The sequence below is a fragment of the Augochlora pura genome, chromosome 7 (genome assembly GCF_028453695.1).
Source record: "Augochlora pura isolate Apur16 chromosome 7, APUR_v2.2.1, whole genome shotgun sequence".
NCBI classification, from domain to species: Eukaryota; Metazoa; Arthropoda; class Insecta; order Hymenoptera; family Halictidae; genus Augochlora; species Augochlora pura.
The window spans coordinates 2,937,673-3,066,274 of NC_135778.1; the positions used below are offsets into that span (position 1 = coordinate 2,937,673).

Sequence of the window (128,602 nt, forward strand, 5' to 3'; positions counted from 1 at the left end):
TAAATAACATAAACAGAATAAATAAATAAATTTGGGTATTCATTTCGAATCGCCAATGAACGGAAGTACTAATACATACCTATCACCGTTGCGTTAATACGACGAGCACGATGTTCTTTCGCGCGTAAATTATGAAAACAATAACCAGACTATAGTAAAGATCATTGAACAGAGACTACGTCGCTACATATAAAGTCGATTGATTACCAGACAAAGGAAGTTCATTAGCGAGACACTCCTACACCCGGGGCTCTTTTTTTCTTAGCTTCAAGCCGAGCAATTTGAAACGTCCTTCACGGTAACGACGCGCTGCTCTCTCTCTCTCTCTCTCTCTCTCTCTCTCTCTCTCTCTCATTCTCTCTCGTCTCTCTTTTGTGGATCTACGTATGCAGTATCTACGTGTATAACAATCCGTGCAAAGACACGATTCAGGAAGGAATTAAACTAAGAATTATCGTTGTTCAAGGGCCGAGTCGAGTGTCTCCTAATGATCCCCGGGTCACGTGGCTCGGCCCAAAGTCGTTAAAACGACGGGAGAGAATCGGACTGTAACTTGCCTTTGATCTTCGACGACGAACTCCCATTATTTTATTTCGAATTCATATTATTGTATTGCGACCGGATAATGTTGGCTTTGTTTTTTTATTATGCAGACTTGTGTTGCGAAGAAATGTGGAACGATTGTTGCTATTGTTATCATTGTGTTATTATTATTATTATCATTACTACAATTTTATTATTATTAAAATTGTTATGGATTTATTATTACCATTATTATAAATTTTCTACAACTGTTATTATTATTATAAGTTTATTATTTCCTGTGTCTGGTGACTCATAAAACAATTACATTTTTAAATGGAACAAGTGTTCCAAAAAATCGTCTTTCAAATAAAAAAAAAACACTAATAATGTAAAAATTATTTTATACCATAATCTGACAAGTTTTAACGATGCCGCAGCGTCTCCGTTTAAACGCAAAGGGTTAAATTCTTCGTGTATATTTCGCGATCTCATGTTTCGACTGCACGCATTTATCGTAAATGCATAAAAATCGGAAGTCTTGCGATGTTCTTTCGCCGCATTCTTCTTCCCGCCGCTTTGTGCAGCGAAGGTGAAACGTTTGAACGGAAATACACCGGCATCTCCGATATTATTCTTCGCGATGAAAAGAAAGTGGTACGATTTGCTTTGAGGAAAATAGCAATCGTCAAGAACAAAGACGAGGCGGCAGGAATAATTGTATGAATTTTAATACGAATTCCTGCAGCGCTTTCGCGGCGCAACGACAGAAATGAATCGAGAACCTTTCAGCGAAATTGAGCTTCTCTCGAGAGCAGTGCATAACCATTTGGACGTAAGCCTGTAATTTAAAATAATTAATGTTATAATTATATTATAAAATTATAATAATTCTAAAATAATTTTTTCAACTTATGGTATTTCTATTTTATAGGACAAAGTGCATTTTGTATGAAATAGAGTCTATTTTAATGTAATGTTTATATATATATATATAATAATTATACTTATCCAAATAACGAATCTGTTATTTTTCCGTTCTCAGCCTCCCGCCTACTCAGACGGAAGATACCATGTACAGGCCACCTGATGACCCCCCGCCGCCTTTGGATACAAAAGGTTCCAACTCAGGTGCGTCCTATTCAATTCATCTATCAACAAATTAACCATTTGCCTTGTAATATCGTGTGAGACTCGTTACGAAGATTTGGAACATTGTGTATTAACCTCTAAATCACTTTACACACCTATTATACATCTTTACCATATCTTGATACGTAACGTTAACTTCAAACCACTGTATCATCGCGTAAAAAAATCGCATCCAAGTTTCACTTTTTATTTTTTGAATTAAATGTAAAGTATCGAACTTTATTTCACCGTGAACGGCATCTCCGAAAAAAATTTTACAACTGGGTAAAAGGAACTGGGTTGGGATGTTTTATCACGTCCACCATATAGCCCTGATCTTGCGCCTTCAGACTACCGTTTGCTTCGTTCCATGCAGAACTCCTTAAATGGTAAAATTTTTAATAACGTTGACGATGTCAGATCACATTTAATTCAGTTTTTTAAATAGCAAAGATCAGAAATTTTACGAACGTGGAATTTTGACACTGCCGTAACGAAGGCAAAATGTCATCGACAAGAACGGACGGTATCTAACTGAATAAAGTTATATTTAAAAACAAAAATTTTGAATTTTCCTTGCCAACCCAAATGTTAGCGGAATTATGGTCGGTTAAAGTTTGCCAATATTCTTCATCTTACTAGCTTCCCTAGTACCATAATTTTACAATTGATAGTATAGTACCCAGTACCATAATTACAAAATTTGTAATGTCATCGCAGTGTCATTGCAGAGAGGGTTGGGTATCATCATTTTTGAGTATCATCGATTGAAATGTGGTCGCCCTGTATAGGCACAGACTACGACGCAACGGCGTCGCCAGAACCCGGCAAAGTGAACCGAAGGAGAAACAATGAGTCACCGTCCGATTCGAAAGCGTGTCTCGCCCCCCCCCCCCCCCCCTGCCTCGAGATACAGTCGCGCCGCGACTGATCGAAGGGACAGTTCGCGGACAGTCACGGCGGGCTCGCTCCTTGACAATAGGTTTTGCATGGTCGCGCGTGACCGTTCGCCGTCAAGCCGGTCGATTAATTTTTAACCGTGTCCGACCGACCGCGACGCGAAAATTGCCGGGAGTAGAAAGGGGTGTCGCGAAACGCTGATTTCTCGTCCATTGTCCGGCATGAATTACACGTGACGAGCGCGGCCCGTGCTTCGAAAATATCCATCCCGTGGAAATTCATCTCGGCCCTTTCTCTGCCTCTCTCTCTCTCTCCCCCACCCCCACCCCCGGCCCTTCTATGCATTTGAATAGTTCGTCTGTCGTCGGTATTTCTAGGCAACCGTACGTAATCGATACGACGCCGACCGACCGACCGGTCGACCCCCATTGTTACGCGGACGTCGCGCAATCGAATTCTCGTTATTTGTTCTTCTGACCGCGACCCTGGTAATAATCGGAACTAAGTGGTTTGTTTACCGAAAGCGCCGATATCGAATCGCCCGCCACGAACGGATTTTACGCGGGGCGCGGCCGGAAGTGTCCGTTTCTCGGAACGTCGATTAAATCGAACGACGTTTTCGAGGATGACCGATCCGGCGAATTATGTAATTGAGTTACCGTTCGATGGGATTGTAATTCAATTGTATTGTAATTAAATTGAATTGCAATTAAATTGTATTGTATAATAATTCGCATTTCTGTTATACTGTCATGAAATTGCGTTTTATTTCAATTACATCATTGAATTGCAATACAATTAAATTGTATTGTATTTCAATAACATTGTAATTAAATTGCGTTGTATTTGAATTGTATAATTGAATTAAAGTCCAAATGACTGGTTTCTGATTTTTTCTTTTACAGTTCCTATAATAATAATAATAATATTATTATAATACAATATTATAACATATATATCAATTTTACTTCTCCCCTAAGAAATTATCGCTAACAAAAATCATTTAATTATTGTTACTGCAAAGATAAAGATACTGTAAGGGGTTAATTCAACATTATTTCAAGCATTTTAAAAATCTGCAGTCGACATAAACGCATAAAATAATAGCAAAGCCGATTAGTAACAAACGAAGACGATCATATTAAATTCTATAAAAATGCAACAGATCAAGCGCCACTTTCTGGTTGATTTCGTTTCCAACGACGCGTGTTAAATGAATCCACTGAATCGCCGAAAAATCCTGAATGGCGTTTGTATGAACGCGGGGCGGCGACACGGCTCCGTTAAACAAGCACCTATAAATAAAAGCAGCTCGCAATCACATTTCCCCATTATCGCCGCGCGAGCCGATCCGATGCTCGGCAGGACTAATTATGGATAGATCGATGCTTCGGATTAATTAATTGGCTGGTGTATTATTCCGGTGTTCTGGGGCGTGTTCTGTGGATCGACATCATCATCGTATCCCGACCGGGTTAGCATTAATCATGCATCTCCCACGCTAACACAATCGTGTGTCAGTCCTATCGCACAATCACAGTTCAGTGACGTTCGCGGTTCATAACTTTGCCATCATTTCTTCGAAGACGCGCCTCGCTTGGAACTTGTTCGCTAATTTGTTTCATTGAGCAAGGGAATACCTTTCTCTTTCGCAGAGAATTGCTTGAGAGTTTTCTTAACCCGTTGCTTTTCTTAACCAAATGTTTAAATATGTGCGACAAAACTAATCGTAATTTTACTTAGTGTAAAAAAGAACAGAACTGTAGTCACACTTATAGATGCAACAGGTTGTTACTAGAAATTTATAAATTATAATTATTTTCATTTTTCTCTCTTTCTCGCCGTGTTTCGCAATTAATTTAGTCCACGTCGCTCGGCCGAGACGCTCGCAGCAATAAATCAGTGATCGCGTCGCGAGCAAACGACTTCCCCTAACCGTCGTTTATTTTCGAAATACGTCGCACAGCAGCCGATAACGTTGAACGACCCGTGCGGACTCTAGTCTTTCCCGAAGTTGTTGCTCTCGACGTTAAATGCAAAACTGAAACAGAGGGTGCAACAGGTGGTCCGCGCACACCGTGTGTCGTTCGGCGTTGCTTTCGCGAGCAACCAACTATTTTCCATTTGTCTTCTACCTTTTTATCAATGCTCGCATCGTCAGTCGATGGCTGCTTTAATTCCGCGACATTACTGCGACGAATAATTTCATAACGAGCTGACCTTTCGATATTGCCCTCATCCCCTGGAAGTATCCCGGCGAAGACAATTTCCATTCCACCCACACGCGCGAGTCGCCACTGTTATGAAACATTTTATCATCGTTTTTTCCCCCTCGTTTGCATGCCGAAACTCAATTTCTAAATTCCTCGAGACTCTCCGGGTCTATGCGAAATCGATTCGACGACGGTGATCATTCATGCGCGCGATTCGCCGACGAAGACGGAGGATTGTGATTCGCCGCGGTTAAACTAATTCTTTCCGACAAAACGCGTCGATTCTCGATTGAGAATTTTGCGGTAAAATATTGCGGCTCGCTCTCGCTTCGATCATACGTGAAAATTCATACAAATCTCTGCAATCTAGTTATAACTAAGTGTCTAATTATAACTGAACAGCAGTCAAATTATAATATAATATATAATATTATAGTGAGACACTTAATTATAACTAGATTGCGAAAGTTTATGCGCTTACGGTATATTTATGTAAAAAATACGTACAAATAAAATAAAATCCGCAATCTGGTTATAACTTTTAACAACGATCTAGTTTGAAATAAAGAACAATAAAAATGCGAACTACAATTATCGAGGAGTTGATCCACGTTGGTTCACCGGTGAATCTAGCTACTAGAAGACGAATAAAATGCTAAAAAAACGGGTGAAGACGCTACGGAACAGGTTTAACATAATCCCGGCGCGAGCTTAATGATATTGCTGCTACGTCATCGGCTCCGCGGGATTAAGCGGGGCAGATATTTTCTATAATCCTGATCGAGGAACGGTCGCAGAACCCTCGAAGCGAATTTCGAGGGGGCGCTATTAGGTCAGGCACGCCGTCAGGATATCGTTGCACATGGATTGGCAATACCAAGCAGGCTGCCACCGTTTGGAATAGGGCCAGGCCAAACGACGTCGCCGCGTTGTGCCAGAATCTGCCGGTTCCGGCGTGTTCGATCTACGGTCACGCGGAGAAATAACTTCGTTCTGTCGGCCGGCATCTCTAGGATAACGCTTCGTTCAACAATTTGCTCCTCCGCGCAGACACCTGGATAAGAATGTTGAACAATAGTTATTGTAGAAATAATAATATTATAGATAATAAATGAAAATAAATATAATAGAGAAAGCGATGCTAGGGTTGCTTTGCAAGGATTGCTTTGAAGCCCTGTAACTCTGCGAGAAAAAATCGCGGCAACATCCCCTTTCTTTTAAATTGAAGGGGAAGGATTATACTTTATTCTACTTTAAGCGGTGTCCTTGAAAAAAATTTTACCGAGTCCGTGAATTTCGTCAAACTTGGCAATTTTCAAAACGGCGGACGTGGCTTCGCATTTTAAAGATCGCAGTGACGAGGGCGCAACAAATTTAAAATCCAGAAAGACTATGTTAAAGTAGAGATTTCAAGCTTCAATTTAAAATAAAGACCATCATCGTACGAGTTATTCGCAGAGTTATCGTCGATCAAAGTTGGTCGATTTTATATCCACTCGTCTAGAATTTTGTGAGCAGTATGTATTGTATATGTAACATGTTATAAAAATTCGTAGCCTACTTGCGCTGTGCTAAAATTATTCAAGGATCATTTCGGCAGAGGCAAACGCGTCGAACGCTGATTATCATTTGTTACAGGAATGCGACGTCATAGTGATGTTCCCGAGTGGAGCGAGCGACGAGACTTTGATGTGGCTTCTAGGCCGTCTACGGGCTGGGACCCCGGGCCTAGTTGTTCACGTTCGACACCACGCCTCGTCAGATAGTTACGGATTTTACTTAACAGCCCCTTTTAGCGTGTAAGTATATCGTGCGCTGTTTCCGCCACGCCCACGCCGACCGACGTGATTCTTCGATAAGCTGCTCGTAACCGAGACAACGGTCGCGTAATAGACGACAGCGAGAATAGCGAGTAAGATGAAGATCGTCCTCGACATTGATTTTACCGCGTTTATTTGCACTGGTTTTTTTACTGAGATCGATACGAAACCTGTAAAAAGACGTAGTGAACATTTTTGTATCAAACATAGAAAAAAGTTAAAAAGATAATGAGGTTGTTTCGTCGGTGTGAAATCGCTTAACCTCTTACCTGCGTAAGGAAATGGCAATTTTATATCTTATAATAAATATACTTCTCCTACGATTTATGTCAAAATGCTTACAGTGACATATTCGTAAATTTCATACACTCAGTATAATTGGTAAAACGCATAACAAAATTTATCTCCTAAATATATCGAAGCAGCTAAGCGGTTAAAATCAAAGGGGTTGCTGTGTCGGTGTAAGGCCGCAGCTGGAAGTTAGAAAATAGGCTTGTCGCGTGAAGTTGACGTGTTCGACAGATTGTTGAAAGCCGCCGAGGAGGTGCATTTGCCAAAGACACTGCGCCAGGAGTTCGGCGGTGGTCTGAAAGAGTTCGTGGGCTCCGAGGCAAGTTGCTTCGAGGGTAGCGACGACGAAGCTCAATTCTTCACTACTCAGGAAAGGCAGTCCCTGGTCCTGCACTTGCTGCACACGCTCAGAGCGGGCTCGCAGGACCTCCACAGTCTGCCGGGTCTTAAGATGGTAGAAGGACAAGCAATTATTCCAAAGTGCATTTCTTCTGGGATCATTTCTCAGGTAACGAGGTCACGGCGACGTTCGATCTTTTTCGTGCGCCCGGACTGATTTCGTTTCGAGAACTCCTTTCATCGTTCCGCCTCGTTCTTTCCGCGTTTCGCCTCCTTCTTCTCCCTTACCTTGACTTTATTTTCCGTGTTTCACTCTGCTCGCGGAGAACGCTGAACCTAGAATTGCAAGATAAAATTTATCACGATTTTTCACGATTTTTATAGTATGCGTGTGTCCGAATAAAGAAATATATTGAAATGAAAATTTATTCAAATAAGAATTTAATTGAGTAAGAATTCATTCGAATGAGGATTTAAATTTATATAAAAATTCACTGGAATAAGAATTCCTTCGAGTAAAAATATATTTGTACAAGGATTTCTATGAATTTCTTAATATTCGCGTGAAAAAGGTCGGACCATGGAAAAGATGAAAATGATGAAGAAGAAGAGGCAGCTGTTGCAGCTTGCAATTGATACAATCGATGATGAAACTAAAAGATTAACGTTTTGTTCACCGTAAAACAGGTCTTCCCTCTTCACGAATTGCCTGCGTTGGAGAAGCTACAGCGGACATGGGTCCGCGCGTTTCTCAGTCCTCAGCCCTTGGACGACATTTGTAAATACTTCGGAGTAAAGATTACTATGTATTTCGCGTGGCTCGGACATTACACCACCGCTTTAATCGTTCCGGCTGCTGTGGGTGCCATATATTGGGTAAATAGATCACCGTCGGTCACCCTCGTACAATTGTTGTCACCATCTTGTGACTTATTTCTAAAGCAAAAGGTTAACTTTGAATTTTAGTTTCCTTTTTATAAATATCGAATCTTCTGTTAACTTTTCATAAATAATGTGTACAAATTTGTGCTCGCACGTTATAACAGTCAGTTGTCGACCAACATTTAGATGGGACAAGTGTCCCACCCCTCTGGCTACGCCTCTGAAAAACTGTGTCTTAGAGTTAGTCAAAGAGAACAAGAATTAAAGAACGTCAAACGTTCTGTACTACTTACAGATTACGTAAACGTAGATAATTTTTATTTCGCTTAAAAATCCGCAGTCTGTTGGTGACTAATTGAATCGTATTAACGTAAGTCGTTGGTCGAATTTATTGAAACGTGGCGAGTAAACTGGTACTGGAACTCTGTCGACGCAGGTCGGCATCATCGGTAGGAATCAAGCGGTGGAGGATGTAGCGTACGTTCTGTTCTCCGTCTTCAACGTGATCTGGGCCACCGTTTATCTGGAAACCTGGAAGAGAAGAGGCGCCGAACTGGCCTACAGGTGGGGCACCTTGGATCAAAGAGACGACCTACTTGTCGAGCCTAGGCCTTTATTCACGGTGAGCTTTTTCCAATCGATCATAGACACTCGGTTCCCCTGAAATTCGCTTCTTTTCCCCCAGCCACTTAAGCATCTCACTGGTTGTTCTTCTTCTTCTTCTTCTGTTTTTTTTTTGTTTTTCTTCCATACAGGGCACCTTGGAGGTCTCGTCTGTGACGGGAAGACTGGAACCAACTTATCCGAGATGGAAGAGGAACATGTTCCGGTACTTCGTCAGCGTTCCCGTCATCGCCGCGTGCCTCTTCTTCGTTTTTATCGTGATGATCCTGAGCTTCCAGATACAGGTAAACGAATCACTCCCATGTAATTACACCTGTAATTATTTGATTTAGATTTTTACTAAAATTAATTCTTGTATAGTCTATATATAATATTTAAATTACTGTTACTTATTATTATACATTTATAAATGAATTTTATTATAAAAATAAAGAAATATATATATATATATATATATATTAACATATATATATATATATTTGTCCCATAACAAAGTTATGAAGAACTTTCTAATTAAACTATATAGTAAATTTCTATTGTCATTAACTTCTATATTAAAGATTCATATACTCAACATCATTCTCGTACAATTCAATTAAATTTTTCCTAAAATCGAATATTACCAAAAATTACGAATAGTAGAACAGAATGTCGAGAGAGATGTTTGCACTGATTTCTGCATTTGGCAACGTGCCCGAGATATGGGGGGCGCGAGAATTTTTCGGGCTAAAGCCCCCCCGGGCACCAGGAAAAACCGTAGGAGTTTGGTAACAACTTGAATGTGAAAGCCACGTTTTTGCGTTGGGTCGTCGGGCACAGCCGACACCAAGAAAATCTCGCGCAAAAAGGTGTCGACGGTATACTGGCAGTCGGAGTCGGTTGAACATTGTCCAGATGGCTCCGCGCGCGCATCGATTTATCATTACCGTCGTCTAAATGATGCATCGGGTTTCGCTTTTGGAAAACTTGCGCCGTCGAGGTTCCACGGTACGAGATTACAATGGAGTTCCGGTACGAATGCCAGCGGATCGCGGATCCTTTCGCGAACGTAGATGATTTGTAGAAACGTGAATTCCATCAATAATAACGGAAGGTAGATTCTTCGCTCTGTTGCTGTAAATAAATGTTTTAAAATTAGTTAAAATCTATTTATGTTATAAATATGAGGATGCTATAGCATTCATTTTCATTGTGATGCAAAATTACACGAATACTATAAACGTTCATGTTTATTGGTCACATTATCATGCATTCGATTTTATGCAGCGTTTAGTTTTTAAAAGAAACAAACATATTACTTATTTGTAATACAACCATATTACATGGTATAACTATTATGCAACCACATCGGATCGTGTAATTATTAATTCGGAGCACTCGCAGAAAAAGTGGCTAATGAGAACTTGGTTATCCCTGTTAGTCTGTAAGAATGAGTTACCCGTCTATTTATTGCAGCTAATTAAAACTTCGACTGTCCGTAAGAGCGTGTTAAAGGAAGAAAGACCGAAAGAATAGAACAATCGTTCGATCGATAGAGCCGAACAGCCGCGAGAATGAAGCAACTCGAGACCAATCCTGGAGGAACCCGAGCTGCGCGGTTCTAGCGAGAGGCGGCCCGGCTAATTAACATTGTCGGCATACTTTCAGGATTGGTGGGACGCTCGTCTGGAGGCGGGGGGATACGGGTTCTGGTTGAGCTACGTGCCAAAAGTTCTGCTCGCCGTGGTGATAGCGTTAATGGACGAGGCTTACTTTAAGGTCGCCGTTTGGCTGAACGACATGGGTACGTACAGGAGAACCAGTAGAAAAAAGAAACGAACGAACGGAACGAACACCGTATCGTCGGTCTTCTCCCCATAGTCTTTATCACTCCCGCGACACCGATTCGACCCCCGCGCGACCCGCGAATAAGATCGACATACATTCTTTCTCCCTCGCATCGACTTCGCTCTACAATCACCGAGACACTCTGCACGTATAGTTTTCCAAAAGCCTAGCATATATGGAGGGAGTCCCAAAAGCCACTCGCGATCGAGAAAAGGAGGATTCCTGAGGTCATTTGAAGTAACTTTTTCCTTTGTGAAAATTCAATCCGTCGCTTCGTTTACCACTTATTAGCGTAAAACCGCTGACCAATGAAAAGCCGCGGATTGCATTCGAGCGAAGTTACTTTGAATCACCCCGGGAATCCTCATTTTCCCGATCGAGACTGACTTTTTGGGAAGCCTGTATAATTTATATATTTATATATATATTCTTTATATACAAATATACTCTTTCCGAATCTCTTTCACAGCTTAGCTTCTTCTAGACAGTAACTATCCGAACTATACACACGTATCCGATCAATCGATACAAACGATCGAACGGTTCCTGCCGATCGTACACATCAATATTCTTCTCTGTTCCACTTTACAAACCCTTTCAAGCTAGACTTCTTCTTCTTCGACACCTCGCCTTATTGAAGATCTTCGTTCATACAAATGATCGAGTCCGGTTTTCATTTCTGCTCCAATCTCTCGTGTGAGAATTGATCTGTGGAAAAAATAGAGAGTGATCAGTTTCGTTCTTTCGAATGAATATCTTCATCATATTCTATATCTATATTATATCCGCAATAAAGTGATCAATCTTTTTCAAAAATTATGAAGCGTCAAGTTGATAAAGACAGACGTTTCTCTGATGTAATTTTTTTAACGCTACAATTTCCGAAAAAATTTGTCACTTTGTTGGACACGCGGAATGAATAAGCGAACAAAAGGTTCGCGAACGGAAAGCAAATGATACGGCGAGGTGTTAAGGAGTCGCGTTAAGGAATTGTTTTGACTGTATTTCAATCTGTTGATTTTGTATTTAGACGCACTAGGATGCACGGAAACTTTGCGAGAAAGTTTATTGTAATCTCCGATGTGGAGTACGCTGTTTTATGAATCCCATTGCGGAGTTTAAGCAAGCATCCAGGTAGTTAATTCGTAACAGTTAACTTGGGACGTACTTATTATCCGGTCTTGAAAGGGTTTGCGCATTCCGGACGGGCATGATCGAATTAGCTCGTGCCAGACACGGTGATCAATGGTCGGATCTCGCTGTAAGCGTCGAAATAATTGTCGACGATAACGCGAAGCGAGACGAATAGACCCCGAGGCGCGGAGGAAGCTGAAATGTTCCTGACAAATGCATTGCCGTTCGGAATGTGTTCCAACCAGGTTGGGAAAAAGTTGATGTAATTTCTTATGAAATAGTAAAGATCGACGTATTTACATAAGAATTTCATGAAAATATTGCTTCGTTGAATATTTAAATTATGAGAAAATATTATTTTCGTTAAATATATTATTTAACGAGATTGATTTGGAAAATCGATTTTTCTCCAACCACGGTTCCAAGTAAATACACGAACGGGCGTGAGTCATTCTAGAAATCATTATATGTGTCGTCTACTCTTTTATCAACTCTACTACTTTCCACTATTTCTTCTTCTCTTGTCTCTCCTTCCTTTCTGTTCACATCGGTTTCAGTTACTCTTACATTATCCTTTTATTTTTCCGTTGCCGTTATTACATACCACAAGAGTGGTCATGTTACAGTAGATAGTATTTGTGATTTTTGTGTGTTGGACGCAGAAAACTATCGGCTAGACACCGAGTACGAGAATCATCTGATCTACAAAGTGGCACTGGTAATAAGATGAACACTCCATTTACCACGAATAGTTTGTCTGTATGTTCCGTCGTGCGTGGCCGGCCGTGTGGCGCGAATGTCTGTGCAGCGTCGTTGTGTTTAGACAAATTTGAAAAATTTCTCGTGTCCTCCTCTAATCGGCGCGCGTCTTTTCTCTCTCTCTCATCGACGCGTGTCTGTTCGACGAAACGTTCGATCTCTTTATTCTTTTCTTTTTCCTTTCGCAAAATTATTACACCGCATGCCTCGAACGTTATCAAACGTTATAATCCAGCGAAGTGAATTATCCCCGCAATTCTTTATTCGAGTCTTTCATTCGCATAATTCTATATTCGAATACCATTGTTCGTACAATTATTTTATTCGAATAAGTTACTAGCATGATTCTTTATTCGAATGACGGTAATTTCTATAATTTTTTATTCGAATATTTATTATTCGTATATTATTATTTGTGCGAGTAACTTCAACTAAATTCTTATTCGAATGAAGTCTTACCCGGCTAAATTTTGATACAGATAAATTCGTGTTCGGCCGAACATTTATTCGACAGCGTGAAATTGAAATGTTATTCGTTGCCTTTCATCGACGGTGTCCGAATAGGTCCGTTGCCGAACTCTGGTATTTAGAGGTGGACCTTTCTCGACGTGACATGAAATTAGAGCCTCGCACCCGCGCGTCATTCCGTTCCGATTGTCAAGTGCAATGAAAGCGACCGCTAGCTCTGGCTGTCTCTGTCGCCGCATGGAAAAAATCTCAACCTTTGTTCTCCGTCCCTCTCGGGGACGTAGACGTTATCTGCTTGCGCTTTCTCCTGTCGATCTCGATGTGTCGTAGAACGCTCGTTTCACTACCCCGTGTTTATTGTTCCCGCTTTGTGCACATTTGTCGAGCGAACGCCGCGGCCAACCGCGGCCGTTCTCTAGCGTGTATGTGTGTTGAACCGACCGCGACGAATAGAGAGTATACAGAAGAGAACTATATTTCAGTTTCAGTTTGTAAACTCCTTCCTATCGCTATTTTACATCGCCTTCTACCTACAAGATCAAGAGAGACTAAAGGAGGTAAGGGTCCCCTTTAATTTTCCCGTTTCTTCTCCCGTTCTACTATCGTACTTTAAACCGTTCTTCTCCCGGGGTCGATGCAATCCGACGATTCCTCGCGTCGTTAGCAGAACTTTTTGCTTCTCTCTTCCGTTCAGCGAACTTATTTTTCCCCATTATATTCGGTCGTCGAATCCTCTCCGCGAAGTCGCCATTTTCACCGAGCGTTCGATGCAACTGCAACAACAATATCAATCGTTTAATAAAAAATATTAATAAAGGTTGATTATAAATTCTTTTTAACACGATTTCGGAACGCTTGATATACTTCAGAATTGTCCACACGATATTTCGGCGAATCGATTTGACTCGGAGAAATCGCATCGACCCTTTGGCGAACGAACAGTAGACACACGTATGTCGGTATTAGATCTCACTAATCAATAGATCGATTGTATGTAAATTTTGTAAATTTGAGAACTACTCGTATACATATATATATATCTATCTCTATTCTTTTGGTAGCTAGTTCTGGTAGTGTTCGCCAATATAAAACCGACGTATACAGTTCCCCCCACATTCATAAACAACTGCCGCGCGATGGCGACAACTTGCAATCAAGATGAATACAGAGAAAGAAAGAAAAAAAGACACCGTGTTTTCCGTTACAGCTACACCTGAATAAACTCTGTTCACCCCCCGCGCGCGCGCGCGCGATCTGGGTTAGGCGATACAAAAATAAAAGCAGCACGAACGTCGCGTTGGTTCCTGCGAATTAATCGCTCGAGTGGCCACGCCAAACCCGCGTTCGAACTCTCGATAATTGATCCATAACACGAGTTCGCGAAGCTACCAGGCGAAACGAGAATCACGGAACTCTGTTGTGTTCTCGCGATCTCTCTCTCTCGCGCGCGCGGAACTATGGAACACGCCGAGAACTTCGAAGCGGCGAAGGAAAACAACGGAACAACTTTCAGCTACGTTGCAATAGGGACTTGCTGAACGGACTTACTGAACCAACTTAATGGACGGACTGGTGTTTCGCGCATTATTAAGACCTTAGAATTCTTAACGGCTACAACGTTAATGCCAGCGCGGTATATACCAAAAATGCAACGCTTGCTTCACAGTGATATAACTTTGCGAGAAAAAATCGCAGCTACGTTGCTTTTTTTTTAAATTAAAGGAAAAGAATCAAACTTTATATCCTTGAAAACGGCACGTCTTAAAAAAATTTTACAAAGTCCGTGCATTTTGTCAAAGTCGGTGATTTTCGATACTATAAAAATGACCATTTTTAAGAAGTAAAATATGGACTCGCATTTAAAAGATTACAGTGGCGAGGGTGCGTCACATTTTCAAATCGGTATCTTAAAGTAGAAGCTTCAAGCTTCGATTTAAAAAAAGAGTGATCGTCCTACGATAATTTTTTCACGGAGCTAAAGAATCGCCTGCAAGTACTGTAAATAAAAATGGGCAATGTTCCATAAAATACGCTGTGATATCGTAAAGCCGTGGTTCTGCTAATGGCACTCGATCGATTAATAAGTAATTAAGGAAATCGCGGGACAGCTTAAGGAGACGAGAGGATGCGTGCCGTGGGCGTTTCGAGGTCGCCTTATCGTTGACGCGGTTGCCTATGGTTTCAGCAACTGGCAGCTCTGTTGATAGCCCGCCAGGTAATCGGTAACCTGAAGGAGTCGGCGGTCCCGTATCTGATCGAGCAGCTGCGACTGGCCCGTTTGAGCTTCGAGCTTTTCGGCGCGCTGAGCCCGAGCGAGGCGAGGCCGCCGCCCGGCGAGGAGAACGACGAGAACGGGAAAGAGCCCGACGACAAGAGCGAACGGTCCGACAGCGGGAAGAGCACGCAACCGAGAAACGTCAGCCAGGCTGAGCTGGAAAGTTCCCTCTACAGAGTAGGGCATCCCACTAATTCTCTACTTAGTGACGTTACGTTCAAGGTTTGGTCTAGATTTAGCTAATTTCTTTGATTTCTGACGCACGTTGCGAACCACGCGCGCAGAACGTTGCAGTGTTCGCGAGTTTTTCGGTGAAACGATGCTCCTACCATTTCTCGTGCACCGTTATACGTACTGGTTCGGTTGACGGGAGGATGAGCGGACAGCGCCGCAACCGAGAGAAATCGTTGACTGCAACGTCGGTGTTCGTTACGTCGCGTCATGTGAAATCATGTGACATTCGAGAACCCCATGTTTTTATTGTTTCGAATCTGTTAGAAACGCGTCAATTTCGCGCGGTGCTTCTAGACTGCCGGCTAAACCGTAACATCACCGTTCGAATCACGTGACGGGGGTAAGGAGCATGATACTACGTTTCGTTCGGCCTATGATGTATTTTACGCATTTATAACAAAAATTGATAAACCAACGACAGAACATTAAGAAGTCTTTAAGAAAAAGAACAGAAGAAGAATTTAAAAATGCTGCAGCACTGCTTTCACCGTATTAACATAATTAAAAAAAGAGATAAATTTTTATATAATTTCTAAAAAAAATGAGTCACACGATACTGACCCGTTTTAATAGATTTCGAATAAAAGAAATAAACGGACTCACGCTCTTCGAATGTCGCATGTTTTCACACGACGTGACATTAGCATGTCTCTACTATAAAAGTCACACGTCGGAACATCTGATCTCATAATATTGCGCCAGTCTCTTGCATCTTATAGAGTATAGAGCATTTTAACGCCTGCAGTCTACCATCTAGGAAGAAACTGAAGTTATTGTTTGCTATTGTCTTCGATGAAATAAAACATGCATCGCAGTCGTACAAGAGACAACTGTGATTCGAACATCCGCTGATCTTCCGTCAACCTGGCAGAGATATTTCTGGACCCCGTAAACGTTGATAAAACGAGCACAAATTCGATAATCAAACTTTAACCCTCGCAGGGCGACAGCTAGCTCAATCCGAGGTATTTAAATCGTTCGTTTAATTACTCAATTTTCGGCAGTTGAATCAAATAAATTGTCAAATTAGAAACAACGAGAAGAACAATATATTGCAAGAAATATCTTGAAAAATATTTTTAAAAAACTGCTGAATCAATGGATAGTACATTTGTGAAAATGGTCCGCCATCCGAGGGTTAATATCCATTGAATGCCTCCCCGAGATTGCAAACGCTGTGATGTTCGAACATTGTCACTCTGTTAATTGTCACCCGTTAAACCATACGACTCTAATCGATCCCTGGCTTGCCAAGTTTCGTATTTTTTCGTTATTATTCCGTTCGGTTTGAAAACCTTGCAGACCCTTGCGAAATATACCCTTTCCTAATGTTATACACGCGCGTCGAGAAGAATGACGAGCGACGCAGCGCTAGCCAAACCACGAATGTTCTCCCGTGCTGTCTGATCGGTTCTTTTTGCAGAGTTTTAATCATTTCTTTCCCCGTTTTCCACCGATTCCGTCGACGACCCGCAGGTATTCAGCAAGAAGGTAATATCACCGCTCATTTCACTACTTTAACCCTTTCAATTTGCCGTGTCGTTGATCGAACAAGCGCGAACGAGCACGTTGTTGACGCCGTAATGATCAGCACACGGTGGATCACCGGTACTTAAGCTAGCACACCAGGGCAAAGGTACCTATTACTGCGGTTAATCACTTTGATTCCACTTTTTCTTTTTTAATAAAAAAAAACGCAGTAATAGGAACACCTTTACCCTATCTGTTCTTCAGCTAATTTGTCGAGAAGTGTCCCCGTTTGAAATATGGCCTGCGATAGTGAACCCTCTGGGGTGCACGGGTTCTCTTCTATCGTAAATCGAATATTAATGTTACTGTAAACTAATGCATACATTGATTGGCTTTAGCATTCGGTGGTTTCGGTATTAAAACAAATTGTTGTCGAGAAAATTGCTAAACGAAAGTATGGTTGGACTCGAAATGTTCCACTGCGCTTCCAATATTAATCTGTCGAGATAAGTGCAAGATGAAAAATGATGGTACTGTAGTTACCGAACAAAATTATTATCGGATACCTGTTCAAAATACAGCTTCGACGATTCGCGTTTCTAGATTGAACCTGATCAAATCCGTAGGATTCATTATCACAGGATCGTTGTTCACGTTCACAGTTCGCTCTTCCTACAGTAAATAACTACAACTGAAAGGGTTGAATACAAGATTCACAGCTTTTCACGCTGACTCCATGTTCAAGCGCTCGCTTCTTTTGTTTGGTTCGACAAGCATAGTGACCCTTGCACCACCTACGCTAGATACACTGACTATACACACGTGTTAGAGGATGTGATCGCTGAGCAAACCTCGATATTCGCATTGTCTTGATCTCGTTGCCGTTTTATCGTCTGTTTCCCGAGATTTTTAACCCGTTAGAACAACCCCTACTTCCATTTTTCTGCTTACGTGACATCGTGGGGTTGCGACGACTTAAAATACAACCTTCATTAACCTCGGTTAGAAGGGCGAGGAAAGCCTCAATATTTCAGTATTTATTTACACGTTAGCAAACAAATTTAAAAGTGCTATGGGTTCATCGGCAACAACCTGGTCGACTTCGCAATTTTTACTTTAAAATTGTTAACATTACGAAGGCTTTCTCGTAGAAAATGATGGAATAAACTTCTCGATTCCATCACACTCTTGTAACTCTTACAAGGCAACAATTTGTTACTATTAAATAGGTTTAGTGTTAAATAAGTTTAGCGCGAAATAAGTATTAATGTTGCACGATACAACGCGTCTATCTCTCGTTCCCGAAGACGATAAGTCGGCTACGAGCTCGGCGACTGTTCGACACGATGAATAACAACTAACCGTGCTGTTTCATTTCAAGGATCGATTTCTAACGACGCTACGGATTCGTGATCGTTCATACGCGATCGGTTCTGTTTCTTTTTCCAGTACGATGGAGCGTTCTCAGAGCATCTGGAGATGCTATCACAACTCGGCTACGTCTGCCTGTTCTCATCGGCGTTCCCGCTGGCGGCCATGGCGGCCCTGCTCGGGAATCTGCTCGAGCTTCGCGGGGACGCTTTCAAGCTCTGCTTCGTTCTGCAGCGGCCTTTCGGCCGGAGGGTCTCCAACATCGGGACTTGGCAGGTGAGCCTAAAGAACGAATATCGTGAATATAAATTATTTCAAATTCTAACACACAGCATGACATTATAGAGATTTTATAACTTTCGTTTGACAGCATTTTACCCATTTATGGAAACAATGTATATTTTCGTATTGGAAGATTTTCTACTAAAAGAAAAAAATTAAAGAATTTTTACGTAGAATAAACTACGAATGTTGATACGTTAATTACATCTTATTGAAATAATTTAAGTGAAGAAACATATTGCACTTGTCTCTAACATCTTGGAATTGGAGATCAATTTTCTTTTCTTCGATGGAATGCTATATTTTTTTACATAAAGATATGGATTACCTCTTTACTTACAATTTGCTATTCTCCCTTATTTTTATATAAAAAAATATAGTATCCTAACTAAGAAGAAAAAGTATATTTGAGAGAACCCTCTCTGAAATCCTATAAGTTCTAGTTACATACTTGTGATGAAGGTCTTATCCTATATATTTATCACGTGATCCAGAGGAACCGAACCACATATTACAGAATCGATCCCGAATCGTTGAATTGTCGCAGAACGCGATGGAGGCGATGGGACTGGTCGCGATACTGGTGAATTGCGCGTTGATCGGACTGAGCGGACAGGTGCAGCGAATGTTCCCAGAGATGTCGGCCACGCAGACGATCCTGCTGATCGTCGCCCTGGAACATATCATGCTCGCGATACGGTTCATTATAATCTGCGCGATACCGGACATACCGCACTGGGTGGCCACCGAAATGGCCAAGGTAGAATTCTTGAGAAGGGAGGCGGTCAGACGACTGTCCTCTACACCGTCGCCGGAACAACAGCCCGCAACAGTAATAGGTAAGCAGATTGAAACGACGCGCGTTCACCCCGCGTTCTAATTAATTGCGACGTTTCTCTCTATTCATCGACACCACCGTCCTCTATCGATTTGCCCGCCCGAGAAACAGGAGAGAACAATCTCGATGAACCGCAAAACTATATCCAGTACCTTACCCGATCGATATTGAACTGAGCACACACTTCACCTCCCTCTAGGTGTTAACACCGATTTATCACATATTTGGAAGCATAGCGTACATATTGCACCTCCCAAATCTGCCCTGTCAACTCTCAGAGAATCACCTATATTCGTTCGACGAGGGCACCGACGCAAAATGTAAACGGCTACACGCGGCGAGCGGCACACGTGACCGGGCCAGGGACGAATTCCAATTTTCGGGCTCCCTTCCGTCGAGGCTGTTCCGCGTGTGCGAAAGCTCTCGGCGAGGACCCTTTAACCTCTTAGGCACGGCTGGATTTTGCGCAAATAAAGTCTTTCATAACTAAATTACCATTTTTCTTAATATATATTTTTCTTCCATATAACTACATATAATATTAATTATACATATGTTCTTTTCTGAGTGTAATGTATGTATGTACACACTTTCACCTTAACCGTTTACCTTTAATAATTAATAAAACAATTGAGTAAAGCACGCAACATTCACGAAAGCCACTATAGTGGCGCGCCGTATCTAAGAGGTTAAAAATCGCTCCTGAGCATCGTCGTTCAACAGTCGCTCGAACCACGATCGCAGTACCGATCACGTGATCGTTCGGTTTTAATTTTGCGCCAGTTCTTTGTTGAACGTGATGTAGTTCCTTGCGACATCTTCTTTATCTTGTATGTACGATCTTCGACCCTTCATTTTCGTAGATTTCCTAAACTACGTTGAAATTCTACCGGGAGCAACCTATCCTGTTCACAAATGCATTGAATAGCTTAGGCCAGACATGGGCAAGATGCGAATTTTGCTAAACATTCAACCGGTAAGGTTATGTCAACTGAAAAGATTTTGTTCTTTATTTTCTGTTTGTTCTTTTTTTTCGTATGTAGAATCAAGCTCTCCTCGGTTTTAACAACGATGCTGGGACACCGTGTGTATTAGATTTCTTAAATGTATTGGTAAGAGAAATGTACCGTTACAGCACGTAACTTTTAATAATTTCTTTAGAACTGATTAACATATAATAGCAATTCGTTATCGTGCACTGCTCCACGAAATTCTAGCGTAGAAGAGTCTTGAGTAAAGGTTGGTTTACTTCGACCGACGATAACTCCACGAAAGATCACTGTTGGATGATCATCATTGATTGGAGATCAATTTTGCTAAAAAAAATTTGTCTGCGCTATAACTTGGAGCAGAGTACGATTGCGATTATCGTTAAAAGAAATGAATACTTATTTATACGATATTTGAGACAACTTAGGTAGTTGGGAGTATCGCAAGAACTGTTATTTATCTTGCTCGCAACCATCATAGATCCAATCGATCGACGCTCATGTCTGGGTTAAGCGTTTCTGGTGCTCCCCGTCGAGCGACAACGACTTCTTTCGACAGGACTTGACTACCCTCTGCTTCCAGAGCACCCGATCGAATTCTTTGCCAAAAGCCAACGGCCGCGTCGAGTTCTAGATCGGCGTCTAGAGCGAGAGAGAGAGACTAGAGGCGGGTATCGGCCGCGTGAAAAGGGTCCGAGGTTCAGTATCGTCGGCGAACCCATCCCGATCCTCCGGGCCGGGTAAAAAGAATCGCCCCCGACCGTCGCGCGTTTCCCCTCTCTCTCTCTCTCACTCCTACCGTCTATTAATTTCGCTCGAACTCAGGGAGATTCGTGGTGAGTCCAGCAGACGGTGAGAGCGAAGAACACCTGCTTTCCGATCGCACCGGAGACGCGACCACGCCGAGTCTACCAGAGACGCCGACCCTGGCCTCGACCACCCAGACACCGAGCAGCCCGCCGACACCGAGCGCAGCCTCCGTGCCCAGAATCTCGGAGACGCCGTCTGCTGCCCAGACACCGGGCAGCGCGGGCAGCAGCGATATAGGTACACCTTTCCTGACTGAAATTAACATGGGCAGCATTCGCGACCTTCACAATACACCTAGGTGCTCCATTCCTGGCGGAGAACGAGGTTCGATCTATGTTCCCTTTCTTCCTTTTCGCCTTTAGACGAGCTTTTTCTGCCGACGTTATCGCGAGCTCGGTTCGCGCGACGTTTACGCGGCTTTATGCTAACCACCTGGCGAGAGCCTCGGCCCACGGCCGATCCGACCGGATCAGACTGCATCGCTGCGATCCCCTCCGGTGTATTATTCGTTCGTTCGCTTGGCTGCTTTCGTCCGAAACGCAGACGCGGTATCATCCGATCGTCGTAACGAATTTGAAGTTTTCCGGGAAAAGTGGTAATCCTGGATACCGTAATGTCGGATTATTATAATAATTACTGTACAGGGTGGGCCACGCCATTTGGGCAAGCGTCTTCCAAAAACAGATACAATGCGGTCTATTATATTGTTAACCCTTTGCGGTCGAATGGTGAATTCAAAGTGTCGCTGAAAACTGTCGTATCACGTTTCAAAGTAATCTTTATCGAGTTCAATTTTTATTCACTTTAATGAAGTTAATATATAAAATGGAAGCGCTATATGTTTGAGGAAATATTTTGGATTGTGCGTTAAAATTGGCTCCGACTGCAGAGGGATAAAAAAAACGTTGCTATCAACCCATCTAATTTCCCTAGAAAATTAGAAAATTTTTGAAAACCATGCCCCGAAGATCTTACGTCAAAATGTTCACTTTGGCTTGCATTTTCATGCTTATTTAGGCGAAATACAATATGTCGGTAGCATCGATTCGCAACATTTTACAGCGTTTTTTCACAGTTTATAGCTACAGTTCTCGTTCTTCTGCTTGGTCATGAGGATTCCGATACTTTCGCTCGCATTTCCATGCTTAATTATATTCCTCGCTCGGTTTACGAGTTGTCCAAAACTTTGACTCGCATATTTGTGCTTATTTAGGCAAAATACAGTGTCGAAATTGCAATTTTTACATATCCGCATGTTATCGATGTCTCTTCGTCATCGAAGATGACGGCAATGTCGCTCGTCTCTTCGTAATTTCAATTTCGTTACGACGAGAAGTTGTCACACCGTACCGACAGCGAAATTTCGAATTTGCATAAAAACGCCGATTGTCGGGAATCGAGTCCGCAGCGTTTCATTGGCCACTGCCGTAAGTAGGGGAGGTCTCTCGGCTTTTCCGCGGGCACAGAGCATGGGCTCCGCTCACGTTGGTCCGGCCTCGAACGTTCTTTACTTCTGAAGTAGCATATTATGTACATAGAAGAAACGATACGCAATTTAGATACGTATCGTGCGACGGGCCGCGAAAGACAACGACCGTTCACGCTGATTTAATCGCAGGAAGGAGATCGAGAGAGTGGTTGAATAATGAGCCGGAGGCGTCCGGCGGCGATCAGTACAGCCACCACCTGACGATCGGGCCCCACGGAGGCGTGGACTGGGTCCGAAGATTGGGCCTCGAACCCGGCGGCAGGAAGTCCAGCGACTCCGAGATCAGCGGAGCTGGCAGCGTCAACGGAAGGACGGACAAGCTTCCGCATCTTCATCGATCCACCGACTGCATCGTATCGAAAGAGCTCGCCTCGTCGTCGGACAGCGATCTCCTCAGGTGTGCATTTCACGCGTGTCTTTGATAAAGACACTCGTCGCTTTCTTTTCACTCTGTTAAAATGACAAAAGGAAAAAAATAAAGAAACAAATCTTTTTCAACCCTTACATCTTACATTCTGTAACGAGAATTTAAAAAATACTTGTTGTAGATCTGTAAGAAACATTTTCTTTATTTTTGTTGTTATTGCAAGTAATGGAAAAATTAAAGAAAGTACATGGCCGCCACTGTACGTATTATGTTTTACATTTCAACCGAACAATATCAAGATATTACTAAAAATACGATGCTTCGCACGATAGACTAAACAATAAGACCTTAATGTATAGATACAAAGGTGGATTAGCGAAGACCCTCTACCCTCCACGATGAAAGAGAATCGTCGACACGAGCAATGGATCTTTATTTTGGCAGGCTAAATTTTTAGACATTTTTCTCGGGCCACTTGTTGAACCTAGTACAAGTAACTAGTTAACTTAACTACGCTTCTAGGAAGCTAGAATTTAGATAGTGTCGTAGGTCTAACGGAGATTTCCTTAACCAAGATCAAGCATTGAAGATCCCTAGCCAGATATAGACAAATATGTTAGGTGGAGTCATAAATAACTTCCAATACAATCGAGTAGAATCTAATGAAAAAAAGAAACAAACTGTATGTCTGATAAAGGAACGGAAGTTATTTATGACTGGACCTAAATAGATCGTCACAATTCAACAGTAAAAGGATTCCAAAGCAAATGGACTTTTTGGTTTAAAGGTCAGCTCCGCCGTGGACGATGGCTCACAGAAATCAGAAATTCCGTTTCTCTCCGGACAGGGAGAGGGAGCGGGAGAAGACGGAGAAACAGCAGTACCTTCATCATCATCAACAGCAGCAACAACTGCAGCAGCAACAACAACAACAGCAGCAGCAGCAACAACAACAACAACAGCAACAACAACATCATCATCAACGGGAGAGCCGCGACAGCCATAGACAGCACACGTCCCACTATTCCGAGAGGGACAAGGACTCGAGCGGCCGATCGGACTCGAGCAAAACCAGCCAGGAGGAAGAGAAGCCGAACAAGGAGGATCAAGAGGCGAAGAAGACCCGGGTGAAGCAGAGCCTGATGAAGAGGGCGAGGTCCGTCGCGATCTTCTCGCTGAAGCTGAAGGAGCGTCGGGCAAGGGAGGCCGAGCTCAAGGCGAAGGAGGCCGAGAAGGAGGCCAGATGGCAACAGCCGCAGTCATGCGTCGGTGGTGAACTCTCCTGCATCCCCATAGACAAGCTTATATCCGTGGATGACATCGCAGCCATGGAACTACGCAGACTTAACCATTAGCCGCTTTCTCACCTTTCCTTTCCGTTTCGTTTCACAGGCTACGTAGAAACATTCGCGTCTGCGCCAGTGATACTCTCGCTATGATACGAATGTTGCTCTATCGCGATACCGAATCTTCGATCTTCTCTAAAACTGTTCGAAAAGTAAACCAACCGACATGTGCGGTCACGAAAACGCACGACGGATTCGTACGAGTTATTTAGCTCATGCGATGGCCAGAGCACGAAACGTTATGGCCGTCTTTTAACACGTTCACCATTCAATCGGGTTCCCTGCGATTCGAATCTTACTTGTAGATTGCGAATCTTTATGTAAAATAAAAACTTCTTTAACTCTATTGTTAAGGACGAGAATGGATGCAAATGTATTTCTTCCTTAATGATTTTAATAGTCCGAAGAGAAAATAACAATATTACTGAATGTTTTTGACCTGTTTATGTTTCGTTATTTTTTTAACTTAAGGTAACTTTGATATTTTCGTTCCTATGATAATTTTTAATCGTCGATAGGATTAGCGTTGAACATTGGACATTTCTTTCAACTGATTAAGGGACTCCATTAAACGGCTCAGGCTTTTTATGCAACCTGAAACAGTGAAACGTACATGAGAATTTCAGAAGTCTAAACTGTTTAGCGTTGATAACATGAACGTGTTAATAGAAGCCCGTATCTACGGATTGACTTACGAATCTACCTCCAAATAAACGCGAACACTTCGATTAATTGGAATTCGTATTAATATCAGATTGGCCGGTGATCGATCGTAACGTTCGATACGAAATTCTGCTTACTATGTGTCTATCGATCCTCTCGAAATTCTTATCTGTGTAAAAAACCGCAAAACTTAAAAAAAAAAAGAAATGTGAAACGATCTCCGACGTATCGATAAACAAAATGTTTTCTATGGATTTTTATTGGTGTTTTAAATGAGTATCATTTGCGTACGCGAATCGCGCGCACCGGAGAACGCGCGTGATAAAAACCGTTTGAAACGAAAGAGGGGCGATGCAATACGAAAAACAAAGACAGCGAGAGAGAAAGAAAAACGGAAAGCAAGACAGAAAAAGGAAAGATATAAAGGAAGAAAGAAAAACAAAAGAGAGCACATCAATGAGGACGAACAAAGAAACGGCGCACAAACGTAAATTGAGACGTTACAGATTTTAGACGTCGTTATATAGAAACCAGTTTAGCGTATCATCTTAAAAAGTCACAATTTTGGTAGATTAGTTGGTACCATGGTATCGTAGACTATAAACTGCGAGAAGGTTCGTGCCATCGACGCTACGTAACCGATTATTTTCGCGATCGATTTCGTTGGTATTTATGAGACGTGAACAGAATATTACGGGACAACAATTTTGCCGATATTCAATCAGTTGCGCCCGATCCGACAGCCGATAGCGCGTTTCTATTTTCCCCTCCGACCCCCGAAGCGAATTAATTTTTGGCTAACTATATTTTCTTGCCGTCGATGCGTATTTTTCTCACGTTCCATTCAGTTACCATCCATTTGGCTGTACTCCTCATCCGTGCGTTTGTGTTTGCGTAAAGATCGAACTTACAATGACACGCGGTAGGGATGACCGCTGTACTATCGAAGCGATGATAATTAAAAGACTCGCGTCTTACCGATTACACCTGCGATGCGAGAGTCGACGAGACAGAGTGAACAACAGGTCGAAAATAAAAAAGAAGAGCAAGCGATGCAGGAGAGGCCGCGTTAACATGTAAAGAGGAAGTCGCGGCGAACGCGACACACTGTTACGACATTTGTAAAGTATAATAAACGACCGATGCTAACAGAGGCAGTCGCCCGGAATATCGATCCGATACGGGGCAGGAACGGTACAGAGGTCCCGTTGTTGTTGCTGAAGTATAAGTTGTTATTTAATGTTATCTAGATGTTTATGGGTTAACGAACTTTTGCTAAATAGATCTCTTCGGAAGTCTCTACAAGTATAAACACGGTGCACCGCAGTTCATTACATACGTACACTGTCCACACACGGGCGTACGCGCGCGTGCGCGCCCAACACTGACACGTGCACGACGAACGAGTCGATTGGAGGAGCACTGTACACGGAAAACGAAAACATCACGACGATATTACACCGTTTTTCGGTTTTACTTTTCTTTTGGGAAAGAAGAGAACGGCGAGGTGAAAATTATCGGGAAGAAGGAGAAACATATATACGGTTCTGTTGACAAGCGACACATCGTAGGAACCGTTTTTGTATATAGCGAATTGTTTAATGAGCCACGCGTATAGATTTGGTTCCATGGCCTAGCTGACGTCCCCGTCCGCAGCTGAAGTAGCGTTAGTCGTTCACTGAGGCACTTTCTTACGTTCGAACTTTTTAACGACCATCACCATGACTAGCTAGCGATTAGACGCCGCGACGACGTTTGAGCACTGTTCAAGCAAAAACCAGTATTTTGCATCGTACTGTAGCGTGCCCTTTGGGAACCGCGAGACTAGAATCCGCGAAGTCGATAGTTTAGTCGCTTTTCGTAAGGCGAGGTTTTAAAAATGTCAGCGGAACGCATCTATGTTTGTTAGATGTTTTGTATAAAACAGGAACTGAGCCAATAAAAACATTCTACGAACGAACAACATTTTCTTCATATTCCGTCCCAGATAACACGAAGAAGTCCTCGAGAGTCGTCTTAAAGCCGTGTCTGGTGTACGATATTCGGGACGTCTTTAAGACGTCACACAGCCAATTTTATTTTCTGCTTCCATCGTTTATATGAAAATTGTATTTTAAAGCACTTGTCTGATTTAGTTAAAAAATATTATAAAACATAAAAATATACCTAGGAGATACGTTTTTTAGTTCATTTATGTTTTTTGAGAAATTTTGCTTTCATCACAGCATTTCGTGCACAATCGATAATTCAGGTTCTGATACGGAAAACCGAGTTAACTGTAGCAAGAAACGCGTCAATTCTCCGATTGTAATTGTCCTTCGAAATTTAAAAATCAAATGCGGCGCCAAAATCGACAGACAACGATGGTTGTTTCATTCGAGTGAAGTAATAAATCATTCAAATGAAGCTAGGCGTCATAATGAAAATGAAATAGGTTATTTATTCATAGAATTTCTTAATCACGTAGGTTTGATTCACGTCGTGACGATGATTGTTCTTAAATAGTTTACACGATATAGAATATAATTCGTAAGTAACGCGTGCATGTTGTAAACACAATCCAATTGTATCGAATGCGCTGCCGCGCAGAATCACAGTGTAGCAGACACCTCCGTGACGTGAGTGTGTCTCGTTGGGCTGAAAATGATTCGCTCTGTTATGTTTTCGCGTAAGTTTTTCCACAATAGATTTACAACCATTTACAATTTCATCGAACGAGCGAAGTTACGAACCGATAAAATAACAATAATTCCATACTCGTTGTGATCGATTGTTCACGAATGTATGCATGCATTCCATACACACTTCATCGTAAGACTATTTTATGCCGAATCCTATATAACAGTTTGTATTGCATAAGATGTGCTTATTCAAACAAGGGAAATTAACGTTATGTCCGCGTCTGTTGACGTGAACCGTTGCATCGAGTTGAATTGCAACATGTTTCATAACCTCCAGAATTAGAATATAAACCCATCACGGAAATAAAAAGAGAAAACAATGTTTCGATGTAATTGATCTTTCTAAATACTACAATGAATGCACTTGATATATTCCATGAAAACGAACATTTTCATGTTAATTCTACCAACATTTTAAATGTACAACAATATCCTTTGAATTTTCAGCCACTGTGAGTCAGGGCTTATTGTCCCTGATTCGCAATAATGTAGCTCTTTCGAGATGTCCTGCAGCTTTAACATCTCAAACTAGAAGTATGGCTTCCAATCTGCCAGAAAAGCAGAAATGGAAGTCTTACAGTCCTTTCCAAGATACCAAAGGTGTAGGAGAGTATGCCATGGCTAGATTAGACGATCTTCTGAACTGGGGACGTAAGGGTTCGATATGGCCAATGACATTTGGTTTGGCTTGCTGTGCGGTTGAAATGATGCACATCGCTGCACCCAGATACGACATGGACAGATATGGAGTGGTATTCAGAGCATCTCCAAGACAGTCTGATGTTATCATTGTTGCTGGTACTTTAACAAATAAAATGGCTCCAGCTCTGAGGAGGATATATGATCAAATGCCTGAACCACGATGGGTCATTTCGATGGGAAGCTGTGCCAATGGTGGAGGCTATTATCATTACAGTTACTCTGTTGTCAGAGGATGCGACAGAGTTATACCTGTGGACATATATGTGCCAGGTAATACATTTAATACATATACAATTGTGTACTTGTCTACTGAAAGATTGTAATAATATTTGTACATGTTGTAATACTTTAGGATGTCCCCCGACTGCAGAAGCTTTGATGTACGGTATATTGCAGCTACAGAAGAAAGTTAAGAGAATGAAGACAGTTCAATTGTGGTATAGAAAATAATGTGTAGGTACCTGAGTTCTGTAGCAATTTATGTATAAAGATTTGTGTTATTAAAGTATGAAATGTAATTAAGGTGAACCACTGTAATTATAAACTGGTTTCCATATTAACTGAAAGTGGTAATTAACAACATATTTTTACGCATTTATAGGTCATACAAATTCCTGAAAAATAAAAGTATTCATCTCTCATGGAAACTGTTATCATTTTTAGCCACAAAAGGGTTCTAGAAAGTAATTTTTTGTTACAATAACGCATAAAAAGAACAGTAAAACATTCTTAGAGACATGTAATTAATTATATTCTTCTCATTATTTTATTCTTTATTATTTTCACTATTTAAAATATGTACAATATCTTAATTTAAACGAAGCAAAGAGTTAGGCAGAACATCTTTGCTATTCAGCTTACCACATATTAAGGCCCCTTTATTTTTTCTTCTTTATATATTGCTCTATCTAATACTAATTACGATTCTGTTTATTTTAATTATACATTACATACATACGTTGCTTAATAAAAACACATCAACTGATACGTATACGATAGGTACACGGTACTTCTGTAAAAAAAAAGCCAACCTGCAACCTATTGTATCTATTACTGCATTATATCCATGTACAAGAGTACACTTTTTATGAACATTTATGTCTATTATGTCCACAGCCCGAACTTAAACGCCTACTTGGGTCATTTAAGAGCATAGTATGCCGGAAATATTATCATTGTTCTATTGATCATTTTTCTTTTTCCAATGATTCATAATAATGTTTAAATTTAATTCAAATTTAACTTTTTGTGACTATTTTCTTTTTCGAGTATAAATCGACCACAATTTCATACTACAACAGGTTAGATTCAAATTGTTGCAAAGGTCAATTAAGTAAATATTTGTTAATGTACTACGTAAATCTAAAAACGTATGAGAATTTTAGATTTGGAAAAGTATGCGAATGAAGTCAAGGTGTAATCATAGAATACTAATGTTACGTTTCGTTTTATTATGTCCTTTGCCTGCAGCATCGCATCTGGACGAATTTGTTTTCTAGAGAGCAAATGATATGTAAAAGAAGAATGAAATTCGGCCAAAAGTATTGTGTCCTTTTTTTGTAGAACGTCATTAACACTTATTGGCGTACTTTTAATATGCCTCTCGATACAAACATAAGTAATAATACATACTCATAACCCCTGTTACTATCTTTACAGTATAAATTAAACTTAAGCTTGGTTTCGAAAAGTCTTTGTGCGGTGGTATAACCATTACATCAAAGAAATGTCTAATTCCCATTCAACCGTGTGCTGGTCCGACAATCTCGGCATCAGTGTTGTCGTTTTTTCTTTTTTCTACTTTTTGCTTCTCTTGGTTCGCAGATATATAATTACAAAAGAAGAAAACAAAGAAGTTCAAGATAATTTACAATATACAAAATAATAAAATATATCAAAGTTCTATACATATGTTCATCTCTTGCATATCCTCTGTGACGTAGAAAACAACTACAGTAAATTGTTTGTACAAATCTATGTATAATATAGAATCTTTATGAAACTTCGCAAATAATAATTTGTGATTTATAGTACCCTTGAAAAAGGTTCGAATAATAATCAGCGAGTTTGGATACTGATCGATATCCATAGCAAATTAAATTAATTATCTCTGATTTTGATCACGATTCCACTTATTAATCTTTCATGGTACGATCGTTAAATTCATTAATTTCCACGTAACACAGAGCTCCGGCTCTTTGCGTTTTCCAATTTATCGGTACCTCTAGTCTTGTTTTATTATTATTCCTTCTGTAATTTAACAATAAAATTGTACAAACCTAGCACATGTCTGTGCTCCACCAAAATATGTTACACGTTTCAAATTACACTCGTTAAATGTAAAAATTTTGAATAATATTAAAGAATGGCTTGTGATGTGGAAGGTGGTGGATTGCTTGGTAAGGCTGGCACTGCCCCGTCAGTCCACTGTATGAGAGAGTGCTCACCCATTTGTGTGCTTTGAAAATGATCTTTCAATAACGTTTGCGAAAAATTGCAATGCATTTGATACGCTTCACTTTCACGATTCGGATCTCCACAAATTCTGTAAAGATCTGGAAACCAGAAAAATCATGGTCAATATTTTTTATGCTCCAACTTGACACGCGTAAAGTAAATCTACTAAAACATACGCATATACCTTTCAAAATAGCAGTAGCCCATAATTGTACATGCACATCAGGTATTTTAGAAGCTAACTGCATCGCTGGCGTAACCATATTCATAGATTCTCTGCTATTTCCTAAAGAAAGAAATATATGTCCTAGAAGTACGAGACTACACGACGTAAGTCTGTTCAAATCTTCGGAATTCGCCATTTTTAATGTTTCACGGAGATATCTCCTGAAAAACAATTAATAGATTTCAGCAATTATGATAACTGGTAACAATAAATTATTAGCTGCAATACTACGATTAAATTCTTACTTCGCTTCGTTGTATCTAGCTCCAAAAAACGCTTGAAGACCTTGTACGTAGTATGCCGCTGCTCTTAAAGAATGCGAATGAGATGGTAAAGATTCAGGGTTTATTCGTTCTAGCAAAGCACCTAATTCATTATCCCTTTTAGTTCTTAGGTATACTATTGCCAAATTTAAATTCGCAAAAGTCCAAAGCTCTCTTTCTTGTGACGTCTAAATGAAATAATCATCTATAAATTATTCCATAAACAACAAATAAAATGATTTCGCTTATGTTTACAATTTTACCCTGAGAGCTGCTGTAAACTGTGCTTCCGCAGCCTCCATGCAATTCATTGACATTGCATACAATCCTAATAAAGCGTGTAACTGCGGCCTATGACCTTGAAGTAACCTTGGCTGAGTTCTACAAAGTTGACACGCTTGAGAAATTTCTGCTAGAGCTACACTTTTATTTCCCATTACAAGTCGGCACATCACTATGTGTTCCAACAACATTAATTGAAAAACAGAGAGTATAGGTTTGTTATCAGCACCTGTAAAAGAACGCGGTAATTGAATTCAGTTTAAAATTATAGTGGAACATTTAATGTGTACCTATGCTATATTTACTTTTGAGTTTCTCAATTTGGGTTAATGCTTTATCCGTATATTTTTGAGCTTTGTCCATGTAACCAGCTTGCATTGAATGCATAACTGTTACTAAATATACCAAAACATACAAATGGTCCTTTGGCATCCATATAAACATATCTCCAATGTTCGAGCCTGTAACCACTTCATCGGCTGGCCAACTAGGAGACATTATAGTTTGTATACTCTGTTGTAATTGTTTCAGGCATGGCTTAACACTTTTCACCTGAATTTGAAAATTTATGATAAGGTTTAGAAAAATCAAATGTTTCTGTAAAAAAATGACAACGTAACAGTGCTTCTTACTCACCTGGCCTGCCATCAAGTAATGGCAAACTTGAAGTACCAAAAAATATACTTTTAAATACTCTTTCTGGTGCGGGCTACCCTGCCAATTTTCTACATGATGGCCTGCCGAATTTAAGAGAGTATGAACTTCATTAAATTTCTTGTCTATTAATAAAAGCATACATCTGCTCAATAAGAACAGAACTCTTGTATAACTTGCATTGCTAATATGAGAGTAATCGACGCCTACAGCAAGTAAACTACTTGCTGCAACAAAATCTTTTTCCGATGCATGTATTTGCTAAAAAAAAAAACGATACAAGATTAATTTGTTTTCGATTTATCTCATGAATTTATTCAAAATTTATTTTATTACTCACTGCAAGTTGGAAAATAAGTCTACAATGCCAATACACATTGTGCTGAGAAAGTTCAATAGCTTTCCTTAATATTGGCTTACTGAGATTTGGTTGTTGCTGTTGCTCGTATAGCTCTGCGACTACACTTGCTGCTTCAAACTTAACATCATCGAAGGTGTTTATGTTTTGACTTAAACGCCACTGAAATTCAATGTAAATTGTTAAACGATCAGGCTATATTTCTATCATAATATAATTAACTACTGTTCCAGTAAAGTCACTGACACATCGATGTGATTTTGATCGTTCTTGCGTTACATTACCGACACTACCAAAATAAAAAGAAAGGTTAGAATCGTCGCAAAACAAAAATACGATTATTTGCAAGAGATATACGATAATAATTACAGACAACACTGAAGAACGCTAAACATAAGTAGTTATAATACAATTAATATCGAGACCAACCGCTTGTTCTAAATGAGACCGCGCCAAATCGATGTTTTTGGTATGCGTGAGGAGGATGTTACCAAGCTGAAGATGAGTACGCGCCTCGACCCTCGGGGGTGGCTTAAAATTGAAAACCGCCTGTAAACACTGTATGCACGACTTAATATTCGGCGGATTCGACGTTCGAAAGTTTTCTGCTAGCCCTAATAACGACAGATACCAAGCGTCCTGCGAAGACGCCATTTTGACATTTCACAAGCAAAATCTCCAACCGTGATAACACACGGTCACTGGTTTCTAACCAACAACTAAAGAACTCCCGCCACGAAACACAATGAAAACTGTATCACTGTCCCGAACTGTGTAGCCGTGATCACGGCACGATTTACAATTTCGCGGTGTCCTGTCGAATACGTTTCCCCTGGAAACCGCTATGTTGCGTAATGTTTACATATATATGTACATGCAACACGACATTTTCTACATTATTGGCTCGCATTTTTTACGCGTGTACATCAAGCTTTTTCGCTAGTAGTAAACCCGAACCGTTAGCGTCACGTGAATGAACCTATTTCGACGATCCACAACGTTGCACATCTTAATACGAATTATTATAAATAACGATGAAAACGGTATTCGATGGAATCGTCGTGTATCATTGTATCGGATATAGGTAACTGAACCAATTAGTACATGTTTCTCCGACCTGAAAGAAAGTAGATTTGAAACAAAAATTTAAGAGAGATCCGAGCACTGCAGGAAGCAGATAAATGAAATGTAATCAAATAAATGCGCTTACTTAAATTTTTTTAATTGTACCGTGGTAATTTTCTATATATAGGAATATTTACGAATACACAATTCTACTGCAACGAATTGAATCGCGCTAAATTTGTACAATGGCGCCGCTGCTTCGAGCGCCACGTTTGAAATTTGACGATAATTTCTTTGCTATACGAAATAATAATTTTAAGTGGCTCATGTTGATCCATTATCAAGATTCATCTGGTATAGAATCTTGATCGCGGTTTTTCTGGAGTACAATCGATGTTATTCATACATATTAAGCTGGCTTTTATTTTATTCTCCTGTTTGAAACAATTAATTAAATGTACGCAAAGTCCACGTTTTTTCGAATATTTTCTAAATTGTTGATTACAGAAGAAAATAGGCCAGATAAAACGCATTATTTTGTTTTCATTACTTTTTTTCAAGCTTTTAGTATTCATGTATGGATCACAGATGCATACGGAAGTCGCCTCTGGTACGTGCGTGTTCCGTGCTTCGATTAAATCTGTCAATGTGCCCGCGAAAACAGCTGGTATTCGTAGCCACCTAGCGTCGAAGTCGTAAAACACGTTCACAGTTAGAAAATATGGCGTAAAGTGAATGTTGCGCATTTTGTGATTTCGGTAAGGAATTGGATCTTACTGTTGACTTTGTTTCCAACGATGTACGTGAAGGAACGTTAAGTTAGGTGTCACAAAATAAAGAAAACGTGCGGGAGTCCCGTGTTTCCGAGCGAATTATTTCAATGTAGACAATTCGGAGGCATATAAACTGTGACGCAGCATGTACTTGACCAGCCATTTCATAAGACCTTCGGATATGTTCGTTCTTGTTAGTATCAGGAAAATAAACTGGTATGGTATCAATTCGATGTTTGGCTTTTAATTAGTCCGTTGAACATCTCCGATGAATTCAGCGTCCGGTCACGGACGACGTTTTACTGATCAATACGGAAACAAAAAGGAACGTTCGTACTCTAACTCGCTTCCATTGGCACGAGAGTGCATTTCGATCTTCTCTATGTTATATCGTCGATTTTTGTTCGTCTACGTCTTGTTGCTTTTTCATCGTATAAATATTTTGAATCCGCGAGTTACGCACGTTCTTAGTTATCGGCGCTTACAACCAAACCGGCAAGAATTCAATGAAAAGAATCTAAACTTGTGCTCGTGTTACTCAGTGAACTCCTTGTTCTGTGACTTTTGTTTTCAGTATATGTTGTTTTTATCTTTAGAACCTCTCCGCTAAACACGATATTTAAGGTGTTTCCGTTCCCGTGTATCGCCCACGTTTCTGTTTTTAACCATCCGCCGCCGGAACGGGTCAGGCCTGGAGACGCATAGATCACAGCCAGTGTACAATAATATAAAGTCAATTTCGGGATCTAAATTAGTGTTCTAGTTTTAGCAACGGGCTGAGACATTGTGAATGTGTCAGGAAGACCCGGCACAAGCGGGATTTCTTCTGAGCACGCTTCGACGGCCGATGGTTAAAAGTTCCCGACTCGTTTGTTTATTAGTTCCTGTTCGTTTCGAATGAAAGAAAATTTCAGAAATGAAAGATTATCCTTTGTCTTGCACTTGCCACGAGCATCCGTAGAAATTAAAGACATGATACTGATCGGTTCGATTAAAGACGTAGATGGTGGAATATAGTTCTGTTACCATGCAATAACGTCGTTAGTTCAAAAAATGTTAGTCCTATAACTCGAGATTCTTACAGTTTCGTGGACTGGACATAATAACCTTGCATTACTTTCAATTTTTTAGACTGAAAAATATCAGTTGGCACACACAGACTGGATTCTATAACTTATTCTGACAAAAAGCATATTTTCTATAAAACAGGACTGTTAGGTAAGTTTCATAAAAAATATTAACTATAGCTATAACAATTTGAGAGAAATAGATTGTTTATGCTCGATTCGAGTTAATCGTTTCGATCTTCTAAGTAGAGTTCTCAAGTTCTTAATATAATTTTTTTTTTAATAAATAATTCGAATGTAAATATATTTTATTTTCTATTTGTATATTATTATAACAGAAACATGTTCAATTATATGATGGATTAATTTAACTCTATTCTATTTCTTGTCTATTATTAGATGATGAATTGGATAAAAAAATAAGTCACATTTTTGTAAGATGATCGTAGAACTTTCAATTATTTGGCAATCTCTTTCTCAGTGAGTGAGAAAGAAAAGGAAAAGGAGGGGAGAATTCTGATCTCGGAGAAGAGAGCCATTTTCCAAGTCTTCGTTTAGACATTCTAAATATAACTGGAGGCTCTATAGGCTTTACTTACTGTGTCATACTGTGCAGAGTATTATCTCACTGTGTTGCATAGATTTCACTCGTTTTCCACCTTTAGCATGGCCTGTTGCCAATTTTATTTGTCTGAAAATTACTAATAAATTTCCATTACTTATTTCTAAATAATAAATAACATATTTCAAAGTGATTCAGCCCTTATTTGCTAAGAATATATAGGGTAATATCTATTGGTGTTACATTTCAATGAAAATATTTATATATAATATTAAATTAATGCTTCAGACATAATGTTCGTACAGCATGCATATGTATATATGTAATTGGTAACCTCAGAAAAGAATCCATCGTACCAAATTGTGCGTCTTTGTTATCAGCAGACTATAAATTACAAGGGAATATGGTGATCAGTTTTGAGCCTTTTGTAGGCTAAATATAGTGGAGAGTATAAAATTTAGGAGACAAAAGTTCTTTGTAGATTATAATAATAAAGTCGCTTTAGATTGATTTAGAACGGTACGTCTATTGATCAAGAAAAAGAATTATAGAAAGAGTGGTGAAAATAAATAGTTTGTTTTTACTTGCCTTGTAGTAATACTTAGATATTCAATCAAGGCTAGAAGACAGAAGCTGTCAGTGAAGCACATTAAACTATGTTACAACATAATGAACTTCTTTAACGTTGACGCATATAAAACATTACTATAATATATTCGTTTGTTCAATTATATTATAATGATCAACTCACTTTATTTACAGATCATGGAGTCTGTAATTATATCTTGTCCAATTTATATATCTAATGAGATAGCCAAGTCTGTTCTAATGGATCAGAAATTGTCGTACTTCCTAAATTCAACAACCAGTGTTAAAGATCTGTACCAATACATTGAAGAGAACTATCAAATAGAGGCTGACAGCTTTAAGCTGGTGCTGGAAGCAAATGGGAAACTGGTTAATATTTACATTTATTTTATTATCCTATTTGAATACATTTGTCTCGAATAACTTAATGCTATCTTATTGCCATTAGATCGACTTATCTGAAATGAAAAATAAAATTATGTCAGAAGTTGATGTAAATTTTTCTACAACATTAGACAATACATACAGACTCGTCGTTGTGAAGTCACTTTGCGAAGCAATAGACACTTTGTTGATGTATCCCACTCCAAAATGCACACCGTTTAAACATCCGACTCTGTCAGAACGTATCGAGCACGAATCGCTTCTTCGAGAATCTCTTCATCAAGAATCTCTTCATGATTCATTAGTATTGGAGGATAACAATGAAGAAGAAGATAATAATGTTGATTTTATAAGTCCTATTAAACCTGAAACAGGTACGGAATCAAAACCCATTATAATGCTACTATTTTCTTAGAACATACTTTGTATTTATATTTTTATATTGCTCCTGCTTCAACATCTTACTGTTTCAGGTTACGTCGGTTTGGTAAATCAAGCAATGACATGTTATTTAAATAGTTTACTGCAAGCATTGTACATGACCCCAGAATTTCGAAATGCCTTGTACAATTGGGAGTATACGGGTGGATCAGAAAAAGATGAAACTACTAGTATTCCATATCAGTTGCAAAAATTATTCTTAAACTTACAGGTATTAATATCATATGTAGTTAACGATAATTCGCGATATAATTCGACATCAACGAGACCTCTAACGAGGACTTACTCATATATTTGCAGACATCAATGAGATCAGCTGTGGAGACTACGGCGTTAACAAAAAGCTTTGGTTGGGATTCCACGGAAGCCTGGCAACAACACGATATTCAAGAACTTTGCAGGGTAATGTTTGATGCATTAGAACAGAAGTTTATAAACACGGAACAAGCCGATTTAATCAACAGGTTTTACGAAGGTACACATCAGAATAATTATAACCATTAAAAAAATATTTGTCATCTGATTTTTATGTTAACAGGTACGATGACCGATTATGTTAAGTGTCTAGAATGTGGAACTGAAAAATCTAGGGAAGATACTTTTCTCGATATACCGTTGCCAGTAAGACCGTTCGGTAGTAATGTAGCATACAATAGCGTGGTATGTTTATAAGCTTATATTTCAAGAAACATGAAACTATACGTGTTAAGTGCAATAAAAGGCGATATATGCATTAAATGTATAAAAATAAAATTTTTAATAGGAAGAAGCCTTAAGAGCGTTTGTACAGCATGAGACATTAGAAGGAAGCAACCAGTATTATTGTGAAAAGTGTAATAAAAAATGTGATGCACATAAAGGTTTAAAATTCATCAAATTTCCATATCTCTTGACGTTGCATCTTAAACGATTTGATTTCGACTTCAACACCTTCCGCAGAGTTAAACTCAATGATAAGTAAGCGTACACGGACTAATATTCCGAATATACATTTATTCTAAGTTACGTGTTTTCATATTTAATTTTACAATCTTAGAGTCACTTTTCCAAATATATTGAACTTAAATCGATTCATATCGACCACGACGAATGAAGAATCTTCGGTTAGCGAGAAGAACACAAGTTTAGTGAAATGTGATGACAGCTTAACAACAGATAGTGGAACCCTAGATGATGATTACACTCCATGTGAAAATAGTCTTTCCAACAGCAGTCACTCGAAAAATAATGATCCAGATGACGACGACGAAGGTATAATGATTTTGTAAGGTAAAGAAAGTTTAAGAAAATTAATTACAATAGTTCATTTATTTTAGGAGTAGATGTTCTAAATAATGGTCCATCAACATCAAATTGTATCGAACATAATTATGAAAACGACAAGAATCGTGATAATAACGCCACGGAAGGCCGTTATAATTATGAATTATTTTCAATTATGATACACAGCGGCAGTGCCTGCGGTGGTCATTATTATGCTTACATAAAAGACTTCAGAACACAAGAATGGCTGTGCTTTAATGATCAAAGTGTCACTCAGGTATGAACATAAGTATTCGTCAACGATAACAATATTAATGAATAGTAATCTTGATTTACCTTTACATCGTATAAGTACTAAAACTAACGAGTTCAATTGCAGATAACAAATGATGATATTCAAAAAACGTATGGCGGTGGTCCCATTCAATATAGGTCGTATCATACTGCATCATGTAGTAGTACTAACGCATACATGCTTATGTACAGACAAATTGATCCTGCTCGTAACGTTTTACCTATGCAAGTGCAAGATTTTCCGTTGCATATACAGGTACTGTGTGAAATCGTAACGATTTTATTACATTTCTACTACCGTCGTTTTCCTTGCGTTTGAATTTCATATCATTAAATTTTTCAGAAATTGTTGAAGAAAATGAAAGAGAACGAAAGCGAGAGAAGAGAAAAATGGCATTTTCTTTACGACAGAAAGGGCGTTAATAATACATATACAATGTCACGGAGGATTTACAAGGATATGATAGATACGCATCTAAAAAAAAAGTTGTCTGCAGAAGATAGTCAAGTTCGTACACAACTAAATGACGAGCTTACATCGTTCCTCAAATTAAGGTCTTCAGTTCAAGTAGCAGTTGGTTGTTCATATCCTCCGAAAATGCACTGGCTCGTGATAGATTTCTTCCGCGACGTTACTTGGGCGGAAGCTACAAGACAATGTTGGCAGACGTTTAACTTGGAATGTAAAGTAAATCTCAAACATTGTCGTTTAGTTCGTTATGATCCCCTCAAGCGTCGGGTTTTGTGTCGCTATGAGGGGATGGAGCAAAAAAGTTTCGAAAGTGTTTGGAAAAGAGAAGCTTATACTCTTCTTTTAGAAATACGGAACGAGAATGAGGAGGCCGTAGAGGATGAACAAGACGGTATGTAAATTATTATTGCTATTGCACACTTTTAATTCCACATTAAATTCACTGTTTTATGCTTGTAATATGTAGTTATCACGACAAAAGTATATGCTATCGATGTCGTCGAAGAGAAGATCACGGAAGGTCCACTGAAACTGCGAGCGTTGCGTTCACAACCAGTCAGGGAATATAAAAAAATGCTAACGATGTTGTTCGGTATGAAGTCTAGTAAAATGGCAGTGCTGCTGGGAGAACCGGGGAAGAAGTTAACGTTAATGGACGACGACGAATGTAGTTTATTGAGCAGCACCAAGCTTACCGAGGACACTGATGTATTTTTGACGACCACGTACAATGACGAATGGATGTCATTGATTGATAAAGCGACCTCGGCCAACATTCTATTAAATTATCCAAACAACGAAAATATACTCACGTTCCGGTTGAAGCTCCCTGATCCGAGTAAAAGTAGTGAAATGAATGAACGTAAGTGGTGCATTATTTCGGAACTTTACGATGTGTTACAATGACACAATTGAATTGCAGGTTATTGGAAAGAATGGAATAACTCGACGTTAGGCGAAAGATGTAAAGACACGGAAAGGTCCAATGCTGATAGTCCATCCAAAGGAAATAGTGGCGACTCGAATCGCACTGCTACTTCTAAAAGTAATGAGATTCTAAAAATTGGAAAGAGTAGCGAAGATGTGTCGGTGAAGAATGCGAGTCCACAATTAGGCGAAAGCGAGAAATGGAATACACCAGAACAGAGTAATAGTGAGGATAGCAGCCTTAGCGATAGTGATAAAACATTGGTCGGAGATGCTCTCGAATTTGACGATTTTAATGATCCATACATGAAGTTAAACGATATAATTCATCGTGCATCCAATACGAATGCTGAGAATGATGAAGCAGAATGTTACTTTAAAACTACACCCTACGAGGAGGATGGTAATCAATGTACGTAGCACCTTCTGAAAAATACCTATTAGATTAAACAGATTATATCATGCTTCATCTGACTCTTTTTTTTTTTTATTACAGTTCTGAAAGTAGAAGTGTCGAGGAAGATGAAGTACGGTATGCTTAAGCAAAAACTGGTGCCATATATCGGTGTACCAGTAGATTGTTTTAGGATTTCCTACCATTTTAAAGATCTCGAGGATTTCCCGTACTATAAACTTCTAGAGAATCTCCAAACTTTTAAAGATGATTATTTCACAGTGAAAGTTGGACGTTTCTTTGATTTTAGAATAAAAATATATCAGTTACATCCTCAAACAGATAACGTAAGTGGCTGGAGTCGATGCAATATTTCTAAATGATTTCTTTGATATTCTTGGTATTGTTATTAACGTATCTTCTTCATCATATTTTATACAGACGTTCAAGTTTCTGGGTGCTTGGATATTATCTAGAGATATGACCGTCCTCGAGGCAAAGAAAGCTATCTTAGAACATATTAAAGATGCACATGACATAGATATACCATTGAAGAGATGTCGACTGAGGGAAAAATACCTGACGCGGGCGACTAAAGTGTATTTGGATGATCAGAAACTCGATGATCTGCAGTTGCATTCGAAATCTGAATTGGTCATACAAAAGTTACCTGATGAAGACCTCGTTACCAACAGCAATCAAATTATAGTGCGTGTTGGGAATGTGGATCGTGTACACGAAATTTGCCAGGAAATTGTTATGCATGAGAAATCTGTAGCAGAAATGAGGAAAAAGGTGAACGAGCTGCATGATGCAAATATTCCCTTCGTGACTATGCACAACGTGAACACGTATAATTTTATAATTGTTTTATATTTTTACTTAGCTGTCTGTGGTAGCGTTTATACCTGAAGAATATATAGAGATAGCAAAAGCAGACGACGAAATGTCGATAATGTTCATACCCCTCGATTTTGAGAGGAAGTTAACATGGCATGGACAAGATTCAGATGTCGAGTTTGACATTGATAATGGTTCTCTATTTTTATATAGGTATGTAGAAAGTATAAGGAGTAATTATAAGTGACCGCGTAAATTCAACGTCATTTCTTTTGTTTCGTCAGGGATAGCAGGTACAAAAAAGAACTGTCGAAAATACCGAGTCAGTTCGATAAAGAAGAAATAACATCGATGACGCGACGCCGACGAGAAAAATCGCTTAAAATACATTTGACCAGCACCGAATGATCGTCCATTGAACATACATCTTCTGATAAACGACTGTTAAATATTAGGTTGTAACATAAATTCGTTCCGTTTTTTTTTCCGCCCTAAGAACACTAAGAAGGCAGGACGAATGCTTGTTATAACCCAATAATAGACACGTGTGGGAACATGAAGTCAAGTATTCAAAAATCACCAAATATTCTGTGCTTCGGTAAATCTTCGGCATTTCAAAGCTTTCGCGCTGCTAAAGAATCGGTCGTTCCTCAAATTGATAGAAATCTCGAATTTTCTTGGGTTTTTAAAACGCTAGAGATTCGACATTTCAGTTATCATGACTGGTCGTGAAGTTTCTTAATTCTGTATAGACGTTGAACTGACAATTATCTGCAGATTGTCAAGTTATTTTACCATTTATAAGATCCTACTAAAGAGCACAAACATCGACGAAGATCGTGAAAGCCTAGGATGGTAGCAAATAAGGAAAAACTTGAAAAGAAAATCAAGTTGCTTGGTGATAATCCGAATTTAAACAATGGGTTTCTTACAATTTACAGTAGTGGTTCCATAATGGCAAGGCTTTTTCTGGCTCTATATATTGCAACTCGTTTCTGTTGTGTTCGTTACAGTTATGGAGCGATTACTGTACATGTGTACGTAGCTAACGAACATTCGGAGTTTTTGCATCAACATTTTCATAAACTCCCGGGCCTCACTTCCCTTAATCATAGATGATCATTTCAAAATTTTCATACACGTGCATTAAACTATGTCAAACGAGTTCTCCGAAAGTTGAAAGATTTTTAATATCCGAATACAGCACAGAGTATATCTATTTGTTGAAAGACATTTATCTGACCACAATACATAACCGTTTTAATGCCAGTGTAGGTTAAATAGCATTCATACGACATAATTCTCAGTTATAAGTCCTTTGCCCGCCCTACAATTTAATCTGGTAGTAGTAACGGTTAGATAAGTTGTAAACTAATTCATGATTCTTATTTTTAACGCGTCATGTTACGCGTCTCCTTTTTTCGTTTGTAAAAAGGTAACTAAATGGTTTTTTTTCAAGGATTTTTAACTTGTCGTTACTACTATTGAATTAAATAGAAATTCTTCCACGCGATTATTAAAATCCATTCTGGCTAGGCATGTATCCTGCAGTACGTTTTAATTTATTTAATTATGTATGTTTATTCATTCATCACGTGTTATCGGTACAAAGAAATCTGTACCACTTGGTAAACCAAAAAATACGTTTAGCCACGGCATTGTTGTTGTTTCCTACAAATGAAATTTTCAATACAATGAAAAAAGATTCTTCAAGAAAAGTCCACTAAATTTACATTTGTATGATAGATCAGTTGCTTGTAAATAATAAAACTTGTGAATCGAACGTCAATATCTTTCTTCGTATCAACATCACCATACATCGTGAGCAGAGTATGATGCTAGGGTTTTATCTTCTATTGTGATACAATGCACTGCATGCATGTAGGGCACCACTATCCTTTCGCATTTATCAACAGTTTAACTTGGCATTTTTGTTTTCTTTGCAAATTCCATCATTAGAAACTTTGGTGTAGAAGGGTGTTGCTGATATCCTTGTCATTAATAATTGGTTGTCCATTAGTTCTGTGCAATTAAATTGCGTTTGAATTGAAATCGTCAAACGGTAATAATGGATGAGGACGCAAAAGTATTCATTAAATCGAAAATGAAATGTTTGAAATGTATACCATCCTCAGTATGACATCAGTAATATGGTGATTTAAGGTTCTTTCAATATAGCTGTAATTTAGATTGTATATTTTTTATTCACTCAGAAGTATTAATACTTTTCCTCATCGACAATTTAATTGCATATTATAAAACTCAATTGATGACTGATGAATAGTCGTGATTTCACCTGTTTTATATTATATAAAAATTGTCTACAAAATTACAAAACACGTAATCTGTAAGATTACGGTTTGTAATCGTGTACACCTGAATTGTGTTTGCTTGTGATTATGAACATTGTTAACGTAAAATTTGAAAATGTAGCAAAAAAGTGGAGAATATAGTGTTTCGTGCTTTTCTTCATTTTTTTCTTTGTTTGCAACCAATCTTATTTCTAATGTTTGAAGCTAAACCCTAAGTATTGTTTAACAATTGTTCTCATAATTACCAAGCAGAGAGTAACATTTGGAATTTTGTTCATTAAGTAAAGTTGTAGGTATGCGCAAATAGTAAATAAAACATAGTGGAATAGTATTGTTTATTCATTTTGTATGATTGTTGCAGATTATCTTTAAATTATTTTTTATTCGTATGTTCCGTTTTTGTTAATTTTTGCTATGGGTGCTGATCTACCCAGAATAGTTGTCTAGATTATGATGTACTTCCATTCATTGTAAATATTCATTGCGCATTATAATATCGTATTTAAATATTGAAATATTTGTGCATACTTACACAAAGTAATAAACTTATATAGTGCTACAGAGCTCATAATTTTGGTCCCTTTTGCGAATGCCTTAAGATCAAAATTGTAACACAAAAATAGTTCGTTATAAGAACAAATGTGTATCTACTTGAAAAATTATCTTTACTACAAATGATCATGAATTATATCGTACAATCTACTTGAAATTAAATTATATTTATTATCATTATTATTTGGATACTATTTTTTCTAACTTTTCTTTAATGAAATTGTTATACGATCTTTGCGTGATTAAAAAGTTACATTAAACTAGAGGTTTCTCGAATGCAGGTTTTTATTAATATATTAAATGATTTAACGAACTGTAGTCATCTTATAAATAATAAAATGCAAATTTATATTTTCGTACCTATTAGGAAAGATGAAAAATATAAATTTAATAATCAGTGTGTGGTGTTTCTTTTATTGACTTGTACATATTCGGCAACTTTAATGAACAAGATATACGTACAATTACCGCCCCGTCTTTTCGTATCTGTCGTGAATGCAAGTTACATGGATTTGAATTTGAATAGAACAAACTTAGCGCCGCTCTATCGATACGTATTCTGTCGGTAACGAAATTGATATTTGTGCGATGGTTTTATATTCACGAATTTAATCTCCAATAGTACACAGAACATTGTTAAATGTATCCTCGTACGATCGCTAACGTTTTCGACAATTTTAATCGTTCTTATATTTGTCGTCGACCACATGACTTATAATATGCACATGACGATGACAGATGCGTGTGCGCGTGTGTGTGTTTGTATGTGCATCGTCGTTTCAAACATGGCCGCGGTGGAGTACGAATCGAAAGACGACAGTTCGGCGGACTTGTCGAAAACGCCGGTGTTTTCGGACGAAACTGTAAAAACGATCGAGGAACACGAATCGTTGGGAACACCGTTGCAAACTTCGTGGACTTTCTGGTTGGATAAGTAAGAACGTGTATCCGCATCTCGCTGCATAATATTACGAAGTTGCAGTGCCGTTTACTGCATATCTATCGCTTTTTCTTTCGTTGTATCACTTCTCGGAAAACGTCATAGATATCCGTCTCATATCGTTGCGTTATCGTAATTAATGAAAAAAAATCATTTAAAACGTGCTACGTTATTTGTTCATAGTGTGTATGTACAGATCAAAAACTTTGTAAAATTAACAGAGCTGTGTCTGGCACAACTGTCGAAGAATATAAACAAAATTTAACGAAGATTTATACTGTGAATACAGTGCAGAGTTTTTGGGCAGTCTTCAATAATATACCAAATGTTAGCTCCATGCAGGTTCGTAGATTATTTCTTTCGTGTTGCTCGTAAGCGCTAGTCGACAAATTATGTGATAGACCAATATTTGATAATTAATAGTTAATTTTTATGGTATTTATTTTTTAGTATTCATTGTTATACTCTAACACATAATTTTAACGAAAAAAAAGAAACGAGTGTATGAATTTACGCTGTATTTTGGTATTTGCATATTGAGGAATAATAGATTAATTGTACAAACGTTTGATATTTTCCATTATGTATTGTTTTAATTCCAGGTTAAATATAGTTACCACTTGATGAGAGACGAAAGATACCCATTATGGGAGGAACCGATTAATCAGCATGGTGGAACATGGAGAATAAAGTGCCATAAATCTGATACTGTATGTATTAGAACTTTCATTTATAGTTGTTACAAACGTTGTAGCCAACATCATTTTAGGAAAAGATTTGGAAGGAAATAGTGCTCGCAGCCATTGGAGAACAATTCGCCGAGTGTGTGGCTATAGATGATGAAGTCTGTGGAATAACTGTGTCTATTAAAGACAGGGACGATATGATTCAAGTAATCTTTTAAGCGCCTAACAATGTAATATAGTTAATTTAAATTTTCATACATTGATATTTACTAAATTCATTGTATCCTCGTTTAGATATGGAATATGAATGCAGCTTCTGCACCGAGAGCAACTGTATTAAAAAAAGTTCATTCTTTGTTACCAAACGTGAACTTCTCAGACTTTTATAAACGTAAGCTTCGAGCTACCTTTTTATGTTACCGACGTACTTGCATCGCAATGTCGAAGGAAATTATAAAAGCCTTCAAATTCCTCCACAGCCCATCAGTCGCATCACGCTTACGGCCGTCGTTAAAAGCACGTTGCCACTGGATACATCATCGGCCAGTAAATATGGAATGAGCAATAAATATCACTCGCACGGCGATTTCTACAAGAAGTATAAATTGTATCTATACTGCTCTATCAAGTTATACCAAATGCAATTTGTTGATAATAATTTGTTTACTATAGAAGCCTAAAGGATCGTTGATACTGTATCAATTTTAAAGACCATAAAATATATTTTTATATTTACACTGTACGACTATTTTTCTTCGTCCGCGTAATTTTTCATCATTTTCCATTGGAATTATAATGGAAATTGTAAATTGGTCCTAAATATTATTTAATAATTGTTATTTTCTTACAGTACCACTTTATACAGGCGAACATAACGATTCTACTCGGAAAAGATACAAAATTATTATTCAATACACGGTTCATTACAAAGCAAAGTTTAACGGAAGGTTGCCTTATAAATTATTGAACATTCTCCCAAAATGTTCACAGTTCTCCAAAGCAGCCTCGCGTTATGGTCCATAAGAAATTCCGACAGATGTACAACATAACGCGGCGTCTGGCGCCAGTCATTGCTCACAATTTATTCGTTCCGTCTTCGTAATGTCATCTATAAAATGTCTAAACACCGGTATCATACCTATAATACCAGTTAATAATTATTTTAGAGATCCACATTACAACTGCAGCGAAAAAATTCTATCGCGTTCTTTGCATACTTTTCCCATTGGACATACATACCATAACTGGTAATGAGGAACAAGCGAGTAAAAGCGAATGGTAGTTGAGCTCTCAGTCCCGCCCAGCCGTTGGACAAGGATAAGAGGATGAAGAAAACGATCATGAAGTATCCTCTGTCACGCGCTTTCGAAAGCGGCGATTTGAATCCCTAATCATATATCCATAAAACCGATTCGTGTGCCCGACTAAACGGCGCCGCCTTAACATTTTACGGCATTTCGATATTCGTCAGATTGACGTCAATCGGTTGGTATATCGACGATTATCGATGCATACCTGTAGCGGGCCACCATTAAACTAGTTTTAAATTGCATGTAAATTATTTCTCGCGGGTAGATACTTGATCGTTTGCGTCAACTTATTCGCTCTGTCTGTTCGGGAAGACGAAGAGAAAAAGGAATTCCGGGACCGATGATCGCACACGCCCCCGTTGCTTTCCGTACGGAATTTCGACTGTATAATAGGACGTGTCTCCTTTATACGGAATTGTGTAATAGACTCTCTCCCCCAATCGATTATAGTGCGAACGTTGCCGGGATTTGCATAACCGAATATTCTCAATAATATATATTAAATATTATGCGCGAACTCGTTGAGAATCTGCGTATAAAATATTACTGTGAAAACGTGTTCCGCGCGAGGTTGCCAGTGACACGTGCCACCTCGAAATTGAGATACAATGTAACCAGCGATCGTTGTTAAAAAAAAAAAGGAATATCACGGGACACATTAATTCGTTAACGACAACAGATTATATCGGACAGAGTTTTTAAATTAATTGCTGATTCGTAGGCTCTGTATTGTATTAATATTTGCTTTTAGTACGATATCATAAAAATGGGATTTTATTCGTTTATGGAAAGAGAATAATATATAATAAAATGAAATAAAATACAATAAATTAAATTTAATGAAATATTTATCGGAACCGTCCGAGGTCCCTTGCAGACAACACCGAACAGCGGAGTCCAATTTTAAAGAAGAAGCAAAATCGCCGGGTTTCAAGAATTTATTCGAGATTCGCGCGCTGTATTTGCGGATCAACCTCACACGACGTCCTTGCGAGCAGCCTTGCGGTGCACATGCACGCGTACCTATACGGCCAGGATTAATAAGGTTACGCTAATGGTGTCAGCAATCTCGAGAGACAACACAGGATTAGAAATGCCTACAGTTTCGCGTGCAGTTTCTCCCTGGCATGACTCACCGTCCGTAATTACTTACGAATCGGTTTCAGCGGAGTCTAGAAAAAGGTACGAGGACGATCGGTTTACCCGCGTTCAAATACGGTACACCGTTTGATCGCTAACTTCGAACCTTTCACGGTTTTAGGTTCTTCGAAATATCCTCGAACGATCGACAGAAAATCGTATCGCGATGTCGCCGATCGAAGAAAAGGTATGCGAGATTCGGGTAATGCCGATGAAATGCTTGAAACTCCGAGTCTCCGCAAAACTATGTTACGACCGGTTGTCAGAAAATTCAATCCGATCGGGAGTAGTACGCAAAGGCGCCAGCTGAAAGTGTGCACGCCGAGGATCATCGAGGAAACGATTAAATCCCGTGGCTCGATTAAAATTTCATCCACGCGACGACGGTTAATTTTATGACCGTCCCACGACAAGAGCAGAGCCGAGGAATTTCCTGAATTCGGAATGACACGCGTGAAGCAGATTCGCGTAGGCTTTTACACAAGACGTTCCAGACGTGCCCTCCCGTATACTTTCGGATTCCGAATATGGTCGCAACAATTTATTGCAACCGCGTACAAGACCGCTTCGCGCCCGTCGGTAACCGGAGACGCCTTCAGCATCTGGCCCTACGGCCGGGCACAACACGTGTCCGAGAAAACACCGGGACGGCGCCAAGGAAATGAAACTTGAAAACCAGAGGATACCTGTCCAATCGGAAACTTCCACGACGATTAGAATATTTAATGTCGGGTTACGTATTTTTTTTCCTTTTTTTTCTTCTTTTTCAAATCGTCCCATCGAAAACGAGGCGGGCGAATTCTTTCGCTCGATAATCTCTTTGGCTGGCGTATGAAGTTAAAAGCGTATTTAGAATATGCAAAAATCTCTTCGCCGATACACTCGGCTGTAATGGGCATTGCCCGGATATCGATCATCCTCTCTACCAGCCCAGTGAACCGTTAAAATCACGCAGCTAGGTACATTTCAGAATAATCGCGAAATAAAGAAATCTAACGTTATCCGCATCGATCGCCAGGAAATCGATTATTTATTGCCTCGAGTGGGCCGGCTGTTTTTTTTTTCAACGGAATTCCTAGGTCTTGTTCCGAGTCTACCGAAACGATTGAATTACGCTAATGGCCGTCGCGTTTACCTTGGACCAAGACTTGTGCCGAATGCAATCGTGTATCCGATGAAAACCGACAGTTCGCGAGCCGTCTCTGTCGGATAGCTGCTTCTACTTCCTCGTGGCCGCGCGTTCACTTCCTGCGATTGCGAGGGTATTATATTTCTTTCGAATGGTCTATCGGTAATGGACTACTTGGACACTCTGAGATTACGCTCACGAAGAATCTCGCGTTTTTTATTGCAAGACGCAAACGAACTCCTGTATTTTCACTAGATAATTGCGCGACGAGACGACGGAAATCCGACGGTTTGTCCGACGATTCTGCTGGCAGTTTATCGGCGTAGTTGGTTCGTCGATTAGGCAGCTGCAAGTAAATAATTAATCTGTTCATTGTACACTCGCCGAAAACGGGTAACCGATCAAATAATATTATCTTGCGAAAACAACTTGTCGATAAATGAAGTTCGAGGCATCAACGTAGAAATACGCCGGAATAAATTATAGCCCGACGTCGAACAAAATTAATTATACGTCCGTGATGACGCAGCTCTGTTCGCCCTCTGATCCATGAAACGTTGAACCGATCTTTATACTATACGGCAACAAGCATGTACGGAGACGCCGTTCGGCATCGAAGCGTCACGTTACGATCCGTCGAAGATAAATTACGGTTCGCCTTTATCAGAAGAAAGCGACGTTGCGGTCAATTTGGAGATCATTAAATTAAATTGATTTAATGGTTTACGCGACTGAGGATTTACATAGAGCAGAGAGAGAGAGAGAGAGAGAGAGAGACAGGTCGCGGATTCGACCGCGTCGCGGTAAAAGGTTACAGACGGTTCCTCGTAAGGTGAAGAATATATCAATGATTCGAATCGACAACAGGCCGAGCCACGGTTTTGTCGCGGGCGCGATGAACCGGCGAATAAATAAATTGTTTACGCGACGCAAAGGTAGTTTCGATTCACGATAATTTATCGGCTGTTATTTGCCGACAACCTTCGGAGGCCGACCGAGGAATTTTTAGCGAGAAAACCGACGAGGAACGTGGAACGTAACAGAAACAAAATAAACGAAGCGTCGCAGAGGCGAAACAAAGAGAGGCATATAATTGCATCCCTGCGTGGAACGAGTGGGCGCGTTGTTGATGAATTCCAGCTCGGAAGTTTAACAAATCGCCGGGCCAACGCGACGCGACAGTCCCGCGGGATCCTGAACTTTGACATTCGTTAATCAACCGGAGAGATATCGGGCCTGTGGGCGGGAGAACCTTGCGTTCCAGAGAGGCGCCGCATTCTTACGGCTAGCCGAATATTCTGACATAGTTCGCGGCGCCAGCTGACACCGTTGCTAACAAACCCGTGTCGTTAATCACGCTTGCGCCGACGATGCTCAACATTATTTCTATAGACTCCTCGCGGGTTACCTCGTAGCCGTCCCCATACCGATTTCACGTCTCCGGAACACGTAGAAACCAAAAACCATTCGCGGCTGCAACTCGAAAACATTTACGATTCGCTATTATCGGAAATGATTCGTAATTAAATTGTAGCGCCAGCGAAAGCAAGAATCGCATTGTTGACAACAACAGTGCATGGAGAGTTGTTAGGTTAGATCTACGCATTTGCAGACGATTTTACGAGGTTTCGAACAAGTCTCTACAAACTGTGCACTCGACTCTTTGTTATTGGATAAAAATTATGCTTTTTTAAATAGATAAAATAAAATAAAACAAGGCGAAATAAAATATAGCTAAAATAAATAAAGCAGTTGCTTTGGTTCAATAAAGTGTCAACACGATGGGCTAATTCAAAATCTTTGACGTATTTTGCAGTTCGAGGATCAGGTTATGTCAGATTACTTTTCGATCTTTTGCGCGACCCGAGTCCACCGACGGGATACGTCGCAATAATCCAGAAACATTAGCAATTTCGGAATGACGAGGCTGCCGTGACGATCGCTGGATACATATTCCGATGATCCGCTTTCAAAACTATTTCGTTAATGACGGTTCCCCTTTCGATAACCGGTGATCGAGTGGAAGCGGTTCAAGGAAATCGTGAAATCTCCTGCGAACGTCAACGGCGCGGTATTTTGATGATCTTCTTCCGATTTCGTTGTTCTGTAACCGAATGCGTCATCACGATCGAGCCTCTCGAGATATTAGGTTTCTCGAAAGTAGGTTCGGCGGGATCCGTACAACGACCTCAGGCGCCGTCTGTGATCCCCGGATTCTTTCACCGCGGTAGCCAAGATTCCGTGGTAGCCGAGAAAACGTGATAGACTAACGTCTGCGCGCAGACGATCCCGCCTTTTTCTTCTACGGCCACGGACAATTAAGGTCGATCGTCTTCGAACAATCGATGTACCAACGCGATGGCAACAGGCCGATGCCAGAGTTCGAACTGTTTCACTCGGGCGATAAATGCCTGTATAAACTCATCTATCACCCTGTCGATCGTGTACTGTTCGAAAATTGTTGCGCGGAACTTCGTGTTAGATTTACAACCCCCCAAATAAGTATTGGAGTGCCCACTTATTTGGTAGAAAATGTTGAAAATTGTTTAATAGAAATAAGAGGATATTATATAGTAGAAATTCATAGAAATTATTTAGTAGAATATGTTTAGTAGAAATAAGAAGAAATTGTTTAGTAGAAATTAGTAAAAATTATTTAGTAGAATATGTTTAGTTGAAATAAGAAGAAATTATTTAGTAGAAATTGTTTAACAGAATAATATCATTCTGTTTAGACGAGGCCTGGCACGATTGCCGAAAGTGAATATCAACCCTTTGCGCTCGGAGCGGTTTTCCGAAAGTTACCGAAAGCGAGCTCGAGTATCCCTCTTCTCTGTATCGCCGATCATTTTTGGAACAACCTGTACACGGGCGCTGCGAAATTCCGAACAGCTTTACGCGTGGCAGCTAATTCGAGATTAATCGTACCTAATTTCGCGTCTGCACACCCACTAAATCGCCGACCACTGTTTTTCCTCGTAAACACCGCCGGGCCGCACGCGCGCAGCTCGCTCGGCCCTGGCACGTAACAATAAAAGCAGAGCCCAATCGTCGAAGCGGAAAGGAGCGAACAAAATTGTGGTCTTCCGAAGGTTCCAGCGATACGGTTGGATCTCGTTTCGCACGGCTGAAAACGTGCTTGCACGGCCAGGGGGTTTAAATAACAATCGCATCGGCGTTCATATAAAACAATTTGAACAATTACGCAATCTTGGTTCCGTAATGGTTTAAAAATTTCTAACAATTTGTCATTGCATTCTCCGTTCCAGATCGCTATGCTCACCGCGCAATGATTAGAAGAATGGAAAACGAATTACATAATTAAATTAAGATACAATTATTTCTATTACAACAGAGAAGAGATTTCTATTACTATTATTTATTAACCTGTTGCCTTGAAATATCTGTGTGCTATCTGTTCGTTACATGCACTGGATTGTTTTAGAGGTTATGATTTTTGTTCGAAGCGGCCATATGATCGAATCACTGTGCAGATCGCGGTGCGACGCACGAAAAAATGACGACCTCCATGGAAATTGCGTGTACGGGCACCGTATCGGAAAATCGTGTCGGTATGAATGGGAGTGCTCGAGCCGGAAGCGAGCATCGTGGTGCACCGAAAAAGGAAGTGGAAAAATCGCTGCTGCCCCCCCTCCTCGTCGTCGTAACGATCGGCCGGCCATCCGAGATCGAGAGGTGTGGAATCCGTTCCGGTTGACGTAATCGTTGCCGGATGCTTAGGCGCTTCCCCGAAAGAGTTACGATGATCTTTGTCGGTTGCAAATGTACGGATGTTTTCGCGATCGGCCGGACCGATACCGGGCCTGCTCAACGCCTGTGTACACGGAAGCGGCTGGCCGCGTGCCCCCCCCCGTGTTCCAAACTCTGACAACAATAAGACCGCGACAGCTTTACCGATATTTCGCGATACAAGCGGATCGCTCTCGGTTCTATCTAACATTTACATTTAAAATAACAGCTCTCGAATTCGAGGCCCTCGACTGCAAAGGGCTAATATTTTCTCATCGAAGTTCATTTTTTTCCAGAAAGTGCCGGGTCTTGGGAGCACAGTTGCACGCTTCTTTAACCCCCGATATACGAAGAACGCGGTGTCGGGTATTCGGCATACAATGCCTTAAAAATAGAAACAGCTTTGACTCCGCGAAGCGTCGTCAATCAATTCATTGTACCAGCGAATTCGTAACTATAGACGAAGGAAGAAGATATGCGTACGTGTTCCAAGCTGACAATTTCAAGGATGAAAACCCGATATTCTCGGCTAAAGAATCAATAAAGGAATTCGAGGAACACGGAAGAGACGGTCCAAATCCCCATTGCGTAAAACATTCAACAAATTGATTTAGCGAACGTCGCGGAATCGTCGGCGGAGATCCTTGTTGAATATGAAACCATTTATCTGCGTGACAGGCGCGTTTCTGGCGCAACTAGGAAAAGATGTAGGAGACATAGTTGATCGATTAAAAATCAATCACGATTTATCGGGGTCACCTTGACCCGTTTACGCAATTTCTACGGTGCTGCTTGTTGCTCTTTAAAAACGTACTCTGAAATCGCTTGGATTCCACCGAGACCGTTCCATGGATCGGAGACGCGGCAAATCCGTGGATACGCGGAGAGACACGTTGGATTCGCGTCGGGATCGATTTGGAAAGTGGAACGACGCTGCCGTATACGATATCTCTAAGGACGTTCGATTTCGGCAAATTCTCCGATACAAAGATCGGCGTGCGGCACCCGCGCTTTTGTCATTCGCACACGTTGGCCGGCCGATCGAACCGTCGATAAATTACAATTGCGGTCGCGTGATCGTTAAGTAATTCTCGACCGTTAACCGAGGCCGGAAAATATAAACGATTGTTATAGATTGCGCGAGCGTGCCTCTCGTACGGTTTCGAAAAAGAAAGCCGGCCGATACGAAATAGATTTTATATACAAATAAATCGAAGCGATTTTAACCTGACATAACCTGTGACATAATGTCACATAACCTGACATAAATAATAAGAAATTATGTGTGAAAACATTTACACAAATCAGATCACGAATGTGTTCTGTAAGAAAAGAAACGCTTCCGTTCTTTTCGTCATGGGAAGAAGCGCAAACTAATTATTGCAGATCACGATTATGTCATATAAAAGAAGATACTGATTTCTCGATTGTTTCTCATTGCTCGAATCACTGTGCGACGGTCGATATAAGTTTGAGAACCTCTTGCCCACGTTTATTCTCGTAGGATCCGAGTGACATAATAGTCGCATGGCTACACGACCACTGTTAAATGTGCAGCGAACTTGCTGGATGGCAGAGATTACCTCGAAACACCGACAACGACACCGGTTGTGGTAACAGTCTAGTACCTGCTCGTCATTGTTGTCGCTTATTGTTGGATGCACGCACAATGAGAACCCTAATTTCGCAGCGCGCGCCTGCAGCTGCGCCGCGGCCGCCGCCGGCGCGATCTCGCGCGTCTCTTACCCGCGAGGATAGACCGTCGAACGAATTTTATTTAGCAAATTGGCAATTTGCTTGAGAGAATTTATAATCTCGGCGTTTGATGAATTATTTATTGCCGAGGAAAATGACTTCACCGGTGAAACCATTGTTCCCATGGAGAAACGTTATCACTGGAAAGTTTCTTTCGCGGCTGCCAACTATGTATACAAGGTGTCCCAGAAGTCTCCGGTGACAGGGAAACGAGAAGTTCCTTAGGTCATTCGAAGCAACTTTTTCCTTAAAGAAAATACAATCTGTGGTCTCGTCTACGAGTTATTAGCGAAAAAACGTGGACCAATGAGAAGCGAGATCAGCTGGCGCGAGATGTTCAAACCAGTGAGCGAAACTGGGCTTCGGCCGATCGCGCCAACGGAGTACGCTTCTCGTTGGTCACTTTTTTGCAACGAAAAAAAAGTTGCGTTGAACGACCTCGAGGAACCCCTCGGTTCACGGCCGTAACATAATTTTGGTACACCCTCTGTGTACGCTTTCCCTAATCGACCGGCATTTTTCCGTTACATTCTTACGATTTACAATCCATTCGGCATTGCGAAATGCGCGAGGGTCCGCCATGTTTGTTTATACGCTCCGTTGGAAATGTTTTCCCCGACGGAGACTGAATTCCGTCCCTGAATAACCGTTGTGAATGCTCGCATACGCAACGCGGGGACGTTTATGGTTACGTTATAATTATGTGGCTGTGTAACGCAAAGGGAACGATGAAAACGGTGAAAGTGGAATTAGAGAACAATGTATGAATCTGATTCCATTATTTCAGCGTCGTAAATGGGCAAGAGAGAAACGGACGCGAATCTTCGGCGATAGTATCGGAGGTGTATAATGGTTAGAGCGCGGATTGTTGTGCAAGATAAAAATCGTCTGCGTCCATTGGAAGAAGTAGAAACTAACCGGCGAGTACATTCTTTGCTCACGGTTGTGTAACAGATTAAAATATATACACCGACATTTTTTAATTCTTTCAATCATTCTACTATTCCAAATCGCGTTTAAACAATTCTCCCATAAATGCACAAAATCCGCGGTCTAGACAATAAGGATACTTTGTTCTAATAACGATAATAATAATAACGATCGAATATAATGACGATGATAATAGTAACGATCGAATATAATGGCGATGATAATGGTAACGATCGAATATAACGATGAACGAGGCTGCACGGTGGGTTAATGGATAAAAAGAAGATCAGCCGAAGGGAAGACGGAAGTCGACTAGAGATCCCGGCGTAGCAAAAGTTTCAGGTGAATTGTAACGCGCGACGGCAAACGAAGCCGCGCTTTCTTCGACGTCGAACCCATACCATATTGCGTTATTAGCTGCCGACCGATGTTCCACTTCGGCTATTAATTTATTGTTCGACCAATGACCTACGTCACCGGGATCCTTGAACCGTCCCGCGCTTTCGCCGCGACGGCGAATTGTAAATAATAGCAACATCAACGAAACAGGATCCAGTTAACATATTTATGAGCGGCCCGTAGGATCGGACATAGCCGATCATCGTCTTAGGATCACCCGGATCGGTTCGGCTAACGGCCGGCGACATTTGTTCGCGAAACCTACGCAAATTCGCAAAGACTGTCCGACAATGGTTCGCGCGTCGGGTACGACGTTCGTTAAACTCGGAGCATCTCGAAGGGCATGGAACCCTGGAGAATGCGGTCCTTAGGACCTAACTCGAGCCAGCTGGAAGAACCGGATGAACAAGATCGAGCCGTCTTCCAGGCAGACTCCGTCGAGCTCCCCCCCCCCCCCCCCTCTCTCTCTCACTCTTTCTCACTCAATTTTCTCTCATGTACCGTTTCGAACTCGTTTCCAATTGAAATCCCCTAATATACGGTTCTCTTTTTGCACTCGCCGAGCTCGCATGTCACTCGCAATTATCATCGGGACACATCTGTTCCTGCTTTGGAAATCAATGTTTACCATGCATCCGGTTTCTGCAAAACTAATGTTCGTCTTTCTTCGCTTTGCGTTTCGCGATCTTTCTAATTCAATTTTTTGCTCCTGTTACTTGTCATCTATCATTTCAATCCTGACTTTGCTACACGTTCGTCTACCATACTTTGAGAAGCCGTTGAAAGCATTCTTTAAATCTTCATTCTAGCCAAAAAGAATTGAGCAGTCGGACGTCTTTAAGACGTCTTAAAAACGTTTTTCTGCTCTTTGGGATCTGTACGTTTCATGTCGATGCGAATGTAATTCATTGTAGGTACCCAGCTTGCTCGGCTGAAAAGCCATTTTTTACCCCGAGGAATTGTATAAAATTATCATTCGACCAGCCGGATCGACAACTAACTGGTCACGAATCAATCGGGCAGCAGTTTTTTGCGTCGCGGTCCAGCTGCACGCGGCGCGAAAATCGACAGCGGCGCACGTGGTCGGATGTTTTGAAATTTCGAGCGTCGGGATCGGTGTCAGGAAAACAGTTTTTTCAGCACGAAAGTTCCCGTCGACGGGGTGACGTCTCGCGTGGACGTAAACACTGGAAGAATCCGCGGTGGACTATGCTCCTGAAAGCGGGCGGGGTGGGGGCCGCGACAGCGGCGCAGACGTCACTATCGGGCGAACATATAATCGAGCGATCGAAGGGGAGCAGGCCAGTTTGCACAGACCGTTCGAGTGGAATGCGCCGTTGCGTCGTTCTACACCGTCGACCCCACGTGAACATCTCTCGGCGCCGTTGTTAAGCGTTGTTCACGCGAACGAACACGTCCGGTCAAAGATCCTTACGTAACACGGATTTGCGCCTATCGACGCCGGCGCTACTTCGAGAAGTTCCGAGTGTCTACGCGTGTAACAAACATACAAATACACGGAGACGCGATTGTGCGGTACAGTCGAGGAGATCAACGTGCGACAGAAGTGTGTACGGAGCCAGGAAACGAAAAAGAAAAGTGAACGAATAACGCAAGCAATAATGACCGATCGCAGAACATTTGTGATATTCGCCGCTGCCCTGGCGCTCGGATGTCACGTCCTGTGCGTCACTGGTTCCGCGATACCCATGTGGGAGTTTCTCTCACGGGACGAGAAAGTAAGTATTGTCTCAAGGTTCCATCGTTTGCTATTCGCGCGCTCCTCCGACGTGCTTTCCTCCGGCGCGACCGTGCGGCGGCTAGTCGATACCATCTATGGTGAACATTTAACAGTTGTCGGGCATTTCCGTCACCGTTGATTCCTGCCGTCGCGCATCTTTCCACGGGGCTCGAGCAGGAGCTGAAACAGAAAGGAAACGAGTGATACCGTGCCGCAGCATCATTCTCCGCGAATGCACGCACACGCGTCCGATATTGGGAAAATCCGACTTTCTCCGAACAGCATCGGCCACGATAAAACATCCTCTCTTCGTGCACTTGTGCAGTCCGACCGGGTGCAATTGCGCGAGCGCGTCTCGGACATTGACTTTTCTCATGACATTGCGCCGTTCTTCTCGCGCCACTTCTCTCTTCTTTCTTCGTATTTCTTTTTCATCGTCGCGGTACACCCCGAGTAAACGATCAGCGCGGCTAGAACCGAGAAGAAAACGTTCTTTGAATTTTATTTAAGCTAATGGAAGTTGATAATTGTTGAGTCGGCGTTATTAAGCAACGATTACCAGACTGCGGATCTTTAAGAAATTAAATAAATAAAAGTTTCTTCTTCTCTCAATGTCTTCGCAGCCGTATGTTTCGACTACACATTTTTGTCGTAAATCCGCGAAATCCGCAGTCTGGCGATTACGGGCAATTAGAGGAATCGATACATTGGCGCGATAATCGCGGATTTCCGACGGCAACGAACGGCGGAATGTAGGCTGCGTATCGTAAAAATTCATTCGAGTTGAATGCACCGGGGAGACGCCTCGCAGCGTTTGAATAAGTCACGGTGAATTTTGCGTCGTATCTCTCTGCGCTACGTGCACTAACACGCAGTAGGTATTTTACGGTTGGGCAAGTAAAAGAAACGTGAAATTGGTGTTCATCGCGTTGCATGCAATAAATCGCTCGTTCGGGGCTGCTCGTCTCTCTCTCTCTCTCTCTTTCTCTCTCTCTCTCTCTCTCTCTCTCTCTCTCTCTAAAACCGTGCGTTTGCACGTTCGCTTGAAGTTCAAGAACGCTCCCATTATTCACGCTTCGATCGAACTTATGTATCGCAGCTACCGATCGACACGTACATGAATGGGTTAACGCAGAGGCGGGCTTAGATTTTTACCGCCCTAGGCTAACATATCTTTGCCGCCACGCAACGGAAAGAGAAGGTAAGGGGAAGAGTGATCGTGAGCGTGTCAGAAACTAGATTTAGCATATTTATTGCAGCAGGTAGATGCTTCTAGAATTACTTGAATTAATTCTGTAAGCGTTTCTGTACAATAACTAGAACTTTTCTTCAATTTTACTATTACTTGGAATTTAAATAATATAAAAAAGCTATCATTTTTTTAGTTTCGTATGAGCTTACATTAAGCTTATATTATTCAAGTCACTTAGACCAATTTTAAAACAGTTACGCCATTTTAAAAGTCTTGACACAATTTCGCTCCCCCTGTACAATTATCTTTTCTAACTCCTTCGTGTGCCAATATAGTAATATTTTTTTTTTGGTCAATTCGTAATAATTAATTATAAAACTAGTTAATATTATACAATATTTTATTACGTATAGGAGAAACTAAATCCCGCTCCTGAGTTAACCCATAACAGTCCAATGTTCCCATATACGCGGCACAAATTGATAAAACCGTAAAATCTTGGTAGAAAACTTCGGCAAAAGATGCGACGATTTTTATGAATATATATCAATGATTTTTTTTACGAATTAAATCTTTTCTTCTCACATATTTTATATAAAAATCTCTAGCGCGAGAATTTCTCTCCGCATGAATAATAACGCGCAACTTGGTGATATGTACGCTTGAAATACCTCTGGACTGTGAACGCTTAATGTATACGGTGTTAAGTTTGCCAAAGCTGCGAACAATTTTGCAGGAACCTACATTCGTCGTGTGCTCGACGTTCACTCGTCTCGCGCTAATTGTTTATACAAGACCCGAAGACTTTCTCTCGTTTCCGGAATCCTTTAAGAGACAACACAATGATCCACCATCGATCACCGCGTCGTCGGTCTATATCTAGGTCAGCACGGGAAACCGTGCATCCTTGCTCATGTAGTCCGCCGAGATTCGAACGTATCGCGGTGCGCGCTCCACCTAAACGTGACCATTGCTTTTCTGGTCGAACAATATCACCGCGTCGATCTGCAATAAACAACTGTTATCAGATACGTTATTCGTTTGTTCGATTCACTTTATACTTATCGAATAAGAGATGTTAAATTTTTGTATTAAAATATAAACGAAATGAAGTAAACGAAGTAAGAGAATAACAAATATCTTATTCGATAAATATCAAATTATTTGTGCCTGAAAACGTACCAAAGACACAGCAATTGATCACCCCAGAACGACTGCCCACCATTACCCCATAGTCTATCGAACGTTGGTAAAACGAATTCACCCCCATTTGGTCTCGTTTCACAATAATCGTGCATAGTAAGAATATGAAACGGTATGACCGGTCAAATGAAATCGATTTGATTTGAAAGAGGTAGCATTGGGAAACTCCTGAAAAAGATTCCACCCATTATGCAAGCAGCCAGTCTGTCATCATCGGACGCACGTCGCAGCGTTGCCCCCCCCTCTCTCTCTCTCTCTCCACCGCGTACCTTAGGTTTTTCGAGAGGGCCTGAAAGCTGTTACAAAAACTGTCATTAGAAATTCTAAGGTCGGCCGTGCACGTAATCGTGTTCGGCCATAGATGGGGCCAAAAGGAGCGTGCGTGCGTGTGTGTGTGCGTGTGGACATCGATTATTGCGCTTTATGTAGGAACGCGAACGGGGGCATGTTTCGTCGCGTCGACGCGACACGACGCGGCGCGGCGCGACGCGACGGTTAGAATTTATCGTGACGAAAACGACAAAAAAAAAGGCGCGTATCGCAATCAGGTCCGATACGTGACGGACGGGCCGGGCCGGACCGCGGCTCGCATATATATTTGTTTGTTATAACTGTCGTGTAACCGATATCCCGTGCGTTACACATTGCCGAGTTTCACCGGACGCGCGCAGAATGCATTGGCGTACGGAATGGAAAACAGCTTTCGCGATGATCGGTGTACTTCGCGTCGAACAGAAAGAGAACCGTCCGCAATTTCTACCCGACTCTTGCAACTACGGGTAGAGCCTCGATCGTTCGACGCAATGAATCACAAGATTATTCTATTTGAACAGCATTAGCAATTGTATTAACAAAGTGTCGGATTAAATATCCTTGCGTATACATCGAAAGAACGGATAATCGAGTTTCTACTGCATCACGGTTGCGCAATAGAATATGAAATTAGTATAAGATTAATGATGCGAGGAACGTGCGCCGAAGATACGAGTAAAAATACGATCGAGAGGATCACCGAGCGACTGCGATTGCTATAAAATTACGATTCACTCCGTGTTCCTCGTGCTTCAGCCTATCCATCTAACCAGAACGTTCTGTTCCAGATGAGCCACCTGTTCCGGATGTTCAGCCAGCAGGTGGCCAAGTTCTGCGCCGATTCCTCGATGCCGGACTGCAACAAGAATCTGTTGGTCTCATGCCTGCGGAATTTGGCGACCATGGACGACACTGTTCTAGATAAACTGGACCCCTATCAGCACGGCGCGAAGGAAATGAGTAAGCGATATTTAATGAAGTTTATAAAATTTCGGTCACCTATCGCAATCCGGTCGAAGAATGCCACACTTCGATTGAAAAAAAAAGAACAGAACGAGCAATAAATCCCAATGGATCAGGCGATTGTACACGAGACAATATAAATCCTGGTCCCAGAAAATCGTGTTTGGTACGGACGAAGTAGAAGTGGCGAATCATGGCCAGACTCGGCAGCTACCATTTATCCAACAGCGCGGGTTCACTGGGGATATCGAAACTCGTTTTTCTCGGAAACGGGGCTATTTAGGAAAAAAGAAATTGCAGTCCAGCTAGCGTTTTCGTAATTACATGGTAATTACGTTCGTTAACCAGTTAGCTGTTTTTCTCGAGTGTGCTTGTAATAACGGAAAATGTCTCTGTTTGCTCGTGACGAATTCCTTGCTGAAAAACAGCTACGTACACGGCAACATASACTTAGATATTGTTTATTAAATSATATACTTCATGAAAAAAGAGTGYCGCATTTAAACGAAATATGAAAAAGATCAAATATACACGGTACAATTAATGAACTGCAGATYTTATGCATTTAYTGYGAATACTGATTYAAAAGAGCACCGTTACRTTATTTTCTATCGATTAAAATAATTCTTGTTTTACAAAATTAATGRATAACCTTGTTRTTTTGCATACAGATYCGCARTCAAATAAATAAAGCAACTTAAACATTTAAMAAAGAGAAAAGAATAGCTAACTGGTTAAAATGTAGTGGTACGTGCAAATGCTCAGAATGTATGAAAAAAAACATCATATTTGATAATCAATTAACGCCGTTTTTTTTTCTTTCGTTATAGTTTGGAGCGCTCTGGTAAAGAACGGATTTTCGACCAGGATTGGCCACGAGCACGATGGCTCCTACTTCACGACCGGATCCGATCCATTAGGTATGTGTGCAACTTGAACTTTGAGACATTAATTATACCTATAGATCATGTTACAAATATCGAACAATTTTTTTAAATGATCTTGCAAGATTCGAGATATTTTGACTCGGAAAATATGTTAACGGAATATATTGACTCAGAAAAGTAACTCGTTCATTAAAACGGCATTGCAATCTCGCATCTTGGGAATCTAATGGCGCTAAAGTCGAGCAGAAGGATAGATTAGAAAAACGCGGGAAGTCGTTCGCTCGAAATTAATGGTGCGGCGAAGGAAATACCAACACCGATCGGGCAATCGAAAATGTTCATGAACTAGCGTGTACAAGTCTCTCTCTCTCTCTCTCTCTCTTTCTCTCTATCGTAACGCGTAGTACGAGTAAAAGATAACTAGACGGACTGTATGAAAAGTAATTAACGAGAGAAAGTTCTAATCGACGGAAAATCGAAACTCGTTTGAGACTGAGATTAGACCGCTTCGCCGACACGTTAGGTGCGCGCGCGCGCGCGTACCCGATCAACGACGGGCACGCTAATTAACCTTTACATTAACCGTGAAAATTGAAATCGCACGGCAGTCACCGGGAAAAATCAGTGATCACTGGGATCGGAGTCCGTCCGATGTCCGTGACCCGAGACGAACGAAAACAAATGGCGGCGCCGCGCCGCGCCGGTCGCGAGAAAGTTCCAGCCACCGTCTCAATCGCTTTCGTTACACTAGAAAGTTTTTTTTTCATCTTTTTTTTCCCCCCAAACGAGATCGCGTTTTGATAGCGGCAACGCTCGTTTCTCGGATCGACCGCTTTTCTTCGGTGCACTTTCACCCGATTCACTTTACCGATGATCGAGGATTTCGGTACTCCCTTTAACCCGAATCGTTCTCCCCGCGGACAAAGACCGATCTAGGGCAAAGGAGTCAATTACCGTGGCCTGTTGCCAGCCTTAAAACTAAATCTACCACGGTCAAATAACCGGTTTCTTATCTTAAAATTATAAAAGTTATGAAGACACTTTTATGAGAAATGATCGAATACAGCACTTTATCGCAGCAATTGCAACAATACGAACATTACAGAATCTAAAAAAATAAATTGAATTTGCAACAGTTTTACTATGTGGTAGGTTTGGCGTTAAACGACGTTTCTTAAGAACTTAAGAATTATTCTACGGTAACTGGTTCCACTACCCTAGTTGCAGAAAAAGCCGATGTCGCGAACGAAACGCCGGAGATGCTGCGGACGTCGAAAAAGAGGTCAATTTCTTCAAAAGCACTTTCACGTTTTCTCCGAAGGAAGCCGTCGCGCGCTTTCCTCCGCGAAACTAGATCGAAAAGAAAACAATTCGCTGAACGAACCGATTAGAAACGCACTTTACAAAAAAAAACAAATCCATTTCCGTGGCTCGAAATTGTGGAGAAGTTTCACTCGCGGTGGAACATGCGCGCGTACGCATTCTCCCGAGCATGCATATGGATCTTCATACATATTCCGCTGCGATCCATCGAATTTCACTTCCTTTCACGATCAGCTCGGCTGATAAGTTTTTCCGACAGCAGTATATGTATTCAAGAGATGCAAATTAGCATCGGATTACGCGAGATTAAAAACTGGTTTACTTTTCTCTTAAGACACGTCTTTGAATATGTAGCTTCAGCTGTATCTTCATGTGTAGATCTTTAGATACATCTTCTTAAAGAACGTAGCTAATAGTCGATCGTTCCCTTGCGGTTTTTATACAGTCTGCGTGAAAAGTATTCGTACACCCTTTAAAATGAAAAAACGTTTTTATAGTTGGATTAAGCAATCTAAATTTTTATTTGAGATGTTATAGAGAGATTAAGTTACTGTATAATGACTAAAAACTTGTTTTCAAAAATTGCAATTGGTTGAAATATTCACTCGTCCTTTAACTTTTTAATCCGAGTCCCTGTAGTCTATCAGCATCGACGAAATCTTCGGCATGCAAACAAATTACTGAGACCTACAAAAGAACGCATTGTTAAAATTTTCATTCTATGGTCAGATAAATAAAGTCCAATCTTTATCACTCCAACTAATAGGAATTTCTGGATACAATCTTTTAGCCATTGTTTAGTAAACCGATTCTCCTCAACAAAAACATCTCTTGGCCCAATTATAAAAAAGTAATACCATTTTTGACACCAATACTTTTTACACTGACTGTACACTCTTCCCACCGCAAACGTTTGAGTGACTTCTCTCGAGCGGCGACTCTTGTGGAATCCAAAGAGTTTAGATAACAGAGCGTTGAAATATGTTAACGAGAACAGATCGACAGCCGGTGAGGGCTATTATGAAATTAATTTGTAATCGTCCCGAATGAATGAGATTCCTTGCAGACCCCTATCCAGGAGTCCTTGCGAAGGATAATCACGATCGGACGATCAAGCTGCCGGAAGTAGGAACTACCGATGCGGCTCGGTGTGAAAATATTACCCATTCGATTATCATAACGCGGAGGTCACGTCTCGGTTAAAAAATGTCTATCGCGCCGGTACACGCAACGGCGAGCGCGATTTAAACGTGCCCGATCGTGCTGAAAATATTTACGACGGAAAGTTCCTCCTTCCGTTGAAATTCGCACCTCGTAACGACACCGTGAGTCCCTTTACCGGCGAACCGTGTCTCCTTAATCTCGAATCAGCCTCGACCGAGGGGTCGCTCATCAATCCGATCGATTCATTATGCGCATAATTGATTCCAGTCATGTTTATTCCACCTGCTACACCACACCTTGATTACAATTCGCATTATGTCACGCGAGAGAAGTCTCGGCTAGAAATTCGTTTTGGTAATTAACGTTTAGCTCTTTTCGTTGTTTTTCGAATCGCTCTCGAATGCATTCTAGTCGTTGTTACTTAGCGCGATTGACCCTTTCTAAAAATAAAAAGAAATAAAGAAAAATTTTACGCCACGCTCGTAGAAAACACAAATTAAATAAAAATAGATTGTACCTTTCTCTAGGCTCGATAAATTGAAAACTTATCGATATTATTAAATTCTTCGTACGTCTTTTACCAACTTCTTCCAAATTCGGCAAACTATAACATCTAATCTCGAACATCTTTTCAGCTACCAGCGACAGCGAGACGAACGGCTTGGGCGAAGAGACGGCGCCGTCGCACGATTACATTCGGCCGCCCGCGGAGCACACAGGCCCATACTTGGTCGGGCCGATGGTGATCCGTGTTTACCCGGACGGCCGGCCGGTCCCCGAAGACTCGACGCGTCCATTGCCGCGTGACGAGGACGTCGACGAGTACAGATCATCTCGCGTGCCGTCGATCGAGGAACTCGAGGCGGACAGGAGCTCGTTCTACGGAAAACGATCCAAGGGTAACTCGTTTTCCGAGGCTAAAAATCATCGGCGTCACACGCCGTTTGACAGACGGCTGCTTCAAGAGGTCGTCGCTAAACGCAAGATCCATTACTACTGAGGGGACGCGAGACTCATCGCTGAGGAATGTACCTTCGGACGCCGGAAATGGCAGACAAGTACAAGGAGCCGCGTGTCCCGCGCAACGAACGCTCTGTGTTCCCGCTTGTTCGACCGTTCCGCCGGGTCGGACTGATCTGGACCCGGGACGCGCGCAGACCGCTCGGAACGAAATAATTGGTAATCGATATGCCGGTGACCGAACTTTTAATGTGTTCGAAGACGCCACGGCAAGAGTCAAACTTAATTAACAGTCGTCGAATGTCTGCCGACGATATGCGGACAGAGTGCACTGTCTTACCGAACTACAGGGTGTCCCATTTGTGCTGAGGAAAAGGTTACTTCCAATGACTTAAGGACTTGGGGTACTCTGTATAGCTAAAGCAGTCTTTCATGGTGCGAGTTGAAGACAGGATTATTTGTTACCTAAATGTAGGGAATTCGTTGTGTACCTTACACGATGGAATTCATTTCTGATAGATATCGCTGATTATAGAATTTAATCTTATACAGATTGCTTGTTCGTATATGTAATTACTTCTTTAGGGCAATACGCTGCTGGTCGATAGTACAGGTTATGTCAACAGTTGAATTGATCCTGTACGTCCATTGATACACTCGTAAACATCTCACAGAGTCAGCGACGGCGAGTTTAAAAAGACTGCTCCTACGAAGGACATTTTCACGTTTTCTTAATTAGCAATTAATTAACGATAGACCTTGTTGCAGGTCTTTAAAATAATTTAGACGTACGTAACGAGGCACCAGCTGTTAGATGACGATTGGTCGGCCATTAAGCTCTTCTATGCTTTCATCGTTGTTGATTTCTCGTTCGCGCAAAATTTGTCGACTTCACTGTACATAGTTTTCGCTTACGTGTGCATTCAACCGCTTTCACGCACGAATAATCGCCGACCATGAATACCCTTCGATCATACATATTTTCTCATTCATTTACTATTTATTTCATCATCCCCTGTAATTGTTATTTATTTTTTTGCATCGTACTCGTTTAGAGTTTCGATCGAACAATTGATTATAATTTCATGAATCAAATGTGCTCGTCATCTGATACCGCGAGAGATTTTTTTTATGACAATTGCATCATCGAGTTCTTCGTTTCTAAGATGTTTCGCCGACGTGTGGCGTAAAGGAACTTACCTCGCAGAAAAATTTTTATTCTTCATGTTCAGCGCGAAACGTATGTATTTATAATATTAAACAAAACATATTTTTTATGCATACAACGTATTACTGTAACTTATAGAAGTCATACGATTCAGTTTCCATTGTAAAACGAGATTGTTTGTTATCCATGAATCGCGTTACCCTTTACACAAAACTGAAATGAAAAAACATCTATCATATAATTAAATTTATCGGATAAACGTTAGATTTGTATGCGCATACTGCACGTGATATTTTATGGCAACACATTGCATGATCTTTTTATCTACTAAACAGTTCTCTTTTTATACGTGTGTATGTGTATAATAGTAATCTAGATTTTATATAACAAGTTTCGTTACTTATATACATACGTGAAACTATATTAGATTGCTATTACCGAGAACAACCGAGAGCGCAAACCAATATTGTTCGCAAGGCCGCTGATCGAACAATACGAACATTGATGCCGAACAGCGAACAAATTATATTCATAAATTTGTATAGATGACTTAAAATAAAATGTGATACTTCGTTTCGATAATATTGTGTACACCCTTCATCTTACTTTTGCGAACGAATTTTTAGAAACTATTTTAATTGACATGCCGGGTAATCAAAAATGCTTGATAATTTTATGACGCTTCTATTTTTGTAAGCAATAAAAATTCTTATATGAAAAAAAAGGAGTAAACGTTCGAGCAATTTTCTGCACCTGTTCATGCGTAAAAAGCTTATATTTGTTATTGTAAATACAAGGAACAGGGGATTCTTACCGTCTTGGTTATGAAAGCTAGTGATGGTAAAACGCACAAGCTGTTCTCCGAAATCAACTATAGATAACTTATTTACCAGTTTCAGCGCTCTATATTATCTTTTGAGGTTAATTTTGATTAACAGCTTCAGCGTTTTATCGCTGCGCATTTTGGCGCTGTACTAAACCTGTAGCTTTGTTTTGCAATTTTACCGCAAGCGGCGCCACTAATTATAATAATAAATGGCGCCATTTTCCAATTTTCTTGAGCTGATAATTTTTGCCGGACTTTACATTGTACAGAGAATATTCTATAACCGCTAAATTTCCCAAGAAAAGCGGATTCGTATACTGTAGAAGTACAAGTATGTGTCTATAATAATTATTATAATTATCTTCCTAACAATTATTAGGCCAAAGACTGATTTTTCAGGTTTCAAATACTGCCCTGCTTTTCAATGTACAAAGTTAAAGGTGACGCTGGATAAAACATAAAAAATACATATACGTAAATATTAAAAATACATGTATTTCAGAATATTGAAAAGTGTACTTTAGGCAACGATCACACAAGCGTTGATTTCATATATTCATCGTTGTGTGAAATTTAACGTCATAGCGGAATCGCAACGTGTTCATAAATGCTACAACGCGCATAGAAAATAGCACGTGGTAGACAAAGTTAAATTTGATGGAGCATACAACGTCACGTGCGTGAACTCAAACGCTCGTATGACCCCGGCCTTAAATGGCATCGACCGACGAATCTTTAGACCATATATGTACATATACCTGTAGACACGGCTTTAGATAATTTGTCTGAGGAAAAAGATGATATCAGGTAGATTGTAAAATATGGAATATACACGTTTTGAGAATTATAGTTTCACAGAATGTATTTCAAGTTTAATTAAAACGTTGATACACTGATTATTTTACTTGCTTAAACGCTATGATTTGATTCTACGATATTCTCGTACATACGCTCAACATTTCAATCATGGTCAGCAATTTTAAATGGTCGTATTTTTCTACACGTGACATCAGAACAAGCAGAGTAAGTTACATACAGTGAGTGGACCTCCTTCTGAATATCTCGAGGCCGTAGCTTGATCCGTTAGCGAGGATCAATATAGAAAATTATTTCTGTGATTGGTTGGAAATTTACCAGTGAGACGCTGCTGTGCACACAATTAAAGAAAAAGAAAGAAAATAACGAGTAAGTAAAAGAGCACGAAATCAACACAGCTACATCTGGAGCAAATCACACTATCGAACGAGATGTTCGTTTTGCATGACGTTCGAGATGTAGCCTATTGCATTCTACCGTGCTTGCGGATTTACGCTTTCTGCGCATTCGTTCGGTTGGCGCGCCATCAGAGGCACGCGGCGCGAAATTTGATTTTTATAAAAGCTTCAAGTAATAAAATCTGTTACCTCATAAAATTTTCGAAAAACCCCACGTTCAGTAGTATCACTGATTACTGTTTTACATTGGAAAATTTTCACAAATACACTGGACGCAACAGATATTATTTATTTGAAAGTTGAAGCTCCTTTACAAATATAATTTTACGACGCGTACCTCAGATGGCGCGCCAACTGAACGAATGCGCTCTCTTTCTAAAGTACTTGCGCGAAACTGGATGCGCAGCAAGATGGTGGGGATGTGCAAACTAACTTAGAGAGCACAAAAAGTGTGCAGGAGTAGGATCCATTACCGCACATCTATATGCCGCATCTAGTGGTATATATGGTCTAGGCTAGGCCGACTGTTGTTTACTGGTCTTGGTTCTCTGTTTTCCATGGTTCAGCTAAATAAGGCAAGGGCGGAACAAGTATTTCGGTGGAAAGTGTATGGGGGGCGGCAGAGAGAGATACGAAGGAGGCATTGAACTGATTCTCATTGTTGAGTTTTTTCAAGTATTATTTAAATAAATAAAGGGAATAAAAATGTCCTATGAAACAAGTAAGTGACGTTTAACGTTTTCGGCATTATCTTGTATCGGCGGGTCGATTTATTACTGTTTTTTTAACGTGAACATCATATCTTACAACTTTCCGGTTGCTTATCTCAAGCCAAATCATAACACTTCAAATGCATCGATGATTTACGTGCAATGTGTCAAGATGGATTTAATGTAAAACATTTAGTAACTTGGGCCGTATTTAGCCACGTACACAGGTTCATCGTACCGGTCATTCCGTTGCATTTATTTTTTTATTTTGTTATACGGTATTATTTGCGCCTCACTACCTGGCAATCTATTCGGCTCGGCTTTAGACATATCGCTCATTTCCTTTTTTTCCCTCTCCAAATGACGGTTCGTTGAACACTTGAGATAATTGTCACTCGTTCGATTCAATTCCACGAAATTTTTATTAATAATTTACTCTTAACTTACAATTAAACGCGTAATGTGAATTTAATTCAAAATTGCGAACAATACCTAGATTCGGATTTTTACATTTAAATTGTAAATACCGGTATAACGTTAGCGGTGCAATAAAAATATGTTCATTATACGATTTATTACAATGATAGCGGTTTTCGATATGTGTAATAACATATTGAAATAAAATCTCTTCGTAAATTCTCAATAAACCATTAAGGTAGTATCATCATCATAATTTTAGATCAAGATATAGTTTGTATGCTTGAAATAATTTCCAATATTGTATGTTGGATCTATGCCAATGCATCACGGAAGTGCACAATTTTAGTTCCAGTTGGAAAATATAGTAATCCACTGTGGAATTAACTTCAACAATTTTGCATATAATGAAAAATTAAGTGATCTAATGAAATTATTTTTTCATGTGCTATTATAATAATATGATTTACAAAAGCTAGTTTAATTTTGTTGTTAATGATTTTAACCAATGTATACATTTGTATTTGCAGAATACATTTTTGCTACATTGCCCAGGACTCAGAGAGGACAGCCCCTTGTCTTAGGTGCTGATCCTAAAGGGAAGAACTTTTTGTACACTAATGGTAATAGTGTTATCATTAGAAATATTGATGTGGGTATATTTAATTCTTTATACGAATTCATGGAAATCTATTGAATTAAATAATTTTTTTTAATATCTTGTTATTTTACAGAATCCAGCCATTACAGATATTTATACCGAACATTCTTGTCCAGTTAATGTTGCAAAATATTCTCCCAGTGGATTCTACATAGCATCAGGAGGTATATAATATTTCAAAGATATAGTTTTACCTAGTGCAATGTATATGAATGTTGTTATTAAATATATTACAGACCAATCTGGCAAAGTACGTATTTGGGATACTGTTACCAAAGAATATATTTTAAAAAACCAGTTCCAACCCATTGGAGGGCCCATCAAAGATATAGCATGGTCACCTGATAGTCAACGTATGGTGGTAGTTGGAGAAGGAAGAGAGAGGTAAATAACAGGATATTTACTCAATGTAGTTCCCACTTTAGTAATAAATTACTTTTCCTAACTTAACTTTAGATTTGGTCATGTATTTATGGCGGAAACCGGCACATCTGTAGGTGAAATTTCGGGCCAGAGCAAGCCCATTAACTCTTGCGACTTCAGACCTACAAGACCATTTAGATTAATCACTGGAAGCGAGGACAATACTATTGCCGTTTTTGAAGGACCCCCATTTAAGTTTAAGTACGTACATTTCAAGGAGAAATGTCTATGTTTACCTTTTTTTTTTTAATAAGTCAAACCAAGTTTATCTGTTGTTTGCGTAGAATGACGAAGCAGGATCACGCTAGGTTTGTTCAAGCTGTCCGTTACTCGCCTAACGGTAATCTGTTTGCGTCTGCAGGATTTGACGGGAAAGTATTTATTTATGATGGCACAAGTTCAGATTTCGTTGGAGAAGTCGGATCTCCGGCTCATCAAGGCGGCGTATACGGAGTAAGCAAGTCAAATATTCTCCGTTACGTTTGTTGCTAATAAAATTAGCAAATCAACAATACCTGGTAAAAGTAATATCCAGCATATTATTTATCAGTTTACTGCAATTCTGTAGGTAGCTTGGAAACCCGATGGCACACAATTACTAACTGCTTCTGGAGATAAAACATGTAAACTGTGGGATGTGGAAACTCGTTCATTGATTAGCGAATTCAATATGGGACCAGCAGTTGATGATCAACAGGTATGATAGTACCGTAAATTTAATTGTCATCCCAAATTGAATGTAAAAGTTTCTTCCTTAAATCTGTATCTTGCTTATTATAGGTCAGCTGTTTATGGCAAGGAAATCATTTGCTGTCTGTATCGTTAAGCGGATTTATTAATTATCTCGATGTTAACAATCCTGAAAAGCCAATTAGAATAATCAAGGTAACACAGTATGAACTACTTAGTGATAATATTGTATCAGAATAAGTTTGATAATAAGTTATAATTTTCAGGGTCATAATAAACCAATAACAGTATTAACGTTGAGTCCTGATAGAAGTACAATTTACACTGGATCTCATGACGGATACATTACCAATTGGAACGCAAATACAGGAGAGAATGATCGTATTCAGGGCCAGGGGCACGGAAATCAGATCAATGGAATGAAAGCCGCAAAGAATTTGCTTTACACCGCTGGTATCGACGATACCTTGAGGACAGTGGAAATTGATGCGAATTCTTATATAGACACATCTGTTGTTAAGCTGGACAGCCAACCGCGAGGTCTAGATATTTATAACGATATTGTTGTAATTGCTACAATTTGCCAGGTAATAATTATTTTATAATCTTATTAGAATTGAAATATTTGGCACTCATATATTTTTAGATAATGGTGATTCTATTTTTAGATCACTGTTACTCAAGATGGCCGGAAGGTATCAAGTGTACCTATCGATTACGAACCTTCCTGTGTGTCAATTAATCAAGAAAATGGTGACGTAGCTATAGGAGCTACATCAGACAATACGGTACGTCCATTAATCCTTATGCTATATTTTAATTACGTTTATCTTTTTAATTAAACACCTCGGTTCCATTATGTAATTTTCAGGTTCATATTTATTCATTATCAGGCACGAATCTGACTCCTAAAACTGAACTGGAACATTTGGGTCCAGTCACAGATGTATCTTACAGTCCAGATAGCAAATATTTGGTAGCTTGCGACGCAAACAGAAAAGTGATTCTTTACGGTGTCCCGGAGTACGAGGTAAAAACATTTTCAATATTTAAAGAAATTGTGAAAACTAAAATTTACGCTATTCATGTACAGCTTCAAAGTAAAAAACTTAACCGCTTTTCAAATATGTCATTACATATTCAGTGCTTACATTCTTAGTGATGTAAATTCATATTCCACGCTTCTAATGTACGTAGTGCGATTAATAACTATTGTGGGCGAAACATATATGTAAACGCTAGTACGTCTATGTCTTACATACAAATTTGTTTGTAATAATTGCTCTTCCTAAACGCTTGTGGGAATCCTAGAGGGTGAGTAGATTTTTAGCTTTTCACCGCTGCACCGGCAACAATTGTTGCTATCACAAATACCATTTGACGAAATATATTTTTCTAGCTCGCACACAATAGGGAATGGGGTTTCCACAACGCAAGAGTGAATTCTGTAGCGTGGTCTCCTGACTCGGATATGGTAGCCAGTGGTAGCCTGGATACAACGATCATTATTTGGAGCGTTGCAAATCCGGCAAAGCATACTATTATTAAAAGTAAGAAAATTTAATATTTAATTTTCTACGCTCTGATATTATATGCGATAGAAAAATTTCTGATGGAATTATGTTCATTTCAGATGCTCACCCACAAAGCCAAATAACGCGTTTAGTGTGGCTTGATGAAGAAACATTGATCTCAGTAGGACAGGATTGCAATACTAAGATATGGCGTATAAAAAAGATTTAATTAATTTCACGTAATATTTATCTTATTTTTTGTTTCCTTTTTCTTTGAAGAGCTTATCTTTGGATGCATTTTATTTATTTTATAGTCAATGGATATTGTGTATTATTTTTTAATACGATCCTTAAATAAGATTAATCAGATTCTACTGTGATCTTTTTATATTCGATACATTTGAAAAGAATGATCAAAACGAGTAACACGTTATAAAAAAAAAAGCCGCCGCGATACTTTTTACATTTTCATGCAGCGTCAATTATAAATAACATTTTTACACACTGTAATTATTTTTTAAATGTTTACAGCGTAATGATAAACACACGGTGTTGTTTGATTCTTCAATTTTTACTGGGTGATTGTAAAAAGAATTGATTGTGGAAGAAAAAAAGAAATCAAAAAACGGATATATTTATTGTCTACTCTGTCTTTATTAAAACAGCGTAACGATAACAAGAAAACAGTAACAATTCGAACACTAAGGGTCTCGGAGGAACGCGATCACACTTTTAAATTATTTGTACACTTAAAAACAAAATAATTTAGGCGTTATATAATTATATATAATTAATATATTAATATATACGTGTATATAATTATATATAATTAATATATTAACTTGCCCTATTCTTAATCAGTCTAGTACTGAATATCTCTTACAAAGATGAGGTACATAAGTTTTTATATTGAACCTTCTTCTAAGTTCTCGCAATTAATAAAATATTCAACTTTTATATTCAACAACAATATTTACCTTGTCCATGGTAACACAGTTAAGGTATTATATAAATCTGAAGAGTCTTTATATTGCTTTGTGTGTTTTTTCTTTTCTAAATTCGTATAACTTAATGCTATATTGGATTTTTCTCAACTAAATTGCGACTGTAATGAAGGGGAGTATACAACATATTTAAGGAAGTATTTTAAGAACTTTATAAGAAAAATCAAAATACTTTCACAGCAATACCAGCTTGATTGAAAAAATTTGGTATTCAAGAGAAAGAAATATCCTAATAAATAAATAACAAGAACCAGAATATTTGTATCATAATTTTCAATTTTAAAATTCAATTCTGTTTTTTAGTTAATAAAATACTTAGATCTAAGTTGAGTAACACATCGTTAACTTATTTTTTTCTGTTTTTCTTTTTTGAGAAAGATGTAACCTAAAATATGGGCATAATACAAATCAAGATTATCTATAATAGTAATAGCTTCTATGGTTTCGGTGTAGTATATCGTGAACGCTTTTGCGGTGAGGCTACCGGATGTCTATAAGAAACGTGTTTCCTAAGCGCGTCACGTGATCTCGACACATGCGAACAGGCGGTACAACTATATGAACTATTACTATGAGTCTCCATATGTACCCGCAAATTGTATTGATTACTTAATTGTTTTCCACAGATAAGGCAAGTAACACTAGATTTATTATAATTTTGAGACGTTCTACCACTAACGGAGCTTGTAAGAAATTTGAAATTTGCGTCCCAAACAGGTGGCGGTTTCGTGTCTTCCACTGGAGTAATCTGATCGTCTAAAACCTGTGTACTTTCATCCATCCCGATGTCTGAATATCCTTGCTCGGCGTACTTATTGGATGAAGCATTAGTAGAAGGAATACTGATTTTTTCTCTCTGATTTAACTTCGCATTAATAGAGTAATAAGGCTTTGTTTTCACACAGTACGGTATACTTTCTTGATCATTGAACGTTTCATCCGTGTGTTCTGTCGTTTCCGTTGCTAAAACTGTTTCTAAGGACTCGCTGCTCGTAGCACTGTCTTTGCTCTCTTTTTTTATTGGTGGTTCAGATAACGTCTTTTCTTGTAATTGCATTGGCGGAGGCTGTACGTATAAACCATTATCGTGTCGCGAGCTTTTCTGTAATGAAAAAAAGATAAAATAATAGTAGCCGCGAAAGCAAACAACGATATTCATTTTCAATCAGAAATACTGATTATTTTCATTCATACGATTCTGCTCTTGTTTGTCAAATTTTCTGTTCTACCTAGCCTCTGAGATTCCTAAACACCTTTTGGCATTGGAAAATGTTCGCTTGTTCTTGATTTTAAGATTGCCGGAAAGTATTCTACACTTCACATGTACAATATACATTTCTGGATATAACGAAGTATAAATAATTGACTTCTTTAGCATGTTATTAAGTGTAAAAGATTCCATGCAGTCTTTCTTTCCCTTCTGATGAATGTAAGACTGTTAAATATGTATACATCGATTCTAAATTTTTGTTATAGCCACTCTTGACTAAAAGAAAACAATAAGCATTATTGTATGTAATGCAATGTAGATATCGTGTAAAAAAAAAGAAAAGACTTAATTATTCTAAAAAAGTGTCTACCAAATGTTTAGTCATGTAGAGATTTTTGGAGAAAGCTATTTTAGATATACCTGTAAACTCATTCTATGGGGAAAGGTTCCATGGGATGCATCCACTTGCATTTAGTTGCAACACACACAACGACCTTGATCTCGTGGATATCGTTTATATTCATTATCGTTCCTTCGATGCACGTATGAACATAACATGTGTAGTAGGTAATTCCATCGTGAGGTACTTCTTGAGGAACGACAGTGAATGTATTTAAGTGACCTGAACAAAACAACACGATCATAGGGTAATATAAAGATTAAGAAAGGATAAAGCGAATATGCAATTTGTTTTAGATAGTATTTTCTTATAATACTGTATAAAGGAAGTGACTTTAATTTTTAAATGTCTGAGTATGTAATTAATGCACTTAATTAATATATTCCATGCAAATTATTCAATGTAGGAAACGTAGAAAGTGATGAAGTGGAGAAGTTGAAACCATATAAAATGAAAATTTGCAGAAATTTTCTTAAAAAAAAAATAATTTATATATTTAACAACAACTTCAATTTTGCATTACATTCAGAGATAGCAAACAATTTTTGAATAATTTAATTTATTGGTTAATAAAATCATAATACTTATAAAAATTTAAAAGCATTATATATGTTACTTTAATACTATTCTTTATGTGTACTTTGAAAAAATGTCTCTCTACTTTTGTGTATCAGATAACACAAGGAAATAACAGTTGTCAAAAAGGAATTGTCAATATTTATATAAAAGGCACTCAAAAAGATACATGCATTGTTACGTATTTTGTACAAAACACACCGAGGCAAGCTTCATTGGACAATTAATTGTAGTTTATCAGATAATACTAAATACCTATGGCTATCATAACTTAACACATCTGAACGCAGTGAAAAATACTGCTTACAAATTAACAAAAAAAATGTGATTTTAATACTACAATTGCTAAAAGGAGCAATGAAAATTATTTAATATTTATATTGCGCTAGTTTGTACCTTATAAGAAATTAATTGCATAATATGTATACTTAAAATGCAATCATGCATTTCATGTGCAAAGCAGTAAAATGAGAGGTTTGGTAGAACAGTCATAGAAATAAAAAGAAACAGAGAAAAGGTATACCAGAGATATGCATTCAAATAAAACAATAAGGTATTAAGGAAATCTATAATATTATTAACTATAATACGAACTTACCAGTCTAAAATATTTTGTGCAACCGTCTTGCTTTGTCTATTTATTATATTAATTAATACACATACGAGATTTCTTACCCCAGCAATGTCTGCCAATCCACGAATATGTAACGTGTCTGCCATAGCCAAAAGTGCAGGCAATTGTTCTTGGTAAATATTCACCTCGCCGTTATACATAAATGTGACAAGTGCGCACAAATTTGCATATTCCATGCCTGGCAATACAATGACAGGATGTTGCAAAGAACTTAAATCCTAAAAGTTGATTCACATTGATATAATACAATCTATAACATTTCATTTCTACCATTAACTTCTTTTCACATTTAATAATTCATTCGTGCTATGAATACCTTAAATAACTCTTTAAAATAGTAACTACAAGCTGAAAGTATAATTTTGTGTGCATGTATGTGCCTGCCACCTGCACTTAGCGTGACATCTGTTAAATAACCACCGTCGAGCAATTTAGGAAGGGAGCTCAATAGAGTATTTTGAAAATTATGCCACCGTAAACAAAATTGTTGACCCTCCATATTTCTGTGCTGTGAATCAAAATTTTGCAGACCTTAAAATTCTGACGATACCAAAATTAGCCATTACAATTAACAGAATTCTGTGTTATTCATTATATAAAAATGTCCTCTTGTAATTCATTCAATAATCTACTACTGCTCCGCAGGTACGAACAAACGGAAGAGCAACAAATTGAAATCGAACAAACTGTTGTAATAAAAGAAATATCTCCCGAGCACTGATACATATCAAATCAAACGAATATAGAAATACTGCTTCTCCGTTATGATTCTTCGATCGTAAATACACGTCAATGAAAATAACGTTACAATGAAATTATATTCCACGGAAACACTGCTACAAACAAGGTTATGTGCCTGGTGACTCTTGATAAAACGGCAAAAAAATTTGCCCTCCCCGAATCAGTCTATACGTGCCGGATGAAGGGATGGTTGCGTTACTGCTGGTGGAGCAGTTCGAGAGATAGACAATACTATTTATTTAATCAGGCTGCAGGTTCCAGCCAAGTCTATTATTGTACACTCGAGTATGGCTGGAGGAAAGGACAGGCATTAGCTCGCTATTTCATAGGGAGCAGACTTCCATTTCTCCGTTCGTTGATCACTGAACGAATGCTCATCGAAACCGCGAAACGAAATTTAATCTTCTGTGTCGCTTACCCTCACTTCGACAAATTCCGTTTGATAAATTCGACAAACGTATTCTTTATACGACACTTCACTTCCATCTGGCAAATCTCGCCATAATCATCCGTAACATAGAAAAAAAATACCGTTCAAGTTTGCTCGACGTGCGATTGTGTCTCCTGCACTGGCCATTAGAGGGCTACGCGAGCAACTTGTTTATTCTCGAATGTTCACCGCGTAATATGATCGTAAGTACATCTCGCTCTTTTATTCCAAAAGCATTTAGCACTTGATGCTACGATAAAGGATAGTCTCGCCTATTTATGATAGAAATTTTATGCCATTAATTATCTAAACCTGAGTATTGATTAGATAGTTTGCACTTTTTATTGTATTGTATTCCAGAGATTATAGAATTTATCGGAACGAATGAATAAGGCATAAATTGTATTGTAATCTTCTATTGTAATCTTCTAAAAAGACGCGCAAACACGCTCGTGAAATATATGTATAAACCAACATAAACTCTACAATCTCTATACGGTGATTGCCTTATCATATCGAATTATTCCTACCTAACCATATTACGTCTTTTTATCCCCACCATTTTAATGCGCATCCAGCTTCGCGCAGTTGGTTTAAGAAAACAACAGGAGATAATCGAGAGAGACAGAACGAAAGCAGCGGGCGACCAGTGTGGCTGTCTTGCTTACTCGCCATTTCCTCTCTTTGTCTAAAAACTGTGAGAACAGCACTGTAGGTGCTGAAGCTTCAACCAATCAGAGAAAGGTTGTTTCTGCACCATACCTCAAATTTCAGAACCCTTCGCCCCTGGCATGGCGCAATATGATGAGGCACTACTGTACGCATATGTGTTCACGTGCATTTCAAGATCTTCCCGAGGTGGCGTTGGAGTATCTGTTTGTTGGGATTGTTGTGAACATTATCAGTGCTTACCATGGTTTATCAGTGCGCGCCGTTTAACCAGTATCTATTGTATTTTAATCAAATATCGCGATAAAACGTTGCTCGCATTGCTCCACGTAAATAGCCAAACAAAATGTAGTGTTTAAGTAAACAATTCTTTTCGAATGTAGAAAATGTCTGACGCTCGTTTACGGGGACAAATATGGTTTCGTATACTGTTCGCAATCCTGTTCATCTTCCCGCTGATTGACAGTAACGATAGAAAACAATTGACATTTTGCAACCAGAAATCATTTCGAAGGTAAATAATCGTCAATTACTTTATGTGTCTACGACAATATATCGTTGTTGCTATATATCGTTTAACGGTACTTTGTTCCGACATACATCTTTCATTGGACCTCACGTATCTATTTTATTGGTATTAGTTAATTTTTAATGACTTTTCTCGTTAGACTACGATTGTTCATATAAATTTATGTTCGTTAATCTATGCAAGAATAAATTAAATGAACAGTGATCGTTCCAGTAAATCTTTTTAGCAAATCAAGAAGAGAACGAATTTTCAATCGAATTTTGTGAAAGCTTTTATATAATTTCTAGTAGGCTAGTCATCACAGCTTAATTGCACGAATACAAACATAGAGGCAATGCAATAATTAGAGCAGGAAGAGTATGTGTGTACTACAGAAGTTATATAACATTAACATTGTTTTCAGATTGTTATTTCAGTCATATCTGTAACCATCAAAAATTGATACCTTAAATGAGTTATGAGAATAAATTATATATTTTTTTATATCAAATGAATCTAGAAGCAATGCAAACATCAATTATGTTATTTCAATTGTATTCGAAACTAAGATACGTACGCATTTTTCAGTTTACTTTTTGTAAGTACATTAGATGGAAAAATATCTGCTCTGGATGCGAGCAATTCGGGGAAGAAGCAATGGACCATAGATTTTAGTGAAGGACCTATGTTATCATCTAACATTCATTGTAGAGAAGTATATAGATATATGTTGAACATATTTATAAATGCATTTGAAATTTATATCTATTTCTTATAATTTTATTATTGTTTCTAGTTCAGTGACAATGGGAAAACAGTTTATTTCATACCATCTTTAAGTGGAGGATTATATAAATTAGATGAAGAATATTTAGAAGCAGTACCTGTATCTGCAGCACAGTTGATACAATCGTCTTACCGTTACTCAGATGATTTAGTACTTTCTGGTGGCAGAGAAGTGAAATCTTATGGTAAACATTTAAATTATGTATCTCTTAAATAACTCTCAGTAATAATATAATACTAAATCTTAAATTAGAATTTCTTTACAACAGGAGTTTCGAGTACAACTGGAAACATATTATATGAGTGTGGAATCAGTGGTTGTACTAATAACAGCAGAGGGGGATCATATATTGAACAAGATGTGCTTATTGTTCAAAGGTTTCAGCAAACAGTAAGAGCAGTTGAACCACGTACCGGTTATGAAAGGTAAATTATAATTTCGGTTAATTTAGATTATTGTTGATTGCGTAAATTCTGTAAGAAAATAAATATGTCTATGTAGATGGAACTTCAGTGTTGGCCAGCATGATTTAGTACTGGTTCCTAATTCCGATACATATTGCCAGAATGAAATTGAAGCTCATATTAAGGATATTGAAATAAAAGTTGTTGTACCTGATGGTTTGATCTGGGCTGTTAATAGAAATAATCCGAAAGTTATATTGTGGCAATACAAGGTAAGTTTTATATCAAAGATAGATGATTCTGATGTAATCAAGAAATAAAGTTCAATTTAAAAATGCTGTACTAATTATTTCTATTTATATTTTGCTAGTTTGAATCTCCAATTGTTACTATATGGCGGGAGCATTCAAATACAGACAATGGAAATAAATATTTAAAAGAAATGAATTTATTTGATAGTATGCAGTGGCCTTGGGGCTCAGAATTCTCAGTTAGTCCAGGAATTTACTTGGGTAAACATGGTAGACAATTGTATATACAAGAAAACGCAGAATTGTACAAATCATTGGAACAATCTTTATCATACGTACAATCTTCAAAATATCCATTACAGCTGTATCCTGCTATTGGTACGAAACTGTTTTTTTTTCAGTTTGCTTTAATGAATATAATTACTTCATGATTGTTTGATGTGGTTTTACAATAAAATGTTATTTGTTTTAGGTGATGTCATTGTAAAAACCGTCCCAGTTCCTGAAGACAATGATGAAGACAACAAAGCCTTGGTCGAGATAAATGGTGCCAAAAGTACCACTGCATTGTCGGAATATGTAAAGGGTATAATAATGTTGACAAATTTCTTAATAATAAGATGATAAGTTTCTTCCAAAATATTTTTTTCATAAATATCTGTTGACAGATAATGGATTTTATTTGTATTCAAAAGATCAATTACGATTGGAAAATAGCAAACAGTGTAATCGTACTATTTCGAATTCAACAATTCTTGAAGAAGATGCAAAACCATTTGAATATACAAATTATACAAAGTATATAGAAATGTTATCATATAATAACACCAATAAAGAGGACGATGACACTCCTGTGCAAGTTATAATTGTTTCATTGTGGTATTGGTGGTATGTATAATTGAGACGAGAAACCTAAAACACTAACTTTTAATAGAAACTTTATTTCTCTTTTAACAGGAAAGAAGTTTTGATCATTTCAATCACCACAGCAATCCTTTTGAACTTCATGTTAACACAACGTCTGTTGAATGCTACCACTGTCGCCAAAGATGCCGTACTTCCGGTAATAGAAATGTATTTAATTTTGTGTTATGCAAATTTCTAGACTGAAGTATTGATTTTATATATTTTTATAGCCTTTGATAGTAGAAAGACATATTGAGACAAGCATAAGTAATCCTCAAATAATCAACGACAAGGAAAACACTGATAGCTTCATATCACGCTATTTAACAGATTTTGAACCTGTGAATTGTTTGGGAAAAGGAGGATACGGCGTTGTCTTTGAAGCAAAAAATAAAATAGATGATTGCAATTACGCTATAAAGAGAATCGCTCTACCGAATAGGTGGGCTGCTGTATTTCAAGAATTATTGCCTTTTTATGACACATCATTATTACTTAATTTTATTTACAGCCAGTCTTCGAGAGAACGGGTAATGCGAGAAGTGAAAGCTTTGGCTAAATTGGATCATCAGAATATTGTGAGATATTTTAATGCATGGTTAGAATGCCCGCCTGTGGGTTGGCAAGAGAAACACGATCCCGAGTGGATGAACAAAATCGTATTACCAAGTTTGGAATTTTTGTCCGATGAAACTTCTACCAGAGCAAAAGTCGGTAATTCTGTGTGCATTAACGTTTCTCAAACTGATCAGTCTTCGGTAGAAAGCGTGTCCGAAGCATACGACGCTCTCAATCGTTGCGATTCGGACGAAGATTCTTTTATTATTTTTGAAACATCTCATTCACGTGAACGAAACGACAGTGTAATTGATATTTCCAAATGCAGTACCGAAAGTTCGAACGTGTCGCTTTCAACCGACGTGGATGAGGAGATATTGCCGAAAATTAATGATTGTACACACTCGCAGAGCATTCTATTTGAAAAATTCGAAAGTAATGATTGCTCGGAGAAAGAAGAAAAGAAGAAGCGGCAAAGATCGTTCTCTCTAGATTTGAATAATAAGACGAATACTCGTAAGTCCCCGAAAATGTTTCTTTACATACAGATGCAACTGTGCCAAAGGCTAAGTCTCAGAGAATGGTTGAAAAATCAATCGATGCGGGATGGTCGTAGGATATTAAACATATTTCAGCAAATTGTTGACGCTGTTGAATATGTCCATCTACAAGGACTCATCCATCGCGACTTAAAGGTAATATTTAAAATTATTTATTGTTCGATCAAACGATATTTGTTTTACTATATAATTTTACTGCATCAATTTTAGCCATCAAATATATTTTTCTCTTTTGATAATAAAATAAAAGTGGGCGATTTTGGTCTCGTCACGGCGATGACAGAAGGATACGGTGAAGTTCATACACCTACTTCAGAGAATGAGAGTGTATCATTGAAAAACAATTTACATACCGCGAATGTTGGTACCCACCTCTACATGTCCCCGGAACAATTAAACGGACTAGGATATAATTACAAAGTTGATATTTATTCCTTGGGAATAATTTTGTTTGAACTCTTCATACCTTTTACTACTGAAATGGAAAGAGTGACAGCTCTTATGAATTTAAGAAAATCAATATTTCCAAAAGACTTTGATATTGATCATCCAACCGAGGTAAGGAAATAAATTATTTGTTTGTTGCGTGCTTCAATCGATTCAAATTAATTGAAAACCTTTTCTTTGCAGTATGACTTACTTAAACTTATGTTGGATGAAAATCCTAGCAATAGACCGACAACGTTAGGCATTAAGGCTAGGCCACCATTACTGAATTACGAAATAGCCAACGGGCTTACAATAAATTCAGACATAAGATGGCATTTTGAATTACCTCAGATTTCAAGACATTCCTCTATGGCCAATAGTAGTAGTAGCAGCGGCGAACCTTGGGAAAATATCACTTGAATAATCATGTATCGGTACGAAGACGTGTCATGAAAAACGCAGGAATGCATTTTATTTATTTCAGTCATTTATATTGCATTGTATCAAGTCACCGTAACAGTTACAAATTGTAACACTACTGCATAATGAGGGACATTGAGAAATATCGTATAGTGTAACAGCATTTACTCATAATTATTACTTAAAAGTTACATTGTCTTTCAGTAGAGTTATCTTCAATATAAGTCAAAGAAATTGTTAACCACAACTCTTTTTATTCGCAAGTGATTAATTCTCACAATATAAAATTTTGTTTTGCATTATCTAATTGTAAATACAAGCTGCCTTCGTTGTCAAGCGATATTTATATAAATATATTTTCTTAAATTTTAATTCGTGTTACCTTAAATATTTTTATACTAGAACCATCTTATTTCATATTATCGTAAACTTTGAAATTTATTTGTTTTGCGTATGATGTTAAAAACGTTTATATTTACTGTTAAAAGTAAAAATTAACATAAAACTATTTTATAGAAGGAGACATTAAATATAAGTATTTTATTGAGCCACTTGAAGACTACGATTATTTTCTTAACATATCTAATCATAATGTGCCTACTTTTTCTTTGTCATCTAATCATTTAATTGTCATTTGTAATTCCTAATGCTACGTCATTTGCGGCTTCTTGGCTGCCTAGTAAAGTTATTCCATCCTTAGACAGAACAAAATTCAGAATAGTAGTAGGATCATTATTAAATCTTTTCGGAAGTCTATAAAAGCCGTGCCTGAAACATAATATCCGTATTAAAGAGTACAAGTATCCTTTTTATTTTCATAAATTAGGAAATATTACCCGTTTTTAATATCTTGTATTATTTCCAATATCGCCCACAGTAAGATGCACATGGAACATACAATTATAATTCCACAGACAAAACACCATTCTTTCCAAAATAAATTTTTCGATTCTATGAACAAAAATTTTTATAAATACGTTTTAAAACAAGTAATATTACATTTACCTGTATTTTTATCTATTACAGTAATCCCAAATGTGAAAGAAGCTTGATCTAAGGTTGTATGAGATTTGTTTTTGTAGCTGCGAATATGACAGGAGTAAAAGTTTTCAATGTCTTCCCGGGAGATATAACTTGCAATATTGATGGTACTGACACGGCCATTGTCTTTCAAGTGAAAAAAGTCACTGGTCAACGAAGAATAAATTGTTATTAAAAGATCTAAGAAATAGATATCAAAATAGGTATCAAAAATTTCTTTACCTATTTTCATAGGATTGCAATAGTTTGTCCATTACTAACCATACAACATGTGTTTTTTTAGAAGGTCCGAGAAATCCTTTCTCACGGGGTATTTTATCATAGAAACATGATAACTCAAGTTCTTGACCTATTAAGAGAGGAATTTCTTCATAGTAATCTATAAATTATAACAAAATTTCAAATATGTAGTACATACAACGTAGATATAATCGATTAATATTTACCAGATAAACTAACAGTGCGGCTTGTGTAACGTTTACTTGTCGTTTCTAAAACTGGTAACAATAGCAGATCTATTTGATTTCCATCTATGTTAAGATGTCCAAGCGTAAAGCTCATTTGTGGTATATCTGCACATTTAGGACATATTTTCTCCTATTGTGAAATCTATTAGGATGATCCTGTAAGAATCTAATCTTCTAGTTTTTGTAAAACATTTACCCGTATTTCGTCGCGCATAGCTCCTATGAATATACCAGTTGCAACTGTAATCATCCTTTCAGAAATTAAAGGTACATATCTTTTCTCATTTCCATTAATTTGCATGTATAATCTTTTACCATCTTGTACAAGCATTATTTCAAACCATTCTCCTATTGAAATGTGTTCTGTACTTTCGATTGCAACATGAGTTGATCCCTGATGAAATCTAAGTTTTACTCTTCCCTCTTCTAACAATAGGAGAATGTACTTATTGGATGAATCGTCTGGTATGATCGTCACAACGCCATTTATATTTTCTACTTTTATTGCCATTGTGATCTGCATTGCAATGTTTAAGTATTATTATTTCAGTTAAACTTCGAGAAACTGTCCTTACTTGCCAAGATTCCATGTTTTTTGGGCTTGGAACTGCAATTGATTCTGTTAAACCAATAGATATGAAAGCTTCTTCGTCATCTCCCATTGAATATTGTACGTTAATAATATTAGAAGGAACTGTTTTATGATTTCGATCACGTTTATCCTACATTATATTGTATATTTTAAAAGTATTAAATTATTTAAGATTGTAATCCGCTAACGACGATTACTACACCTTTGGTATAGAAAGTGGAACAGATTCGAAGTTAATAATTATTTCTTGAACTTGACCTTGAAATACATCTCCAACTTTCATAGAATGATCCAAATTATACGATGCCGGAATACATGAGAAAGTAGTAGCCTTGTGTATACCATTGTTAACTCGTAACATACCGCGTGATCCACATATTACCGCAAATACTACATGCCATTCTCCAATCTATACAAAATCTAATATAAATTACAGAAATTAAAAAATAGAAAAACATCTTTAACTTACTTCTATTTTATCTTCATGAACTAAGCCCATTATACAACCAGATATTTGAGACACGAGTACTACTTTTCCGTTATGCAAAGATAATTTTACATAATTACAGGATGATTTTTGGCAATTATTTTCATATCGATAAATGAGCACACCAAATGGTGCCAGAGGTAAAAATCTTATATACATATGAAGCAAACGCGATGGTCTTCCATTTGTTGAATACAGAAGACTACTTTTCTCCATAAAATGCGCTACTTCGTGCGATTTAACTGTAAATTGAAATTGTTTTGTTGCACGTGACAATATTATTTTAATTAACAGTATTGAATTGTACTTGTACCAATGCATGGTTTGCTGAAACATTGACGAGCTTCAGTAGCAGAACCAGAACATGGATCACCATTACCACTTGGAGATGGATTATTGCACATGCGATTTCTAAATTGTGTACCTATGCCACAATTTGATGAACATTGTGTCCAATGTGTCCATGCCGACCATCGACCATTTACTAATAGAAAGAGAATTTACGATTTTATGGAAAAGTTTTAAGTATTAAAAATGGGATATTATTGTTGTTTTGATCTCATTTTTATACATTATACTTTGTATGCTTACTTGAACAATTGCTAATTGCACAAGAATTTATCTCTTTAATTGGACCTTTACACGATGTTCCCTGTGCATTTGATATTTTTAAGCATGATCGTTTTCTTATTCTAATACCATTGCCACATTGTACACTGCATGTGCTCCAATTACTCCAACCAGTCCAAGTTCCCACTATTAAGATATCAGTTAATAGGAAATTGTCTATGTTATCTATAAAGTCCATTCAATGTACTTGAGTGCTTTTTGCAATTAAATCCAGTGCAGTTGTTGATTTCCAAAGCTGAATTATTGCACATTAATTCAGGATGCGAAGGAACTGGGCTGTTACAGATTCTTGTCCGATATTTTTTACCTCTTCCACACTCTGCAGTGCATGACGACCATCCTTCCCAAGTACTCCAGCCTCCAAGACCTCAATAGAAATTACATATGACATTGTTCATGTATAATACAATGATAGCTGATGCCTGTTTAACGTATGTTCATTTACTTGGACAACCAACATCATATTTAACACAGTTCATTGCATTCCAATATTGCATCTTCATGAAAACATTCAATAATATTATTAAATATTCTTTTGAAATATTTATATATTTGCGATAAATCAAGAATGTAGCTTTATTTCTTACTGCATTATTCCCAAGAATTTTCTTGACAATGGAATACATACAATCAACAGAAAAGCATAATTCAATTAGAGCAGGCAGCTTTTTATGTATTTTCTGTACAACTTTCATTTCTTCTACACGCATGGGATGATTATATACAACATCTTCGTAATCCTTCATTGTACACCCTAAAAACGCCTTTGAATAAATTGTGCCAAAGAACTGGAAAAATTCGTCGTGTTTTTGTTCATAATTACCAATAATTTTACAAGTTCCAATTTGATAATTAGGGCCAACACAGGGACTACCATCGTTCGATGGTAATGGATTATTGCATGTACGATGTCTGCTTCTCTTTCCTTTGTAGCCGCATTTTCCAGAACATGAACTCCACGAACTCCAACGAGTCCAACTACCATCAATAGGACATAAATTATCATCTTTTAATCCAAGCTCGCAATAAAGATTTTGCACAGCGTTCGATATGTCTCCTGTAATAAAATTTGTTTGAAAACTCTGTTGAAGCATTACAATAATACAGCAGCATTAAAGAACTATTAGTAATACCAGCAATGGCAAAAGAACTTGATAAAATAAGAAATATTGAAACGTTCATTATTGGTGACAATATAAACCATTAAATAAATGAACATGCAAAACTCGAAGTGCGAGTGTACTTATCGATATTGACTGATAGTAATAATAAATCAATTCCGTTATTGTAATTTATAACGTTTCAACGGTGTTCCTGTCACATCCTAAACCACCACTTTTCGAATTCGAATCCTAAATCCGCCATCATCTACAAGATAAATTAAGACCAATGAAATCAATGAATTCTACGCATGCGTAATATATTGTACAATGTGTACATGCATGTACATATTGGCGCGAGAAGCGCGAACCTCGTGAGAGAAACTTTTTGTCTCGCCGATAGTATTAAAACAGTTGTAATACATTTTTGTAAGTGTTTTATACAGCAAATGAATACATTTTAATTTATTTATCGTTATTATATTCGGAAAATTGCTCATGCTATTTTGTGGTTTTCAGTATTGTTCGAGTTTTACCAGTATAAATAAAACTAACCTTCAACTGCGGCATTACAGTGAAAAATTTAAAAAGTTACTGTCATTAATAATTCGTTATAAATAGAAATGAAACAGCTAGTTACTAAATTAAGAATAATTGTGTAAGAGACTGATTTAGTTTCTTCGTTTCGTGGTTATTGTATTATCAACAAAAGAAAACAGAAGATATATTTATTTTGTACTTATTGTAAGTTTGTTTTGAGATCAATTACAATATACATTAGAAATTAAATAGAACTCAGGTATGTGTATACGTGTTATATTGAATATGAATTATTCAATTTATGCAAGGCGAAAGTACAAATTTTTCAAATGTATTTCTCTTTCTGTTTAGTGTAAATATGACTCTCACAGAAATGGAACCACTTAAAATACATTTAGATGCATTGGAAATGGCAGGGAAAGTTGTGGATGCGCACATTACAGCGGATAGCAATTTTCCTTCTTTAATTAATCTCATGAGATACAATGTACAAGGTAATTTATGTTACTAATAGCTTCATCAAATATCTGTTTCTAAATATAATATATACGTATATATATTTTTTTTACCTTGTAGGTGGACCAACTGTTAGTGGACTTGATGACAATGATTATCCCAGTTTACATGGAATGTCAATGTGTTTTTCTAACGTGAATCAAATGAAATTGCATAGCAAAATTTCATTGCCGTCAGAAGTAATGGAACACTTCGACCGTATCCTTTAAAATATTGAAATATTTTTCATTTCCTTTCGCGTAATATTATATTCCTCAATTTTTTATTTAGATGTTCAATGTCATTGCATGATGGGCCTGTTTACAGAAATTTCAAAAGCTTGGCTTACGATCGATAGTGACATATATGTGTGGTCATATGAAAATGAGTAAGTCTTGTTTTTACATATACACATTTGTGCACATCCTATGAACTATGAAGTAGCAAATTGTTGCCATAACATTCTTTTAGGACTGATGTTGCATACTTTGATGGATTAAACGAAACAATAGTGAGTGTGGGTTTGGTAAAACCAAAACAGGGCGTATTTCGGCCTCACGTGAAATATTTATTGGTCCTTACAACTATGGTGGAGATAACTATTCTGGGAGTAATATTAACAGAACATTCCGAAGGTATTATAGTTTCCTCATCATTTTAAAACTTATTCTGTTTTGTTACCCATTGTTTCTGACACGTCTGCAGGAACATCACCTGAAATGCAGTTGGTACCCGAACCAATCTTTACAGTAACAACAGATGGTATAGGTATTACAGTAATAGCAAACAGCAGCAGCGGCAGAATTTTCCTTGGCGGTAGAAATGGTTCTTTGTATGAAATATATTATCAGGTATAAATATTTAAATGAATGTAAATATTGCAATGAATAAGTCTAGAGGGAAATTAAATAGAAATTGTTCTAACTATTTATTGTACAGGCACAAATAAGTTGGTTTGGAAAACGTTGTAAGAAAATTAACCATTCAGAGGGACCGCTGTCATTCTTAGTGCCGTCATTCATCACTGTAGCTTTGTCGGAAGATGAAACAATAATACAAATTTCTGTGGACGATTCACGTAATATTCTATACACTCTTGGCGACAAAGGAACAATTACTGTTTGGGATATTGATAATGATGGCGCATCCAAAGTCGCGTCTTTGTCACAAGCTTCTTTAGTACAAAACGCTGTTCACGTTGTTAAGTATGTACACAATGATAAGCACGTCGTTGAATAACATACAACTTAGAAGTAAACTATACAGTTTTATTTGTATATTTTAGAACTCTTGATAGCAATAACTTTCGGCCGTTGGTGAGCATATCTGCTATAACAGAATCCGAATCAGTGCATTTAAATCTAGTCGTGGTTGCAGCTACGGGAACACGATTTTATTTTAGTTGTACTTCCGTGACTAATCCAACTAGTAGACCCCAAGGCCTGCAATTAATACACGTTAGATTACCACCAGGATATGCTGCTAATGCTACTGTAATGAGACCCAGGAAAGTTCAAATGGCACATTACAGAAAAGGTATTGTAATAAAACTGTTTGCATTATAATATGGAACTGTTCACACGAACGTTTAAATGAACGTAATAAATAAAATACAATATTCCTGTTGCAGGAACATTGATTCTCGTTTGCGATGGGGATACAGAAACAGCTTTGTGCTTAAGTAATGATGCTTATCCATTTACAAATAATTTAGCCGAAACTCAAAGTCCTCTGTCTCTTGATAGTCCAGTGTGGGCGATGTCAGAAATCCTTGTTGAACCAGCTATTCGGATTGAGAAGCAAAGTTGCTCCCAAGGAGAGCCACCCCTTCTCGTGAGGCAACACATGGAGGCTCCGAGAAAATTTATATTTTTAACATCTCAGGTATAAGGAAGATAGATGTTTTTTTTTAATTAATCCGACAGTTCAATTTATTTACTATTTATATTTTCCAATATGTACAGGGTGCAATTATTTTCGTGCAAGTACGCCCTGTAGATATTTTGAAACAACTTCTTTTGGAACAACGTGGACCGGATACAGAAGCGGTTCGAGCATACTTTCAATCGCAATCGTTAGATCAGGCGTGCGCCACCTGCCTCATTTTAGCTACGCTTGAAAGTTCTCAGAATGCTGAGGTAATCAGATTAAAAAATTAGAATGTATAAATTAAATTTAATATCATTTTACATTAAATAAATACTCTACGTTATTTTATAATATATAGTTAGCGGAATGGGCAACGAGAGCGTTCTTCTTGTATGGTAGTCATAGGGTGGTACCTGGAGTTGGGCCTGGGGTTGGACCTGGAGTTGGACCTGGAGTTGGACCTGGAATAGATGTACATAATAGTTTTGCTAATATCAACACAGGTACGTTTACACGTATAAATCTTACATTTTTTTTCTTCATTATTATAAAATGTATAAACTTCATAGTGGATATACGCACATCGACACCTAGAGTTCCCAATTATGATATGAGATATCAAGGTTTTCGGCCACATGTGCCTGTAGGACTTAATACGGACATTCCATTGCAACATTTCTCAGCAAAGCACAATGGTTTATATTTGTACGTGGGAAGAATACTTCGTCCTATATGGAGCATGCGTTGCATTAAGCAAGAAACTATAAATAACAAGGTTGAGGTAAAGTGACAATACTTGGAACAACAAATATAATTGCTAAAAGAATGATTAGCTTGTGCCCTTATAGCGTTACTTATCTAATCATTCCAGATCTCTAGCACTATTCCAGCAAGACAAGTCAGTTGGATTTTAGGACTTTTACAAGCATTACGATCATTCCTCAATAAAAACACTCACATTACTAAACAGTATGTATCGTACACGGTAATCAGAATTCTGTAAATAATTTTTAAGTTAACGTCCCTGGATTAGAACATATTTCTTCCAGACCCAATACTAGCAGAAATATAACCGACGGATTTGAAACGACTGTGACTAGTCATTTCCAAGAACCGATAGTTGAGGAAAGAAATTCTTTGGCAGCATTAAAAATTTTCATCACTCATGCTTGCGAAGTCCTAGAACTTTGGAAGATCTTATGCGAAAACCATTTAAATAACATTGTTAATTGTTTATCGAAGGTAAATTGTCAACTTAATTCGTTATTATATACTTTCGAATGTATGATAAAAAGTATTTAGGTTTTAAAATTTTATTTGTAGGACCAAATTATTCAATTTTCACAAGCTACCTTCAGGGATCTGATTCTTATTGGTCATGAGATTTCTTCGCTATTAATAATTCACCTTATCGACAGGTAAGTAGATTAAATATAGCGTAAAAATATTTTTCTTGCTATATTTTATTTACGTCTAACAGTTATCTCGGAGACAATGCGTCCGTTGATATCGTTAGTCATAGATTGCGGGAAGTTTGTCCAAATTTATACCGAAGTGAGGATGCAGTTTGTTCTAAGGTATAAAAGAACGAAGTTCTTAGGTTACCATTGATGGGAATGTAATCGTAATTTTATATGAACTCTATAAATTACAGGCTAACGAAATCATTTTGAAAGCAAAAAATTGTACAAATTCCGAGGAGAAAGAGTGTCATTTGCAATCTGCTTTGAAGGTAAGCGATAATTATATCTATATTATATGTATTGTGTATATTACTATCTTTTTCTATTTATTTTTGTGTCCGGCAGCTGTGCAAGGAAGTGGCGCCTAGATTAAATTTAAGCGCCGTCTGTCAACAATTCATCGCGTGTCAATTTTATACGGGTGTGCTCGAGCTATGTCTCTGCTGCGCAGACAGAGTAGACCCTAACAATGCCGCGTTACACTATTACAAAAACAACGAGCCAAATGAAGATCAAGAAGGTCGATTTGCCTACATGAAAAGGTATTTTATAATTATTTTACAACTCCCTAATTTTTATATAAGAACCGTGTTATTGTAGGCGTAACAATACGCACATAATCAATCTGATTTTTACAGAATGGAAATTTATAAAGAATTTATTACGTTATTGGATCATCTCCATAATCAAAGCATGTCAAATCCATTAACGCCCACAATACCAAAGAAACCAGGACCCCTTTCTCCAAATGCTTCAGTAGTGTCCGTTGCTCCAGCGAAAAAGATAGTAAGACGCGGTTCATTAACATCCGAGGGGAATGATTGCCGAGTTTTCCTTTCATTAATATTTTCATGTTTTTCAGTTGCATGACATCATAAACGACGCGTTGCATTCTCCTTGTGAAACCCTCCACGTTTCAGTGTACGCTTGGATGATACAACAGAGGCTCCATGGGGAATTGGTAGCACTCGCAGCTCCATCGTTGGAAGCTTATCTTACGCGTGTCAATGCGCCCGACTTGCTTTGGCAATTTTACGAAAGAAACAAAAATCATGCCGCCGCTGCCAAGATCTTGGACTCTCTCGCATCTAAGGAGTATGTACTCCGTAGCTCTTGTATAAAACAGTGGAAACCTAACGTTGTTGTTAACGTATAGTATGCGATTCTTTTTGCAGATCCAACATACCATTAGCACAAAGGGTTGAGTACTTGGCTCGTGCAGTTGTTTGTATGAGAAGCGATCAGGCTGGATATGCTCCATATCTTGGTGTTTTCTTACGCGAATTAGAAGACAAGGTGGAAGTGGCACGAATACAACAGCAGGTAAAAATTGTTATATATCAAGTTACTATTATTCAGAAGAATACATTTCTATTATGTTGCAGATACTAGATACGGTTTATAATCAACATTTGACAGATCGACTGAACGAAGAGACATTTAGAGCATTAAATTATTCATTACTCGATATCACAAAGGTACGTTACAATCTTCATTGTGTAATCTTATTCTTAAAAGTTTTATTTCACACTTATTACTAATTTCCGACAATAACAGCTGTATGAAAGGTACGCGGATTCTCTGCAATTATGGGAATGCAAATTGGCCATAATTAATTGCTCCGGCCATCAAGATGCAATGCTGATACAAGAAATTTGGACCAATATTATTAACAATGGTATTCATCGCATATCGCGTGTCTATATCATTTTAGTACATTTAAACAAAAAAAAGTTGCTGCAATTCAACTAACTATTTTGTAGAATTAAAAGATGCGTCTAATGCGGAAGACAAAATGGCAATTTTAATGAGCAAAATTATATCTCTTGGAGAGGAGTATTCCGGATCTCCACACTGTTTCCCAGTTGGTAATTATGAATTTTTATATTTAGTTCAAAGAAAGGCACATATAAATATTAATGTTAGTTTAACAATTTATTAGATTTTCTGATAAAGCAGTTAGAGATAAAAGCGTGTAAACTGAACGTATCAAATGCCAGGATTATATCTGGATTCTTGCAACTAGGAATTTCAATGGAAGATCTTTTGGATATTTACAAGTAAGTCATGTCTATGTTAGTCAGTAAAAAAAAAAACAATATTTTAAACAATTTTTCTTTCATTTATCTCTTAGAATGATTGGAAAGGATACTCGAACCTGGTTGAACGAAGGAAACGAGTTCCATCTAATACAGTCAACTGCAAATTTGGTCAACTATTTTATTCAACATTCTAATATAACCAATAACTTGATCAGGTAAACTATTCTTCGTTACATTTTGATAGTTACTCTATTTACACTATGTTGCACGATCGTTGAGCAATTGTTTATTATTATAGGCGGAAGATCATCACGAAGTGTCAAGATGTAATTTCGAAGTGCTTGACTACCCTATACAATCAACCGCAGGGTCAAAAATTAATAACGGAGCTTAGGTCGATTCAAAGCGTTTTAAATCGTATGTAAAAAACAGCCGGCAACTCGTCGAAGAGACGATGTTTTATAAAATTGTATAAATCGGTGAAACGGAACGGATCAAGTTAATCTACGGAGAAATCTTTGACATTAAGTAAAGCAAAATGTAAATACGCGGATTGCATTTGTTCTAGTATTTTTTACATTGTACACAGGAGTTCGTTCGTTTCGTAATAAAATCGTCGTATACATGAATTGTAATATGATTAGACTTTAATTAAGTGAAACATTTTATAAAGAATTTTTACGTATATTACAGGAAGACATTTTACATATAATCTACGATAAATTTATAAAATTTATAATACAATAATACTGTTCAATACTAATACTTATATATTACAAGCAGTTTTGGAACGAATATCCAAATAAAAAAAACATCCGTTAAAATTGATTGGCATGAGCCAAACGATATACTAACAACATCAGCTACTTCTCTAATCGTGATTCGACGATTTTTCAACACAATTTCTTTCACTACTATTGGGGAAAAAATTTTCAAAGAAAACGCCAAACTGAGTTGGCAACCATCCTGAAGCAAGGTAGAACGAAAAATGAGTACTCGCGCCACCAGACGCGCTCTTATATAACGAGAACGGGTCACTTCAGCGCGCCAATCGCAACGCAGCTGGCGTTCCCAGCACCTCATTGGTACGGCGCAACGATGCTACCGTTACCTTCGGACAATGGGATTAATTTTGTCGAATATATCCAGGCACGTTCACGTAGAAAAACCGTAAACGCTTTTATGTCCATTCAATGTTCTAAATTTCAGCTTTGCAATATTCGATAGCTTTTTGTTCAAACTGCAACGAAACAATATCAAGATGTAATTCCGTTCCAGCGTCCCAAGAAACGATATTTTTTTCACGGATTTCTGCGGGACGGTGAAACTACGCCGGAACGTCACTTCTCCCGCATCTTCGATGATCGGAGGCCGCTTCTCTCCTCAAGGTTGTTCCAGTTTCGAGAGACGGCTCGAATTACGTCGGTTCACCCGTAGAACCGCGTTTTAGCAACTTTCGGTGGAAAGTATAATCTAACCGCGCATCGATCCCGATTCGACACGGTGAAAGTATGTCGCGAGAGTAACGTCAAAATCATTGAGAGGTTAATATTGATTTCGCAGGTACAAACGGGATAAGCAAGAGGTAAAAGCGACCCTGTCGCATCGCGGCGGATAAATTACGCCGCCGGAGATCTATTACCTGGCCGGGATTCCGTTCGGGTCTGAGGTGCGTCTAATTGAGAGATTAATATGCCGATACGCTGGCATGCGATTCTAACGGCACGGCGAAACAATAATTGTGGGAGTGGTACGCAACTGCGATTAACAATGAAAAATTTCGCAGTTGTGTTCGAGAAACGAAACGCGAGCGCCGCGATTTCGAAAAAACAAACAAACGCTGCAATAAGTAATGAAACTTTATGCTTCGTGGATTATGTTCCAGATTATGTTTGAAAAAAGGAGAACACGTTACGAACCGAAGGCTGTAACCGATATCGATGAGAGAAGGCTACCAGCATCCGCGTTCCCGGCTCGATTAAATAATTAATCGTCTGGCGATTATAATTCGACATTTGCCTGATTTTAAATTAATAGACAATTGAGGGCTTTTTTCGTTTTTATTCCGTTTTGCTGCTGAAATATTAGATTATTAGATTTTTAGACTACTAGATTACTAGATTAGATTAAATACCATTCTTAATACGCATAATTCTAGATCACCCAGCAGTGAAAATATAAAGGTATGAACTGGAAATCGCCCTAAGCCCACAGTATGGAAAGATTAAATAAATAATCATAATATTATATTTCGAACAGATGCAAAACTTTCTAGCATTACCGCAGGTTCACGAAAGGTCAAACTCAGCCGCATTATAATCGCATCTCTGCGGCGTTAGCGCTCCGATTCCTGCTGTTATGGAAAAGCAACACTTTCCGCGGTGAACAATAGGGAATCTAACCTTGACATAGGCACTCCCAGACATTGTTTGCCGACATCAAATGCACGCGGGACTCGTGCGGCGCGCGAGAGTGTCGATCTATGAATTAGATGCGCCGGCGAGACCGGTCGGGTCGCGTCAGATCCCGGATGGAGCACGATCGATGCATCTCGTCGCGGTCGATTCCGCGACGCGATAAATCACTTTTCCCGGAACACCAAGGCGCCGCGACGACACGGAGAAACGTGTCCACTTTCGCTCCGGGTGCACACGGTAGGCTCCGTCGCTTCCCCGATTCGCGGATTGTCAGGCATCATATGATATTCGGGGCAGCTGAAGTATCGTGCAATTAACCCTTTGCACTCGAGCGGCGTCTTTGCGGCGCCATTAAAATTGTTGCGATACATTGCAAAATTATTTGTATAGACATTGTCAATGATTTAAAGAATTGTTGAAAGTTTAAATGTTGCACGAGTAGCAAGACTCGATATCGTACGCGTAGAATGAATTTTGTTATATAAAATGAAAATTCTAGAAGCCAGAGAAATTATTTTAGAATTATTTTAAAACTATTTCTAGTTGAAATGGCTTCGAGTGCAAAGGGTTAAGCCACAGGCCGGCGGCAGAAAGCGTACTTCGCGTTCGGATGCGAAAACGAAAGACTCGCCGATATTTCGGAACAATGTCCGTTTCTATTTAAATTTTGCAAATATACATACGCGCTTAAATTATTTCGAATTTTCGATCGTCGATAATTTGTTATAAAAATTCTACACGCGACGCGTGTCGGTACATATACCGTGGCTTGAAAAGCGTGCCATTGCTTGCATAACCAGTGCTCCGTGAAATAATAACTCTTTGTTGGGAAGATATCGTAGAAACGCCTCGTAACGAGGTGTTAAATCAAATCAAACGAAAGCTCATAGAGCGTTAATAATTGGAACGACTTTCTAAAACTGTTGCAGTCAAATCGTCAAAAGTGATATGACCCGCGCACGAGATCTCCGTTTTCAACGGCGTCCGACGCGGCACGCGGGATTACAAAGAAGAGTTGTTGCTTTTTTACCTTCCGGAAAGTCGACGGATCGTCTTGCCTCCGCCCTCCTGCACTCGAGACCCTCCTCGCCTTTTGGACAGGACGTGTAGGACTCCTCGATCAAATTCTCACCGAGTATTGCGTTGATCTGAAAGCGAGATGCCACCGGTAGTTACATGGCGGCCATCGACCGTGCACCACCTACGCAACACGCCCTACGCGCGATTAAATACTCGCAATTAGACTGCGGATCTTTATGCAAAGTAAAAACGTTCGAGGACTATTCTGAGAAACAGAGACGAAACAGAAATAGAGAGATTGTTTCTACGAATAATTTCAATAAGTTGAGAGTTTTTCTTGTTATTATTATAATAGTAAAATTCTTTTTACGTCGTCATAGTTTTATATTTCGACGTGCCGTTTTTGCTACAAATGCATAAAGTCCGCAATCTATTTATTGTATAATTATTATTACTATTTGTTGTATTATTATTATTATTATATAATTATCTAATTATCGTTCGGCCTACGATCTGTCACGATCGATTCGTTAAAACCGCTCGATCGCGCGACATCAGATTCCCACATTTTCTTTCCGTCGCCGCGACGTTGAATTTTCCTCGAAATTCTCGAATTTCACCGGAAACGTCCGGTTGCTGTGGAATAGTCCTTATTTGCGAGTCTCGGCGGACCGGTAATTACGACAGCAGTCCCGCGAGCGTTACACTCCTGGAGCGACTACGCGTTCTAGAATCGTGCGTGAACACGGACGTTCTTCGGTTACAATTTTTGTTACGCAATGGTCACCGGTGCTTTTGGCGAATTGAACGATTCGCGAGTCCTTTGCAAATCGATCCTGCACGTGTGTACCCGTTTCGACGCGCGACCGGAAATCTCGGATAACAATGCGAACAACGGACCCGCGATCGGCGAAACAATCGATTAATTTTCATCGTCAAATATTATGTAATTCCGTGCGTATCATCCTGTTACAAAGAAATCGAAATTTCTATTCGATTCTTCTTGCTGCTAGTATGTTAACAGAATACGGGTCTCTCTTGTTGCATCGTAATTGAGTCATCGGAAGGTACAGTCGACGATGTATCGTTTCCATCGGTAAAGTTATACAACCAATAATTTCCAGCGGTTTCTTGCGAAATCTGTGAGATGTTTCGTTGAATGAAATTGACGCGGCAAATGCGCGATAGAATATGAACGAGTAATGTTTCGCTGAAACAAATCGCCCTTTTAGTAAAATTAAATACTAGTTAAAGATTTTACTAGTTGAATGTTTTACTAATTAAAGATTTTAACGAGAACGCAGCACGAGGGATAGAGAAACAGAATTCTCTTTAAATTCGCGACCGAGTTCTGATTAGCTCGGAGACTTCGAACGTATACTTCTTAGCGCTCTAATCCTCACTCGTTTGAAAGCACCCGGCTCCGAGAACAGCTTCACCAATCTTGCCAGCGCGTTTTCCTCCGTGGTGACGGCGACGGTGGTGTTTTCCTCCGTGGTGACGGCGACGGTGGTGTTTTCCTCCGTGGTGACGGCGGCGGTGGTGTTTTCCACCGTGGTTACGGCGACGGTGGTGTTTTCCACCGTGGTTACGGCGACGGTGGTGTTTTCCTCCGTAGTAACGGCGGTGGTGGTGTTTTCCTCGCACCGATGACCGGCGAGCACCAAGAACGAGCAAAGCAGCAGCAACGCGGCGCGGGAACACATCGCCGTGTAAAAAATTGAAAAGTAATTAAATTTAAAATAAATTAAAAAGTAAAAAAAAAATTAAGTTCGCGACACCTCGTCCCGGATAATTTGAAATCGCGACTGGTAGCCAGGTGGAGGCGAACCGCGCCGACAGTTTGACTCCTTCGACGTTTTACTTTCTGGAGGGGATATCCCACATTGCGACACCGGCACACGGGGACATGCTCGTTTGAATCGGAGAACGCGACACGTCGGATCGTTATGCCTTGTTGTCGATTTATCGGAAAATAATATGTGCAACGTTTCAGCTAAATTTGAGAAAATTTATGCTTTCGGATAACAGGATAACGTGGCTCTGAGACCATAAACGTTTAAATAATTGATTAAGTATATGGAAAATCAATTTTCTGTTTAGGCGGAGCTTGCAGATTTGGACTGTTATGGTCTTTATATTCTGTTATTTTTTCCCGTAAATTAAAATATAAGGAAGATGCCAGAACAAAATTTTTATATTTTAATTTAAACTGTATATATTTTATTTTTGAAGCTGATAGATTTCTTTTTAGAAATATTATTATATTATATTTAATATTTCGTATATTTTCGGTAAATACTTTCAGGAGGAATATTGCATGCGACTTATATTTTAATATTATTTATCGAAGTGGCTTCGCATTTCTTTACGAAGCAAAAGTTTTCTACCATTAGGTGTGATTCTCCAGCTTTAATCTGGGCTACTCATGATTCAAGAATTTATTCTTCATTATTAATACGAATTATTAAAATGATTCTTGAAACGATTCTTGCCGCTTCCGCCATATTTACGGCATTCGAGCCGTCGTATAGTGCCGTTCTACGCGGCAGCAAAACGCTGAAACTGTTACCAAAAATCAGCTGTCGGTAATTTTACCTACCAATTTCAATATTTCGCCGCTACGCGGAATGGCGCTAGTTTCAGATTTTAAGCGGAACGCGTGTGCGGTGTCATCTAGCGGAGGAAACTGATACTATAGATTGGCTGATAGTTTCGCTGTTTCGTCGCTGCGTAAAATGGCTATGCTATTAAGGCAATTCCACAACTATCGGTGACATTAAAGCACAGTTCACAAAGTGCACCTAGAAGCGGAATCTTACAAGTGAAATAATAATAATCGCGGTTTCATCGTACACGCATAAATGTGCGACAAGTAGTTAATTTAAAACTGTTGATATGGCTATGTCTAGCATTTTATTAATGCGGAAGGGTTTTTTGGTAAATGGTAAGCGAAATTTTTTTTTTACTGATAATCATATACCGATGTCGATTCATGCATGTATCAATTTTGGTCCTGACGTTTGTGTTGTTATAATCCTTGAGAAATAAATTATCGGTGTCCATAAAGAAGATGCTGCGGAACATAATATGATTGCAAACGTTTGCGCAATTTCTTCTTTATAGTAATCTCGTCAATTGCGATCGCAAATAGAATAACAAGTATACGCATGTGATCGAATATGATGTTATCAGAAATTTTTGGCAATCCCGTTACGTTTCAGTTTCGGATGATGTTCCTTTAGGAAATAATTTAGCACCACAGTTTTCTATGTTCGCTGATCTCCAACCGTATCGGGCGTGGAAACCGTGACAGTTCACAATGTTATTGTAAGGACCGATACCAAGTCAAACTTATGAACAGGTTATGTCTTTATTGCATTGAATGCTATCTGTGGAAAAAAAAGAACCCGCACAGAGGGAACTAATAACGATTTCATACATCGTTCGATTAAAAGGCACTGAATCATTTTAGAGAACGAACAAAATGACACAGGACTTATGTCATGATTTGGAAGAATACCTGAAGAAAAACAAAATTAAAGAGGCATTAGAATTATTTGAAGGCACTGGTGATGAGGCTATTATAAACTGGTCATGGTTACTTATAAAGATTGCATCATCTTATATCGATGATGAGAATGAAAGGAAATATAAAGAAAGGTTCGACTGCTGTAAAATGATACTAAACGCTGTAGCAGAGAAATGCGATCCTTCTGATACGTTATATAGATTCTTAGAAGAAATGGAAACCGATGTAAAAGTTTGTACGATTCTAGATATAATTGGCAAGAATGTTTTAAAAGTGAAAGATAAGATGAAATATTCGTGTATCAGCGTAATAAGATCTTGCATCGAGGATCTAGCAAGAATTCACAAAGAAACCCAAGAGGCAGCAACAATGACGAAAAGAGTATTAAAAGTTTACAAAGTAATTATACCGTTTCTTGAACTAATGATACAAGAAGTAGCATTGAAGAATGCAAATTTAGACAATTATATTGAATTAAGGGATCATCTTTTAAGTATTCTCATCTGTTTGCTGGGAGAACCACTGTGTTACTTGCAAGATCACATACCAGGATCTAAATCGGATCTGTCTTTGCCAGAGACAATTGTAATGCTCATGGATCATATTACAGGAGATTTACTTCAGTTCTTAAATACTGTAAAAATAAGGAACAGAAGAAAACAGTTGAAAAGGGAAACTGCGAATGAGAGCATAGCTGAAGAAACTTATAACATTAAAACGATCCTCTTTTTATCGGATGAAAATGTATCGGATTTAGCCTATGCTAACTTGTATTTTTATATTTTAACAAAATCACATTTATGGGAGAAAGCACCGCAAGTATATAGATGGAAGTACATTTTTGAGAGATGTATATATCTTATTATTAAATTGCTTCAAGAAAAAGAAATAGTTACTGTTGAAAAAGGATTGGATCTTATAGATCACCTATTGAACAGATTAACAAAGCAATGTTTAACATCGGAATTGCTGCAGCTAAATATTTATTCAGAACTGTTTGATGCGCTGGTGCAGGTGATGATTTATTGTGATAGTAACAAAGAACGTAAAAAAGCTTTGGCATTATTTCAGAGATATTTTGAAATGTTCGATATGCAAGCTAGATATTTTATTGTTAGGCGTTTGTATCAGACCAGCGAGCATTCGGGTTTAATTAGTTTAACGACTAGTATGCTGAAAGATTCTATTATCGAATGTCTCCAAGCAACGCCTCCCGCGCCTTACTTCCTCGGTAATAATTTGGAAATTTTGTTGCAATTGTCTTGCAAATTATCACACGGTGCCACAACAGATTTGGTAGAAATATCTGATGAAGTAATTAGTAGTTTGAATCTTCTAAGATTTCTACTTCTCCGAGATAAACATAATCAAACTGGAATTTGGGATGTGATAAATAAACTTGCGAGTGATTATCTAAAACCTTTGAGAGGTGCGATAGATTTATGTAAAGCACACTGGAAGGTGAAAATAAAGGATTTAGAAGAACAGAAGAGACTTATCGGAACAAATCATTTGGGACTAGAGAAATACGATGCTGAAATAGCGTTGATCGTGGGTGGAGAAAAATTGCCTCCGTTGCCAGTATCGGAAAAGATTTTGTTTTGTCATAAGGCAGTGAACGGTCTTGATGTAATGGAAAGCATTTTAATTAGGGTCAATGAATGTATCTCTGAAAATTCGTTCGCCAAAAATAATAATAATGCTGTAACATCAAAATAACAATGTACATTTATTGTAAAATAAAGTCATTTATCTTTTATATATATATATATATTTTATATTTTTTTATATGTTATATTTTCGTTATATATCCAATAGTTTTATAAAAATCCTAACAATTGCGATCAATTAATATTTAAAAAGTTTTAATAAGTAAAAAGACGACTGAATTTAAAATTAATTTTCGTTTTAATAGGTTTTAGACGTTTATGGACGTGTAGAGTATTGCTCGCAGAACAAGCAGAAAATGCTGCCGCACAACAATCGTGTCAGAACAAGGAAAGCGATGAGGAATACGAAAAAAATATCAAGTCAAAGATTCTTAGCGCATCTCTAAAGTTTGTCCATGATCTGGGGTGGAGTCAGCAAGCCATCAGTGCTGGTAATTTGTACTAATTTTTCAGCCGAGTATCTGGGCTGAAAGCAATTACTAACAGACATGGAGAGCTGTAATTTAAAAGATTAAAAATCTTTAAGCTTTTAGTTTTGATTCCATGCTTTGAGCACTCGGCTCGCTTAATAAATATGTTTAACAAAGAATTGTATACCAAAGGTGCCGAATCAATTGGATATCCCGGCGTGATTCATGGATTATTTCCTAATCATGGAGCAGATTTAGTTCAGTATTTTTACTTGACATGTAATAATGAATTGAATAAAGTGCTTAAGGAACAAGCTCTCGCTAACGAAGCAAATTCCACCAAAGAGAAAAGATCCTTGGAATCTCAAGTACAGGATGCTGTCCAGACAAGGCTTAAAATGGTGATACCATACAAGAAAACTTGGCCACAAGCTTTAGCGCTTATGACACTACCTCCCAATGTTCCTATGTCATTGGCTAACTTACTCACTTTAGTTGATGATATTTGTTATTATGCTGGTGACAGATCAGTTGATGTAAGAGTAATTTTACGCAACTATAATGTATTTCATATTTGAAAGTACTCACAGAAAAAAATCTGTCCTATTAGATTAGTTGGTATACTAGAAGAATAGTACTGGCGGGTATATATAAGACTACCGAATTGTACATGCTACAAGATAATAGCGAAGATCATAAACAAACTTGGAGTTTCTTGGAAAGGCGAATAAAAGATGCAACGCAAATACATTCTATTCTTACAACAACTTCTGACTTGGCTTTGCCAGAGCAAGCTCTAAATCGTGCTACTGAAGCTGCCAGTGGTGCGTTTATTACAGTAAGTTGTTCTAACTATTTAAATTTATAACATTATTAGACTGCGGATTTTATGTTTCTATAATTTTGATTAATATATTTAATATGAGTACTATTTTATTGAAACTATGCAAGAATCTCCAACAGAATAAGGGAATTTTTATGTCTGAATGATTAAAAAATAATCCATAAAGTTATATTGGCATAAATATCATCAGTCTAATTGTTATATTATAATGATATTTTTACTTAATGCTTTTCTTATTTGTCAGGCACGTAATATACTTGGATTGAATTGGAATAGGTAAACCAGTGTTAACATAGAAAAAAAATAAATTTTAGAAAAAAGTCACATGCAGTATTCTTCCTAAATGTATTTACGGAAAGTAGATAAATCATTTGAATGCTGTATTGTACGTATGTTGACTTGATACGTCACAATGATGTTCAGAAACACAATTTAATGCTGAATGAACAGTTACTGCTAATTTATTTCAGTAATATAGATTAACAAGGTCTGTACATTTGAAGTCAAATTCAATAAATCTGAACTATTTTCATGCAAGATATAAAGATAAAAATTGTTAGAAATATAAATTTAACAGTATATAACAATTACCCTGCAATATTGTCGCGATTAAATAAGGCAACATAGTTTCGTTTCTTTTATATAAAATTATTTGATCTCCGAATGGAACTAGAGATCAATTTCATTCCTTAACATTCAATTGAGCAGAAGATAAGTTTGTTATAAAAAATATGTTTACACAGCCTGTGCCTAACGAGTTAAGATTACGTTTCAAGATATAACGTATTTTACAATGAAATGATTCGTACACCATTACAAAGTTATCTATTGTTACATCATGTATAGGAGCCTCAATATACTAATATCAATAACTTTGATATAATCATATCAGTTTTTATAAAAATGAGAATATCTCTTAGATCTAACAATGAACATTCCACTCATTTTACTTTTAAGAATGATACTTTTCTGAAAGTATATCGAACTACTCAATCACGTTCGTATTTATACTACCAATCTTACAGTAAACTTTTGCACTGTGTGTTCATAAATGATAACATCTAATTCCTCGCCCTTCGTATTAATAATGAGCTTCTTCAATGTAGCCTTTAATAGTTTTTGGTAAAGGTAGTTTGTGAATATTATCCAATCTAGTATTCTGGCGAATAACAAAACGACAAAGGTATTGTAAACTTCGAACTTGTGTAAATCTGCTTATTGGTTTCGTTAATCTAACCGGAAATGTTGGATGGCCAGGACACCTGGGTCGTGCATAACAGAATGGAGCTGATTGGCTAAAGTTCATGGAATATGCGATTAAATCGGCTACAGAGCTGAATTCTTCGCTTCCACTTTGGTTGCAGAGAGAAAATAAACCACCGCTGTGTTCCATACGAGCGTGAAGTAACTTACCAGATGATTTAAAACTAAGTGTCAAGACATATCTATGGAAAAAAATCAGTGTTAAAAATATTAACTACACAACAATATACTATTATCGATTAATTTTAAAAACAAACCTAACATCTGATGAGTCTCTGACTAAAAATGCACCATCTGGTTCAGAGATTAGTTTGGCATCCGCTTCATTGCCTGATATGGGTCCCCAGTACCATCCATAGTTACTTAATCTAAGTAATTCTTCCGTGAGACTCGCTTTCGCTCTATTGTCATTATTTAACGTTTCATTAGTATTCAGAGTATCTAAACTATCTTCAGTCGGATGATCTGCTATTTCATTCTCTATTGGAAGATCGTATCCTAATAGTTCCTGATTATTGGAATAAGATTGAAAAGGACTAGGAATATTTTCATATTCGTTGTCTGCTTCAAGCTCTTCATCATCTTCCGAATTAAGCGAATCTAGTTTCTTATTTACATCAAAATAATTTTCTAAAGTTTCGTCTAAATTTTCTGAAATTTCCTCATTTTGGTAAGATGAATCATCCGTGACCGGAGTCTCATCACTGTCCTGATCGTCGCACGGTTCAATCGTATTTTCCGATCGAACCTCGGATACATTACTCTCCTCTGTACAAAATCTGGATGTGTCATTTTGAAGTGTCAACAAATCTGTATTTGTTTTGTCTTCTGTCAACGAGCTGGATACTTGAATTTCATTCTCCTGTAAAAACGTCACTTAAATCTAAAACACAGCTGACATCTTTGTATACTTACTTTTTGTTTCAACTTGTATTCTGTCAGTTTCTTAATGTGCTTGTGTTCTTTGATGTTTTTGAAGAAACTGAACGATGTTTTTCTTGGTACTGTATTGTTAATATTGCACTTGACGATTCTAATGTCAATCGCGTCCTTTTCTTGTTTAACGCTATCACGTCTCGAATTACGCCTACAAAGAAAATCTAACGTTCTTGTAATTAATTTACGCGGTTTCAAGGATTGTTTCGGTGTTTTCTCTGCCCCAGAAGGAGCAGCAACGATCTGTTCCTCGGACGTCTGATTCAACATATTCAAATGTTGAGTGGTCTTTCAAACTGGCTGCGAATCAGGGAAACGATACGATTCCACTATCTTATCAAGAATTATTTCATACGCCATCTATTTCTTATTCTGTCTTCTTTTCGCGGATACAATTTTTTTTCTGGAATATTCGAGAATATTCATCGCTGTTCACTGTTTTACGAACGTCCATCCGAATTACTCTTGCACTGACTAAACACAACTATGTTTTTACGGACAATGCTGTGTACATACTGTTACGCGCTGTTACTAGAATTTTATTGTACCCTAGCAACTCGAAATTCCTTCGCAGGAAATCTTCTCAGAGATGAAACCCTAGTGTTTTTCGAGAACTTCTTCTCAATGCAGGAGCGCCCATAAGAGGATTCGTAGTGGAAATAGACCCAAAACTCTCGTGTTAGTTTCTACATTATACACGTGGCTACAAAATTATTTACCATTACGTTTCGAGTAATTGTATCCAGTTCATGAAATTATCCCTATATATTGGTTAAGTATAGTTTTCTATAATGTTATGTTTTAAATATTGCCGCGTTTTCGAATAGAGTGGCAACACTGTATGCATGTGGTGTCAAGGTCAAGATCACACGATTTTGCCCGTATTAGCGTATGCATTCTATGTTGAAACGGATTGTCCATTTTTTTAACGAAATCAGAGACGAACGAGCGAAAATTTATACATTACTATACACGTGAACGTATGTATATATATATACGCATACGTTCAGTCGTGTTATAATTCAAAAGTTTTTTTCTTCTCACAATTTAAGAACCTCTGGCTACATTTCTCTCTTTCTATTGACTATGAGGGCAGCACCGTTCAGCTATCAATTGTCAGCCAATCACAGTAGTTCTTGAATTGAGAGATGTACACGATTCACGGTCTACAGTGTTATCAAACATAACCTAAAAAAAATGTGAGACTTGTCAAACCGAGTTTCTATATCTATAACACGAACAGTTGTCATACAATATGGAAATGATTATGTGCTGCTTGTAATGAAAATAAAATCTACAATCATATATTGAATTATTTTAATGTAATTTGATGAGTTAATTAAAAATGGCTCCTCTTACGGATCTACTTTCCTGTAGTATCATCGGTAGTATTTCAATAAAACGAGCGCATGTACGATTTTCTTCATTATCTATTATCCCTTTGTTGTATTTCAGAAAAAGATTCCAACGGTGATGTATTATGGACGTGGTCTTATCCATTCATTTCAGAATTGCAGAAAGCGGTTGTATATAGAAAATGTAACTTAGAATCAGAATGTAATTCCTTGCAAGTGTTTGTATTTTCGAGGCACAAGCACGATTGGTTTTATATCCATTCCACCGAAGTATTCGATTCGGATAAATTACCAAAAGTAAGTTTATACGATTCTTACGAAGGCAGTAAGTATGGAATGAAGTTATCATTTTCTCCTTTTAATAGGTAAAACAATTTGCTCTAGTTTTATTTGCAAAAGATTTTAATCCACGGAAATATGAAGTTCTTTCGAGAGTCCTTAGCAAAATGTATTGTAAAACCGGAAAACCGACGGAAATTTTACAACTGTATCTTTCTGTATTCACGAAAGGATCTTGTTCTACTCAAGAAAATGGAACGTTTGTCTCTGATGACTTCAATAGTCACCGCTTTACAGTGAATACCAACATCAGAGAATTAATAAAAGCTTTTGAATTAGAAACTATATTGATATATACAGCTTTGCTGTTGAAAAAGAGAATAATAGTTTATCATCACAGTTTAGAACAACTTTTGAAATGGACTGGGCTGTTTCCAGCATTAATGAAACATCGCAAAGTTAGCGACAATTTGTTTCCCTGGGTTGATTTAGTCGATGATGAACTGGCAGAGTTAAAGGTACATACAATTAATAAACTTTATTGTTCATGTTCCTAATAAATACCAAACAAAAAATCTTTTTGTAGAAACATTCCCATTATGTTGCGGGCTGCAGAAACAGCTCGATATCGTCAAGAACAGATTTATTTGATCTACTTGTCAACATTCCAGCTAGAGAAATTACAGTTGCTTCGCATGCAAAAGGTAAAAGAAAAATTTGAAATTGAAAAAGTTTAAATTTACAAAATAATGTATTATCTTTTCATTTTAGAGAGTCTTACAATGACGAAAACGCATAAAGAAATAGCTCTCTTTATGGTCCAGTTATGTGAAAATCAAACCTACACGGAAGCTCAAATAATATCTGAAATTAATGATAAAACTCAAGATCTACTGAATCAACTAACATCTCTGGCTGTGGTTCAAGGACCTGACGGAAGAAAAATGGTCTCTGCACAAACGCTAAAAGAAAAAAATCTACCACCGGCTGTGGAGAATTTCTTAATTAATTTGGCTGTTGTAGAAAATTTATTCTTATTATAACATATTATATATTTTGTAAATAAATCCATTTACTCGAAATATTTCTGCCGCTGTATATTTAAAAGCATTTTTGTATATAAGACAAAGAAAAATGTAATAAAAATTTAATAAAAAGAATTGCAATTACAGATATGTTTCTATGTATACTTTATGTATAGTTTTTCTTAAATAAATGTGAATAATATGTAAAATAATTGTTTGATATCGTTTTACTATAAACAAACAAATTTTGTTTCATTTAAGAATGAAAAATATTCCATCTGGCGGACAGTTGAATTGAAAATAGGCCTTTACGAGCCAAGCCCATTTGCTTTCCCCATTCGGTTATATACAATCGACACAAGTGTAATAATAATAATCACAGAAAGTTGTTATAAAAATCGCATCGTCAGTAATGAAAATAATATTTTTTTTGGTAATTTGATGGACGAACATTATTTATATTTCGAATATTACGAAATTAGGTTGTTTGATTTGACTTACATATTACGGGAAGCCATTTTTCTGTAGCGGCCGCCTTTCATCCGGTACACGCGGTCGGAGTCCGTCGTGACAAACGTCGTGTCGTTGAAAAACGGAAATTCTAGATTTTCTACGCAGGTTTACTGGATTCTGCGATATCGTGTATGGTGTGAAAGTAATTATATTTGTGTGAGAAAATGGCGCGATACGGACAGAGACCTGAGAACGCTCTAAAAAGAGCGAATGGTACGTATGGTGTTCAGCTAGTGAAGAATATGACATGGCCGATGGATATTTTATCTAGAGTCGAAATATTCTTACGGCCCATCAGTGTCAAAATTTCGATGACCCACGCCAACCGACTTGACTGCGTGTCTTCCCAATACTGGTTAATTATCGTGAACGTTAATCTTACTTGTCACGTAACATTCAAACTGCCTGTAGTCACGTCTGTCCGATTCTTTTTTCGAAAAAATGTGTATTACTTTTGCCCAACCATATGCACCTGCGATATAAATTATGCAAGCCGCCAAGGAATCATGCTATAATTAATCACCGTTAGCTGCAACATTCGCGGTTCTATTCTTTATTTTTGATATTTCACGGATAGAAAGATTATATGTTAATATTTAATAAAATTCGTATATATTCAATACGTGTTTTTTTCTTATCTTGATAGGAATTTCGTTGTTCATAACTTTTGCTTTGTCGGACACTGTATTTTTTTGTTAAAGCTGTTTCATAGTGTTATTGAACTGACTTTGACAATACAGATGCCCATTTATTTACCGTGTTATATAAACTAGGCACTAGTTTCGCAATATAACCTGATGCACCTTGTTAAGCTATTAAACGAGTTTATAGGAAATTAAGATATGTTATTTAATGCATTTAATTGTACGCATTAAATTAACAAAATATTAGCAATACAGAATTGTCTTTTCTTTTTTAACAGAATTCATCGAAGTAGGGAAGCCATCTCGGGCATTAGACACTTTGCAAGAAGTCTTCCGGAATAAAAAATGGACGTACAACTGGTCGGAGTCCGTTTTGGAACCCATAATGTTCAAATATTTGGACCTATGTGTGGAACTGAAGAGGTCGCACATAGCGAAGGAGGGCCTATTTCAGTATCGAAATATGTTTCAATCTGTCAATGTTGGAAGTTTAGAAAACGTCATACGTGGGTATTTACGAATGGCGGAGGAAAAAACGAACCAAGCAAGGAAACAGAGCCAACAAGCTGTTATAGACATAGACGATCTCGACAACTTAGCCACACCTGAAAGCATTCTATTGTCTGCTGTAAGCGGTGAGGATGCTCAAGATAGAAGTGATCGTACAATCTTAACGCCTTGGGTGAAATTTTTATGGGAGTCCTATTGTCAGTGTTTGGAACTGCTGAGAACTAATGCACACGTGGAAACACTTTATCATGACATTGCACGTATGGCCTTCCAGTTTTGTCTTGAATACAACCGTAAGACTGAATTTCGTAAATTGTGTGAAAAGTTGAGGAAACATCTCGAAGAAATTTGTAAATTGCCGGTACTGGTATCCAATGTTTCCATGAACAGGGCCGAGACTCAACAACTGAATCTGGAAACACGATTGAACCAACTCGATTCCGCGATTCAAATGGAGTTGTGGCAAGAGGCTTTCAAGTCCTCCGAAGATGTACATGGTATGATGAACTTGTCGAAAAAGCTTCCAGTACCAAAAACAATGGCCAATTATTATCAGAAATTGGCTATGGTGTTCTGGAAGGCGGGAAATTACCTCTTCCATGCCGCCGCGTTATTCAAATTGCTGCAACTCTCTCGTGAAATGAAAAAGAACATGTCGTTGGAGGAACAGCAGAGAATGGCCAATCGTGTCTTATTAGCTACGTTATCCATTCCACTGCCATCAGCTCACCCGGAATTTGATCGTTTCATTGAAACAGATAAGAGTCCGTTAGAAAAGGCTCAAAAGCTCGCAACACTTTTAGGTCTCTCCCAACCGCCAACAAGAGTTTCTCTCCTCAAGGATATCGTTCGTTTGAATATCGTGAATTTAGCGTCCCCGCAATTGCAAGATTTATATTCATGGTTAGAAGTTGAATTCCATCCCCTGGAGTTATGTACACGAGTAGATTCTGTAATACAGACTCTGCAAACTGATGAGAACAGCCCCTTCATTCAGTATATTCCAGCCTTGCAGGACGTAACGCTTGTTCGTTTGATTCATCAAATATCACAAGTTTATCAAACCGTACAGTTTGCAAGGCTACTGGAGCTTGCCAAGTTTACAACAGATTTTCATTTAGAGCGTCTCTTAGTTGATTGTGTAAGATACAATGACATGCAAATAAGAATCAATCACGGGAAGAAGTGCGTGCACTTTGGAGTCGATTTGTCCGAGGCACAGAGGGAAGATCATCCCGATGGTCCGGTTCTACAAGCTATGCCTTCTGAACAGATTCGTTGTCAACTTGTAAATATGGCTACAGTATTGCATAGAGCAATTCATATTATCAATCCAAACAAAAAGAAAACGGAGCGTGAAAAGTTGCGCAATGCTATGGTAGGCCATTATCATGAAACTAAATTGAAGGAGCATCAAAGAATTCTGGGAAGACATAAGATCATAGAAGAGAGGAAAGAGTATATCGAACATATAAACACGGTACGCGAAGAAGAGGAAATGCGTAGGCAAGAGGAATTGCAGAGACAGCAAATGCTGGCTGAACAAAAGAGATTGGAACAGGAGAGGGAGGAGCGCGAAAGAAAGCGGCAGCAAAGTGAAATACAACAAATTAAGGACCGTCACCTTAAAGAGAAAATGCAACAAATTTCGCAGACTAGTCACGGTCAGAAGGTACTCAAGAAACTAGACGAGGACGAGATTAAGAAGTTGGATGCCGAGCAAATTGCAGCTAGGGAAGCTGAGGAGCTGCAGAAAGAACGCAGAGAAATGCAACAAAAGTTGAAGTCTCAGGAGAAGAAGATCGATTATTTGGAGCGTGCCAAACGGTTAGAGGAGATACCATTACTAGAGAAAGCAGTCGAGGAAAAGATGGGTCAAGCCAAGCTACGCTGGGAGCAGCAAGAGGCGGAAAGAATTGCTGCAGCCAAAGAAGAGAGACAGCAGGCTGTCGCAACGAGAGCACGTATGGCTAGGATGAAGGAGGATCATGATAGCTTCTTGTCAAAGATATTGGCCGAACGTAAGAGTATTTACCTTGATAAGCTGAATGAATTTGAAAAGATATTGAACGAGGAGAGAGTCAGCAGAATGCTGAAGCGCAAGGTTGAGCGTAAAGCCGAGCGTAAAGCAAGATGGGAACACGAACGTGCCGAGGCGCTGGAAAGAAGACGGCAGGAGGAATTGCGAATTAAACAGGAAGAGGAGAAACGACGAATAGAGGTGGAGAAAGCGCGACGGGAGGAAGAGGAAAGATTAAGACGTGCCGAAGAGGAAGCAAGGGAGGCCGAACGTTTGGCTAAGATCGAGAGACAAGCCGAGATTACTAGGGCCAGGGAAGCTGAGATCGAACGGAAATTGGAGGAAGAGAGACAAAAGGAAAAGGATATGAGCGATGCATGGAGACGCCAACGCGCACCAGAGAAACCAGGTTTGCATCGGATTACTTTCACTATTTTATATGTACAAAGCAGAGTAGATACAACTTGATACTGATTATAATAACACTTTTCTGCCGTAGCCGAAGTAATGTCTTGGCGTCGTAATGCTGAAGCGAAAGAAGACGGCAACAAAGAAGAGTTCTCTCGATGGAAGAGACGCGGCGAGCCAGACAACAAGTGGCGAAAGGATGAGCTGGAAAGACCGAGAAAAGAGAATTCAGATGCATGGCGACGACACGGTTTCGATAAGGAGGATGGTCGGGATAGGGACAGGGAATGGGAGAGGGATAATAGAATAGACAGAGACCGTGGAAGGGATGCGCCGCCGCCGCCGCGTCCCGTAAGTAATATGGTAGTGTGATAAATAAAGGACGCATTTTTGTGGTAACACGTAAACACGTATATTTGGTTTTACAGGCGCGTGATATTCCACGCAGCGATACCATAACCGATGGTTTCCGTGGCCGTGGAAGAATGCCCGAACGTCGCCCATCTCCTACTGGACGTCGTGAGGAACCAATACGTGGCAGCAATCAGAGTTGGCGCAGTAAGGGCGACGTGATACAAAACTCACCTCGGGATCCACCTAGACGCGATGAAAAGTAAGCTCTTACTTCCATTGGTGATCATTGGGCTGCGGTTTTAATTCTTATACATAATCCGTCTATTAATTAACACCGCCCTCGAGCTACGTCATTTTAAAAAGTTAGATTTAATGTTCAAAGATTGTCGTACACAATGTACTAAGAAATACGATTTTTTAATGACTAGGCGCGACGATCCAAAAGAGGACAGACTTCCACCAAAACAGGAGGAAAGAAGACGACCACCAGAGGACGACGGATGGTCGCACGTCAGCAGCCGGCGTTAACCTAAAACATCGGAGTTACCTATAGAAGCAACGTTTACTATTCTTCAAGAACAGTGCATAATACGCAGTTAGACTTTTTGCAAAGAAACTACACGGTGTGCCTAACTCGGCTGTTCTGTTCACCGCTGCGTTCCTTCTCCGAAATAATCGTTGTAATTTAAAGAAAGCACAAAGGCAATTCGTTCGTAGGCAACTTCGTCGCGTCGGACTAAAAGGCAACCGATGATAAAAAGCAAAATGCAAACTAACGAACGCTGGGAAACAGCGATAGAATTCAGTTTTTATGATTTTTCTAAAAAGAAAGAACCTCCAACACATGAATCATTTTTAATATCGACAATATGTACTGCGTTACGTGCATTAGGCTTGACAAGAAAATAAGAACGCTCGGGACAGTATATACAATTACTTCGCGCCTCACAATTGTATGTGAAATACTGAATCGATGTACAGAACAGAAGAAATGGTGGACTGTATGTACCGTATGTGGACTGTATGGGCCACGTACAGTTTGTCACGTCTTTTGCTCAAGAATTGAGTTGGCTAGATAAGTCTCGTCACGGTGTGGTGGGAGTCTCAAAACATCAATAAAGTTCTCTTGTATCCTAACACTAATGCGATTTTTTTTTAACGAACTGGTACACATCGTGTCATACCTCTCTCTCTCTCCCCCAGAAAGAAAGAAAGACGAAAGATACACTCCTTCTCTTCCGTGCACAATCGTGGCAACGATGTTTTTAACTTTTATAATACAGTCAGGTTTTGAGACCAATACGAGTGCCGTCCTCGATGTTGTATGGCATAAATATAAATGAAGATCGATGCATCTTGTCCGTATTGTCTTTTTAATTGTTTTATTACATATATATTGATAATAGTTAAGAGTCTACGATGCTACGTAATAAATAAATCACTACAGAGTATCAAACTCCGTTTCTATTTACATACCTACTCGATTAAATAGTTTGATTAATTTACACGAAAGATTTCAGAGGGAAACGTGTAATAGGAGCAGACATGAGAAAAATAACATCGCCAGGCCGCGCCTCACTTACGAACTATGGACACTACTATAAAAATGCAAAACTGTAAAAATTGTTTAGGGAATTGATATTGCACCAGACATATGAAAATCGTACAAACGTCTATGATTAGGTACTCACTGATTTTTTATTATTCGTAATTGTAACGTAATTCAGCGCACTTAATGTACACTTCTGTTCGAATCGCACATTGTTACGACGTTCGTAGCGGAAGCATTTATCAATTTACATTTCGTTTTGATTTCCCATCGTAATTATGCTAGCGGCACGAAGAACCCGACGGTCAGGCTTTTTAACTTTTCGCGTTAAAACATTCTCGCACAACATTGTTCGAAACCCTACAAAAAATACTATGCAATCTCGTAGAATTGATTGCTTTGGTTAGATCGGTCGCAAATATTAAGTACATTACCAAAAGCGATTCCAGTTTTAACGAATGATTTAAATGATTACTGCTATTGCGTTCGTTTAGCGAACGATCCCCGCGCACGTTCTATTTGATCGTGCACCCCTTAGAAATCCGATGTCGTCCGTTCGCGTCATCCGTGTCGTAGATAGATCCTCGCGACATAGAGATGTTTCGCGCGAGGAATTCCTTCGCGATTCCGCGTCGTTTTCATCGTCGCGTTTTGCTTGAAAAGAAACGACCCAACAAACACACCTAGGAACTTGACGAGATTCGGTCCCGGACAACGGAGAACGCACCGCTCTCTGTATAATCGACTCCCGTTCGCCCGGCGCGCCGAGCGCTGTTTAATTTCTGTAATGGATCTCTTCTATTTGAGTCTGCGCCCCGAGAATCCTCGGATTCAATACAGCATTATTGCCGCGGCGGTCTTCTCTTCTAACGCCGGAATTGCTTCCAGACGTTCAATTTTGTCCCGGCCGGAGCCCCAGCCGACCAACGCTATGCTGATTAAATGCACCACACCGGCGCACACGACCAGCCTGCAACAAACAACGATCACACTTGACTTGGCGATAATTATTATTCTAATTATTATTATTATAATTAATATTGTTTAACGATCTATAAAATATTGGTCTCCTAGAACATTATCGAGACTGAAATAGTTCTCACTTCTGGCTTATATATCTCCGGAATTTATGCCGCGTAAGACTGTTAGAACTAATATTATTTGTCAACGATACGTTTCAAATTTTAAGTGCCAACAGATCTGGAAGCGCGAGCCGTAACCGGATGAATTATGGCGGAAGAACGAAGATGATCTCTCTCGCATCGGTGTAATGCGGATAGAGGAGAAGGAAAATCGCGTATTCTTTGGTACCGTCGAGGCATAAACGACGCCCCTTTCTCACGCCGGCTACGCCGGGATCGTTCTGAAGAGCGCCCGGCCGTGTCTCGCGCGCGGAACCGGGGAAACATTTATCGTATTGAACTGCGGGGGCTTTAGAATCCGCGAACGATGAGGCATGGAGTCGTCGAGGCGCAGTTTGTCCGAGGCTTCGTGCCCGCGATACTACATCGCCATTGAGCGGAGAATAAAAGGTCTCTTACCAAAATGAATAACCGAGCTCAGCAGAACCCTCGCTGGTCCACATATTGTCGATGTCCTCCTTCGGCAGCACGTTGAAGTACAGCTTTGTGTAGTACTGTGCCAGCCAGGTGCTCGTGCTGGCGAGGCACATTAACACTGAAACGGGACCCCAATTAAACCAATATTGAATACGGTGTGTTTCTCACGTCCGCCTTCTTCGTTAACCGAACCGCGCGGCGACTTCCTCTCCGTCGCCGCTTATTCTTTAATGAAACACGCGCGAGCACGCGGGGCACACGCCTTACCGAAACATCGATACTTCGATATCGTTAACCCCGTTACGCTCTTCAGAATTGCATAGTTGCACAAACTTGGTTGAGAGCCGCCCGTTCGTTCTTTATTCACGCGTTTACTTGACGAGTCGCGCGGCAACATCGTTGACTTTTTAATTAGAGAAATTGTTGCAATTATAATATTCGAATGTTAAGCTAAATAGTATTTGAACAATGCGAAAAGAAGATATCGATGGAAACAGAACATTTTTTTTTCGTTTTAAAAGAGGCTATAATTTTGCTCTTTTAGCTCGCCTCGAATATTGTCCTATAATTTAAAAAAAAAAAAGCGAACAATTTTATTTTAACCGTGTCACGTCTTCGTATCGCCGACGAAGGCTCGACGAAAATCCAACCGATTTCGCCGGCCCCGTTGGAAATTTCAGAAAACTGAAAGGCCCGGAAGGAGAGCCGGAAGTTTAACGAGTTATTCTCTGGATTTGCGAGAGCAGGACGGTTCGGCGAGTGATCCGCCGAACAAAGCGAGCTCCCGGGACAGCTCAACGGAAGTTTATATGGGCAATTTGGAAGACTCACGCGTTAAAATATTTATGAAGTACACGCCGGGATCGGAGAGGATTTTCGACCTCGGCGATGTGGCAGTGTTCAAAACGGCCAGCAGCGCCGCCAATCCTGCTGTGACCAGGGCTGCCGAGGTCGTCGTCAGGGTGCTGATCCACAGACCCCACGACATCACCGTTGGATCTTGTCGGATCATCTGAGGCACTGGAACGACAATCGATCGATTACTATAGGCTACGCTGCGACAGAATTTATCGTCTATTTTAGATCATTGCGGCAAGAAATTCGTTTAAAATTATACGAAAGGTATTGATCGTTAGATTTTTAAGCCGTCTCTTATTTTTATATGTTATTTTGTAAGAATTAGAGAAAAATTTCTTTCGTCGATTAAAGGATTACTTATAAGAAGAAAAGTCAAAATGCTATGAAACTTAGTTAATTTATACGTTTTCGTTGTACTTTTGTCTGCAGTGCTTAAATAAATATTTAAATATTGAAGTTTTGTTCTCCTAACTCGTGCTGTACTTTATATTTTATATTTTAAAAGTAATAAATAATATTTGGATTATTAAGATTTTATTCCGAGTCGCCGGCAGTCCCGCGACGTCACTAATGGCGAAAGGTGAAAGAGGGTTGTTCCAGGGTTAAAAATCTGTCATAATTGCACAAGGATCTTATGCGACCTCCTCTGCACCATGCATTGGGTATTTTTACAAAAATACAAATGAGACCTTTAATCGACACCGTGCGATTTATTCTTTCCGCGACGCCGCGCTTATGAGATCTTATAGAGGAACGGCGAAGAAAATAATTCGTGCGATTGGTCCGACGTCGGAGGTAAACAGCGGCGGAAGGCATCGAGAGCGGAGAACCCTCTGCGCCGCGCGGATCGAAAGGTTCGGATCCAGCGGAGCGAGACCGTTCGTCTCTGTTTCCCGGGGCTCGCGTTTAAAATTCTACGACACGGTACCCGCGACCGGCTGCCGCAGCAGAATGCAACATTTTTGTTCCGCTCAAAGGGGACACTCCGTTCCCCGTAGTCGTTACTAATCTAGACCGCTATCGGGCACGGCGAAACTTCGGTGCCCTTTGAAGTCCGGCGGCGTTTTTCCAGCCGCGCCGTGGGGAGGAAGAGCCCGCCGAATCGCGGGCGGACAGCCGCGCAAATGGAAATTATCGTGGCGCGTAATGAATAATTAAACGAGCGGTAAATAGTCGCCGGCTTTGACCGGACCAAGTTATATTGCACCGCAAATAACGGACTATTTAATTAGGCCCGAGGGCGAGGCTCTCAGCCGGTCGTCGCAAAGTTGGCAGCGTCCCGTCTCTCTCTCTCTTTCTCTCTCTCTCTCTCGCTCTCTCCGCCGGGGCACATCCCTGGAATTTCTCGAGTGAAACTTTTCTTTGGTATCGAATTCACGTGGCCCTCTCCTCCTCTCTGCCGCGCGCCACGTCGTCACACGTGAACTATTCGTCTTCGTCGCTGAAACGAACCGACCCCGGTGGCTTCGGCCACGGAAACTGCATAGACGGAGAGGCCGGGACTGTACACAAGACCAGTTCCTCGTTTTGCAATTACGGAAATTATGCCGCGGCCGTGGCACGAAATTAATAAATTGCCTCGGAATATTTCGTGGAAAGTTTCCGGCGCCCGTCGCCAGAACTTTCAGTCGGATTTCTTTCGCAGTCGCGGTTGATCGGCGCTGATTATTTTCTACCAGAGAACGAATTTATTGTCTGCCAACAATTTTCAAGTATTGATATCAAGTATTGATAATGGCGGACGCGTTGAACAGACTACCTTAAAAATATTAATAATTGCTCAGATTTCACAGGTATACTTGTCGAGAATTTATTAAATAAACATGCTTCTACGTGTGCATGTATTATTACTAAAAATTATGACAAATATATTTTTGATGTTTTTATCGCGTAATTTGAAACATTTTAGTTGTCTCTAAATCGCAGCGCAGACTTTCGACGCCGGCTGTACCACCATATTCAGCTCTGTTTCTATATTTTCAAGTGTCTCAACAAATTGGCGGAAGCGTCTGCGATTATAACAATCTATTCTTCGGAATCGCACGCTGTCGGCGCGGTTTTACTTTCTTTGAAAAATCGGAGCTCTATTTCGACGTTCGCATTCATGAAAACGGAACAGATGGTCAATTACCGCGGCTTGTTATTAGCCAGCCAGCGTATGTTTATGCTAATTCACGATTACAGAGACTAATCTATGGAAAAGGCAACTCTGGTTAGCATTCCGCTTCCCGCGCGAGAGGCTCACCCATTGTCTTCCCGGTTAAACGTATTCATATTGTTATTCCTTATTTAAAATCATAATTTCAAAAATGATACGGCGAAGATCTATTTTCTCACGGTTCCGGCTCTGCATAAATGCAACGATTCCCTTAAAAAAAAAAAGAAAGAAATGTGAGAGCAGCCCTTTTCAAAACAGAACCGCGCGTTCTCGTTTTTTCTTCTTTCTTTTTTCTTTCTCATCTCCAAGAGACGCTTCCCTGAAACGTTCCGCGTTAAAGAATATTAAAGCACGACGTTAAAAAGACCCCGGGAATCCCGGTTTATTAAAGCACGCGAACTTTTTGTTAGAAAGATGTAACCGTAAGCTGCCTTCAAACGCTTCGCGAGTCGGCTGCCCCCCACCCTCGCGTCCACCGTGTAACACGATTAACCGCGGAGGACACGTTGCGACCGGTTCTTCTTTGTCCGCCTGTAAAAATGATTGAACGCGGACGCGCGCGCTCTATTTTGAACGAAATTATTAACGGTTCCATTACGCTTTACGGCCGCGTGTCCGCCGCGCGGAGAAGCGCAGCTCTTGCCCCGCCGGTCCGCCGGCTGGCCACCGCGCGGTTCTAACAAGAGCAAAGTCGGCCAAACAGAAATTTAGATTACGCAGGACCGCGGCCGTTGTAAAAACAACGCCGTTCTCGCGTTTTTCGCGGGCGTTTTACGTCGGCGACGGCTCTGGCGAGAACTGTGGAATCTCTGTCCGTTCGGACGAATAATCCGATGATTATTCTTCATATAAGAATATCCGATGATTATTCTTTATATTCTTTATATAATAGTAAAGGTGTTCGAGGACTCGGGGGCAGGTAACCCGCGAACACGGAAGCGTTTTAATGGGGGATACTGCTATTAACGTCCCGCTGGAATTTCATGGGGAAAAATCGTACGGTGTTGGCCGACTCCCACGCGGCGTGTTCGGCGCTGTGTAGCGGGATAAAGCGAGCCAGCTCGAGGCAGAGATTCCGTCTGCGAGAGCAGCCGGCTGTTGTAACAATAGGAACGGAAACTGGTTTCCGAGCGCGCAAAAATCCGCGGCCGTGCCTCGTGGTCGACTTTCACGTGCGCTACAACACGCCGGCTGCTCCGTATCATCGGTGCCGGCGAAGCTGACCACGGGGAACGTTCCAGTCCCCTTTTTTCCGTGTAAACTTCCAAGGAAAGTCGAGTGTCCCGTTCCCCTTTGTCTCCCGTCCTGTCGCGCCGGATTCGGCGACTGTTCCGCCCGCGCTCGAAAGCATCGATCGACTCTCAGCGTACTTCGACAATGCACCGTCTCTGAAAACTTTGATTCGTCTCTTTATTCTTTTCGGGATATGCACAATATTATTATCATTCATTTCGTAACCTAGCGTTCGTTGTACTCCGGCCCGCGTTACTCGAATTCCGTCGGTTCCATTTACTTAAAAATACAGCTCGTGAACCAGACCGGCCCGTGAAATTGATTCATTGACGTCGCGCGGCCGCGCGCGATATCTGTCCCCCGGTTTCACCTGACGTAAAAAATCCCATTTCGGATTCGTTCCGTGCGCGGCGCGGTTATCGCTCGATCCGCAATCATCGGATGAAAATTGTTTTCAGAAACACCCGTGACCGTGTAATCCGTGCACGCCGCGTTACGTTCACCGGATTTTCTAGCGACGCTTTTATCCGACCGCGTCTCTTACGATCGTCAACAGTTTCGTTGATAATACATTTTTAATAATCGCGAATGTTCGTTGCATGTGATGTTCCGTTGTCCGCTGTTCGTTGCGCGATGTTAATTCGTACGGCGCGCAAGAATAATATGTGCGCGCGTTAATTAAATTAAATATGAATTCGCGCGACTCGCAGTACGTAATCACGTGTCTCCTCATGCAAAATAGAAATTGTCTTTATTAATTATAAGGGGCGGGTGCTGCGTAGACATTTGTTCCTTCTCTTTAATGTTACAATTATTTTACCGAATATTTTATATATTTTATTTTAAGGTCACTGTGATGGAACAATGTTGTGAAATTGTTCAATTGCTTTAGCTATTTCGCATTTGATATACCATTTATATATTAGAATAAAATTAAAAAATATATTATAATTAAATATAAATATATTGTAATTAAATATAAATATATTGTAATTAAATATAAATATATTATAATTCAATATAAATATATTATAATTCAATATAAATATATTATAATTAAATATAAATATATTGAAAACCATTTCACCATTTTTATTGAAACGTATGCTTGAATCGATATATTCGATTAATCATTTCCTATAAAACAGTCTTTTTAACGTCGAGGTTATTAAATAAAAAAAATGAGGGTGTAACCAGAGGGTGTAAACGACCTTTATGGTGAATTTAGCGTCGAAACGGCACCTTACGAATCGGTACGGTTATTTTGCGAATCCCGCGCGGAAGATAAGACCATGAAGGGGTCTCCAGTTAAAGTAATCGTAACGCGCGCAAGTTCCGCTGTTCTTCACACTTTTACTGCTAATTCGTCGAAGCTTCTTTCACCCGCGTCGGAGTTCGCGTGATCCTCCGAAGCATAAGATTACACACACTTTTTTCCTCCCCCTTCCCCGTAGGATCTCCTTTGACGTCCGTCTCGTCGAAAGTTATCAAGAAGGTCGCCAATTTGAAGGGTAAACGTCCCGCGGAATTATTGCACGGGTTTCCGGGGTGGGACGACGACGACGACGACGACGACGGGAAAACGCGGCGCGTATTTCTTTAGGGCCTCTCCGCCCGGCGTCTGAAATTTTCGATTCTTTTTTGCAAAAGTTTCGCGCTCGATATTCAATCTGCAGAACCAATTTCCTCTCGCGGCGTTTCCTTATACCGAGATATTCGCTTCTACTGTATTAGACCATCCGCCGACGCCGCCGTAGCGAAGAGAAATTTTTCTTTTCTCAAAAGAGAAGACGAAAGAAAGAAAGAATGAGAGAAAGAGAGAGAGAAAAAAAGAAAATAATCATTCTTGCTCCCCCTCTGGGAACTCTCCGCTTTTAATAGGGATTTCGTATTGCGAACTCGGTTGATTTGAAAAACACGAGACGTCCCCCGGCCGAAGAAGATGATTACAATCTTTATTCCGTACACCGTCGTCCACAGGGCGGGGAGGGATGGATGATATTCTCCTTGGCGCGACGTAACAGAATGAAAATGTTTGTCTAAAAATTCATTATTCGCCACCGCGCCGCGAACTGCTCCAGCCGACTTGCAAGATCTCGCGCGATTTATGGCGGCTCGACCGGTAGCGAACATTTTCCCTACCGAGGACAGATCGATGGAAATTAATATATTCTTCGCGCGTGAAGGTCCATCCGCGTTTATTTTCTAAACAACGCGCGACTCTTTCGCGTCCCTCTATTCACGGAATCGAATTTCTGGAACATCGAACGACCACGAACGCGTCTTTTTTCCAGAGGAGAGTACGATTATTGTCTCGACCGTTGTACGATTTATTTGTCGCGCGAATTATACGCGCGAGAGATGAATTTTATACGGTCCGGATGATTTAAACCGACGGGGTTAATTTATCTCTCGCAGCGGAGCGGCGGACGTTAAAGCAAACAAAATAATTAGCGAGCGAGTCCGTCGGACCGAGCCCCCCGCCGGTGAATGGGACGTCTATCCGAAGTTGCGAAGTCTCGTCCGAGAGAGGGGGGCTGCGCGGTACGCATCTTGGATTCGATTCCGTTCCGTCATCGGGGCCCCCCCGGGTTCAATTAAACATTCACCGAGCGGCGCGGCGATGCCGAGGGATCGATACGTGAGGAACGATCGGAATGAGCAACACTCGCGGCGTCGTCCGCCCGACGCGATTAACTTTTTTCCCCCGGTGTTTATCGGCCGACGAGATGTCGACGGAGAGGATTAATAAGCAATTACACCGATTCGATTGCGCCGCGCATACGGAACGCTGAGTCGGAACTCGGATTGTCTGCTGTCCCGGAATGATCCTTGCCGTTCGACGCGTGCGACGCGCCTGCGTCTACGCGGCGAGCGTTATTCGAGGTTAACCTTTTAGATACGGCAGGATTTTGCGCAAATAAAGTTTTTCGTAACTAAATTACGATTTTCTCTTAATATATATTTTTTCCGGATATCTATATATAGTACTAATAACATATATATTCTTTTCTTAATATATTGTATATACACACTTTCACTTTAATTGTTTGCTTTAATAAATAATAAAACAATTGAGTAAAGTCCGAGTAAATGGAGTAAAGCCATTCGCGAAAGCCACTATAGTGGCGCGTAGTATCTAAAAGGTTAAGGAATCGGACCGTTTTTGTTTTCTAACGTTAATGTTTAACGGAACAATCTCGAGGTAAAGGTGCCGTTTATTTTTTTCTTATTTTCCTCACTGTAGGATTATTCCTGGAATTATATTTGCTGGTTCTTTACTTTTCGTTGATAATTTGAAATTCGTGTGTGTTTAGGTCTATCTTTTCCTCCGGTTGTCGTTTGAAAGGGTGGATTCATTTAATTGAAATTAAAATTTCAGATTTTACGCAGATTTGATAGGTTGTTTGGCGAATATAAAGGGAAATTAAGGAAACAGGATTTTCGTTTACTAGAAATAATATCAAACGCCTCACAGTGCGTCTTCAATGTCAATTTTTAATTGGAACGACATTAGATACAGCCTTTTTTAAGGTGTCATTCTAAAGGGTAATTCTTCTATTTTTAAACAAAAATAGGGCTGACAGATTTAGCTGTCTACGAAGTAAACAGAAACGGAAATAAGGTAGACGACATTTTCGTTTATTACTAAAGACGTGAACCAACTCGCAGTGCATCTACAATATCAATTTTTAATTGGTACGAAATTAGATACAGCCTTTTTCAAGGTGTCATTCTAAAGGGTAATTCTTCTATTTTTAGACAAAAATAGGGCTGACAGATTCAGCTGTTTACGGAGTAAACAGAAACGGAAATAGAATCTTGTCTGCTTTATTTCCGCTTTATTTACGAAGACTATATGTAATTCTATTGGGATTGAAAAAATTGGTATTCAAAATGCACTGCGAGGTGATTGACGTATTTAGTAGTAAAATAAAGCAGACAAGATTCTATTTTACTATTAAATACGTCAATCACCTTGCAGTGCATCTTGAACACCAATTTTTTCAACCCCAATACAATTACATACAGTCTCCGTACGGTGCCATTTGAAAGACTAATTCCTCCACTTTACCGCGAAAGCATACCTGTTAAATTCGACGGGGCACTATCGCCAGGAATTAGCGACGGGCCGTCGAATCGACGCGAAATAACCGTGCGGCCATTACAACGGGGCCGTTGTTGACCTCACGTCTGACAATGCGGCATGCACGTCAACCGTGTGTGCACGCGACTGACGTTACATACGTGATCGCCCGGTTACGTGTCCGTAACGTTCCATCGGGTGCCATTGGCCGGGCCCGATGAAAGAGAAACGTTTCTCATGACGCGTGCCAACAATCCCATTGTTCTTATCGGGTGGGGTCTCGGGCACGGGCCGATGCTTTCACACGCAGCTATCACCTTGGGGCGAAGAGCGAACGGATTTTCTTAGCGCACGATGATTCGAATCGTTCGCAATTCGAACCCTCGAACGGCCGCCGCCGCCGCTGCTCCGATACCCAACGCCGCGAGAGACTAGGTCAATCATTCTCGGCCAACGGCGGCCTCGTTATCTTCATGAACAGATTCTCTAATTTCTGTCACTCGATACGCATATACAGACCTGTCGCGCCTTGTTACGCGTCTACCGGGATATCCGTCGAATTTTTATGGGGAACAACTGGAACATTCTTCCAACGGATGAAATTCCAGATACGCTCTGCAAAATTAATACCGGCGAATACCGTACGATGACCTTTATTTTTTTTAGCTACGCTATCAACTAACAGGATCAATCTATCGGTAAACCTGCCGTGCACGAAGGATAACCGTTGCTTCATCGAAATGACCTCACTTTCTTTGTTTCACTGTTTTCTGATTTTTATTGTACCGTTGCGTTAAGTAACTTGCGCGATCATTCTCCGTGAAATAGTCTTTCTATTTCAGCATTTCGGGATCAAACGTCTCGTTAACACTAGATTCACGGAATCCGTCAAAGTGACGGGTCACTGATTTGTTAACGTACTATTATTCAAATTTTAAAGATACATTTATTGCTTATTTATCGATTATATTTACTACAAGTATTTATATTTATTTATTTATCGATTACGTTAACGATTAGAATAAATCGTTACCTTCATAAACAAATATAAAACGGCTGCTTTTATTACTCCGTAAACCTAGTGTTAAAGTTAATTATGGCTGTAAAATGATCGTAACCTTCTCGATTTACAAATCTTGTATAAATTATTGAAATATCGTTTCGAATCTCTTCCGGTTCAGCTCGACGTCACCGACATCGAAAAATCGTCGGCGAACCGCGAACGTATAATTAGACGTCTCGCGATCGTAGCCCGATAAATTCCTTTACGTGAATAATGACCGCCGCGTTCTAAATCAGAATTTTAACGAAGAGACACGCTCACAAAGGGAGAAATCATCCGAGACCGTAGGCGCCATCACGGTCGCTGATTCGGAAGATCTCTCGGGCGTCTGGGCCGGACATGTGTGCAATTAATAATTCATCGTGCTCTCCGGTCAAAGCAGTCGGAATAACTAACGACGACAGAGGCGCGGCGGTAGCACCGGGTGTTGCCTTGATTATTATCAACATGTGTACGCCGCTGGCCTCCTCGAACCGGCGCGGTGTTCCATAACGATTTCCTTATTCGCGTTGGCTCCGGTCGGCGTTCGCGTGCGTTCCTTTTTTTTCTTCTCGTTTTTAAACAAGACAGACCCGTTACAATGCGCGGCCGCGAGTGTGCTATTCAAATGTTCGCGTGGCCTCGCGAGAATTAAACCGGAGCCGGGTCTAACAGAGCCGAGCCTAACAGAGCCGAGTCTAATAGAGTCGAGCCTAACCGAGCCGAGTCTAAGAGAGCCGGGACTTGTGGGAGATTGTTTTTATCATTTTTTGTTTAATGTATTTCATTATTGTTTTTTTTTGAGACCGCTAGATGGTAGCACAGTAGGACGATGTGGGAGTCGAGGAAGGGATGGAGAAGAAGAAGAATCGGAGTCGTCCCCAGAACTTTGTAACGGTTGCCACGTGTGTTCAAAATTTAGAATAAACCCTTTTTAGTATTGTCGAGTTAATAATAAAGTGTGTTCACTATTTTTTCCAACCTCCTACCCCCACAGGACTAACAGAGCCGAGTCTAACAGAGCCGAGCCTAACCGGAGCCGAGCCTAACCGGAGCCGAGCCTAACCGGAGCCGAGCCTAAGAGAGCCAGGACTAACAGAGCCGAGCCTAACAGAGGCAAGCCTAACAGAGCCGAGCCTAACCGAGCCGAACCTAACCTAAGAAAGCCGTGCCTAGGCTCCTCTCTGGGGTAAGATGCTACCGGGGAGCGGATGTTTTCGCTCGAGTGCCCTGACCGCCATTGTGCCGGCGGTTATGGCACGATAACAGTTTCCTACAGCAATAAGGACTCTCCAGTATCAGTCTCGACGAGACACGCGAGCATTATAAACGGTCTCGTTACCGGCGCGTCGATCCTCGGACGCTTCGCAAAAATTCGTTAGCGGACCCACGAGGACGGTCGACCTCGTCCTACTGCGTCCAGGACATCCGGTAAAGATCCGACCAGCTTCGGATCGCTTCCGGTATAGATCGGACCAGCTTCGGATCGCTGCCAGAAGCCCCGTTCCGATCGCATGATTTAGTTGCAATTCGTCTTCCATCGCGTGACGGAGTCAGGGTCACTGTGACCCGAATGCAGACGTCGGGCCATCTATTTATTTAGGTCATGGTTTGCTCATGTGGTCGCCGAGGAGATTCCGGGGACGGGGGCGGTAAGGTTTCAGTTTCTGGCTGTTCTGTCCTGTTCGTTGCGAA

At 39.2% G+C, this 128,602-nt stretch overlaps 17 protein-coding genes and 2 long non-coding RNA genes across 34 annotated transcripts in view; 12 read left to right on the top strand and 7 right to left on the bottom strand.

Moving 5' to 3' along the window:
- The window catches only part of Wwk (anoctamin 8 white walker), a 43,578-nt gene extending 16,571 nt beyond the window's left edge, over positions 1–27,007 (top strand). The window contains exons 2-17 of one of the 7 annotated variants that reach the window (XM_078187732.1): positions 1,568–1,653; positions 6,405–6,565; positions 7,109–7,385; positions 7,904–8,092; positions 8,535–8,720; positions 8,854–9,006; positions 10,370–10,505; positions 12,346–12,401; positions 13,393–13,467; positions 15,096–15,407; positions 16,896–16,910; positions 18,339–18,536; positions 19,090–19,381; positions 21,219–21,503; positions 22,798–23,065; positions 23,823–27,007. In XM_078187732.1, the coding sequence (XP_078043858.1) occupies positions 1,568–1,653; positions 6,405–6,565; positions 7,109–7,385; positions 7,904–8,092; positions 8,535–8,720; positions 8,854–9,006; positions 10,370–10,505; positions 12,346–12,401; positions 13,393–13,467; positions 15,096–15,407; positions 16,896–16,910; positions 18,339–18,536; positions 19,090–19,381; positions 21,219–21,503; positions 22,798–23,065; positions 23,823–24,390 (3,257 nt within the window). In that variant the 3' untranslated portion in view covers positions 24,391–27,007. Of the gene's footprint in view, positions 1–1,567; positions 1,654–6,404; positions 6,566–7,108; positions 7,386–7,903; positions 8,093–8,534; positions 8,721–8,853; positions 9,007–10,369; positions 10,506–12,345; positions 12,402–13,392; positions 13,468–15,095; positions 15,408–16,895; positions 16,911–18,338; positions 18,537–19,089; positions 19,382–21,194; positions 21,504–22,797; positions 23,066–23,822 lie in introns of all 7 variants that reach the window. The other 6 variants (XM_078187729.1, XM_078187735.1, XM_078187731.1 and 3 more) reach the window with 6 other exon arrangements.
- A 544-nt stretch (positions 27,008–27,551) lies between these two features.
- Positions 27,552–28,987, top strand: LOC144473655 (NADH-quinone oxidoreductase subunit B 2). Its single transcript, XM_078187737.1, has 3 exons — positions 27,552–27,712; positions 28,173–28,697; positions 28,780–28,987. Exons 1-3 carry the CDS (start codon positions 27,688–27,690, stop codon positions 28,875–28,877), a joined length of 648 nt encoding a protein of 215 aa, XP_078043863.1. The 5' UTR covers positions 27,552–27,687; the 3' UTR covers positions 28,878–28,987.
- A 187-nt stretch (positions 28,988–29,174) lies between these two features.
- Mau2 (Mau2 sister chromatid cohesion factor) lies at positions 29,175–33,757 on the bottom strand. The gene is made up of 8 exons (XM_078187736.1): positions 33,097–33,757; positions 32,650–32,829; positions 32,292–32,570; positions 31,961–32,207; positions 31,637–31,884; positions 31,356–31,561; positions 31,069–31,271; positions 29,175–30,982 (listed from the first exon to the last, which is right to left on the bottom strand). The coding sequence occupies exons 1-8, from the start codon at positions 33,319–33,321 to the stop codon at positions 30,786–30,788; spliced, it is 1,785 nt and encodes a 594-aa protein (XP_078043862.1). The 5' UTR covers positions 33,322–33,757; the 3' UTR covers positions 29,175–30,785.
- Positions 33,758–34,408: 651 nt separating this feature from the next.
- Usp47 (ubiquitin specific protease 47) lies at positions 34,409–45,001 on the top strand. Of its 5 annotated transcripts, XM_078185470.1 has the most exons (19): positions 34,437–34,698; positions 35,420–35,560; positions 35,637–35,723; positions 36,897–37,091; positions 37,171–37,480; positions 37,580–37,758; positions 37,848–38,022; positions 38,086–38,207; positions 38,311–38,504; positions 38,584–38,798; positions 38,864–39,087; positions 39,190–39,360; positions 39,448–39,967; positions 40,043–40,438; positions 40,499–40,915; positions 41,000–41,244; positions 41,339–41,692; positions 41,784–41,950; positions 42,022–45,001. In XM_078185470.1, exons 4-19 carry the CDS (start codon positions 36,900–36,902, stop codon positions 42,143–42,145), a joined length of 4,005 nt encoding a protein of 1,334 aa, XP_078041596.1. In that variant the 5' UTR covers positions 34,437–34,698; positions 35,420–35,560; positions 35,637–35,723; positions 36,897–36,899; the 3' UTR covers positions 42,146–45,001. The 5 variants fall into 5 exon arrangements, with proteins under 5 accessions (XP_078041595.1, XP_078041596.1, XP_078041598.1 ...); XM_078185469.1 differs by lacking the exon at positions 35,420–35,560 and having other exon boundaries at positions 34,409–34,490; XM_078185472.1 differs by lacking the exon at positions 35,420–35,560 and having other exon boundaries at positions 34,437–34,721.
- Positions 45,002–45,366: 365 nt separating this feature from the next.
- LOC144472386 (eukaryotic translation initiation factor 4E type 3) lies at positions 45,367–46,969 on the top strand. Its single transcript, XM_078185428.1, has 6 exons — positions 45,367–45,535; positions 45,763–45,883; positions 46,144–46,251; positions 46,311–46,433; positions 46,522–46,618; positions 46,707–46,969. Exons 1-6 carry the CDS (start codon positions 45,387–45,389, stop codon positions 46,739–46,741), a joined length of 633 nt encoding a protein of 210 aa, XP_078041554.1. The 5' UTR covers positions 45,367–45,386; the 3' UTR covers positions 46,742–46,969.
- Positions 46,970–58,133: 11,164 nt separating this feature from the next.
- Reg-5 (Rhythmically expressed gene 5) lies at positions 58,134–68,135 on the top strand. Its single transcript, XM_078186094.1, has 4 exons — positions 58,134–58,379; positions 61,877–62,048; positions 62,882–62,971; positions 66,061–68,135. The coding sequence occupies exons 1-4, from the start codon at positions 58,263–58,265 to the stop codon at positions 66,423–66,425; spliced, it is 744 nt and encodes a 247-aa protein (XP_078042220.1). The 5' UTR covers positions 58,134–58,262; the 3' UTR covers positions 66,426–68,135.
- On the bottom strand, positions 65,683–67,091 carry LOC144472761 (uncharacterized). Its single transcript, XR_013494465.1, has 3 exons — positions 66,963–67,091; positions 65,943–66,304; positions 65,683–65,865 (listed from the first exon to the last, which is right to left on the bottom strand). It is a non-coding gene; the product is annotated as an uncharacterized LOC144472761 (long non-coding RNA).
- A 2,016-nt stretch (positions 68,136–70,151) lies between the features above and the next one.
- On the top strand, positions 70,152–74,638 carry Flr (actin-interacting protein 1 flr). Its single transcript, XM_078185857.1, has 13 exons — positions 70,152–70,314; positions 71,251–71,372; positions 71,455–71,545; positions 71,618–71,765; positions 71,838–72,005; positions 72,089–72,257; positions 72,373–72,501; positions 72,585–72,689; positions 72,761–73,081; positions 73,163–73,282; positions 73,366–73,524; positions 73,894–74,044; positions 74,128–74,638. The coding sequence occupies exons 1-13, from the start codon at positions 70,299–70,301 to the stop codon at positions 74,235–74,237; spliced, it is 1,809 nt and encodes a 602-aa protein (XP_078041983.1). The 5' UTR covers positions 70,152–70,298; the 3' UTR covers positions 74,238–74,638.
- A 685-nt stretch (positions 74,639–75,323) lies between these two features.
- LOC144472621 (uncharacterized) lies at positions 75,324–79,415 on the bottom strand. Of its 2 annotated transcripts, none has more exons than XM_078185859.1 (4): positions 78,641–79,415; positions 78,149–78,340; positions 77,874–78,050; positions 75,324–76,114 (listed from the first exon to the last, which is right to left on the bottom strand). In XM_078185859.1, the coding sequence occupies exons 2-4, from the start codon at positions 78,329–78,331 to the stop codon at positions 75,449–75,451; spliced, it is 1,026 nt and encodes a 341-aa protein (XP_078041985.1). In that variant the 5' UTR covers positions 78,332–78,340; positions 78,641–79,415; the 3' UTR covers positions 75,324–75,448. The 2 variants fall into 2 exon arrangements, with proteins under 2 accessions (XP_078041985.1, XP_078041984.1); XM_078185858.1 differs by having other exon boundaries at positions 78,992–79,413.
- Positions 79,416–79,865: 450 nt separating this feature from the next.
- On the top strand, positions 79,866–85,062 carry LOC144472932 (eukaryotic translation initiation factor 2-alpha kinase). The gene is made up of 13 exons (XM_078186398.1): positions 79,866–80,186; positions 80,769–80,895; positions 80,977–81,151; positions 81,236–81,392; positions 81,469–81,643; positions 81,742–82,000; positions 82,095–82,208; positions 82,291–82,510; positions 82,580–82,685; positions 82,759–82,970; positions 83,040–83,781; positions 83,857–84,204; positions 84,277–85,062. Exons 1-13 carry the CDS (start codon positions 80,059–80,061, stop codon positions 84,493–84,495), a joined length of 2,982 nt encoding a protein of 993 aa, XP_078042524.1. The 5' UTR covers positions 79,866–80,058; the 3' UTR covers positions 84,496–85,062.
- On the bottom strand, positions 85,009–89,382 carry LOC144473406 (uncharacterized). Its single transcript, XM_078187256.1, has 16 exons — positions 89,368–89,382; positions 88,536–88,794; positions 88,300–88,466; positions 88,158–88,209; positions 87,900–88,079; positions 87,674–87,838; positions 87,396–87,566; positions 87,065–87,324; positions 86,798–87,004; positions 86,579–86,725; positions 86,200–86,520; positions 85,983–86,133; positions 85,759–85,915; positions 85,501–85,682; positions 85,332–85,446; positions 85,009–85,263 (listed from the first exon to the last, which is right to left on the bottom strand). Exons 1-16 carry the CDS (start codon positions 89,380–89,382, stop codon positions 85,119–85,121), a joined length of 2,694 nt encoding a protein of 897 aa, XP_078043382.1. The 3' UTR covers positions 85,009–85,118.
- Nup154 (nuclear pore complex protein Nup154) lies at positions 89,148–95,850 on the top strand. 3 transcript variants are annotated; one of them, XM_078186185.1, is made up of 28 exons: positions 89,148–89,241; positions 89,332–89,611; positions 89,704–89,846; positions 89,929–90,066; positions 90,139–90,235; positions 90,319–90,482; positions 90,553–90,698; positions 90,787–91,052; positions 91,133–91,383; positions 91,478–91,731; positions 91,812–91,985; positions 92,075–92,219; positions 92,286–92,497; positions 92,588–92,685; positions 92,766–92,958; positions 93,040–93,134; positions 93,197–93,293; positions 93,371–93,448; positions 93,525–93,721; positions 93,818–93,965; positions 94,042–94,274; positions 94,355–94,502; positions 94,565–94,657; positions 94,737–94,857; positions 94,943–95,047; positions 95,122–95,239; positions 95,314–95,436; positions 95,520–95,850. In XM_078186185.1, the coding sequence occupies exons 3-28, from the start codon at positions 89,711–89,713 to the stop codon at positions 95,644–95,646; spliced, it is 3,957 nt and encodes a 1,318-aa protein (XP_078042311.1). In that variant the 5' UTR covers positions 89,148–89,241; positions 89,332–89,611; positions 89,704–89,710; the 3' UTR covers positions 95,647–95,850. The 3 variants fall into 3 exon arrangements, 2 of the variants coding, with proteins under 2 accessions (XP_078042311.1, XP_078042312.1); XM_078186186.1 differs by having other exon boundaries at positions 89,332–89,556; XR_013494468.1 differs by lacking the exon at positions 95,520–95,850 and having other exon boundaries at positions 95,139–95,239; positions 95,314–95,433.
- Positions 95,851–96,506: 656 nt separating this feature from the next.
- LOC144472809 (uncharacterized) lies at positions 96,507–99,707 on the top strand. The gene is made up of 4 exons (XR_013494469.1): positions 96,507–96,890; positions 97,107–97,404; positions 97,481–97,875; positions 98,568–99,707. It is a non-coding gene; the product is annotated as an uncharacterized LOC144472809 (long non-coding RNA).
- LOC144472808 (uncharacterized) lies at positions 98,477–100,523 on the bottom strand. The gene is made up of 2 exons (XM_078186187.1): positions 100,062–100,523; positions 98,477–98,786 (listed from the first exon to the last, which is right to left on the bottom strand). The coding sequence occupies exons 1-2, from the start codon at positions 100,362–100,364 to the stop codon at positions 98,613–98,615; spliced, it is 477 nt and encodes a 158-aa protein (XP_078042313.1). The 5' UTR covers positions 100,365–100,523; the 3' UTR covers positions 98,477–98,612.
- A 920-nt stretch (positions 100,524–101,443) lies between these two features.
- LOC144472652 (ubiquinone biosynthesis protein COQ9, mitochondrial-like) lies at positions 101,444–105,498 on the top strand. Of its 2 annotated transcripts, XM_078185943.1 has the most exons (5): positions 101,448–101,605; positions 104,106–104,291; positions 104,463–104,806; positions 104,881–105,108; positions 105,359–105,498. In XM_078185943.1, exons 1-5 carry the CDS (start codon positions 101,557–101,559, stop codon positions 105,392–105,394), a joined length of 843 nt encoding a protein of 280 aa, XP_078042069.1. In that variant the 5' UTR covers positions 101,448–101,556; the 3' UTR covers positions 105,395–105,498. The 2 variants fall into 2 exon arrangements, with proteins under 2 accessions (XP_078042068.1, XP_078042069.1); XM_078185942.1 differs by lacking the exons at positions 104,463–104,806; positions 104,881–105,108; positions 105,359–105,498 and adding an exon at positions 101,883–103,913 and having other exon boundaries at positions 101,444–101,605; positions 104,106–104,202.
- On the bottom strand, positions 103,901–107,862 carry LOC144472653 (uncharacterized). Its single transcript, XM_078185944.1, has 3 exons — positions 107,293–107,862; positions 106,635–107,239; positions 103,901–106,559 (listed from the first exon to the last, which is right to left on the bottom strand). Exons 1-3 carry the CDS (start codon positions 107,581–107,583, stop codon positions 106,196–106,198), a joined length of 1,260 nt encoding a protein of 419 aa, XP_078042070.1. The 5' UTR covers positions 107,584–107,862; the 3' UTR covers positions 103,901–106,195.
- Positions 107,863–108,434: 572 nt separating this feature from the next.
- On the top strand, positions 108,435–110,190 carry LOC144472320 (DENN domain-containing protein 10). 2 transcript variants are annotated; one of them, XM_078185290.1, is made up of 6 exons: positions 108,435–108,698; positions 108,769–108,965; positions 109,053–109,243; positions 109,348–109,465; positions 109,534–109,651; positions 109,719–110,190. In XM_078185290.1, exons 1-6 carry the CDS (start codon positions 108,659–108,661, stop codon positions 109,988–109,990), a joined length of 936 nt encoding a protein of 311 aa, XP_078041416.1. In that variant the 5' UTR covers positions 108,435–108,658; the 3' UTR covers positions 109,991–110,190. The 2 variants fall into 2 exon arrangements, with proteins under 2 accessions (XP_078041416.1, XP_078041415.1); XM_078185289.1 differs by having other exon boundaries at positions 108,436–108,698; positions 109,034–109,465; positions 109,719–110,184.
- A 318-nt stretch (positions 110,191–110,508) lies between these two features.
- On the top strand, positions 110,509–115,558 carry Eif3a (eukaryotic translation initiation factor 3 subunit A). The gene is made up of 5 exons (XM_078184807.1): positions 110,509–110,698; positions 111,408–114,068; positions 114,159–114,418; positions 114,496–114,680; positions 114,850–115,558. Exons 1-5 carry the CDS (start codon positions 110,650–110,652, stop codon positions 114,947–114,949), a joined length of 3,255 nt encoding a protein of 1,084 aa, XP_078040933.1. The 5' UTR covers positions 110,509–110,649; the 3' UTR covers positions 114,950–115,558.
- A 222-nt stretch (positions 115,559–115,780) lies between these two features.
- On the bottom strand, positions 115,781–120,636 carry LOC144473407 (uncharacterized). Its single transcript, XM_078187257.1, has 4 exons — positions 120,633–120,636; positions 118,361–118,549; positions 117,512–117,647; positions 115,781–116,940 (listed from the first exon to the last, which is right to left on the bottom strand). The coding sequence occupies exons 1-4, from the start codon at positions 120,634–120,636 to the stop codon at positions 116,802–116,804; spliced, it is 468 nt and encodes a 155-aa protein (XP_078043383.1). The 3' UTR covers positions 115,781–116,801.
- Between the last annotated feature and the right edge of the window lie 7,966 nt (positions 120,637–128,602).

What these genes read in the sequence shown, in the direction of transcription:
- LOC144473655 (XM_078187737.1), top strand. Translation starts at nt 27,688, where the DNA reads ATGATTCGCTCTGTTATGTTTTCGC. An exon ending in TCGCTCTGTTATGTTTTCGC is followed by an intron (nt 27,713 to 28,172) that starts GTAAGTTTTTCC and finishes TTGAATTTTCAG; the next exon opens with CCACTGTGAGTCAGGGCTTA. An exon ending in TGTGGACATATATGTGCCAG is followed by an intron (nt 28,698 to 28,779) that starts GTAATACATTTA and finishes GTAATACTTTAG; the next exon opens with GATGTCCCCCGACTGCAGAA.
- Mau2 (XM_078187736.1), bottom strand. Translation starts at nt 33,321, where the DNA reads ATGGCGTCTTCGCAGGACGCTTGGTATCTGTCGTTATTAGGGCTAGCA. An exon ending in ATTACTTGATGGCAGGCCAG is followed by an intron (nt 32,208 to 32,291) that starts GTGAGTAAGAAG and finishes TTTCAAATTCAG; the next exon opens with GTGAAAAGTGTTAAGCCATG. An exon ending in AGTTTACAGCAGCTCTCAGG is followed by an intron (nt 31,562 to 31,636) that starts GTAAAATTGTAA and finishes TATTTCATTTAG; the next exon opens with ACGTCACAAGAAAGAGAGCT.
- Usp47 (XM_078185469.1), top strand. Translation starts at nt 36,900, where the DNA reads ATGGAGTCTGTAATTATATCTTGTCCAATTTATATATCTAATGAGATA. An exon ending in AATTATTCTTAAACTTACAG is followed by an intron (nt 37,759 to 37,847) that starts GTATTAATATCA and finishes ATATATTTGCAG; the next exon opens with ACATCAATGAGATCAGCTGT. An exon ending in ATGTAGCATACAATAGCGTG is followed by an intron (nt 38,208 to 38,310) that starts GTATGTTTATAA and finishes AATTTTTAATAG; the next exon opens with GAAGAAGCCTTAAGAGCGTT.
- LOC144472386 (XM_078185428.1), top strand. Translation starts at nt 45,387, where the DNA reads ATGGCCGCGGTGGAGTACGAATCGAAAGACGACAGTTCGGCGGACTTG. An exon ending in AGTGCCATAAATCTGATACT is followed by an intron (nt 46,252 to 46,310) that starts GTATGTATTAGA and finishes ACATCATTTTAG; the next exon opens with GAAAAGATTTGGAAGGAAAT. An exon ending in CTTCTCAGACTTTTATAAAC is followed by an intron (nt 46,619 to 46,706) that starts GTAAGCTTCGAG and finishes ATTCCTCCACAG; the next exon opens with CCCATCAGTCGCATCACGCT.
- Reg-5 (XM_078186094.1), top strand. Translation starts at nt 58,263, where the DNA reads ATGACCGATCGCAGAACATTTGTGATATTCGCCGCTGCCCTGGCGCTC. An exon ending in TTCTCTCACGGGACGAGAAA is followed by an intron (nt 58,380 to 61,876) that starts GTAAGTATTGTC and finishes GTTCTGTTCCAG; the next exon opens with ATGAGCCACCTGTTCCGGAT. An exon ending in GCACGGCGCGAAGGAAATGA is followed by an intron (nt 62,049 to 62,881) that starts GTAAGCGATATT and finishes CTTTCGTTATAG; the next exon opens with TTTGGAGCGCTCTGGTAAAG.
- Flr (XM_078185857.1), top strand. An exon ending in GGACCCCCATTTAAGTTTAA is followed by an intron (nt 72,006 to 72,088) that starts GTACGTACATTT and finishes TTGTTTGCGTAG; the next exon opens with AATGACGAAGCAGGATCACG. An exon ending in GAGCTACATCAGACAATACG is followed by an intron (nt 73,283 to 73,365) that starts GTACGTCCATTA and finishes TGTAATTTTCAG; the next exon opens with GTTCATATTTATTCATTATC.
- LOC144472621 (XM_078185859.1), bottom strand. Translation starts at nt 78,331, where the DNA reads ATGGAGGGTCAACAATTTTGTTTACGGTGGCATAATTTTCAAAATACT. An exon ending in ATTTTAAAGAGTTATTTAAG is followed by an intron (nt 78,051 to 78,148) that starts GTATTCATAGCA and finishes ATCAACTTTTAG; the next exon opens with GATTTAAGTTCTTTGCAACA. An exon ending in GATTGGCAGACATTGCTGGG is followed by an intron (nt 76,115 to 77,873) that starts GTAAGAAATCTC and finishes TTTTCATTACAG; the next exon opens with AAAAGCTCGCGACACGATAA.
- LOC144472932 (XM_078186398.1), top strand. Translation starts at nt 80,059, where the DNA reads ATGTCTGACGCTCGTTTACGGGGACAAATATGGTTTCGTATACTGTTC. An exon ending in TTATATTGTGGCAATACAAG is followed by an intron (nt 81,644 to 81,741) that starts GTAAGTTTTATA and finishes ATATTTTGCTAG; the next exon opens with TTTGAATCTCCAATTGTTAC. An exon ending in CCAAAGATGCCGTACTTCCG is followed by an intron (nt 82,686 to 82,758) that starts GTAATAGAAATG and finishes ATATTTTTATAG; the next exon opens with CCTTTGATAGTAGAAAGACA.
- LOC144473406 (XM_078187256.1), bottom strand. An exon ending in TGCAATTAGCAATTGTTCAA is followed by an intron (nt 87,567 to 87,673) that starts GTAAGCATACAA and finishes TCTTTCTATTAG; the next exon opens with TAAATGGTCGATGGTCGGCA. An exon ending in TTTCAGCAAACCATGCATTG is followed by an intron (nt 87,325 to 87,395) that starts GTACAAGTACAA and finishes TTCAATTTACAG; the next exon opens with TTAAATCGCACGAAGTAGCG.
- Nup154 (XM_078186185.1), top strand. Translation starts at nt 89,711, where the DNA reads ATGACTCTCACAGAAATGGAACCACTTAAAATACATTTAGATGCATTG. An exon ending in TTTTGCTAATATCAACACAG is followed by an intron (nt 92,220 to 92,285) that starts GTACGTTTACAC and finishes TAAACTTCATAG; the next exon opens with TGGATATACGCACATCGACA. An exon ending in TTGTTAATTGTTTATCGAAG is followed by an intron (nt 92,959 to 93,039) that starts GTAAATTGTCAA and finishes TTTTATTTGTAG; the next exon opens with GACCAAATTATTCAATTTTC.
- LOC144472808 (XM_078186187.1), bottom strand. Translation starts at nt 100,364, where the DNA reads ATGTGTTCCCGCGCCGCGTTGCTGCTGCTTTGCTCGTTCTTGGTGCTC. An exon ending in AGCCGGGTGCTTTCAAACGA is followed by an intron (nt 98,787 to 100,061) that starts GTGAGGATTAGA and finishes TCTCGCTTTCAG; the next exon opens with ATCAACGCAATACTCGGTGA.
- LOC144472652 (XM_078185942.1), top strand. Translation starts at nt 102,146, where the DNA reads ATGACACAGGACTTATGTCATGATTTGGAAGAATACCTGAAGAAAAAC.
- LOC144472653 (XM_078185944.1), bottom strand. Translation starts at nt 107,583, where the DNA reads ATGTTGAATCAGACGTCCGAGGAACAGATCGTTGCTGCTCCTTCTGGG. An exon ending in AATACAAGTTGAAACAAAAA is followed by an intron (nt 107,240 to 107,292) that starts GTAAGTATACAA and finishes ACGTTTTTACAG; the next exon opens with GAGAATGAAATTCAAGTATC. An exon ending in AGAGACTCATCAGATGTTAG is followed by an intron (nt 106,560 to 106,634) that starts GTTTGTTTTTAA and finishes TTTTTTCCATAG; the next exon opens with ATATGTCTTGACACTTAGTT.
- LOC144472320 (XM_078185289.1), top strand. Translation starts at nt 108,659, where the DNA reads ATGGCTCCTCTTACGGATCTACTTTCCTGTAGTATCATCG. An exon ending in ATTCGGATAAATTACCAAAA is followed by an intron (nt 108,966 to 109,033) that starts GTAAGTTTATAC and finishes TCCTTTTAATAG; the next exon opens with GTAAAACAATTTGCTCTAGT. An exon ending in AGTTGCTTCGCATGCAAAAG is followed by an intron (nt 109,652 to 109,718) that starts GTAAAAGAAAAA and finishes TTTTCATTTTAG; the next exon opens with AGAGTCTTACAATGACGAAA.
- Eif3a (XM_078184807.1), top strand. Translation starts at nt 110,650, where the DNA reads ATGGCGCGATACGGACAGAGACCTGAGAACGCTCTAAAAAGAGCGAAT. An exon ending in CGCTCTAAAAAGAGCGAATG is followed by an intron (nt 110,699 to 111,407) that starts GTACGTATGGTG and finishes CTTTTTTAACAG; the next exon opens with AATTCATCGAAGTAGGGAAG. An exon ending in CCACCTAGACGCGATGAAAA is followed by an intron (nt 114,681 to 114,849) that starts GTAAGCTCTTAC and finishes TTTAATGACTAG; the next exon opens with GCGCGACGATCCAAAAGAGG.
- LOC144473407 (XM_078187257.1), bottom strand. An exon ending in CTTCATAAATATTTTAACGC is followed by an intron (nt 117,648 to 118,360) that starts GTGAGTCTTCCA and finishes GTCCCGTTTCAG; the next exon opens with TGTTAATGTGCCTCGCCAGC. An exon ending in GAGCTCGGTTATTCATTTTG is followed by an intron (nt 116,941 to 117,511) that starts GTAAGAGACCTT and finishes TGTTTGTTGCAG; the next exon opens with GCTGGTCGTGTGCGCCGGTG.